Genomic DNA, 141,425 nt, shown 5'->3' with positions numbered 1-141,425 from the left:
ATGCATGGTCCCTCAGTAGTGTACACATGGGGTACATGGGGGGGAAATTAATAAACTATGGAACCAAAAGACTGCAAAATGCAAGGAACACTATACAGTGGTACCTCGGGTTAAGAACTTAATTCATTCTGGAGGTCTGTTCTTAACCTGAAACTGTTCTTAACCTGAGGTACTACTTTAGCTAATGGGGCCTCCCTCTGCTGCCGCCGCGCCGCCACCACGCAATTTCTGTTCTCATCCTGAAACAAAGTTCTTAACCCAAAGTACTATTTCTGGGTTAGCGGGGGTCTGTAACCTGAAGCGTCTGTAACCCGAGGTACCACTGTAACTGCTGTTGTAAATGATCACACGGCTATTTGTGTTTTGCACAGAAATGTTACACACTATATATTTTTTATTCCATGGCCTTTCAGCTCCATGGTTTACAAGATTCTCCCCTCACCCCAATATATATATGTGTGAGTGTGCACACGTAGCATCTGGTGAAGTGGGCTCTTGTAGACAAAAGCTTGTGCCACAATAAATGTGTTAGTCTGAGGCACAATTTCCCTGTTTTTCTTCTGACTCTAGCAGGCTAACACAGCTGCCCATCTTGGATTCAAAACTAATTTAGGAGAGTGTCCTCAGTGTGCATAGTTCTTTACAGAGTGCAAAGGAACAGGTCCCTGCCCCAAAGACCTTACAGTCTAAAATCTGACACAGATGAAGCCAACAGAGGAAGGAGATGGAGACAGGTGTACTCAGGCAAGCAGTGGTTCCAGTTGTCTGTGTACTAGGCTGAGTTTCAGGATGGCCTGGGAGCCTGTGGGTTATGCAAAAGGCTTCACAGCAAAGGTGGATTTTGAAGAGGAATTTGATGGAAGGGAGAGGTGGCATCGCAGAGATAATCTAGGAGGCAGTTCCAAGCATACCGGCCAGCAAAAGAGAGTTATGTAGACTGATGATGCTTTTCTTATCCCTCCATGACAAGCTGAACGTTCCAAACTTCCCTCTTCAACACAGCTATCAGAAAATCACAGTCATTTTGTCCTCTTTTGCAATCTGTCAGCCATTTGTTCTGTAGGGAAAGGTTTGTAGCCTGCTATCTCTGTTGCGGCATGTATAGATACCTCCCCCTATTGGAGAGTGGTGGTACTTCAGAGATCCAGCCTGATCTGATATACAGGTGTAAGATACCTGTATAGTGGTACCTCGGGTTAAGCACTTAATTCGTTTTGGAGGTCCGTTCTTAACCTGAAACTGTTCTTAACCTGAAGCACCACTTTAGCTAATGGGGCCTCCTGCTGCCTCTGCGCCGCTGGAGCACAATTTCTGTTCTCATCCTGAAGCAAAGTTCTTAACCCGAGGTACTATTTCTGGGTTAGCGGAGTCTGTAACCTGAAGCGTATGTAACTCGAGGTACCACTGTATACTGAATACCCATTAATTCCCCTGAGTCTGAGAGCTTTCCTCATTGTTTCATGGCTGAAAGACACTGGTTTTGAAGTACTTAAAGGATGGGAGAGTGGTTTCAAACTGTTGCTTTCAGGACCATGCTTGTGTCTTCAGGACAGTTCATGAACTATATAGATTCTTATAGGTTTTGGACAATTATCCCTTAACTGATCTTTGAAGCAGTGGATTCATCTTTTTTTAAACCATGGGTAGGCCCGGGGTCCGGATCCGGCCCAATCACCTTCTAAATCCGGCCCACGGACAGTCCGTGAATTGGTGTGTTGTTACATGAGTAGAATGTGTCCTTTTATTTAAAATGCATTTCTGGGTTATTTGTGGGGCATAGGAATTCGTTCTCCCCCCCCCCATATAGTCCGGCCCCCCACAAGGTCTGAGGGGCAGTGGACCGACCCCCTGCTGAAAAAGTTTGCTGACCCCTGTAATTTAAACCATCCTAACTAGATAATTAAAAACCCTTAAAAACATGCAGTGTATGTTGAATTATCTTGAGAGCAGGTCCTTAAATGTGTGGGTGTTATAATAAAAAGCCTTGTCAGCAAGAAGAGAACCAGAGAATGGATTTGGGCGGTGGAGGCAATCCTGTTTACTCTGCATCTTGTGTGCTCCCCCTGCTGGTTTGGGCAGTGGTGTACACACCTCATATTAACCACAATCTATATCCTGTATCCATCCCGTCATTTCTTATGAAATTCTGCATTTTGGTGCACTTTTCCACGAACCACCTTCAATGCAAATCGAGGAAAGGAACAACCTAGCAGCATTTGGAACTGGCCTTATACACGGCCTTATTCCGGGTTGTTTATTCTGGTACAAAAGAACCACCCAAGAGACACCCAGGATGATCCAGCGGCAGGTGCTACCCACCGGAGTGAGGACTCCTTGCATGCGTGGAGCCCCCCTCCCTATACTTAGCCCCATGGACTCCATAAATCCTTCAAAGTAATTGGTGCCAGCTGCCAGCCCAGCTCAGATGCCTTCACCCCAGCTGCTGAGGCCCCTTTTGAGGCCCAGTCACATGATAGTGCTGCACTGGTTGGAGGTTATTTTGAGCAGCTGCAGACAGCTCAGCTGTTGAGCTTCCCCACTGCAAGCAGGGCAAGGCAATGGATACAGACCTCTTGACTGGAAGCTCTTCATATTGTGCCCATCATAACGGGAAGGGCTTGCAAAGGATGGGCAAAGCCATCCAGGAACAGAGGGGGTTAGGCTCTGTGCCCTCATCCAGGGGCTCCCTGGGATTGCTATAGAAATCACAGCATTTATCCAGTGCTCTAAAGCTAGCATTTTGAAGCTGCAAGAATGACAGTGCCTAGAATAATGGACTATCAAGAAGAAAACAGTACAAGGATAAACTGTATGTATCTCAGGGAAAGGAAACTGCCGACTCAATACAAATATTATGCGATATTTCAGTGAATGCAATTGCTCAGATAACATGGTGGTTTCAGCCTCCCCAGATCTTGTATGACATAATCTCTGTAATTCTTACAACCTCCAAGTAGGCCAATGTTCTTTTCCTCATAACGGTGGTGGGTGACTGAAAGGAACAGGAATTTGCCTAACAGCAGAATCCTATACATGTTTATTTCGAATCTTAGAACTATAGAGTTGGACGGGACCCAATGGGTCATCTAGTCCAATCCCCTGTGATGAAAGATCATGACTATTAAAAAAAAACCCTGACAGATCCAGCTTATTTAAAAACCTCCAATGAAGGAGAACCCATCACCTTCCAAAGTAGTCTATTCCACTCTCAAACAGCTCTGTCAGAAAAAAATTCTGTCTAGTCGGAATCTCCTTTCTTGTAATTTGAATCCATTGGTTCCGGTCCTACCCTCTGGAGCAGCAGAAAGCAAGCTTGCTCTATCTTCCACGTGACAGCCCTTTAGATACTTAGAAATTAGCTCCAGTGAGCTCTCATTGAGTTACTCCCGGGTACGTCAGTACAGTATAGAATTGCTGTGTAAGGCTCCCTAGTGATTTAGTGTCTAAAATGGAACCAAGGACACCCCAGTCATACCATCTCCTCATGTGAATGGTGTGGATGGTGTGTATCATTGCTGTGCTCACGAGTCCCCCATATAAGCAGCAGCACCCCACATATCTCTTTCCAAATGTATGGCACATTCCTGTGTGTGTTCATCTCCTTGCCCAACAAATGGCACCCATCCTTCCTGCCTCCAGAATAACTCCAGTTCACATCACACTTGAAGCTACTGCAGTTACTGCCCGGGACTCATCAAATCAGTCTACAGAAAGGCAAGAGATGGGATTTCTGCTAACCCAACTGCGGAACTGAAGGGGGGGGGGATATGTGATCTGATTGCTTCTGACCTCCGTTAGACCTGTTAGCCATTTTTCTTTCTGGCAAGCTCCTTATGCCTTTAATACAGGGCTGGAGAACCTGTGTTGGTCCTCTAGGTATTGCTGGATTTCATCCCCTGCCAGCATGACTAATGGTGATCTCCAACATCTGATAGCCCACAGATTCCGCAACCTTGTTCTAATAGCTGCAGAACTGCAGGATTCAGCAGGTAAAGCTGCTCTCGATGTGGAATCACCATCAAGAGGGACAGTTTCACTTGTCCTTACTGGGGCTGGGCATGTTCCTGGTAAGTGCAAGATCTCTCACACTGCCTTCTTAGCGCTTGTAGGATGACAGATCTTGTCATTCACTTCAGCACCAGAGCACACAATCATCCTGCACATGGTGTTCAATTTTTCCTTTGTGGTAGTGTAGCTCCCTGCTTATGCTGAACACCAGCAGAACTTGTAACAGTCGGCAGGCTACCTATTCAATCCACATTTAAGAGGTGCTCTACAAACTGGAGAGGATTCTGCTCGTAGTACATGAAAAAAGACAATCCATTTAACGGGAATAGAACACTGCTACAAGCAAAAGTGGGGAAAGGGTTTCAATTTTAAGTCTTGCTACACAAACACAAGGCTAATACATTTTTAACAGACCCAAGGCAAACAGCTTAACAGATAGAGCTTTCCATGAGGTGCTGCTGCGACTGCTGAGGGAGCAGTAGCTAAGCTAGCTACACTTGTTGATTTTGTGCTTGTTATATACCTATTAGTAGCTGCAGGACCTTGTAGAAATCTAAAAAGACAGTTCTAGACAAGACAAGGCTATCATGTGTGATGCCCCTTCATAACTGTCCATTCGGTGAAAAATGGACTGGCTCTGATTACAGATTCAGGTAGGTAGCCATGTTGGTCAGTCATAGTCGTAATAAATAACCAGATGAAAGATCTTAAGACAATCTTAAGATTCTTTTGAAAGATTCTTTTAAAGACTGTCTTAAGACAAAAAGACTTGATTCTCTTAAGGGAGTTATTTTTGGATCATCTTTTAATTTTTTTAATGTTTCGTCTTGTTATTTATTATGGCTCTGATTATGACACTCAGCATATGGCTGCCTTGCTTGAAAATGAGGGTGGATCCTCTTGAATAATGGTTCCCAACTGGAAGCTCCCAATGGTGACCCCCATGCAGAATGCTTATCTTCCGCTTTCTGAGCCAATAATTCTATTCACTTTGCCAGCAGAGGGCAGCAAAGAACATCAAGCCACAATCGATCCTCTACCTAAGATCATGGGGTAAATAGGGTAGGCGTTATAGCCATTGGTGCTTGCAAAAGAGCTTGAGCAAGTAATACTGGATGAATTTTGGTTGGGATACAGATTTTGTTCAAACTTCCCATAGCCGTGTGTCTTCACCATGCTGACAAAATACAGTTATGTTTGTCCTGTGACCACATGCATATCTTTACTCCAGCACCAGGATTATACCGATGTGTGCATGTGTATCTCAACAGCTTACAAAACAGAGCCTTGTTCTGTGATGAAATAGTGTACTACCAGGACAGGCTCCTGTGCCTTTATCAGCTGCCTGATAGGAAGAAATACAGCAGGGCGCATCTCCCCTAGGCACAGAGACAGGACGGGGGGGGGGGGGGGACGGCACATGTTATATTTCTGCACAACATGCAGCAGTTAAAGGTCCATGAGCCCTATCAGAAAAGAGGTAGCAATCTCACTATTCAACATATGGGGAAATGCTTTGCATTTGCTGGGTTCGGAAGGGCTCCAGTAACAATGAAATCAGGGAAGTCTGCTTACCACTGGCTAATCTAGCCCTGGGATGGCCAATGTGGTGTCCTCCAACACTCATCAGCCTCAGCCAGCAGGATTAGGGATGGCGGGAGTGAATCGCCCGCAATAGCTGCAGGGTACCATGTTGGCTCCCTTCCTCTTCTCCAGATGTCTATGCTAGCTGGATAAACAAACTTCTCTGCTCCTTCTCACAGCTCTTCTTCCAAAGAGTCTCACAGTGCTGCTGCAGTCCCTGTCCCTGATGAAAGGGCTGGGGGAGAGGAAGTGTACTGAGCACACAGCATAACAGTGTCACTTCTTTTATTATTGGGAAATATTTGTCTGGCATATTGCAAGAGTAGGAGGAGGAAACAAAGCCAATCTGCTGCTCATATATGAGCTTGTGAGTTGGGATTGATGTTTTCTTTGACTTAGATCTTATTGAGCCTGAGTTACACTATTCTGGTATCTCCAGTGGGAACAGAGCTTGAATTGCTCAACAACTAGTCTATGTCCACTGGGGCAATGGGGTTTTCTGCTCCTCTCACGAGGCCATGTTAAGTCATGCTGCCCAGATTCCTACTCTTAGTCACCTCACCTAAATGACTGGTTTCATTTGGCTTGAGCCTACTGGCCCCTTTGTTAGACCAGGTCTCATTACTCTCTATCTGCACGTAACCTAAAGAAGTCTACTTGGCCAATTCAGTTTGCAATAGCTAGACCTTGCTTGTCTCCACCTTTACCCAGTGCTTCACAGCACAATCCCATGCACAGTAAACCCCAGTGAGATTAATCAGGCTTACTCCCTGTGTAAGTGTGTATAGGATTTTTGCCTCCATCACCCACTCTGGAGTCTGTACCTCCCTTGAACTTCTTATGATGCCAAGGCTGCAATCCTAGCATCCTCACTTACCTGGAACTGGAAGTAAGTCCCACTGGACTCAATGGGACTTAGACATGTATGGGATTGTGCTGTAAGTCTCCTGGCCATGCTCTTGAGCAGGGATGGGAAGCTCTCCAGAAGATGCTGAGCTACAGTTCCCATAATTCTTGATCATTGGCCATGCTGGCTGGGGCTGATGGGAGTTAGAGTCCAGCAACATATGGAGGGCTGTGTTTTCCCTATCTCCAGTCTTGGGTAACTTCCTGCTTCCTGACTGATTTATAGATACTTCTGGGGCCCTGACAGAATTAAGCAATCACTACTGGCATTCCATTTCTGACGATGGTTAGCAGTCACAGCTGCAAGCAGAGAGAGAAGAGCACAAAAATCTGTTACAGTGAAAAACACATACCACAACTTGACATTTCTATTAAAACCAGTAGTTTAACAATCCACAAGGGGGGGGGGGCTCCCAACAGAATGAAAGCTGGTATTTCTGTAGGGAAGCCTTAAAGTAGACTGTGGGGGGAGCATGACTATGCCCAGTCCAGAAGGGGAAGTTCTGTCCTGTTCTGCATGCCTGTACTCCAATTAAGAAAGCCTCAAGTCTCTACATGAGAGACCATTAAAAGGATTGAGTGGTCTGAGACTTTAACAAGAACTAAAATTATGTAATTTCATTCAAACTGGCTGTTGCATCAGAAGGAATTTTGCTTTTTGTTGTAACTGTTTACTGTGGGCATGCCTGAGAGCTCTCACAAAGCCTCCATTTAGGAACCAGTTCCAAAAGTAGAAATCAGCCTATCTGATTTCTGATCAGGTTGGGGTGATGGGCACCAGCCTCTATGGTCTCTGCACAAAGCATTTTGATTGGTGGAGCACTAGAATTCCTGGCTCTGTGTTCACAAATATTAAGGTGGGAGGCAAACCTAGGATCTCACCTGTACAGAAACATTCCCAAAGAGCTAGGGAGGGTGGGAGAAATATGATCACACAGCTCTAGGGTGGCTAGGTTTAAGAAAGGAGACTAGGGCTCCTTCACCTTTAATTGGGCAGACATTTCAGCAGATGGAAGCCTGCAGGAGAAATTTCTTCTGCTACACAACTTTTGAAGGTGCAGGAACCGTGTCTGCCTTCTCACACAGATCCCATTCTGTTGCAATGGAGCATTACCCATTTTCCTGGGTAAGAAAAGCCAGAAGTTTCCTCTCTTTTCTATTTTTGCAGCAGCCACCACAAATCAGAAAGAAGTGTGACTGAGCTAGGCAGATGATGGAAATGAGCTGAGATGGATAAAGCAGGGGTGCAATTTCTGTGAGAGATAAATTTCAGAGGGACCTAAACAAGCTCAGGGAATGAGTTGTATGCTGACAAATGCAAATCAGTGTCAACTAATACAGAGTAAATGCACATTGGAGAGCATAATAAGAATTACTCATGCGCATCACTGGGTCCTAAATTAATCAGAGCCAATCAGGGGGAAAGACCTGAACATCTTTGTTTGCAGTTCAGTAATATGGAGATGCAGATGGAAATGAGGGGAGACAGTGGAAATACTTGTTAAGCCTAGAGCAGGCTTCCTCAGCCTCGGCCCTCCAGTTGTTTTGAGACTACAGTTCCCATCATCCCTGACAACTGGTCCTGCTAGCTAGGGATCATGGGAGTTGTAGGCCAAAAACTTCTGGAGGGCAGAGTTTGAGGAAGCCTGGAATAGAGGGTCAGTGTCAACTGGCCCTGCATTTCAGAAAGGTAAGAGAGGAAATGGTACCCAGAGAGGCACTATCCCAATGGGGTCAGTATAAGAATCATGACTAGATGTTAACATTTCATAACATTTTTGTTTGAACCCAAGTTGGTTTAACAAGGAAGATTGGGGTCCCCTGGCATCAACAGCCTGACTGGCAGGAATAGGATGAGGTAGAATGAGCTTAGGTATTGAAAACATCTTCCCCCAAAATGTCGGCAGCATAAAGGAATGTATTTTCACCTTTGATGGGAATGTGCTATGGTAGCGTCTTTTGAAGAACCGTGTTCATAGTGATTATCCAAATAACAGCATAGGCTTCGTTGCCAGTGTCCTCACTGGCACTGTTAACCACCAGTAACGACTAGAACAGAGTTGGGAAAAGGAAAAGTTGAGCTGGATTTTTTCTTGATGTCTGCAAGATTATTAATCTCTAGGCACTGGAAATATTGGGAGGGTCTTTCTGCAAAGGCATGGTATCAAAAGCATGGTTTCTGCTAATTTTGCAGAAATTTATCACTAAATTTAGGGGCCAAATAGCTTGCAAAATGTGTACATTAGTCAAAACTGCATATAAACCATCTTTTTAAAGGAGACATTTGCTCTAAAATGCTGCTGAATTTTTGTGAGGATTTTTTTTTAATCAGAAATTGCTGCAAGATGGTGGATAACTGAATTTAAGATTGGAAAAATGGGAAATGGAGAGGACAGAAATGGACAGATCCTTCTCTCCCTTGCACCCACCGTGGCAAGAAACAGATACCGAGCAGGGTTACCTTATAACATAAATCAGGTACCATATTAAAATTATTAAAAACAAACATATTAAAAACAAACATTAGCCCAAAAGCAGCCATGGCAGCTTGCAGAGTAAAGCAACACAATTATGCTTTTGCAGCTCCTTCTTGCAGACAACAACCAGCTTGGCCCCTCTTGGAAATGACGTCTCTGAGCTCCCAGGTCTTCTCATTTTACAGCACGAAAATATCCTGGCAGGCACAAGTATATGTTTTCCAATATCTAACTGAAACACTTTTAATGAGCTCTGAATCATCTGTTATTCTACCCTAAATCTCCAACTGTAACAAACTCCGTGATTTCATGCCAATTAAAAGTGCTTCCATCTCTAGAAGGGCATGCCAATAGGTAACTCTTTGGGTTCCGCTATGCATGCCTGTTGGATTGCAAGAACCGGATACAGCTGAGAGGTGCTTGTTTTGCTCTTCAGGTTGTGAATAGCTATACATGCCTGGATATGTTTCAGTAATTCTTGGACTGGTAACTTCTCCATATCTTCCCATGTGATCTTTCTCCTTCAAATGTAAGGTAGAACGGTATGTTAGGGGGAGATGCATTTTACGCTTCCTTTATTTTCTTATAGATCTTAATTTTATGTTGTCCTCTGTTTTGAACAAACTTTCCCCTTTCAATATTGCCCAATTTTCTCCATTATTTAGAAACTTGTTGTTGTTTAGTCGTTTAGTCGTGTCCGACTCTTTGTGACCCCATGGACCAGAGCACACCAGGCACTTCTGTCTTCCACTGCCTCCTGCAGTTTGGTCAAACTCATGCTGGTAGCTTCGAGAACATTATCCAACCATCTCGTCCTCTGTTGTCCCCTTCTCCTTGTGCCCTCAATCTTTCCCAACATTAGGGTCTTTTCCAGGGAGGAACATTAGGGTCTTCTCGTGAGGTGGCCAAAGCATTGGAGCCTCAGCTTCATGACCTGTCCTTCCAGTGAGCACTCAGGGCTGATTTCCTTAAGAATGGATAGGTTTGATCTTCTTGCAGCCCATGGGACTCTCAAGAGTCTCCTCCAGCACCATAATTCAAAAGCATCAAGCCTAGACTAAACCCAAATAAACCTCAATCATCTTTTATTTCTCTGCTATTTAGGACCAACCTAGATGATATATGAGAGGTCTTTAACTGGATGTCAGTGTTATTTTCCAGCCCCCTTGAATCGCCCAATCTACTCTAAGCCCCAGAAAGGGTATTAACAGCTTTGTGTGCATGTGTGATTTCGCTCAAGGCAATGGTGTGTGCCGCAGTCCTCTTCCAATTTTGGTTAAGGCCAGGCTGTTTTTGAAAAAAGGTATTGAGAGATCTGACTGTTGATTAGATTGGTCCCTACAGAACATTACAAAAGTGGAAGTTGGAGACACATGTTAAGCAAAATTAGGTTCAGAGCTAGCCTGATACACTGGTGGAGGAAGAGGAGTGTGGGGTGAGCGCACCACCCCCAGCAGCACGATCCCGGTGGGGTGCCATCACAGCTGTACCCCCACCCGCACTGGGTGACACACCCCCAGGACGCACACCACGCCCCTGCAGGCAGCGTGCCACGCCCACGGGACGCACTCCAGCCCCGCCTCCGCCTGCTCTCCGCCCCCTGTGCTGGAGCATGAAGCTCTGCCACTGGCCTGATAATGGATAAAGTGAGATATGTGCTTCTGTTGACAGACCACAAGCAACACGCACCATAGACTGAATCCATGGTAGTTGCTTGCCTATCAAAAGAGGAGCGCATTCTTTGATTTAAATACAATGCGGTGTATATACTGGTGCAACATTTCTAGCAACCCTTTTGTACGGTTTCATTGGTGACAGGACTGTCATTGCACCATACCAACTGCTCCCCAGTTTAGATTGTTTGCCCTGTAATCTGGGAAGGCTAGTGTTGCTAAGGTCTGCTAGAGTGAGTGGATGTAACTGCTCTCCAAATGCCTCTCTAGGAGAAGCAGAGCAGGAAAGGCAGCGGAACATTGAACCTAGTGTGGTTGACACTCCAAATGCAATGCACATAAAGCGGGGGAAAGGCATCCAGACCTTGCAGCCAACTTAACCTTGGACCAACCAGCAAACTGGTTCTTCTGCATTCAGACCCTAGCTGCTGGCAGCTAGCATGTGCGGATTGGGTTGCACTGAGAAGAGAGAACTGCTCATATGCTCAGCACGTCGGCCACTGAGCTGTGGAGTTGGGTGTGAACCCAAGATGGTTTGTGAGCTGGCAGTCAACACACAAAATCACAAGAGAAGCTGGCATGATACAGGCCCAATATGACATTCCAGTTAGAAAATTGGCTCCACCCAAAGCCCCCCCGGGGGGGGAGCAATTCTAGTGTGGGCGGGGCAGCTCAGTGAGCACTCAGCAGCCAGGTGTTCCAGTTTGCAGTGGGCCTTCTGGGCACACATAACTGGGGCCACAGCCAGCCACCTCTTCTGTTTACAGCATGGGCAGGGGCAGGGAAGAGCCCCTCCATCGCTAAAAATCTATAAAAATGCATAGCAAACTGAGCTTCTGTCTCCCCCTAACAAAAGGCCTGCCACCCCAACAAAAATCCTAGCCACGCCCATGGTTTACAGTACTCACTTTTCAGACATACCCTCCAACATTCCTCATGAAATTTCATAGGTCCCAAATCATAGGCTGTCCGCTGAAGAACAAGCAAGCACAAGACTGAGTAGGAAAATCAAAGTAACCACAAGCACAGTCTAAGGGTGGAGTCCTTTGCTCCCAATATAGTGAAAACCTTAACGTTAACCCTACAATTTCCCATCACAACTTTGCTCTCCTCTTAGGGCTCAGCAACACTTTTGCTTGACCTGTATTTTGATTACAGTGGTACCTCGGGTTAAGAACTTAATTTGTTCTGGAGGTCTGTTCTTAACCTGCAATTGTTCTTAACCTGAGGTACCACTTTAGGTAATGGGGCCTCCTGCTGACGCCCCACCACCGGAGCACAATTTCTGTTCTCATCCTGAAGCAAAGTTCTTAACCCGAGGTACTATTTCTGGTTTAGCGGAGTCTGTAACCTGAAGCGTCTGTAACCTGAAGCGTATGTAACCTGAGGTACCACTGTATACTGAATACCCATTAATTCCCCTGAGTCTGAGAGCTTTCCTCATTGTTTCATGGCTGGTTCCTTGAGAAAATCCTATCTTGCCTGCTGAATTGGATCTTATCAGATGCACAGAAAATCAGTAGAGAGATTTGGCTCAACTGTGCAGGCCAGGGTGGTATAGTGGTTAGAATGTCAGACTAGGGGGGAGACCAGGGTTCAAATCCCCACTTGGTCATGAAACTTGGGCCAGTCACTGCCTCTCAGCCTAACCTACCTCACAGTGTTGTTGTGGGGATTAAATGAGGAGGGGGAGAACCATGTATGCCACCTTGAGCTTTTTGGGGGAAAAGGTGGTGTATAATGCAATCAATAAATGCAATAAATATGACTGGGGTTTCACAAGGCACAGTTGTGGAACAACGAGAAAAGCTTGCAGAGATGGGGGAATTAATTGGTACACAATATGATCAAAATATGGGTCAAGCAAAAGTGTGGATGAGCCTTAAATTCACAACCTGAACATATTTCTCTCTCTCTCTCCCCCCCATAACTATGAGCTTTCCTTCCCCCACCCCTGGATAACACCCCTTCACAGAAGCCGACAACTGATCTGGCCTGAGAGGGTATCTGTCCATCACAGGGCCACTGGAAACTGGTGTTTCTTTATGGCATATTCTGCAACATGCCATTGATGCAATAGTAGGGCATCAGTGGTGGATTTATCCTGGACCATCCATACATCATTCTGCTTTCTTAGGTGTTTGGCAATGCTTCCCCAATGTTTACATATTATTGTTTTCTGGAGGGGCACTCTTATATCACAGCACAACAGAAAGGTGGTATACAAATTTAATAAATAAACAGAAGTGGGGTAAAAAATAAACCAGAACATTTATGGTACAAAAATTTACAGAATTTCAGCAGAAAGCTATGGGACATGCACTGATTGGGAATGAAGCAATTTTCTAATTGTGTGACACAGATTTCCTCATCACTCAGTTGCTTGCTTTGTTTCTAAGCAGATTTGAATCAGAAAATGGAAGTAGCTACAAGAACAGTCTAAGGGTGGAACCCATATCCAACCCAATTTTTTGACAACTTAAAGTGTAATTCTGTATTTTCCTTTTACTATGTGTAGTCTCTGCATCTGTGTTGAAAGGAAGTGCAAAAAGAATCAATACAGACCAGCTGGAAGGTTTGGGTGGTCACAAGTTGTGTCACCATGTTTGTATTTTCACATATATATCAATATGACAACATTGAAGAGCTGCAGAATTTGGAAACAAAGTGAAACAGAATGACAGGCAGAGCCCATTGGTAAAGACTTCCCTTTTTAGCAGTGAGCGTGTTCATGCTTCTGCTTCTAATGCGGTAAGGAGCCATGTAAATGCCCAGTCTTTGTGATTTTTCAAAAAGCCTGATCAATACAAACACGAAACAGAATGTTAGCAGAATGCTTCCAATGTTTTAACTCTGCTTTATAGAGTCAACACACAAGCTTACATTTTTGCTGTGCAGGTTTGTCAGCATTGCAGCACGGATCAAAGCGACACATTTCTGGTGTTCTGAAGGGGAAGGGGGAAGGAATCCCTGCCTCTTGTTACATGTATCATTTCAGGCACACAGCACAAAAAGGTTACAAAGACGGGTTTGCGTCCTTATTTTGCAAGCCTTATTCTGCTTGCCAGCAATACTGTCCAAGTCTTCTAGATTGTCAGCTTCACGTTGCAGCAACCGTGAAAACATCCTGAGAATGCAGCAGGTGCTGGCCACAGGTTTCCAGTTCATACTGGCAAGTAAGCAGTGTGTGAGAGGGTTTAGCAGTATCAATACTGGTTACAAATCCGGGGTCACCAACCTTCTAGGTTCAGGAGCAAATTTTGATTTTTGAAAAGGAGTCGTAGGTGACTCATTTGGTCACTTCTCCATTCCGCTCCCTCCCCCGGATCAGGACCCCTGCCTGAAATATAGTAGAATGAATCTGTACCTTGAAAAGCCCATAGAGCTGAAAGAAGAAATGAAAAAGAATGTCCCTATTCCAATTTCTCCCTTTCAAGGGAGAAAAAGGTAACTACTCTTCAGTGACGTAGCAGTTGCCTGGGTGCCAAATTCTTAGGGGTGCAAAATTTCAAAAGAAAAAAAGAGAAAGTAGAAATAATAAATTTAAAATAGTGCACCCTCCCCCTCACACAGAACATCTCCCAATGTTTGCTTGGAAGATGGAGGAGCAGATTTGAGCGATGGCCAGTTCCTAAGGCACCCTCTGCATGGGCTTTAGAAAGATACCCGCTCCTAACCAATCCTCTGTCCCACTCTCTGCTGTGCTCGACACTCATGGGGCACCGTGGTTGCCACTCGGTTAGGCCGCTAAGCTATTGCCCCATTGTTCCATATTACTGGTGGGCAGTGCTGAGGATCCTTACCTTGCCCTGGGTGCTGACAACCCACATGACACCATTGCCACCCTCACGCCTCATGACAAACTGGGGCAATGAGTGGGAGAATGTAGAATAGAGATAGCCCTACCGATACATTATTGAGTTTAAAAATTGAGTATTATTATCATATCTCAGTTGTGAAGAAGGAAGTGGAAAAGAATACAAGGCAGAGTCAGGTGCCATTGCCAGCCCTGTGGGGCTAATCCAGCCTTGTACAAAACTATCAGAACTGCCCTGTGGTCATCAATTGGAAGCCTCCAATTTCCTCAGGTGCACTGAGAGATTTTTGAGCTTACTCATTACAGAAAATTATCTACTGAAGTTCCTTACCTCAGACATTATTCTGTCTGCCCCCTTTGTTTTTCTGAAACCTCTCCTTTCAGGTGGCAACAATTGATCCATCCTAAGGACCAAATCTTCTACCTCGTTTCCTAGGCAACCAACAAGCGGCTTCTCTGGTAATATTAGAAGAGACAGCAATGACACTGCAGTAGTGACTGCTTTTCTGGGAAATGTTGTGGCTGAGTTGCATTCATCATCATCTTAGCAGCATAAAAGAAGACACATCCCCAAACAAAACAGAACAGAAGTGCAGGAACTAATAGACAATGAGGCAAGTAGCATGTGTGAAGGGCTATGACTCAGAGGGCATCAATTCTTTCTTTGTTCCATATCCCCACGACATAATGGAGACACAAGTGGGAGTTGGCAGGGCATGCTAGCCTACCGTGTCCTTTCCTTTCAATATGCTGCCCCTCTTCACAAATGGACACATTAACAGTGGGCTTTTTTGTGCTGAATACAGCAACAAATATGTCCTGGTATATGGCAGCCACTATTTCCACACACTGCATTTACTACGCACAAGCATCTCCTGCCATGAAAGCATTGGCCCTGCAAAATCTCTTAGTTTTGCCAGCCAGCATGGCCTGTATCCTGAACGCTCTACAGGAGGAAATCCATCAAGTGGAGCTGGGAGTAATGAAAGCCTCATCAGCGGGAAGTCTGAACCTGCACCCTGCAGGCTCTGTGAAAGACAAGATTACATCTGCACCACTCCTTTAGAAATCTGACATAGCTCTGTGGGCTGTTGATCCCTAGCATCCAAATGTCTCTGGGGAGGGAGAGAGAGAGAGAGATGGATGCACAAGGAGAGTTTGACCAGGCTAAAACAGATATTTCCTTGTTAGACACACATACAGATTTCTGTATATGGTTTTCCATTACAGTCTGGAGCTCTGCTGTCCATGTTCGCTGGGAGCATGCGGCTCCCTCAACAAGGCAGGCGGCTTCAGTAGTGTTCAGTAGGGTTTATGTTCTATTCTACAGGATCTGAAGAGGAAATCGTGCCCTGCTTAGTTGCAAACCTTTCCCCTCCCGCAGCACTCATTGTTATGGCAAGCACATGCACACCCAGTGGCAAACACACAGCACTCAGGCTCTCTCCTGAGATATAGAGGCAATTGTCATCCCAGGGAGGATGGGCTTGCAGTCCTTTTGCTGGGAAGGCAGACACATGGCAGTGCTCCTGGGCATTGTGCTTGCAGCAGAGAGTGTGCCATGGCTGTCTCTGCACCGGCTGTCGTTTCCAGAGGGTAGCGCTCAGCTCTGTCTGTGCAGCCTCAGCAGCAGGCAGGGCGAGATGCGGCCTGGAGATCATTGCTGTGACAGGCCTGCCGATGGAAGACGTATGGGCAATTGGTGTGGGAGAAACCTTGAGCTCTCCAGGTTTGGGCTGTTTGTGCAGGAGAGTGCCAGCCAAGGGGAGACCAGAAACGAGGGGCGGGATCCCGAGAATGCTATAATTAGAGGAGGTAAGACAAGTACTTTTATTGGGTTGAATTGCAAGAGTGTAGAAACCTCACGGTGCCCTTCCTCTGGCGGAATGGGAAGACGAAAAGCGAAGTTCAGGCCTTCCATATGATCGTTTAGCAAGCTGAGCCCTTTAATCTTATCAAGTGAATCAGGTCCTCCTTACTGCAAAATTAGAGAGCGACAAAACAAATGAAATACTTTTTATACAGTGACTTCACACTTCCATCTTACATTTTTAAATTCATATTTTATTTAAAGTATTTGATATTCTTATTAGTATTTATTTATACTTCCCCCCCCGGCAGGGAAACTGTTTCAAACTGATTGTCATGACTGCTGCTAGTGGATTTGGAAGTTTTCTTTTTCCTGAAAGGTGAGATAGGAAGGGTTTTTCAAACAAATAAATAAGATACCACCCACTCACAAGGAACACAGTCTAAACCAACAGGCCTGAGATGAAATATGTTCAGAACTACTCAGGGGCAAATGACATTTAGGCTGCAATATTATGCACACTTACCTGGGAGTAAATCCCATTGGGGAAAACAGAGAAGACATGTACACAGCTGTGCTGTTTGAGTTCCTTCCTGCTTTATATGGCAAATGTGTTTCTTTGGTGCAAGAGTGGATAGCAGGGTTCATAGAAACTTGAACAATATTGTGATACCAGCTCAGAAAGATAGAGTTATAAATGGTAAGGCACAGGTGAAACATATCTCATTTCCTTTCTCAAAGACAGGACCCAAGTGGTGCGAGTTGGTTTTTTGGCCTCTTTTTAAAGTGAATAATTTATAGCATATAAGTGTTTGGCTGTAAACTGGAAACCCCCAATTAAAATCTTAATTTAGTCATGGTGCTCAGCTGCAGCTGTAAAGCACAGGACCTTCCCATCTTAGTTATAATATAATGATTAGAATTTACACAATGCTTTCCCTGAATGCTCAGTGTCATATCAGTACAAGAGACAGGGCCTTTTAAGTGGTAGCATCAATCTTTGGACCCACTGGGACCCCTCTCTTTATGCTTTAAAAGGTATGCAGAAAAAACTCTCTTATTACAAGAACCTTTCAATGTCTGATCACCTGCTACGTTTTGTGGGCTGCTGCTTTTATTTTGTTATGTGATTTTAGCGATGTTATTCTTCTACGTATTGTTCTTGTAACTTCTTGGCTGCATTATTTTTACAGTTTTAAAGCTTTTTTTAAAATAGAAAATTGGAATATGAATGACACTTAAATGACACTCTCTGGCTGGTGCTCATAACGACGGGTTGAATGCAAGCAGCTTGCTACATGCAATAAATCCTTGAACCTTTATTTTAATCTACCCATCATCCTGTCTGAGTGCCCCAATACACTTTTCCCACTTCCCCAAAGCACTCTCTCTCTGCCCTCTCCCTGCTGCCTGCCTTCTGGACCTTTCTGCCTTTTGTCCTTCAGTGAGACTTACTCTCCTTTCCTGCTCCAGTCTCTGCTTGTCTTGTTTGGTATGTTTGCTATTTTATCCTCATAGGACTACAGCTAGGTTTATTTCCAAGAAATGGCCATTTACCTGGTGGGAGTGGCTTGAAAAACAATATATAAGAAGGTACTTCTTAAGTATTTATGGTGGAGGGACACAGAATTACACACCCTGATAATGAAAAACTGTTGTTGCTGTTGTTGTTGCTTTAAAACAATTGTTAATTCCTAGTTAAGGACCATAGTTATGGGAGCAGGGGCATACACTAGCAGTCTTATGTAATTTGCCACCCTGTGTTCCAGGCCCCTTCTTTAATCTGGGGAAAAAGTAAGCTTCTGGTCCTTTTTATTTATAGAGATAGGCGGGAACATGTTTCAGAGAGTATTCTACCTAATTGCTCAGTATTACACACTGAGATATTGCAGCTGTCTCCAAGCTTAGAGAATGCCAAGAGAAATATGTAGTTCTTCTTTCATCATCAACAACAACAACAACAACAACAACAACAACAACAACAACAACAACAGCTTAACCTTAATTTGGGAGTGTGCTGCAAAGAAAATTAAACAAATTTCACCAGGAGCAAAGATGTAAAGGTCAACCTCATTTGTATAGCAAGACCTGTCAAATAATAAGTAAAGCCCAGCCATATCAATATGCATCATCTAGTACTTTACGAGTGACCCACGATTGCTGTTCCTTAAACACCACATCTTGTCCCTGTCAATCAGCATTTTGGAAAGTAGGGATAGTGACGACAGTGTCTTAAAAGAACTCTTTCCTCTGCTAGCACTGCTACTGTTCCTTCTGTGTGTGTGCTTTAATGGTTGAAACAAAAAACAAATTAGGGATAACATGATGCCCTTTAACAGTACCCTAAACTGTCCTTGACCCTGCTGTCATTCAGGCATTTGTCCAGCTGCCTGTCTGACTGACCGTGTACTGCATGTCCAGTGGTGAATATGAAAGCATCTGAAGGAGGGATGTGTGTATACAAATATGTATCCTTTCAAACAGTGCAGCATTCATCACAAGGCATGCAATAGATACCCAAGAAACTCGTCTGCAACCATAAGTGAGAAACAGTCCCCAATCTCCCACAGCAGGATTTAACTGATGGCAATTAACACTCCTCTGGTCACCCTGCTAAGTCCTACAAAGCTCAATGCACCTGCTCTGCTCACCTGGTCTACTTAGGTGATGCTACAAGAATTATTTTTACTGTCTGGCTATATGTATTTTGCCTTATCTTCCTAGCACTGTATTAAGGAACAAAAGCAACAGTTCTGTGGCACTGTAAATGCTTAGCAACTTCATTTTGGCATATGCTTTTAGTGACAAGGTCCTATTTCATGAGATGTGTGGAAGTTTTAGAACTGGAACATAGAATGTCAGGAAAGAATTTACAGGTAAACTTACTGATAATTACATTTTTGGAGAAATCACAGCAGGACCCTGGAGAATATTCAGTGAAATCCCCTCCTCCAATTCCAGCATTCACAAATAAGGTGAAATGTTTTGCATGCAGTTTTAATATAATTGTAATATTGTTGATGGAAGCAACGGGTGTGGACTGTATTCCTTCCAAACCTTCTCTCTTATCCTATTGTTTCTTCCAACCACATGGACTAACAGTAGTTCCATTCAGTATTACCTGAGACAAAAGTTCTTGAAATAGCATTTTCTGTGAAATGTTGTCAATTTTATTTTTGGGGTCCCTCTCCCCCTAAACTGTTGGAGAATTCACCCCCCCCCCCGTAGAATATTCAGTGAAACCTCCTTCCATTTTCCCACCTGCAAATGTGGTGGATAATTTTGGAATGCATGGGACGTGGGTAGTGCTGTGGGTTAAACCACAGAGCCTAGGACTTGGGGTGAGCTCCCATTGCTCGGTCCCTGCTCCTGCCAACCTAGCAGTTCGAAAGCACGTCAAAGTGCAAGTAAATAAATAGGTACCGCTCCGGTGCAAAATTAAACGGCGTTTCCATGTGCTGCTTTGGTTTGCCAGAAGCAGCTTAGTCATGCTGGCCACATGACCCAGAAGCTGTACGCCGGCTCCCTCGGCCAATAAAGCGAGATGAGCGCCGCAACCCCAGAGTTGGTCACGACTGGACCTAATGGTCAGGGGTCCCTTTACCTTTTACTATTGGTGGTTTATTTTGGTGGTGAAAGTATGTTGGTGATATTCTATATACAGTAGTTCTGTTCCTGCCTTATGTGAGGTGGGGAGGAGAATGGACACCCCAAAAAACAGTGCAAGGTTTTCTCCACACACACACCCTCCACCTTTCCTTCTCTTAATCTTCTCGTCCTGCTCTTTTCATTTCCAGAGGAAACAGTTCCAGACTTCTCCATCTCCCTTCACAAATGTTGCTCATACCTTGCAAGGAGCAGTGTCATTCAGCTGGAACAAAGTAGTTCAGATGAGGACCATTCTGAACAATTCTGTTCTACTGAGCAGTACAAATGCAGGTTGCAATTGATGAACTGGATCCCAAGTCTTTCCTCCAGCTTGTGTACTCACTGCAGGGAAATTGGGGGAAACGGAATCTCCCTCCTGAAATGTCATGTCCTTTAAAGGAAAGCACACATTTTAGGCAACAAGCTGCATTTTTTCCTCCATTAGAAAAAAATGCTATTCCAGCCCCATCTACTACTAGCACTTTTGCATCTGTTTGGAATGTCATGGATATGTTACGGTTATGCTACTGACATATACATCTATTAGCTGGCCTTCTGGACATCACTGATGCCCATTCATGCATGTCTCCTCCCCTGCAGGAATGCCCTGCTGCCTTGTGAAAAGTTTTTCTTCTTCTCACTCTTACATTTTTGTTTTTACTGCTCCCTCCCCTTCAGCTATGTATGTTATTATTTTTTTAAAAAAAGAAACTAAGAAGGACATTCACAGCAGAATGGTTAATTCCACTCCCCCAGCCCCACCATAAAAAATAACATATGAGGACAGGATATTTCAAGTTAGCATTGCCTAGAGTGCATAGGTAAAGGTAAAGGGTAAATAGGTAAAGCAGGGGTAGGCAGGTAAGCAGGTAAAGCCCAGGGGCCAGATGCGGCCCAATCGCCTTCTCAATCCAGCCCACAGACAGTCCAGGAATCAGCATGTTTTTACATGAGTAGAATGTGTCCTTTTATTTAAAATGCATCTCTGGGTTATTTGTGGGGCATAGGAATTCATTCATTCCCCCCCCAAAAAAAAATTTAGTCTGGCACACCACATGGTCTGAGGGATGATGGACTAGCCCATGGCTGAAAAAGGTTGCTGACCCCTGAGGTAAAGGGATATAGGTGGCACTATGGTCTAAACCACTGAGCCTCTTGGGCCTGCCAGTCAGAAGGTTGGCAGCTCAAATGCAATGGGGTGAGCTCCCGTTGCTCTGTCCCAGCTTCTGCCAACTTAGCAATTTGAAAGCACACCAGTGCAAGTAGGTAAATAGGTACTGGTGCGGCAGGAAGGTAAACGTTTCTGTGCACTCTGGCTTTCATCACAGTGTTCCTTTGTGCCAGAAGTGGTTTAGTCATGCTGGCCACATGACCCGGAAAGCTGTCTGCAGACAAAAGGCTGCAGACAAAAGCCTCGGCCTGAAAGCAAGATGAGTGCCACACCCCATAGTCACCTTTGACTGGACATAACTGTCCAGGGGTCCTTTACCTTTACCTAGTGTGCTTAGTTAAATGATCACACAGATCCCTTGTTGGTCATCATGTGGAGATATCCTGAGCCTTTAATCTTGCCTTCTAAAGAACTTCAAGTGTATGGCATAACCTGAAGCGCTGCAATGTTTGTTCCTATTTCTTTGCCAAATGCTTCTGATTGCCAATCCTGCTAATATGTACCAAGCACCTGCTTCAACAGTTTCCTGAGATAAAGATCTAATCTTCCGCACTCATACAAACAGTCATTATATATCCTATTAGTTGTTCAGGAGCCAAGGGGCTCCATTATTTGTGCTGCAGTGTGAGGTGTGCAAGCTTTAAGCAACTCTTTGGGGATCCTTTGGGAAGAGGTAGAAATCTGCCAACATGTGAGGTAAACAAACTTCTTAAATATGATCTACTGCTATCCCAAAGGAAAGCAGTAGATCATATTCAAGAAGCAGTGGATTGTAACGTTCTGTTCTAAGAATGCAGGGGAAGGTATTATGAAATAGGCACTGATGTGGGAGCTGATCAGGAATGTGGGCTTGATGCTGAGCAATGGAAACAGTGGGGGCCACTCATGTGTGAAGGCTCCCTACCATGGGCATAGCCAGGATTTTTATGGGGGGGGGGCAGAACCTCAGTTTGCTGTGTATTTTGATTGAAGTTTATTGATTGGGGGGCAGTTGACCCTCCCTGCCTCCCTGGCTATACCAGTGCTCCCTACCACTATCAGGTCTGGAGGCCAAAGGACCCACACCCCCATACCCACTAAACCCATACCCAGTAAAATGCTTTCACTTTCTGCAAATACCATCTTCAGGAAAAAAGTGAGAGATAAAGATCAGTTGTACTGAAAAAAGGTGATTGGGAAAAGTTCATCACCCCAAATACCTGCTTATGAGGGAGGGAGGGATTTCTGGTGGTTTCCATGATAAACTGAAATGTATGCTGCTCCCTCTTCCTTAATTTCCTCTTAGATAACGGGTAAAAAGCCTGCTTGTGTGCAAGCCCTACTCTTTTATTTATCTCAGAGATGGGAGATATGTAAATAAGCAGCCGGTACAAGTTTCTGCATGCAGCTTGTGCATGCTTATCCATTTATTCAGAAACCACAAGCTCAGTCATAACTTTTACTTTCATGCTTCTTGCCCAGAAGGGCAGAGTTAAAGGCCCTTTGCCTGCTCAGCAGTCCCATTACCTGGGTCAACAAACACAGAGAGAGTTTTCAAACCTCAACACGTATGTTCTCACATGCACAAACTTACTGCCAGCAGTGCCAGGGCTCCCTCTCCCCCCCTCGCAGCCCGACACTACTCTTTCTTTGCTGCCCGTGGCAGCCATTTTGTGCTGGCACCCACAGCACTTGTATCCAGGGGTGGCCCAAGACATTTTGCCGCTTGAGGCAGAACAGAAAATGGCACCTCTGCCACAGCAGGCTCCTCTTCCTCCTCCTCCGCCAACCGTCTGCTGCCATGTCCCACCTCAACCTGAGGCAATTGAAGGAGGCCCAGGTAAGCCCTGGAACACCAAAGGTGGAGGAGAAAGAAAAGGAGGCCAGAAAGGAGGAGGTGGCAGCAGCCCTGCGTCTTCCCAGGCTGCACATGGGAAACAAGCACAGGAGGTGCAATCCTCAGAGGTTTGGATCTGCTGCCCCTCCCAGCTGTCCCCAGCCTGCTTTCTGACCAAGGCTAATGGGCGGGTCAGTCTTGCTTGTCTCAATATATGAGTGCTGGCACCTCATTTTTTTAACACCAAAAAAAGCACTGCTTGCTGCCATACCTGGGTGTTGGAACATGTCCCTTAGAAAGCATGTTATCTGTCTAAACAGAGATTAGGTATCTTTCAATATTGTGTAATACTTCTGCTGTGCTGACAACTGTGTGATTATAAAGTGGCAAAAAGGTGGATTTTCCTAATTCCCCAACACACTTAAGCTGGGGTTCTAGCCTGTACTAAGCCTTGTGAGTAGAGGTGTAAAGCAGAAGATACTCTGCATAAGGTGCAAGAGGCACACGCAGCAATGAACTCAAAACAGCCAGTGGCTAAGCAGGAGTTGGCTTCTTTGGAGTCTCCCTCTGAAGTCCATCCCTGGTACAATTGTACAGCTGAGCCTTCAAACAGCTTCTGCATGATAAAACAGACGGACAGAAAGTAGTGTTCCTCCTCTCCCAATGTGCTCTTGATGTAAGGAAGAGATATGCTGACAGTGGTGGGGGAGGGAAGAGGCAGAGGTCAGTAGCAGGCGCTCTCTTGGTCAGCAGGTCCCCCCCCCCCGTGACGCGAGGTGGAGCAGCGCCAGCGACCTGTCACAGGGAGGATTGGTGGAATCCGTTGCATTATTCACTGGCACTTGTGGCGCCTGTCCTATAAAAGAAATGCCACTTCAGTACAATGATGGCATCTGCATTTGCGGTGAGGGGGGCGGGCGGGGAAGCGTCACGAAACACTTCCTAGTTGCCTTCTCGGGGACACTGTCACAGCCAGTTGCACCTTACTGCGGCTTAAGAGGGCGATTGTTGCTGGCAGGTGGGCGCCGAGAGTCAGAGGGAAGTCGACCCTGGGAACTTTTTTTTGTTTGGTTTGGATCGATTAGCAGACTCTTTGGCTCAAAGCTGCGATCTTCGTCCCGGGATGGAGGCAGTTTTGCTCCCTGCCCCAAGCCCCCACCCGCAGACCCCAGGGTGGGCCGGCAGGGGGCGGCAGCGCGCAAAATCCCTCGCTTCCCTGGCGCAGCAAAGAATCGCTGCCACGTAGCAACACGCAAATCTCGAGCAAAATCTGTGGACCAATTTAACCGGGGGGGGGGGGCGTTTCAGACTCTGGGGCTAGGGTAGGGGGGGGGCTGCTCCATCCCTCCTCAAGTGGGCTCTTAACAGCACCTGGGACAGTTCGTACGTAGAAGGGAGCCCCGCGTTTGTCTGACCAAGGCTGAGCAATGCGATCCCTTTGCTTGCAAGACGCAACAAGCCGGGCGCCTTCGGTCTTGGGCTGGAGAAGAAGATCGAGCACTCTGGGGAGAGCGGGCCCGAGATGACAGGGCAGGGCAGGGAAGACACGATGCTTCTAAGGCACGGCCCCCCCGAGGTTGGGGAACCATCGCTGGGATTGTCAGGTAAGAAGGGGCCCAAGACAACGAGGCTTTCCTAGAGGGCAACCTGAAGCCTTAACAGGTTTATTGTCTGCTTCGTCCGATGCTTGATTGGAATGAGGCACCTACAGCCGCTGTGAGGGGTCCACCGAAAGCACCTCGGGGGCGCGCGTCTTCTCTGGGACGTGCCTGTCCAAGGTGCCCTAAGAGGGAGGGGCGCTTGCGCGGATGTCTTCCTGATTGCGCATCTATGTGCCAAGGGAATCGCACATGTTTCCACGAGAAAATGTACGTGCCCCCAGCCGGCTTTCTGCGTCGGTGTGTGTCTGTCTGAGAGAGAGCGAGCGAGCGCGCGTTGCGCCTGTGCCCCTTCGGAGTACGCGCGTGGCCACAGCCATCTGTTTTGCTCCGCGCGCTTCTTTTGTGCGTCCGCGCCCCCTGCGGCCCGGGCGCGCGCGCCTGCGCGCCTCCAAGCCGGAGCATGCCTTCGAGGTATATGTTTTCCCTGTCATGTGGGTGGCGACGATATTTATTGACACTGTGAGCGCGAGGAAGGGGGCCGCCTCTGGGGTCCCGCGGAGCCGCCTCTCTCCGCCGCCACCAGGGCTCTGCGCAGCCCCCTCCCCAGAGCCCCACGGCGCGGCAGGGCGGGAGCGGGTAGGGGAAACAAATCGCCCCAATCAGCGAGCGGGGCGGGATCGGGCGGGGCGGAGCCGGCCAGGGAAGGCGGGACGTGCCCGCCGCTGTTGCTGCTGCCGCCGCTGCCGCCCCCTCGGAATCCTCTCCCAGAACTTTCATTAAAGTCGGCGTCCCCCCCGAGCCCGCGGCAGAAGAGGGACTGTCGGCTGCCACGCGCGGACACGCTGCTCCCGGGACGCGCAGCAGGCGAGCTCGCAGGGTGCGCGGCGGCGGCGGCGGCGAGGCGAGGCTGAAGGAGTACGGTTCGGGCTGATGCAATTTTCTCAATAAGAGGATCCTCCACCTTGACAGCGCGCCTGAAAAGCCCGGGCGAGGCACCGGCGGGGAGCGGCAGGAGGAGGCGGGAGCGGCATGGAGAGGGTAAGGCGCGGGCAGAGAGAAAAGGATCCCGGGGTTGGGTTTGGAGACACGCGCGCCGGTGTGCGCGAGAGAAAAAGAGAAACGAAGGGGCGGGGAAAGCGTGGTAGGAAAGCGTGGTGCCGCCGAGGAAGCGCCGGCGAAGGTCCGGAGGCGGCGCGGCTCCCAGTGTGTTCCATCCGCCGCTGTCACCGGAGCTGCCTCGAGGCAAGACCTGTAGCGGGCAGCCCCGGAGGCGGGCTGTCAAAGGGGGTCCCGGACCCCTGAGCTTTACGGAAACCGCCACGCGGGAAGGGAGCGGGTGCGCGCGGCCTAGGGGAGGTGAAGTTGCCGGGCGCTCCCGGGGGCCGGGGGATCCGCGCGCTGTAATTTTCCACCCCGGCATGTGCGGGGGCGGGGCGCGGAGCTGCTCCCACGTGGCAGCTGATGTAACCCCCCGTTTTCTTGCCCCCTCCGCTGCTTTTAAAGGGATCGCGCGCCCTCTCTGGCCAGGTGTTTCGGACTTCTCTGGATTTGTTTTCACCCACGGGGTGTGTGCGTGTGTGCCAGGGGTGGTGGTGCTTCCTTCAGCCGATGCTATGGTGGGTTCAGTATTTTGACATCATATAGAAAGTGGAGAATGGTGTGAATTTGGAGTTGAAGGAGTGACTTAATAGCTACAGCAGCTTGGGGGTAGTATCAGTGAGAGGTTTTTGCCAGCACTTGTCAATGGTGTGCCACCAGGATTTCTCTCTCTGTGTGAGTATGCCACACACACACACACACGCACGCAACATTATGCCGAAAAAGAACTTAGTTTTTCACTCAACTTTGGGAGCCTAAACTTGCCTCAAGGTATCCTGTGTCCTCTTTCTAGCTTGGCCACATGCCGACTTGTAGAATTACATATCTGAAAGTTAAAGGTGTTCAGGCAGTAGGAAATCAGTTAATGCAACAATGTACCAATGGTACAGTGGGGGGGGGGGAATCCACACATAATTTACATATTGTTAATTGCAACAGGCTTGATGGCTGCAGACGACTTTGTTGAATGTGCTGCTAGCTTGCCACAATAAAGTGTGCCCAACTAAAACAAAGAGCCTATATAATAGATTCAGTCCTGAGGATGGACTGAAAGGCACAAAGCTCACTTCGCACTCAGAAATGGAGGCTGTTCAGTTACAAAGAGAGACTGAGGAAACTTACAAAATTACTCCTTCTGAATAATCAAAACAGCAAAGACCCTTGTGGCATCTTAAAGAATTACATGTTTATTGTGGGTCGGAGCTCACTTCGTCAAATGCCTGAAGTGAAATATGCATTGACCCTCCCTGAATACAGATGAAAGTAGAAAGCAGGGAATGAATGTATAATTATTTTTTGCTGTGATATTATTTTTTGTTTATGCTGCCGCAAAACTAGCATGGCTACCCCCTGGAGTTCTAATTTTAAAAAAAGAATCTGTAACAATGTTTTATTTCTGATTATGAGGAATAATCTCCATTTCAGCCCATCAGCAAAACAGTACCAACACTCATGGGCTGGGACGTGCAAGAGTCACTAGCTTACATCCCAGATCAATGCTTCATTCTGAGACAGTCTCATCCATCCTTGAGGAGATAAAAGTGCAGGTTGCCCTGTCCCACATAACCATACTTGTGCTCATGCAGGTCAGCATCAAGCTGTTTGCACCACTGAGATGTGGATGTTGCCAGTGTGGTTTGGGTGGTCCTCAGTTTCCTAGCATCTGGGTTCAGCCGCTTGAATAGCCAGACATGTAATCCTAGGGCAATCTTCATTATTGTGTCGTGCTAGCCATCAGTGGCAAGAGTGAAGATCTGATTACAGTGGTACCTTGGGTTACATACACTTCAGGTTACATACGCTTCAGGTTACAGGCTCCGCTAACCCAGAAATAGTGCTTCAGGTTAAGAACTTTGCTTCAGGATGAGAACAGAAATTGGGCTCCGGCGGCACAGCAGCAGCAGGAGGCCCCATTAGCTAAAGTGGTGCTTCAGGTTAAGAACAGTTTCAGGTTAAGTACGGACCTCCGGAACGAATTAAGTACTTATCCTGAGGTACCACTGTACTGTTAAAATAACGCTTTGGGCTGAGCTAAGGCCAGGATTTTTTCCAAGTGTGATATACTCCCGCCAGGTCTCAGAAGTTCCCTTCCACCAAAGTCGTTGCTGACTCTTCCAAGACAATTGACTTTCTTGCACGACTTCTGATCCCCTTATAGTTGTGACGTACAGCTGCTGAAGGCTATTCAGTGAACCAAGACATGGTTGGCAGGAGTGCTTCCTCCCCCAGGCCAAAATGCAGTGAGTGTGGCGGGGGGGGGAGCTCCTTGTTCGGTCCCGTGGGCAGGGTGGGTCAGTCCACTTGAGAGAGAAAGAGTGTGTGGACAAAGTGACAAAGTGGCTCTGAGAGAAAGTGCCATCCCTGGGCACAGCTTCCCTCGTGTCCCCTTTGTGAGATGTCCTGCTATTTTGCAGGGTTTCTTAATTGCACTTCCGTGCTTTTGGCATGGCAGAGCAGAAAAACTTTTCTGCATCCCAATTCAGTAGCTGCTTGTTGGCAGGACAAGGACTGCTCAAGTATGAAAAGGGAGCCATCATTCCGGTGTCTATCTAGAGTGGGGGCAAGTCACTCAAGCTTAGGAACGGGGTAGATTCCCTATCACATAATGCCTTCTGTGTCGCTTCATTCCTGCACCTCCCCACAGAGCATACTCCCCCCCCCCCCCTTGTCTGATCCCTGACAGCTTGAGGGTGTATCATTCACATACTTCCTTATATTTAGGACACCGGAGCAGAAAGGGCCTCTGTTCCAGCTGCTCCTCAGGGTCCCTTTGGTTGCACAACGTCTCCTCTGGCCTCAAGAGTGTCCTTTGTTATGCTGCATTTTCACCTTGGGTCTTTGGCTAGTTCCTTGCTGCAAGCATAAGAGTGTGATTATTATGGTGTCCTTCCTTGAAGTGAAATGAACATTTATTTGCAAGTGTGCACTGGGCAGGATCCTGAGGGCAATTTGTTTGCTAGGCTGGTGGTTTAAACACCTTTCTGGTTGTGAGAGCCAGGCTATGAAGCAGCAGAGAGGATTATCACTCATGCCTCATATTTTATGCTGGGCCTGTTTCCTGGTTATAATGTTGTGGAGACTTCACCTTTTACCTGAAACAGGGTTGCTGAAAACTCGTGTGTAGCAGCCATATATCCAAGACTGTGCATACTCTTGCAATTATTTATTTTTTAAGAGAGAGATCTGCACAGAGGTTGCCACAATTTGTGGTAGCAAGCATGTAAATCAGATTTCCACCTTTTGCATATCTCCATTTCCCTGATTTCCGAAGAGATTTGCAGGGCGCTGTCACGCTTCCTCCTGAACTCAAAATCGTGTGCTTATTTCCCTTCTGGTTTTTGGGACTTGGATGTTCAAGCTTATATTTGCCTTCAGAACTGCCAGAAATTTGCTTTCCACCCACCTCTATATCAACAACAGCTAAAATTCACAGGATGCTGAATTTTCTGGCTGCTTCTAAACTTATGTCTGTGCTTCTTATGTTGTATGTCTTCCTTCCTCCTCAGGAAATAATAATAATAATAATAATAATAATAATATGCCAACAAATTCAAACATCAAACGTCAAAGACATTTTGCTGCCTAAGTTGAAGAACATGAGAGCCTCAGTGCCACGTCTATCTGAAATTAACCAGATTGGTGACATGTTAGCATCCTGCACTCTGCCTGGAGGTAGTAGTTTAAGAGGTCTGGTGTGGGTTGTGTGGCACGCACAGAACTGCTGTCCAACCTTGCTGCTCCCCACATCCTAAATCTGCCACCTGAGGTGAACCCCTCTCTCTGCTAGCTGTCCTTGTGTCCTGCCACTGCTACCTCTCTTTCCTCTTCCTCACTTGGCAGTTGTTCCCTCCCTGTGTTCTTCAGAAACTCACTACTTGGAGGCTTAGAGATTGTAGTGCACCATTTTTTAATGTTCCCTTTCCCAGCGCACAAGATCACACCCTTATCATTTGCATTCAGCTGGAGTGATGATCACTCCTTCATTTAATGCTGCCAGTCTCTAATACAAAGTGAAACCCCACCTCATTGCAGCCAGCATGTTATAGTTATATGTTTAACGTACACCACATGCTGTGTTTGAATGCACTGTATTTAAAATGCTGTAAAGGGAAGTTTACCTTAGGCAAGAAGTTTCACTCCAACAAAAGTGTCAGAGAAGGCTGATATTTTTGAATTGGTTCTTGTTAAAGATTGTCTTGTGTTGGAATACAAACAAATGAACAAGGAAAGTCTCTGCTTTCAATTCATAGAGTCTTTTTCACATTTCATTTACATTTGGTATGAGACACTATTGTCATAGACATTGTGGTTAGGGAAAAAGAGAGGGAGATAGCGATCTTCCATTCTATTGCATAGTGTTTGCATAAGGTTTTTGTGTCAGCATCATGTGTGTAGGTCCTTTATTTATATATTTATTTGTATTGGCATTGTGAGAGATTAGAGGCTTCAAAGCTTGCTTGGTTGCAGTGTGGTTTGTTTGTATCTGTGAGCTGGGGGGGGGGGTTGTTGGGTCAGCTTAGCCATAGTAGTTTGTATGCTGTTGGGGTGGGATAGGTCGTTGTCTTGTTGTGATAAAAAGGAGCTACATTTAAGCTTAAGTCACTTACTCTCAGCAGCTAGAAATATTGTAACTAGACTTGAAGGACCTATAAGGAGTGAACATAGACCACTGGTACAAAAATGTATGGGAAGCCGCCCTATAAGAAGACTGATACTTTTTCATTCAATAAGGTAAACTACCTGGTGATTCATCACAGGAGAGCCGCAGAGCTCTCACAGCAGGAAGTTGGAACTTGAGAAGCCAGCATGTGCTTCTGGGAGATAGCTGGCAGTAGCAGCAGTGGTTGCAAAGACGCTCTGCAATGATGAACAAGCTTAGGATCTCTCTCTGGGTCCAGAGAGAGGAAAGTTTACCGAACTGCATAAAGGACCGGACCCCATTTCTTGTTTTGTTATTTTGCAATGTTTATCTCATTTTAACTAGTATTTAAGATGGTTCTACAGTAAAGCTTTGAAACTTATTCTTGTGGTAGAGAGAATTCATTTCTACACAAGTTCTAGGGCAGGGATTTCACTGACCAGCTCCCAACACAGCACAGTGTAGTAACTAAATGACTAAGCTTTGAACCAGGAAGTCCCTTGTTAAATATCCCCTCTGCCTTGGATTTGGTAGAGGATGTGGAACGAGACATATTTTTCTCGAGTCTGCAGTACAGGGCTAATAATACAGACTACCCTAGACGGCTGTTGTAAGGGCAACTGACAGCGTGTATAAAGTGCATGGAAAATTATACAATATTAAGTATGAATATAATCATGTCTCCAAAGAATGGCATATTTTTGAGTGCCAGGCAAAAAACATTCCTCTTCTTTCAGGCCTTTGGTTAATTAAAGCCTTTTAAATTGGGGGTGGGAGGTGTTATTGATTTTGTCTGTCATTATGTTATATATTTTTGTGTTTTTATATTGTAAACCATCCTGTGATCTTTGGATGAAGGGTGGTGTTGAAATTTAATTAATAAAAATAAAATATGAATATATTTTAACTAATCCATGAGAAAATAGTTGATGGAAGAAATGGGATGAGAGGCAAGTCTGTGTGCTCATACTCATGACGCATCTGTTCCAGTTCACTGTCTTTAACTTTTCAGGAGCTGCCCTTTCAAGTGTCCAATACCCCGTGGTATTGAGGTTGCCACCTCTGTCCTGGAGATTTGAAAAAAAATGTGGCAGTGACCACCTCCTGTTTTTCTGTAGTGAATGTGCCAGCTGTTTAGTGGTTGTTTCACAATAAGATATCCAGGGCCCAGTTTTGTGTTCACAGTCCTGTTCACAGGAAGTGAAGCACAATTTGTTCAGCTTTATTGCTTGCTGAATACAATTAGCATCCATAGAATGTCAAGCAACAGGATCTAGCCTTGTCCTGAAGCTGAAATGAAGCTCTCTCCCCCCACCCAACCCCATGGCTCGCTGCATTTCAACCAAACTAGTGAGTCCGCCATGTTATTTATAAACACCTCTCTCTTTTGCCCTGCTCTACGTTTGCAAAAACCCACACAACACACATTTGCTTAATTATATTGGTTTTCATAATTTATATTCGATCACGGATCCTGTGGTCCTGATGTTTTTTATTTAGTCGTTAGTATTTCCAAATTTGGGTTCTGAATTTTAATTCAATAATTTAGAGAGACTTAATGTTTGTGTCTACTTTCTTGTTGCCGAGTTCTGCTTTCAGTGCCAGTTTACCCTGGTACTCAGAGCCAAGTATATTATGGAAGTGAAGAGAAGACCAGGACTCTGGTGTTCATGCTTACATGTGCACATTCCCCTAGCTGGAGCCCAGGTGAGGAGAATGAGGTGTTGTTTCCTCCCTGGTGACCAGAAATGTCTGATGCAGCTAGGTCAGCCCCCTGGGGGGGGGGAGGGCACCTGGGGCCCACCATTGTAAGGCACAGGAAGAAGCGGATGCTCAGATAGGTCTGCTAGGAGCTGAGAAGACAGAATTACCAGGACCCTTTCCTTACAGTAGCTGCATTCTTGGAGTGACGGCTAAGTGCAGTGATAGTACATGAAAAATAATTTTTAACACTACCCATTGCTGTGCGCATTTTGGGTGGTTGGTATTCAGTCTCCATGGGGTATTTGACCCCTGGCATTTAACATGAAGCCGGGCCATTTGAGTTGAGGGTCTATACAAAAGTCAATTCAGGTTTGCTTTCTCCAAGTCACCTTATCTGGAGTTGCATCATCGCAGAAGAAAGAAAAATGAATCGGAATTTGGGTCCCCTTTTTGTAAGACAGTAGAGAAGAGCTTGCACACTTCATTCAGCTCCTTATCTCACTGGCTCAGGCTCAGCCACCAGCAAGGTCCCTCTAAATACCCACCCTATCTTCTCCTCATCCACCCTGTTCCCCATGTGCTACAGTTTATAGAGGCATCCTTTCATGCTCTGCCCCCTTCATGACCAACAACCAATTCACTTTTGTTGCCGATGTCTTACAAACTATCTTGGGCGATGCCTTTCCCTGCCACAGACAGACAAACAGACACCATGGCTGTCCCCTTTTCGCTGCCTGGCAGTACCACCTGGTCTCTAGCACAATGGCAGAGCTGACCTGGCACGTGACTAGGTGCACCAGGGTGGAAGGCAATTGCCTCCCATCTGTGTCCTCAGTGGCAGCTGTGCCCCTGTGCGTGTTTGGTGCCCTGAAGACTTTCCATGCCCTGAGCACTGGCAATGCTTTTGCAGCCACGTGTGTGATTCTTGCAGCTTCTTCCCGCTTCAGAGATGGCAATGGGCTGAAGGAACCAGGAATGACGGGGCAGATATAAGTGCCTGCTAACCCAAACTCTGCATCCCCTCCCAGCCCTGCTCTCATTTTACCATCTTTGGGCATATGCTGAATGTAGACTGGGAAACGGCAGCATAATTTTTCTGTAAAAAGAGATGGTCCTTGCAAATGCACCAGTCTTGGTCACGTGTGTTTGTGTGTGTGTTCCCCTCATTGAAGATTTAGAGCAGGGGTAACTACCCCTGGCCCCCTGGCCTGATCCAGCCACCTTCCCAAACCACCTTCCCTGCCCCTAATTTTGATGGCAGTGGCAAAAAAGTAGTGCTGGTGTGGATGAAGTAAAGTAGACACAGAACTTGAGTGGTCAGGGAGGGTTCAAGCTCTCTGCTCAGCACCCTGATGGGGATGCAAATCTCTCATTCTGTGGTCATCAGATCAATCATTTGATGAGCAGAGATGGGCAATAACCCCCTCCTTCCACATCGATCTGCTGGAGAGAGGAGCTCTGTGTGTGAGAGAGAATGTGAGGTGACTGCAATAACTTTAGGCCACACCCACCATTAGTATGTGGCCCCTGCAGGACTGGCCAGGAGTGAATGTGGCCCTTGAACCTCCCCCCCAAAAAAAAGTTTTGTCACCCCTAAGTTAGAGGACAGGTGTCTTCTCTTGTTGTTTCATTTTCTCTAACCAGAGCCCGTTTTATTCTCCACAGCTTCCTGTCTCTTTGGTCTAATTTGCGCTTCTGTCTGAGCTCTCTGTGTAGCCTGGGAAGCCTAGCCATCAAGACGGACAGTGGGCAGCTGGGCGCTCACATCACGGCCCCCAACCATGGCAGAAAAATGCAGTGAGGGGTTGCTGGTGAGTTTGCGGGGAATATGTCAGGTTTGAGTTGGCATATTCTGCCTCCTTTGAATGCAGGGGTCTTGGTGGTCTGGGGCGGTGACGGTGAGGAATTTTACTTAATTTGTTTGCTGCTTTTCTGCACAGATGTGCCCAAAGCGATGCACTACATGAGAACGCAGCAAAGCAGCATTAGCGTAAACTGCTCAGTACCAATTCGTTTCAAATCATAATACAGCAATCTCCACAAAGGAGTCTGTTTCATTAATACTGTACTGTTATAACATCGTACATTCATTTCAGAATAGGCGGTACAAATCATTAAAGCAAAGTATCAATTTATATTATTTATCAGTTGTTAAAGCACATTTAAGCCAGAATTAGATACAATAAAGCTTTCCAGTGCAGCCAGGTTTTCATAAATAATATAGCCAGCAGGCAGTTCCTCAGATGTGTCAAGTGCAGGAAATCGCAGCCCTATATTTTACAGCTATCGGTATAAAAAGGTGTTGGATGCAGATGCATCACAACAACCTTAGGCAGAAGGGCAGTGGATGTAGAGTCTGGGAATTCCCCAAACTAAGAAAGCACACTTGGCTGCCCTCAGAAGTCTATGAAAAGTCATATAACTGTTTATCTCTTTGACATCTGACACAACTACCGAGAAGTCCTCATGCACCTGTCCATTTCCTCTTCCCCCAAATAGCCTGGGAAGTGGAAGGCAGGATGTGCCTTCCGCAGGTGTCTTTTACCAGAGCTAGGCTCTTTGCTTCTCTCATAGGTGGAGTGATGCTGCTTCCCTTAAAGCCGCCTCCTCCCCGTCATACAACATTACTAGGGAAACATGTAGAGTTCAGCAGGTGGGAAATGTTAGCCCCCATCCACACGGCTGCGTTGTTTGTGTTTTGGATTTCTACATTTACTGAGAGCGAGGCTCCCAGGAGACGCCTGAAATAGCCTGCACCCCAGCCAGGGGGCACCGTGCCAGTTTCAGGCCTGGAACATGTGGGGGAAGGGGAGTTTGGATAGCTGCAACACACAGACACCAAAGTCCCTTGCATTCCACCCATAGAGATTGCAGGTCTTCTCTACTGCAGCGTTTCACAGGCACATCCATGCATTCCTTTACACATTTCCTTTCATGTGCTGCTTTATATTTTCCCTGCATAAAACATCGTTTTGAAAGCACAGAGCACTCAAACCTTGGCATTTGTGCATACAGCATAGCACTGTATGATCTGTGACCCTCACACACTATTTCCTCCCGCAATTTTTTCAATGCACATGTCTGCATGTGTATTGGAATTGTTTTTAGATGTTTTAATGGTGCTATTGCTGCTCTGCTTGCTGAGCTGCTGGCTCTTTTTGGAGGAATGTCAAGATACACATCTAATAAATAAAAATACATCAACGCATGCACAGACCTATATTCATGCACACAAACGCATGTGTAAAGGGCTGTGCCCTTTGGATCATCTCCATTCTACTGAATGTGATTCTGCTGATTAGAAACCAAGTCAGGCCAGCCAGCATTAATCAAAATGAAAGGAGATGATAAACGGGTGAACCACCTGCCCAAGTGCTGTTCAGATTGGCTGAACCTAGACAGCAAAGGGTATGTGCGAAAACTACTCAGATTCCCACATTTGCCTGGTTGTGGGACATTTTGGACTGTGCACATACCCTTTGCAGCCCAGGTTCAGCACTTGGTGTTAGAAAGCATCCCAGCAGGCCTGCAAATGTGTGCACATGCTTTCACATGCACAGGCACTAAGAGCACTGCTCCTCTTCTGCTATATTGCAGTGTTCTTTGTTTGAAATGGTATATAATGACTTGCACATCCTTGCCTTCTTCCTTTGACACAACTTTTATACTGTTGCTCAATGCTCTGGCTGCTACTTTTGTTTCTGGAGTCCTTTGTCAATGTTGTTTTGTGCCCTGGGGTGGGGAGAGGAGGGTGTGCGGCGGGGAGAGTCCAGCGTAGCTTTGGAGTACGACATATAGTCCAAGTCAATCTTTAACCAATTCTGGGAGTCAATGTTGTCAAATGGGAAAGAGGATGTTTGCAGAGGCTGCTAGGACAAGGGAAGGGGTTGGACTAGTAGGTGATCCTTGGGATCCCTTCCAACTCTATGATGGGAAGGTGAATCAGAAATGCCCCTGCATTTCACCCCACCCAGTCACCTGGTGTTGAAGTTTCCTGCTTGCTCTCATGCAGTTCGTGTAGTGTCTCTAGGTCACTGGAGCAGGCACTCAGAGCTTTCTGGCCACAGAGAAGAAGCTAATCCCCTCATTGAGCTGCCTAGACATAATTGAAATAGCAGCATAAACCCATCACCCACTAATCGCCTATCCCAAGACAGTAATAGTATCTCAGAGCCTACAGCTTCTCTTTGAGGTCCAGGGAAAGAATGGGACAGCTCTCTCTGACACTTCTTTTTGATGGGGCTTGATTTGCTAATGTCCACATTCCCCAAAATACCAAATAAACATGGATGTCCCAGACTGGATGTCCCAGTCTGGGAACCACAAGCATTTCCAAGAAGAGACAAACAAGGGGTGGTGGTGTCAATAGCACATAAAAACCCTGTTGGTCACCTCTCTCACCTCTTTGTGTCCGGTTCTCCACCCCCCAGTTTGTCCTCTTGGGTAGTTCTCTTTCATCTGACGAGCATTGGCGGACTTGTGGTTGCATAGGATTTGCCCTCAGAAGAGAATATTTCCTGGCTTTTTCAAGGATTGTCTGTCACAAAACATAATTTTCTTATCGCACAGCATTCAACTATTGTCATAATGCCTATTTCTGATAGGTAGTGCAGAGCAAGACAATTATGCAGTTGTGGGTGGGGGAATAGTTTTGGGCCACTTGCTTCTTTCTGGAGACATAGTAGCCAAGTCTTGTTCCCCATCTTGTTGCATGTTTACATGTGTCATGAAATTGGCTCTATCAATAATTGGGGCTCTTTTGGACTGAATCTTTGCAAAATGCCACCTATGCAGCTGCCCAATCCCTTTGCTCTATATTGGCTGTGGATTAACATAAAGGCAGTAGAGACTGGGAAGTGTTGTTGACACACAGTGAGATCCAGAAGTGCTAGTGGTAATTAGCCTTGGATGGTCCTTTCCATTCATCTGGCACTCTTTGCTGCCAGCATCAGCCAGCAGTGCCTGGGGTTCTGATGTTTGGACGGATCAAATGCCCAGGTATGCCCAGAGGTGCCAACTTTGGTCTATTTACCTCTTACCCAAAGTGACATTGTGTGGATCAGTCTGACGTTGTGGAAAATTACAGTTTTTCAGCCGGTTGGGGAGATGGAGCAAGCTGGGCACAAAGCCACAAGTGAGATGATTGCATGGGCCAGCGATGTCATTCACCCATAGTGCTAGCATCTATTTTGTGGAATTGATCAGTGTTTCAAGAGCCAGGTTTACAGGTATCTGTGGTGCAATGGGGTTTCTCCATCTGGCCTCTGCCCAGTTCAGTCAGCTACTAGGAAATCTGTGGGTACATAATATTTCTGTCAATGGGACAGTGTATTTCCTACTTCTAAACGCTTTAGGACTAGGTGAAAGAAGGAACCATTCATTTTAAAACAGGGAGGAGGAGGAAGACAGGCCACTGAGAAGCATCTAGGTCTGTTCAGCCATTGAAGAACTGTGTGTTCATAGTTCTATATGTGTATATAATGCTCCCCAAAACTGGTGTGGATGTTTCTCCTCAAATTTCCTTGGTACTGGCACTCTGACTCCAGCCCTTCTGAGTATGTGACTCTTAGTCCTGGACTGGCCTTGTTTTTACTTTCCGGGGATGGCAGCAGTGCTTGCCTCAAACCCAGAGTTCTATACAATGTGTAAGAAAAAATGAGGAATCGGATTGTAGCCTCTTTCTTTCTTTCTTTCTAAACTTAAAAAGTACCCATTGCTTTGTGACTTATCGTTTCCACACTCCCTGGAAAGATTGGACTTTTTCTGATAAGGAAATATGAGAAAATGCAAAGAAAATAAATCAGAATGAGCGCTCATTAAATAACCAATGTTGTCTGATCGCCCTACAAGCATCAGGATGAATTTTCAGTGAGCAGGCTGTGTGGAAGCACCCAGCAATTACAGAAAAGAGGCAGAGATGGTAAGACAGGGAACGGTTATGTGTCAGGTGTTAACTCTAGCTCTCAGTGCTGTGCTGTGGAGCCAACTTCTGGGGAATTTTGTTTCGGTTCTTTCTGATCCAAGGGGGTTTGGGGTGGGAATCCTGATGCTGTGTGGAATTCCTCCCTCAGAGGGATTGCTGCAGGCTGGAAAATGCTTTCAAGTGCCTCAGGGAAAGGCAGTATCAACAATTTGGGAGTCCAATGCAGGGGTGAGGGCAAATGTGCCAGCAGGACATTTTTAGATCACTTGGATCCTGCTCCCCCTCCACAAGTTCTGCAAATGGGGCCATCATAGTACAGCTTGCAAACACCAGGATGTGGGCAGGACTTGGACCTGAGAAAAACAGCTCTGTCCTGCTGCTTCCTGAGTCCGGATGGACAAGACCTGGGCTCCAGCCAGCTACAATATCCCTCCAGGCTGCCTGCAGTGGGATTGGGGCCCAGATAGTAAAGGGGGATGGCTAGTTACTGGAATCTGCAATAGTGTGTAGCGGACTGCAGTACCTTTAATTCGGCTGGGAACCCTGATTCCCAGGGAGCTGTCAGGAGACACAGTGAATCCTGGAGAGGGTACTAAGCAGAGTGAGAGAGAGGATGCTGAGCTCTTGAGGTATCTGCCTTTTTCACTGGAACGGGGATCCATTCACAAATCCCATTTGCTGCCCTGACACTGCCTGATGGGTGTGTGTGTGTGTGTGTGTTTTCTCCCATTGAGGGGGTGGCATTTCCCAACCCCCCAGCAGAAGTCAGTGCCAGACACTCTCTCACTTGCTCGTTTTAAGGACATTATGTTTTGTCCTTGGATTTGCCATTGCCTTTGTTTGCACAGCAACCCCTGCCAGCGCCTCCTGACTCTTGGGCAGATTCCCTGGCTGCCCGGGGGCTTGCAGCATCTGCTGGGGGATTTTTAGGCAGACAGGGCGGGTAAAGAGGGCAGGGGCGTCCGTGGCGTATACTGCAGTGATGACCCGGGCGGTTGTCTTCCACTTAGCTGCGGGGTTCAAACCTAATGAGGGAATTTTACTTCTGGGTTTCAAGAGATTTAAGCCTGGCTCATGCCTCCCGGCCTCTGGCCAAACCACCCCCGCTGTGGGTGCTGAGCCTTTACTAGGCTGCGGAAGCTCCTCTGGCTGGAATAATAAGGGGGGGAGCAGAAGGAGGGGGGTTGGTGAGGATTTTCTGCCTGAGCAGCCCTGGAGAATTGAGGCCGGGCTGTCAACGGGGCCTGAGAAAGTCGCCTGAGGATGTATGTGTCTGGCACAGGCCTCTTTCTTTCCCTCCTTACCCACTTCCTTGCCCCATGTTCTCCCCCCACACCCATGACAGAGACGAGAGCTGCCACCTGTGAATGAGTCAGCTAGATAGGACCCGGTCCCATCCTTTTGAAATGCACCTATTGTATCCTGAGGTGTTATATGTACCTGGCACACCAGCCCTGTTGCTGATATTCACAGTGTAATCGAAGGTAGATGAGGCTCAACTGCATCATGTTGTCTGTCTGCTCAGGCAAAGGCTTCTGTCACTCCAGTCCCTCAACCCCTCCAGCATGACCTGACACACATATTGAAGCCTTACACCACTCTTTTGAATGGGCTTCTAAGGGGTGCTCTGCTTGATAGAATATCTGTGGGTTCTCTCTCTCTCTCTTTTCCCCTGATCTGCATCAACTGAGTGGAAATTTAGAGAGAGTTGCTTGAAGCATTATATGTGATGTGCCATAAGATTGCCTAGACTGTCCCACCAATGTACCTTCATCACACTAGCATTCTAGTCCTTGGGGGTTCTGCAAATATGCTTGGCTGTTGTCATAACATAGACAGGCATGGCCAAACTTGGCCCTCCAGATGTTTTGGGACTACAACTCCCATCATCCCTAGCTAACAGGACCAATGGTCAGGGATGATGGGAATTGTAGTCCCAAAACATCTGGAGGGCCAAGTTTGGCCATGCCTGCCATAGAACAAAGAATAAACATTTAACATGGAACATAATAGCTAAAATCCCAAGAATCCTAGCTTGCTTAAGAACGTGACCTAAGCACACTTATTGGAAAATAAGCACCACTGAACATAATTGGATTGACTTTTGCGTAAGCATGATTGCACTGTTATTTTTTAAAAAATGGTGTTCAGGGAAGAGGACCACCATATTTGAATTGCTAATAATAAAGACTCTATGGTTTGAAATATACAGGGATTTCCATACATCTTGACTTTTAAATATTAGAAACTTTGTTAAAATTTATTTTTTTCCTTTCTTACTGGCAGGTTTTCATCTGATAGATACCTGCTGCCATGCTGGTGGTGTTACTTTTCAGTAATGGCTTTTCAGCTTGCATGATTGCAGAGAAAAAATTGAAAACACATGGTCCATATTTTAAAAAGCACAGAAATCAGAACATATAGATGAGAACATTAGTGTTTAAGGATTCCAAAGGTCAAAACAATAATAAGCCTAACTTATCATACTCCTTACAGCTACACCCAACACCAAACCCCTGCATATATTCTCTCTTCCTCTTCACTTTTTTCTGAATCCCAACACTTCTTTACCATAACTAATTTAAGATAAAAATCCAAGTTTTGCAAAAACCTTAAAAAATATTTTTCCAGCCAAGTATGGACACTGTTCACATAGGTTTATGCAAACTTTATTTTAATTGAGAAACTGTGGCATGTTGCTTGCAGAATGTGGGAATTTTAGTGTACAATTATTGATTCTAACCATGCTCTCGTCTCAGTTCCTGCTCACCTCTGTTTGTTGGTGATGGTAGAGAATGGAGTACCGTATTTGCCAGTGCTGAAGAACCAGGTGTTCCAGCACCACTATGCCTGAGTTTTTTCTTTCTTTCTTAATTTCCAATTAGGTTTTTTTTTTAAAAGTTTTTTGTGTTACAAAACAAACAGACAAAGAGGGGCAGGTACAGCTATTGTCTCCAATTTCAATTTGTAGTCTTTTTCACAGTTCATTTACATTTAGTGAGAGACACCTTTGTCATAGACATCTTCCTTTTAGGGGAAATGGGAGAGGGGATGCCTGTGTTTTCTGATGTTACATGCTCAAGGTGTATTTAAGTGCAGAAAGCCAGCATCCTTGGTGCCTCTCCTTCCTTTGGCATGCTTTTTATAAGCATATACATATCCTCCTATCCCTGCAGTTACATTGATTTGGATAATAAATGGACTGCACTGGAATAGTAGTTTCCATTAATGTTGATCTCTCCATCCCCCAGGATAGAACACACACCCCAGCATTGAACGCACACATTCTTCTTCTTTGAACTTCAGATTTTGAAGTTGTATGAACACTGGGAGCTTGAAGATACTACTTTCACACTTTTCCTCACATGGGAGACCTGGAACAGAAAAGAAGTGAAACTTTCCTTCCTGATTAAAGCAAAATAATTCTTTGGGATTAAGGGGAGAAAGCATGCTGGGCGTATTGAACAACTTTAAGCTGATCACCGTTTCCAATGGTCTGATATATGAGTGGAATATGTTTTGGCTTCTTTTGGCATAAACTTCCACTGCCAGGTTTCTCCCAGAGAAGTTAAAACATGTAAAAATAAATAAGGTAATTAGATCTGTTTCTATTGGTTTAGCAAGCTGCCCTTCAAATCATGCTAAAACCTTCATCTGCCTGAGAAGAGCGTTGTATTATTTCCAGTGGTTGCATGTTTCTTTACCGCACAAAAGTTGGTCTCATAAAAGGTTTCACCTTTGGGCTATGCTCACTTCTGACTCACCTTTTAAGAAGCTTGACTGAATATAGTTGCACATATGTGCATTATCTAATCTCCATATATACAATTTTCAATCAGCATATTTAATCTTCCTAAGATGCTCCATATGTTGTCAACAGTATATAGGACTGGATCCAGGCTCAGTTCTGTTTAGAGTAGACCCATTTAAATCAATAGGACTAAATCTTCTAAAACTAACTAAATATACAAACGTACTGTACTTCTTTGGATTATTGCTTTAATAGGGCTATTTCTTAGTGGGAGTTTTCCAATAAAGAACCAGTGGTTAAGTACAGTTTACATAAAACAGCCATAGGCAACTATAGCCATCCCCTGTTCTATGCCCCCAGCATCTGATAATTGGAAGCTTGCTGCCTCTAAACTTGGGGGCCTCTATTTTTAGTTATTCTTCTAAAAGGCACTGTATAGCTCCTATTCCCAATGAATTTTTCCAGCTCTTGATTTTGGTTTTGTAAAAACATCTACAGTTGTAGCCACAATCATATCTTGTGAAAATGGTTTCTGTAAGTTAATTGTACATTAAGGTTGACATCCTATACCTCCCAAGGACTAAGCCCCACTGAACTAAGTAGAACTTACTTCTGAGTAAATATGCATAGGATTGCTCTGTAACTTGTACTTTCTGATGAACACTTCAGAGAGCAAGTCCTTCTACTACCCTTTGCCAAAAGTTTTGTATATTGTGACGGCAATGAAATATCACTGAACTGAAATTGAACAAAGGTTTCTAATCTTCTAATCCTTTGTCCACAAGAGGTTACACAGACAAAAGGTTCCATAGCAGCCAAACTTGTTGACCGATTTGTATTTGCTGCTTACCATTGAATTCTATGTTGCTGTGTTGGGCGTGGGTTGAATGTTTGAGCATCTTCTGGTCTGACTTTCACAGTATTTCAGGAAGGCTACGATTCACAGGTTGGGAGTATGTTTGGGTTTTAAGTTTTGATCTTGCAGAGCATTGCTGGCTGCTTTACTAAAGCTACATGAGAAATGGGAAACTCTTCTTTTTGTTGAAAGGAAGTGTCCCAAGACCTGCTGTCAGCTGCTGTTGTGGGAGTTCCCGTACATTCAGAAAAGCTGTTGCATAAGTTTATTCACTTATTTCAGTTGGTTTCACATCTACGAAGTGGTAACACTGACTGAATGTGTTGTTAGAGAATGAGATATATGCATGACCGGGGGGGGGGGGGGGCCTCACCTCACCTCAGTTGCATTGTTGCTGCTTCCTGGGAGGTAGAGGGTGAGGGATGAGGCGACGAGCTTATTTTATAATAGAAATGGCATGCCCCTCTACTGTCCCTCTCAGTGTTATAGGTGAAATTATGGCCCCACACATACACAGTGAGGAATGTACCCATACCCCATCTGTCTGTAATGGAATATATTGTCTCGGAAGTTATTACCACCGCTCCCCCATTCACACTGTGCAACAGAAATGGTAGGAGCCTTTACTGTCCCTTTTTAAGAGGATGGGTGAAGTTATGGCCAGATTTTCAGTTCACAGCATTCACCTGCATTCTGAGTAATTCATTGGAAGCTTGGCCGCAGCAAAATGTCAACTGAAGTTATATGCCCATCTGTTTAGATTCTTTTACTCAGTTGTGTGACCAATTCTTATTTTATTTGTTTTAAGATTCATACCCATCTTTACCTTTTCATGAAACACGTGATGGCTAATGTATTAAAAATATAAAAGATATATATTTTAAAAATGTATAAAATTACAGAAACAATTTCTGGGGTGGGGTGGGGGAAGCAAAACAAAATCTCATAATAAGCATGGTGAAGGCTTCCTAGAACAAGAAAAGTGTCTAAAAGAGTGGAAAATAAAAAGAGCGTGAGTGAATTATCCTAGGGAACAGCAATCCACATTGTGGTTGCCATGGCAGAAAAGGCCCTTTCTTTTGTTTCCACCTGCTGTACTTCTGAAGATGAGAGGCCACGAGGAACAGGATCTCCCACTGAACATAGAAGCTGGGTGGGTTCTTATGGGCAGAGGCAGTCCTTTAGGTATCTATGAGTGCAGCCCAAATCCCCACCCCTCTGGCAGGGCTTTGCAGAGCCACAGTGGCATCCGCAGCCCAGCTGCTCACAGTGGTGGCAGCACACATATGGATGGGGGGGCATGGAGGAGGATTGAGCCTGATGCCATCAGGTGGTGGCAGCAAGACCAGCTCAAGATCCAGCAGATTCTGGGCCAGCGCAGCTCCACTTCCTCCCTACTCTTGGAACACCCAGGTTCTGGGGATTTCAACTAGCCACTGCTGGTGCAGACACTGCCAGTGGGCAGTTACTCCAGTGGAAGGCAAGCTCAGGCATCAGTGCTGAGTCAAAAGGTAGCTCCACTCTATCCAACCCCGCCATGGCCAGGCCCAAGAGGGGTTTGGATTGCTGTGTAAGCTCCAAACCATCAATGGCTTTAAAGGCAATAATCAGCCCTTTGGATTGTGCCTGGAAGCAAACTAGTACCCAGTGTACTTTGTACAAAACAGTAGTTGCATGTCCCGAATAAACCAGCACCTGTTAAGTCTAGCTCCTGCATTTTGAACTACCAGCAGATGTTTCCAGATAGCTCTGTGTATGCATTACATTTATCCAGTATAGATGCAACTAAGGCTGTGGCCAGATTTATTCCTTTCCTGTTCTGATCTGGAAATCTACTTGTCCGTAGGAACCTTTGGTCAGGGCCTGTTTTCATCCTTCATATGCTGAGCCTGAGAATAAATACATGCCTAGGAATTTAAAACACTTTCAAAGCTTGCTCCCACTCTTCCTGGGTTCCTGCAGGGTGTATGTATCCTTGTTGTGGACACAACTGAGAAACTGGGAGTAAGAAGGGCATGCCAGAAACTCTGACCTGCTTCAAGGTGATATACCAGTGGGGATCAGGAGAAGAGATGTGCAAATCCCTTGGTATGAAGTGGGTGGGTGTGCTGTTGTGAATGCATGGAAACCAAAAGCTGCAAGCCATATGTGTGTGTGTGTGTACACAGGGGAATCGTTCTAAACAATTGAGCTAAGTCTGAAACTAAAAGAATCTTTTGTGGAGAGTTTCAGTGTACATTCATTTAGTCTTTATACATGTTCATCGGCAGATAATACACCTGAGCACACCCCGTTGAACCTGTAGTAGGTCACTGCAACACCCACCAACACCCCAAAGATGTCCAGAGACAGGTATGTGGCCCTGTAACACAGTTATTGCGATGTAGATTGGCACAGTACATGATGCGACTTTAAGGAGATTATTGGACCACAGAGACTAGCAAAGGACACCATTGTCCTAAGCAGTGATAGTAGGTGACATGGACTTGTACACCATGATTCCTGTGCTGGATTTATTTCCAAGGGAAAGATGAGAAGTGACAGCAAAGGGGACTCAAAGATGGAACCCCAAACCCAGTGTAAGGCTCTTCTGTGATATGGCACAAATATTTGTGTGGTGGTTTTAAATGGAAAGACGCTCTCTTTCTTGCTTTAAGTTTGTTGTTGTAAATGGTTTAAGGTAGAATAAAGTCTTTGTACATATTTCCAATTTAGAAGAATGACTAAGCTTGCGTTCAGCTCAAGATTTTTTAGCCAGGCTGGGTTTCCTGAGACTGACCCATCCAGGATTTATGTAGCCCTTGCAGAACACGGTTGTTCTAGTTTGAGATGTTTGAGCATGTTCCTTCTGTGTGCTGGTCAATAAGTTGTTGTTGTTGTTTAGTCGTTTAGTCATGTCCAACTCTTCATGACCCCATGGACCAAAGCACACCAGGCACTCCTGTCTTCGGTCAATAAGTATCTCCCATTAAAAATAAGCCATCCCCAAGAGCACAGTTTCACCCTGCACTTTGGTGTCTGATTTCCTGAAATGTAAGACATTTGTATCTGCACGGAAAGCATTTTCATTCTGCCAACTGTATTTTTCCTTCTTTGCATGAGAATGAATGTAACTAACAAGAATGAATGTGTCTCCTTTGCCCTTTGCTTTTATATCTGACATAGGATTCCTATCCTGCCTACCCTGTGTCTAGCTCCACCTTCTGGCTGAATTAGACTCTGTTGCTGGCATGACCCTCAATTTGCCTTTTGCAGCTGTGGTGGCAAGTAGGTTTTGCAGAGTGGGACTTACTGGTTCTAAGCTAGTATTGCATGCCGACTGCCCCCACGCGTGGCAGCTTATCACTGGACCATGCCTTGTCCATGTGTAGCAATGGCAGCCCCCCAGACCCCATCTGGTCTCCTCTCCCCCCTTCTCTGCACTTCCCTGCCATGTTCTGCTGTCTCATTCACGCCTCATTGGGCTCCCTGGACAGTTGATGATCAGGAAACAGCTGGGGTGCTCGAAGCCATAGTAGGGGAGGTGGTGAGGCTTAGCATTCTATCAAAAGCAGTAAAGACAACAAGAGCGTCCCTAAAGAACAAGGCAGGTCAGACTGAGTCCAAAAGGGGAGACTGAGAATCAAGTTCTTGGTGCCCCTATGAGGAGCCCAAGTTGGAGAAAATAGAAGACATTTGTTGTGCCATCTTAACTTCCCCTCTTTTCTGCTGCTCATTGTTGTCACCAGATGGTCAGCTCAGTGCATGGTGACTTCATAAATGGTTACCATGGAGATGGCTTTGATGACATCAAGAGGAAGGGAGAGCAGCAGCAGGATGTGGCATGTGTTGGAGGAAAGGCAACCTGGGATGGCTCTGTGGGATCACATGTCCCTAAAGCAGCTTCGCCAATCTGGTGCCCTCCAGCCAATGGGATTTGTAGTCCAAAACATCTGGAAGGCACCAGGCTGGTGAGGTCTGCACTATTGGATAGGCTTCCCTTTCCACTTGGATAAGTTGTTGCTCTTTTCCCTACCTCAATCAATTTTGGGAACCTTTGCATCTCAAGATAGTGGGATAAAGGTTCAGAAAGGTAATCTAAGCATATCTGGTTCATCCACCCAAAGAGCCGGAACTGACCTAAGATGAGGCATTGTTAAAACATGGGATTAGGATATATTTAGCAGCACTGCACATTCGCAGAGTGGATTGCACCCTGCCTTCCTGCGCCCTAATACCACTGTGATACAAAGTCAGAAGGTCTCAGGAATGGAATGGTTTAAGGCAATGAGTGATAGCTAGTTTTACTCAGTGTCTACTCTGAGCAAAACCCAGACTCACATATAGGAAAGTGTTTTACACCAGGTCAGTCCATCTAGTTCAGTATGGTCAACAAGGATTGGCAGAGGTTCTTTAGGGTTTCAGATAGAGATCTTTCTCTGCCTTGCCTGGAGAGGCCAGGAATTGAACCTGGGACTGTCAGCATGCCACTGTGCTATAGCCCTTCTCTACTGGAAGGAGAACCTGCAGGCAAGGGGTATTGCTGAACCCCAGGTTTTTTGCAATAGGCTCTGGATCGCCTACTCCTTTGCCTCTTTTGGCAGGGGCGGGGGCTTTTTAAAAACAAGTTTGCATATAGGACAGCTGGGCACATTTGCAGAGTTCACTACCGGTGAACCCACTACCTTAGTCACCCGCTACCTTAGTTTCCCATAAATATCTATACATTTAAGTTAGCATATGGAGATTGAATGCAAATTTATGTCATGAACCCATGTTTCCAGCAATATGCCTGTAGGTCTCAGGGAAGTTCACAAAACAAAGTTACAATATACAAAGCAAAAAATTTGTAAGAAAAATAATCAAAGCACAAAATACATAATAAAAATAATCAAAACAATAAACAAGTGTGATACATAGACATAGACACCAATAAACAATGCACTCCCCAACAAATGCCCCTAAACAATGCTCCAGTCCACCCACAAATACAAATAGAAAAATCCAAATTAACATATAACATTTAAAAACAATTTAAAACAACCCCACCCTCCCAATAAAACAGCACCCATCCAAGTTAAAACCAAATCCCCGTGAAAACAATAACTTTAACACAAGGGGGCTGGCTCACACCCTCGTTCCACCCCCACAGTGCTGCCACCAAAGGGATAACTCTCCTATGCTGTTGCCCCCTTTGGTGTTGTGCCCCTTTCAGGGGCAGCCTTGCCGAGAGTGGCCCCACCCCCAAACAGGCAGGCTTCATAGGGCTGCCCCAGCACTGATCTTCCGCCTGGGACCTCATAGTTCTTGGTATTCTCTGAGTGGCAGAACTACCTGGCCAAGGCATGGCTACAGAACACACACACACACACACACATCCAAGGGTGACACGGAGAAAGAGGAACCTTGGCTCTCACAATCAAGCCTTCGACACCAGTCCAGGCCCAGTGCTAGATAGCTGTGTCCTAAGCAGACTGTGGTGCTATATACAGGCCCCTGCAGAGGGGCAGGCGGCTGTGTACACTTGCCATTGACCTCGGGGGGCTAAGCTGGCTGTGGGGCAGGACCTACACTGTCATGCCAAGAAGTAGATTTAAGCCTGGCTACACACAGACACACAGAAACACACACACGTACATGTCTCAAAGCTGTCTCTTTACAGCTCTGACTTCTTCTCAGCTCTGTGACTGGCTGGGCTTTTTGGGATGCCCTACAACAGGTGGGTGCAGGCAGAAGTCCCTATAAGGCCAGGGGTGTGTGCCAAGCCAAGACTTAAATAGCTCAGCAAGGAATACTGTATGTGAGCACTGTGAATGAGTTGTTATGAAATCTGTTTGGGCCCAGGATGCCTGCCTCTGCAGACTCCAGCAAGACTGTAATCCTGTGCCAGGTATTACTGCCTCCAAGGAGCCGGGCCAGGCTGAAAGCACAGGCGCTGAGCCCGCTCTGGGCTTGGGAGGGCCTGCTTGTGGCCGGTGGGGGGGGGGGTCGGAAGCGGGTGGAGTCTCCTTCACCGCAGGAGTAAGAAAAACTTAAGCCCTTCCTGGCTGCCTTTCCCTCTTGGCGCCCGGCTGCTTGCCCAAGCGCTGTGGGGTCTGAGCCCATCTGTGAGGCAGCCCCCCCTTCTAGTGCTAGCTAATTGAAAGGGAGGGGCAGCCAACAGCTGGATGCTGCTAATGAGGCCTCATTAGGCGAGGTCAGGCTGAGCTGGCTCTTTCACCACACTGAGTGCCTGCTGGGCAAATGGGAAAGGGTTGCACCACTATTGGATGCAAAGCGGAGCAAGAGGCCCCACATGCTCCTTCAGCCCTGCATCCCAGAGTTCTCTCCATTTCCAAATGGAATTGGGAAGTCAGGGCAGGGATGTCAGAGTTGGGGATGTTGGGAAGGAGCTGTAGCTCAGTGGTAGAACATTTGCTTTGCATGCAGAAGGTCACAGGTTCAATCCCTGGGAAAGGAAGGGGGGATCTAGGTGGGCCAAGGGTCTGACTTGATCATAGAATTGTAGAGTTGCAAAGGACCCTAAGGATCATCGCAAGTAAATAAACAGGTACTCCTGCAGCAGGAAGGTAAATGGTGTTTCCATGCGCTCTGGCTTATGTCACTGTGTTTCATTGCTTCAGAAGCGGTTTAGTCATGCTGGCCACATGACCTGGAAAACCGTCTGTGGACAAACGGCGGCTCCCTCAGCCTGAAAGCAAGATGAGCCATAGTTGCCTTTGACTGGACTTAACCATCCAGGGGTCCTGTAGTCCAACCTCCTGCAATGGAGGAATATGCAGCTGTCCCAAACAGGGATCAAACCTGCAGCCTTGGCATTGTCAGCACCATGCTCTAACAATTGAGCTATCCAGATGTTGCTAAATGATATACAGTAGCTTTCCATGTTGCTGTGCATGCAAGTCTCAGCTTCAGGTAAGCCAGATCCCTGCCCTGGAGCTGTTTGCTGCATCTCTACCTGAAGGTAGAGATGGAAAAGTGTTCTGGCTGAAACCTTAAAGAGTTGTTGCTAGTTGAATGTAGACACTACGCAGCTAGATAGACCAATGGCCTGGCTTTGATATATGGCAGCTTCCTAGGTCCTGGTTCAGTGGGATATGAATACTGAATGCTGGGAAGGAATGAGCCACACTTGGAAGATGAAGTACATCCACGCCTCTCAAGAGCAATTCCACATAGGACCCTTGGAAAGCAAATGGATATGGGCTGTACGACAGGGATAGACCTCCAGGCTCATTTTGCTTGGTTTAGTCATGCTGGCCAAATATATCCTGACACTGCCTTGCAACCTCCAGCTTCATTTGTTTGTAGCCTGAAAGCATGTGGAATTTGCTGGGATTCCACGCTCTTTCTTCGTTCCCTCTGAGTCTTTACCTCATTCACGTTTGTTCATCATTTACCAAGTACACTTTCTGCAGTGGTACAAATAGCCTCAGGGGAAATGCTTTGAGCGAGAGGAGTTGCATGCTGCTTTTCACAGCAGTTCTGCCCTGACCCAATCTTTAATGAAAACCAAAGCACTGGAAGATCCGACCGCAGATCTCCCAGATAACACGATAAGCTTCCCCTGTGAACTGTAGGTTATCACTTCTTAGGAGGAGCCACCTTTTGTCAATGAGAGTGGAGACTAGGCTGCATGTGCACCATACATTAAAAGTAGCTCATTAAAGGTGCTGGGAATCGCAGCTCTGTGGCTAGATAAACTATGGTTCCCAGGATTTGGTGCTGGTAGGTTGTATACAGCCTTAATAGCAGAGGTGGTCCTAGGTCCTTCTGGGAGTGTGGGCTCCTCTGTGTGTGTGTGAGAGAGAAGGAGAGATTGCAGCAGTAGAGGGGAGCCATGTGGCTGGGTATAGAATGTTGGCGGGTGCTGGGCAGCGCGGTGCTGGGCACTGGGCAGGCGGGGGCAGCATGGTGCTGGGAGAACTGAGCTGAGAGTAATGCCAAGTTCATGAGGGAGAGGCAAGCACATTATCGCCCCAGTAGCAGCGGGGCTGGATGTGAAGGAGGCAGCAAACAGCCACAGCTCTAGCAACGCCCCAGGATACCGGGAATGAGCAGCCAAGGGGTTCCCTGCCCCCAAGAGCAGGTCAGTGGGGAATCTTCCCTAAAGCCCTAAAGTGAGGGGGAGGGGAGGGAGCCGTTTTCCAATGGGGGAGGAAGGATTCGTGTGAGTGTGTGAGTGTTCGAGTTCCACAAAGAAGCGAGGGGGTCCTGTTGCTGCGGCTGCCACAGCAAGTTTTAAAAGGGGGTAAAGGGGAGAAGTTAATGCCGGAGACTCAATGAAAGCTGGTAACCACACTCTCTCAAAGCCTCTTTGTGCTGGCTCCCGGGGAGACAGCGCAAAGAGGTGAGGAATTGCCAGGCTCAATGTGGCTCAGGCATCACTGCCAGGCTGTTTCTCATGAGGGTGGAGATGCATAAAACAGTTTGGGGGCTCCAGTCCATAAACATACAGGAGTGCAGGAAGGAGGGGCTGCTGCTTGGCTGCAGTTCCATCCGCTTTATGAAGCCAGAAAGTCTGCATTTAAGGTTGGTTATGGTTATAGGTGTGAGTGAATAAACTTTTGTGGCTGCACATGTGCATTATCCCCCCCGCTGTGGACTTCAGTAAGGTGGCCTTTTTCTTCTTGAGGGCTCTAGCCCTTGCTTTCTTGTAGTGCTCCCTTCCGTCACCTTATGCTGTGTGTTGTCCGGTAACAGGAAATGCTTTCCAGCACTGCTCAGGCCCTACACCTTTGGGGTCACCATTGTACCCTCACAGCTTATATACATTAAATTATATTTGCCAGCTGGAAGTGTGGGGAGCTGCTGTGTTTCCCTGTGGCCTCTAGAGAGAGCCAGAGAACATTATTTACTGCATGAGGGGCTGTAAAGGCCATGTAGCTATTGGTAACTCCACTTCCTGCACACCTTAGCACAGGGGTGGGGAACCTCTGGCCCACGGACCAAACTTGGCTCACCAGAGGTTCAAATATGGCCAGCCACCCCAGCTGCCCCACACCTGATGTCATATATGATGTTAGGTGCGGGGCAGGTAAGATGCAGCTGCCAATGCACAATCAGGAACCTTGAAGTGCACTCCTTGTTGTGAATTAGCAAGGGAAAACAGGCTTGCCCATCACCAATTTGTGGATCGGAAGCCTGCTGGATTGGCTGCATGTGGTGCTTTGAAGTCATAGCTTTGAGACTTCAAAGCACCGATTCCCTTGTGCAGTCAGGTGATTGACAGGTAGGGAGCCTCACCCACCTGTCAAATTTGGCCTGTGAGGCTAGATCAGATCCTGCTAAGGATCTGGCCCATGGAGCCAAGAAGTTTCCCCTCACTTTTCTTAGTAACACCAGTCCAGAACTTTTGATGCTCTGTGTGGAGTAAAGGGGAAGCTTCAAACACTGATGCACTGATTGCTCTGCTGGGACAGTGTCTGTGGTCAGGGGTTTGGACAAGGAATTTATCTGAGCCTTTGAACAGAGGCATTCCTGAAACAGATTGCAGGATCCATGCTCTCAGTAACTTTTTAAAAGTGAAAACAACTAAAAGCAAGAAGAAAAGGCATCAACAAGGCCGGCCCTACCATTAGACAGAGTGAGGAGACTATATAATTTACCAGGTGCTGGGGTGCAATGACAGCAGCCCCTTGGGTATTCCTCCTAGTGAGTTCCCGGACCATACCATTTTGTTGAGGACAATGCTGCCTTGTGACCTATCCTGCAACCACAGAAGTAGTCTGCTTCCCTCAGGTATGGTGGACACTATACCATTGCTAGTATTGAAATAAGATTTAAATGCTAGTCTAGTTGGCTTCTGTACATGGAATGGTGAGACGCCATTTTGTCTTTTGCCAAAGGCAGCGAAATGTCTTGCATCAGCCACAAGCAAACAATACCTTTATATGCATGGCTTTCAACACAAAGTATAGTATAGGGTTGAATAGTCATATTTTTGGTGATTTGTCAGCAGTAAATTTAAAAGAGAGGAAATTGAACCTTTTAAAAAATGTATTAATACTGACTTGGTTATACTATCATTTTCACAAGAGAGATCAATACTAGCAAGAAACTTCAAATACTGGAAGCCAGCTGCAATTTGTAAGTTCTGCAACTTGATTTGCAGTAAGGGGAACACATCATTTCTGCACTTCTAGAAGAAGTCCCACTGCCAGCAAGAATGACTTAAAAAAATGAAAATCACGTTCAGTTCCCTTAGTTTTGGATGTACCAAGAAATATACCATGAAACTTTAAATGAAGTATCAGAATGACTACAAGTACAAAAGAAAAACCAACTCATTAATTAAGATTATTGGGGGTGGGACCTATTACTGGTTTTTCCCCATAGCACCTTGGAACAGGTTTCACCTTTTTAGGAATGTTATCTAGGAACTGTCTCTAAAAAATGGAACACCAACTTCACCAAATCTCAACACCTGCAAGTAAATGTATTGCTTGCATCACAACCAGAGCCATCGTGATTAGGATACCCCCTCCTCTCCCTTCGGCAAAGACTTTTGAGTTTCCGTTGCTACTTTTCTGTGAATCAGTCTTGGCTGCACCCTTCCGAAGGCAAGAGCCTAAACCAGGGATGGGGAACCCAGGAGTGTATCTGCTACGAAACTAATGAAGTTTAAACTTCAGGGCCCTTAATCCCAGAGGGGTCCCAGAAGCAACTTTCATCCACATTGCTTTAAAAAAAAAAATGGGTCTAGTAGACTCAATTTGAGTTGCATGGCTCAAATTGATTATTTGTTTGTTTTTGTATATATTTCTCAGAGTTTTGAGAGTCAGTAGCACGGATGTTGTAAAGATTGTAAACAACCCAACTGAAGAAGATAACAGTGGTTATCCAGACCTAATTGCTGGTTGCAAAGGGGCTCCCATAACAATTCAAACTTCAGGACCCTAAAAATTAAGATTTGCCACTGGGCCCTCCAAATAATTGCTGCACTGCAACTCATCCCTGACCATTGGACATGTTGTCTGGGGTTGATGGGAGTTGTAGTCCAGCATCTGGAGAGCCACAAATTGCCTGTACATGGGCTAAACCTTGACTAAGTTAATCCCACCTACCCAAAATCCTGGATGGTCACAGTATGTGTTATCTTCTAACCTGACTTGTGGGGCTCTGATACTGCAGTCGATTTCCTTGCTGTCGCACTGAAGGTGATAGCTACCAGAGCTGATCTATCCCATTTAAAGGAAGTCTGAGGCCAGATGGATTGTGGTTGCAGCTTGTGTATGGCTTGGAGTGAGGAGAGTTGAGTGCTGCGTCCCCGGCTCACTCCTTTATGCCTCTTTTAAAACCTCAGTTTGCCTATTTATTTTTATCCTGCATTTGATGGGTTGATGCATAGATTTAATCAGGTCATATGTTTTACCCTCAGTTGCTTTCTGTAGCAATTTAAGGTTCAGCCTGGGTGCCAGATGGAGTCCAAACCGTTGTTATAGTCAGTGAAGCAGACAAATAATTTCCGTGATTAAAAAGAAGTTTGCTCATCAGTACATGAAGGGAGGGAGGGACATCACAATTGGTGACTTCTTTTGCAGCGTGGAGCAACATTTCCTTTCAAAGGTTTACCCAAAGTGAGATTTTTGATTTGATGAACTTGCTACAGATCACACAGGTGGTTCTGTAGCTGCTTTGGGGTCATGGGTTGCATAATGAATTCATCCTGCTCCCAGCTCAAAACTATGTTTGAATTGCGCTGGGCCAAATGCAATTCAATGTCACCTTGTAGAGCTGTGTGTGTATATAGAACTTGTGGTGGCATACGTCTTATTTTTGGGTGCACAACCTCAGTTCCTTATTCTTTTCTACCTGTTTTGGCTATTCTTGGCATGCTGGACAGTGCTACTTTTGACACAAGCCTTTGATTTGCTGCCTCTGTCCATTCAGCAGGCTCCCTTTAGTTCAACATCCATTAAACCATACAGTATTTTGAATTAAGAGGGTGGTAATATAAGCAAATAATGTATGGAGGAAATATATAGAATAGTGTTGAGGTAAGCTTACAGAGAAGCACCAGAGTGACAAGAATCAATCTTGAGGCAAGCTGAAAGCCTCATCACAGGGAGTGAATTTGAAGAGCAATTTAGGGGTGGCATATTTTCTCCAAAATATGCTGGCCCTGGACTCTAACTTTAAGAGCTCTAGCCCCTGTACTGGCAGGTGGGAAAGTGCCTCCAAGATGGCACCAAGGATACACATGGCAAGCAAAATTTTTTTTTTGTCATCCATCTAGGACAACCTTCCCCAATCTGTGGGCCTCTGGATGTTAGTAGACAATAATGCCCACTCTCCTGACCATGGGCCATTCTAGCTGAGGCTTATGGGAGTTATAGTCCCACACATCTGGAGGATAGCAAGCTGAGGAAGGCTGATTGATCTATGTAATCTTTTTTCCAAAGTGCCACCACCCTATAGCAATTCCAGAGAAGGATGAGGTGGAGAAAACATCCCACCTGGGAAAGCAGCTTGTCTCTTCCATACCCACAATTTATTGCCTAGCACCATTTTGGAAGTGCTGCTCCCTACGCCAAAAGGATTCAAGTTTGGGGGCAAATGAAATGAGACCCCCCCCCCCCCAGTGCTCATACTTGATATGTGTTGGAGAAGGAGAAAATCTATAGAATGATAGTGAATGCAGTCTAAAGGTTGTAGCAAAAGAAGGCAAAGAAAAGAAAATATCAGCCCTGTCTATCAAACACTGAATAATATTTAATTTGATGCTTGGATTCACTATTCTTAATGTTAACTTCTCACTGGCTTCATAATCCACTCTTTCAACATCTCCGGATTCAGGCATCTCCCTCCAATTAAATATACTTTCACATATTGTGTGAATAGCATCTATTATGTTATGTTATTTTATTATACTTACGGTATATCCCTCCTTTCTTCTATCTTGGGATGCAAGGAGGCATGCGTGTAGTTCTCAGGCAATCCAGCCACAAACCTGTTTAGCATCAGCCAAGTGGTGATCTCCTGTGCCTTCAGAACACACCTGGGTAGCAGCACCTCTGCTGGGTGTCCCATGTGACTTTTACTAAAATGTTTGGGCTTCAGACTGAAGCATAGAACCCTCAACAAGTTAAGAAAGGTCATCTCCCCTCTGTCCCATTGTATATTGAGTACAACACTGATTCAGTGCAATAAAGGTGCAGTATGTGAAGGTGATCATGGGAGCCCTTTGACCAGTAAGGCTGGGGGAATTGGGAAAAGCTTTTCTGGTAATATCTGCTGCTTTCTCTTTTCCTCCTGACTTCCACTAGAATATTTAGAAACACACACGTTATGCAGCTCCTAGCCTAGGATGAACATTCTGTGCCCAGTATCTACCCACTGGCACTCCAAAATGATCTTCCCTGTTCCCTTTGGTACTGAGGGCATCATGTTGTGAACAGTTTGACTCCAGCATGCTCTAGGCTTCTTGCTGTTGATATAAGCTGAGCAGCTAGTTGTCTTCTTGCCTGCACTGCCCCGGAGTTGGAGGCTTTGTGGGGTAATGAGTGGGGGTCAGGTGAGGCTCCAGTTGACTCAAGCAATGAGTGAGCTGGGATCAAAAGAGGGATTTCCCTTGGCTCCTAGCTAAGCCTTCCTTGCCACCTGGCTTCTAGCCCAGACCTGCTTCTCTTCCTTCACCACCGCAAGGGCAGCATGTCCCTTGGGAACCACTTGCCGGAAGGGGCTGTGCAGCTGACAGGAGCTTCTCTAGCATAAATCCTGTTGCCTGATTGAAGCCTCCTTCTGGAAGCAGCCCAGTGGCCTTACAAGCTCAGCCATGAGGCCCACCAGTTGAGCCAACAGGTGAATTAGCATAAGAAAGGTAGCTCTTGCCAGGGAGTCCTGATGGATGAGCATGAGGTGGTATAAGAACTTCCTTCCCCTTCTCATGCCTATGAAATCCTGCTGTGTCTCTAGGAGAAACCATGGGTGACTCTCTGATCTGTGTCATCACTTGGGTCAAATTCAGTATGTATTTGTACCACATTTGCTATGCAACTGAGGGCTCGTCTACACTTCCGCACTTCCGCTTGCCCCAAGCCTGGAAAACATGGGTCTGAGTGGTTTTGCCTATGCCCCACAACTTCCTGAAAGCCTGCTGTTTAGTGCTAAATCAGAGCAAATGTCAATCTGGACAAAAACCCAACTGACGTTTGCTCCAATTCAGCAGTAAAGATTGGGTTTCCCCGAGGGCAAGCAGTAGGGCATGTGGAAGTGTGAATGAGTCCTGACTTGATGGGTGCAGGCAGGAGGATGCAAAATCATGCATATATGTGAATATAGATGCTTTTTCTTGAATTCACCAGCATTGTAAGTAAAAAGTGAAGTTTGTGGTACTTTCCCCTTTTGTGCTTTGTTAGAGTTAGAAGGGAGAGAAGCAGGTTAATGGCATCCATGGAGATTCAGGGTAAATGGCTCTCCTAGTTCTGCCACCTCAAACTATTGCTCAGGATCAGTTCCAACATGGCTCCGGCCGAATATGAAAACATTTGCAGCATTTGCTTTTGTCCATTGAGGCATTGGTATTTCCGCCGCAATAGTCACAAATAGTGAGGAAAGGTATAGTACCGCACTCATATGGGGATAGTGGCACCAGGAAGAATCTATATTCAGGAGCACACCAGGGATAAAGAGCCTTCCTGGGGAGGTGAACATTTAAAAATGCATTTCCCCCCTCAAGTAACCACAACATTTCAGTAATGGGAGAGAGGCAAGCTAAATGTCTGGAGAATGGTGACTGTTTGCACCCACTTCTAGTGCACTGCCTATGTGTGGGGAGGAAATCCAGACTTAAGAAACAGCATTTAAGGAGGGCTCACAATTCTGCCAGAGGGAGAATTTGGTAGAAACCTGTGCTTCCACAGCAGACCAAGAACTTGATAGCTTTCATCACGATTGTCTGGCACGTAAGATGAACTTTGTCATACATTTATACCTGCACAAAGGCATCTTGCACCAATGTAGTGTGATGAAATAGCTGCACCATGTCAGTACAGGAGGCCCCTGTGCATGCATACTGAAACCAAGGACATCACAGAGCTTTAAAGAGAAATTGCAGTGTGAAACCACTGAATTCATCAAGAGGTTCAGTGCTATAATTTGTTGACTGAATTGGAAATTTGGGACATTGTTTATTTGTTTATCACACTCTGCGTGCTACCTAGCTTACAAATGTCACGGTTTCTGCATTATCAGCAACAACTGTTTTGTAAATTACCACTGTTAATTACACAATTTATTACTACCTCTGGCATCAGCATTTGCAATTCTTCAACCCCCCCCCCAATAACCATGTGAAGATATACTTGCAACTTTATGTACTTGATGAAATCAACTGTAGTCCACAAACGTTTATGCTGTAATTCTCTTTATTAATTTGTTGTCCTTTAAGATGCCACAAGACCCTTTTGTTGTTGTTGCAATAGACTAAGACAGATACCACTCTAGAACTGCCAAGTACAAAGCCAGAACAGAAGCTTGGAATCATAAACTGATAATGAAAGTGTGTGTGTCTGCCTACCAGCTTGTTTTAGACTTTTCATTTTTATCCCACTTATGGACTTTAATTCAGTACTACTTAAGTTATTAAACTGGTGGCATCTGAACCATGATGTCCAAACTGAGAAACTGCGGTTTGAATGATCCCTACAAACCAGGATAGCAGTCCATGGTTTGTTATCCCGCTTGATAGGGATCACTCAAATGATCATTTCCTAGTTCATATATTGTTGGAAACTCATTCAGGAAACAAGGAAATGTTGAATTAAGGAAGAAAAAAGGGAAGAGGCAGGAGTCTGTGTTCTCATAGCTTATTCTTTGGTTTGTTGGACCAGGGTTGTTGTTCTAGCTGCTATTTTTTAATTTATGAATCACTTTCTTATGTCTGATCCAAGCCAACAAATGGAATCTTCCTCCACAAGTATAGAAAGGTGTGTGGAACTTTCCCCCTAGAAGCTGGTGTAGCTGTTCCTTCCCCTATTGGGTTAACCTCTTGCTGCCCCTAGGAATACCCAGCAACTCATTCTTCCCCAGGGTCCCATGCATGGTTCTTCTCCTATTCTGCCCCCCTCCAGGAGGTTCTTATTTCCTTGGATCTGGAGGATGAATGAGCTGCTGGATGCTTCCTGAGGAGACTTGGCAGGCCTTGGATGGGAGTGCGTGAGCAGGCTGTATTGCTGCATGCCCTGGCAATGTGACAAGAGCCTGTTACAGGGGAGTCCTGCTGGCAAAATGGGGAAAAACAAAATAATGTTAAAAAACAAAATAAAATAACCATGGAGAAACAGTGCTCTTCTATACAGTAACTGCCAGCCCTTGTTTCTGGAAAGTTCTGTATAAAAGTATTCATGTAAGTGACTTTACACATATGTATAGAAAGAATGTCAAACAGAATAATTAACTTCACTATTGAAAGCTGCATGACCATATATGCTCCTAGGTAGTAGTATAAAACTGAGGCAGAATTTAGTATAAAATATATAGAATTTCATTGACTTTCATCTGTTTAGTATATATACTTGCTGAGTAAATACATGAATTAGAAAGCTGGAAACTTTATTTAAAGCACTGATTTAAATCAGCCCTTGTTCTTGGAGGATATCATTATAAATCTTCCCAAGCAGTGAAACATTCTGTCTGTATGCAACAGGTAAAATTGCTGCCACCAATACATGATTTGGCCCGACCCGCCAAATACCTGTTTTCTTGCCAAGACAGTTGTCCTTCATGAAAAGTCAACTGATTTCATTTCTGACCCACTGTGGGAGCTAATTCACATGTCTTCCTCTAATAAGGAAATGTGTGGCCCATTCCTGCCCTGCTATAGCCACTTCTTGTCTTGGCTGCCCAAAAATGGCAGGGTTGGTAGCTTCTTGCAGTAGCTGACAGAAAGGCAATGGTAACGGAGGATTAGCCTCGGTACTCACCTCCCCCTAAGAAGTAGTAACAGAAGCAGTGGAGGACCAATTCCCTGCATTTCCTCCTCAGGGAGGTGAAATGAACTGGTCCAAAGTTTGCAAAGAGTGGCTTGATCCTAACATGCTAAGAAGCAGCAGTGTATGCTGGGAGTTGCCCAAGTCAATGGGCTACTTCCATGAGTTTCACTCCAGCCTTCTCTTTGAGTTCCTGTTGGGAGTTCTCTGCCCAACAGACCACCACGTGGCCAAAGTGAACTGAGCTCCCATTAATTAAGCAGAACAGAAGCCTCATTAGCGTTCGCTTTGCAATTCAAGTTGGATTAGGCTACTCAGAGTGAGCAGCATGCTTTAAGGAGTCAGCCATGGAGGATCTGACCTGCAGCCAACTATAGTGCTGCCCTTACTCTTGAGATGCTGCTCCTTTGGCCATGGAAAACTGTGTACCAGCTAGGACAGCTGAACTGGTAGGACGAACTATGATCATTTTTCTTCACAGCCTAATGGTGTAGAGTCATTCTTTAATGTCAAGCTGGCACAAGTAGAATATAAAGGATAGAGGCAGTTGTGTTGTGTGATATCCTGGAGCTTCATGTTACAGTACTAGAACATCATAAACTGCCACCCTATTCAGACACACACACCCCGGGGGGGGGGGGGGGAGAACACTTCAACCACCCAGATCACTGTTACTGACCTTCTTGAGCAAAGGAACTTCAGAGGGAGCGTGAAACTGCTGAACTGTAATGTATGAAAAGTTCAGTTCTCTCACCTGTGCCAGAATCGAGCAACAGTAGGTCATCTTACCACATTGTTATTTAGTTTACTAATTATTAGTGAGAGGTTTTGTGTGTTGGCCATACACACCAATTTGTGTAGCGATTTGACAAAGCTTTAGTGTAAAAAAAACAATGTATTCGTGGTATATTTATTTCTGGGCAGTTGTGAACAGTAGTCAACTTTTGTTCTTGGCTTTACATTTTTGGTTTATTTCATGGTAACAAATCAGAACTCCGCTTCCAACAGCATTATTGTGGCATGCAGACACAGCTGATAAACATACATGCACTGAGAGGGAGACCCCCACCACCACAGCAAATGCAGGATAACACTTCATGCGTCTGATAAAGTGGACTCTATTCTACAGGTCTTTGAGATGCCGCAATATTCTTGCTGTTTTTGCTGCAACAGCCTGACACAGCTACCGCACCGTTATGACTCCTTATGGGGAAGGCTACCAGGCTGTGTATCCAATTCCTTGCAAAGTGCTGTGTAGCCAGGCTGGCAACCCCATTAACTGCGCCAGCGAACGTGCCACGCGGTCACATGTGGCTGCCGCCTGAACATCTCGTCCCGAGCCCATGCTCAGGGAACATGAATGGCCGCAAGCGCCCGGCAAGGACTCGATCAATGCAGAAGGAATGGGGGGCAGAGCGGGAGGGGAGCTGGGAACGCACTCGTTGCTTGATTTACAGCATCTGGACTCCCTGCTTCCGCGGGTGAGAGAAAGGGAGGGGGTGCTAGCACTTCCTCTCTCTGCCCCAGATTCCCTGCTGTGCCCTGGTGAAAGGCCTATTGGTCTAAGTGGAAAAGCACTGAGGAGCCTCTGCTGTCCATTGTGTCACACATCTTACAAAGCCAAAGAAAGAAGCTTCCTTCAGGTGGGTACAGACCCAAAACCTGAAACTTGCCACTAAAGCCAGGAGCGGAATAACCTGTTATTACTCCAAAATCCTCAGATTGTCTTTGTGGGGACTTTTTGAGATAAAATTACACATACGCCATCATCCAAGTGGGCTGGAGCTGCTAGCCCAGGTCTGATATGGTGAGATACCTGTCTTTTTATCAGAATCCACTGAATGAACACTTAATTCTTCCGACACACTCCACTGCTGACCTGGAAGCTGCTTCTCTTCAACATGGAAATGTTAAAGAGAGATGTTAGCAGCTGAAAGGACTGAATCAGAACTTATTAAGAAGTTTTCTTGTATCCGTTTGGGCATAAATAGACTCAGTGGTTCCTGTCCCAGTACAGTTTGCTAATTAACAATGCTAGGATGGTTGTATTTTTACTAGTTTACTGCTGTTGTGCATGCTGCTGCTCTTCCCATCCCCATTTAAGTTCAATTCAGTCTTTGCATGTACTTTTTGCATTTTATTGCCATTCCACTCCACTGGTTGTCCTTTTTCTTCTTCTTTTTGCTACGCACAGTGTGAGTGTGTGGTGTATTTACAGTACCAAATGAGGATAATAGTGTCGTAATAAATTGGTTCAGTCTTTAAGATGCCACAAGGCACTTTGTTGGTTTTGCTGCAACAGATTAACAGAACTGCCCCTCCAGAAGCTGCATTTATGCAGTAACAGCTTGACTGTATCTGGAGGGAGAAGGCTGTTTGGTTAAGAGTAGCCACCCATATTAAAGACCCCATGCGGCAGGGCTGGTTTAGCCTTCAGCCAAAAGGCACCAAGGGAAAGTTGCTGGCAATGCTCAGGCCATCAACCTTACCCCTCTGTAAACAAACCCTGCAAGGTTATTTGCACATACTTAGATGTATGTATACACATGTATATGTGCAGGTATGTAACAGTTACACACATACTTTTCTGTAAACAAGCATGCAGAGAAACCTTGGGACAAATATGCATAAATACATGTATCTCACTGCTAGTCTTGGAATGCTCTGGGGCTCTGTTCATATTCTGTTTCTCATTTCAGAATTGATGGAGGAGAGGCAACATCTGTTAAAGGTCATATTGTGCCACAGCTCTTCAAAAGTGCCAGATTCTCTTCCCCTAAAAGACAAACATCCCCCATAAGAGCAGCCCTTGGAACTGCTGGGTCAAACGTTGCCATGATGCAGGATTGTCTCTAGGCCTGACTCCCTTGTCTTGCAATTATGGTTGGGGTGCATTCTGGGTGTGCAAAGTGTTTGCTGACTTCCCCTCTTTGCATTTGCCCCTCCAAGACTCCACTTATCGCGGGGAAATGACTTCAAGCCTCCCATGTGTCGAGGGTGGATGTGAAGAATACAGAGAAAGATTGGGATAAGGATATTAGGATGTGGTATTACTCCCTGCTTGCCACTGGCAAATGTATACCTTTGGCTTGTACCATACTTGCAAAACACCCCCCTAAGGATAATGGGAAGTGTAGTTTGCCCCTCATAGAGCTACACTTCACAGTACCCTTAACCAACTACAGCTCCCAGGATTCTTTTGGGGTGTGCGTGCTATAAAAGTATTGCGTGTGCGGTCTTTTCTTTGGAGGGTTGTGTGCAGGGTCTCCCTGTCCCTTGCAGAACATGGAGATCCTTGGAGGTGATCCTTTAGGTTGCCGCCGAGTCCCCATGATGCCACAATCCCCACTCCGGCTTCCATGGCCAGGGCTCACAGCAGAGGTCACTTCTAGCAGGCGTGGCTCTCCCGTACCCTGCCAGTCCCCCCAGTTAGCGCAGCAGATGGCTCCTTGGCAGCTCTGTGCCAGAGCGGCTGCTGGCTCTAATTGAATGACACGGTTAGGTGCACAACTCGCCGGCTGCCAGCCCCCTCCCATCCCAGTGGCAGGAGGCAAAGCTGAAACGACGGCTTCCATTTGCTGAGTGCTCACAGCAATTGTTTGCGATCAGCGGGCAGCCACGTGCGCCTACGTGGAGTGTGCTGCGTGCACCAGGGGGAGAGCAAAGGAGGTGCATCGAGGCTCCTGCGAAATGCTCCTGCTGGCAGCCTGTTCATCTCCGAGCTCCCGAGAAGTAGTGGGGCTCAGGGAGCAACATCCTCCCCAGCAAAGCATCCTGGAACATGGGGCGGGGGCAGGCTGCTGTTGGATCCCCAGCCATGAACAGGAGGGCCCACAGAGGCCAAATGCTCCTTTCCTAAGACACCCACTTTTTCTTTACGATACCCTCTTTTCTCTCTTCCTGTAGTAAAGCTGACCTATCTCATAAGCACTCAAGTGCAGCACCCTCTTCCTAACACACCAGCAACTGGAGGGATCATTGGCTAGGTGTGAGGTGCAAACCACAGGAGCCAATGTGAGTTTCTCAGAAGATAAAAGGAAATGCTTTAGACCCTCATGAGAAGCAGCAGCATTGGGTTGGGGAGGTTTAAACCCAGGGTTGGGGAAACTTGTGGCTGAACTACAAACCCCAGCGTCCCTGGTTGAGGATGGTGGGAATTGCGGCCCTGCAGTGTCTGGAGGGCCACAAGTTTCCCTGCCCCTGATTTAACCAGTCAAGATGCAAAAGCTGCTAGCACAGGGCTGATCATCCATCCGTATAACCAAGGGATTCTAGGATGCGCCAGCTGCATCGCCTTGCTCCCAATCTTCGCTTATTGACAGATCACTCCTTCAACTGGAACAGCTCTGTCATGGTTTATTTAGTTGCTTATGAATAATAGGTGAAATATATTGGCATTTGGAATGAGATTATACAGAATATGGTAGATTATTAATAACCATATATGTATTTGGACAATAATAGTACTGATAAATCTATATAATAATGTATGGTAGTGTAGCTGATTATATTTAGTGCATCCTATGTCTTTTCTTATGTTTTAATTTTTTGCTTTTTGATTTGTACTTCTCTCTCTCCCTTCTCTTTTATCACTTTATTTTCTCTGTAACTGAAATTTTCTTAACAAGATGTTAATAATTTTACAAGTGGCAGTTGACAGAGGAGAGTCTTTGCAAATTGCTGACCCAACTTACTTCAAATTTTGATTTACCCCTGAAGTACGTAGGCAAGCGAGCTAACGATCACTTAAGTCTCATGCAGGAGAACTGAATCCAGAAGCATCTTCAGGTGATGTCCCATCTCTCAGTAGGAGGAGGGGGCAAGGTACAGGCAGTAGCCGCCAGAGAAATATTGCTGCAGAGCACGGTCAGATGTGCCCCATCCGCTCTAAGGGAAGAGAAGCCAGGCTTTGTTGTTGACACAGCACATCTCCCGTTCCTTTGATCTGAAGGCTGCCATTGTTATCCTTGGGCAGTACAGGGAACTGGTGGTGCCAGGATGGAGCTAGATGCACAAAAGCTCCATTTTTGTCCTGCGGAAAGCGGCTACGCTTGATGACAGCATCCTGTCCTGTGTGGTGCTTGGGCTTCTTCTGTGTGGGGCTGAGTGCTTCCAGCCACTTGGAAGTCGTACTGTTCTAAAGGTAGCTCAGACCTTGGCTCTGTCAACGCTGCGGCAAGTAGCCTCTGTTCCTCCCCCTGCCCCTTAGGGGATAGAGAAATTGGGGGCATGTCTAAGGCTTGGGCTAGCATTGGACACATTCGGGAGGGGAACTCTAGGGTGACGGGCCAAGATTGTTTGGTACCATTAATTTTCTCTGACAAACCTTAAAGGACTCTGTATGATTAAGGAGGACTGAGGCTCCCTCTCCTGGTGATGTCCTTTTACTACAGCCAATAACCAGCCTTCCTGAGCTGTCACAGATAGACACACCGTGGGCACTTCCTTCCAGATGACCTGTTTACTAAGCATTCGCCCTGATTTGTTTGCAGAGAGATAACATTGGCTATTTAATGACCATTGGTTCGGAATTGTTTTTGGGGAGATTAGATGACATTGCAAGTGTTTCTTTACCCGCCCTTCACTCTCTAGTGCATTCTCCCCACCAGTTTCCAGTCTTACAGGGAAGAAGCTGGCTTGCCACGCAAGTTATAACTGTGCAACCCAAATTTGCTGGTGCACATGTTGTTTTTGGCCCCAGATGGGGGCGGGGGTGGAACGGGCTTACATGTGACTGCTGACATGCGCAATGACCCGGAACACAATCCCCATGCAAAAGGGGAGTTGCCTGTAGTCCGTGTACCATTATATGTTCTTAATAGAACAGCTCTCATTTCCCCACTTTTATTGTGAGTACAAAAGGGAGTTAACATCTATAAAAAGGTCATTTAGTGATGCCATGTAAACATCCATAGACTGTACGCTCAATGGGCATATTCTGAATTAGCTACCAAGAGCCAAAGAGAGGATCCAGTTTTCCTCCTCACATTGCCAGGAACAAGCATGAGTATACAGTGGTACCTCGGGTTACAGATGCTTCAGGCTACAGAAGCTTCAGGTTACAGACTTTGCTAACCCAGAAATAGTACCTCGGGTTAAGAACTTTGCTTCAGGATGAGAACAGAAATTGCACAGCGGCCGCATGGTGGTAGCAGGAGGCCCCATTAGCTAAAGTGGTACCTCAGGTTAAGAACGGTTTCAGGTTAAGAACAGACCTCCAGAACGAATTAAGTTCTTAACCAGGGGTACCACTGTATTTCTGTTCCTTCTTCACACAAAACATAGTTAACATTGGGGATTCCCTGTCATAGGATACAGTAATGGTCAATGGCTTATAGGGCTTTGTCAAGGGCTATAAATAATTTCAAGATGCGAAGTCTCAACAGCAGTTGGTCACAGTGGCTTAAATCAGTGGTTTCTAACCAGTGTGCTGTTGCACCCAGGGGTGCCTTGAATGATGGTCAGGGGTGCCGCAGGCAACACTGGGCTCTGTCTCTCTTTCCTTCCCTCCCTCCTCTGATGCCCTCTCACATCTACCTCCCAAAGGCTTGCATAGCTGTTTGTTGAAGCCCTGGCTACAAGCTCCCCAGGCAACTGGTGCCTGTGGGGCTGGCCAGGAGGTGTCGGTTGCCAGGAGCTGAGGCAGCCTCGGAGTAAGCAAGCAAGTGGATGAGGGAGCCCAGCCAGCCAGTCCGCCAGCCCTTGCTGTTGGGAATGGCAGATAATTGGGAGGCCCAGCAAGCAGGCAGGTGCTGCGCTGGCCTTTCTTGTCCTTGCTGTTTCCAAGGTTTGCCTGGGAGCCGAGTGCCCTGTGCTGAAAGGGAGCCTATCTGCCATGTAGGCCCGGTGGCTCCCGCTGCTGCCACTGCTGCCTCCCAGTGTAAGGTGCTGCCTGGAGGACTCCCAAGGAGAGGGCAGCAGAGAGGAGGCTGAGGGAACACTCCACAAAGGGGGGTGTTCGAAAAAGGGTGCGAGGCTGCCAGCTCTGCAAGCAAGGGGTGACATAACTGGGCTCCTGAGCCCCACAGCGGTGCCGAAGAAAGAACGTAGTTGGTCAAGGGAGCCATGGACTCAAGAAGGTTGAAAACCTCTGGCTTAAATGAAACCTCCACATGGAGAGTTCATTCATGAAGTAATAACATAAATCATTCCAATAAATCTGTAAATATCAGGTGCCAGGGACAAAACAACAGGTATCTTCACAAAGCTTGTGGGCTTCCCAAAGCAATTGTGCTGGCCACTGATGGAAGCAGTATGCTGGGTTAGGTGGGGCTTGGTGTGGTCCAGCAGGGCTTTTCTGATGCCCTGATGGGCTTAGCTTCCCTGCCAGTGTGTAAAGGGATCTGCTTGCCTTTCCTGTGGCCTCTTGTGCTCCATCAGTAGGCAGGCAGAGGGAACAGGCACAGAGGCTCCTTTGTGCTGACTCCTCTTATGCCTGCTTTGTATGGGCTGCAGCTGCCAGCTTCCCTACAGCCTGACCCAGGATTATTCATCTGGGCAGGCAGGGGGTAGCAGCCCCCTTAGCATAATCAAACTCTCCGCCCCCTGCCTGCTTTGCCTCCAGCTGGGGAAGGGGAGTGACTTTAAACCACCAGCAGCGCAAGCATCCAAAGTTGCAGAAGGGTGTGTGTGTGTGTGTGTGTGTGTGTCCGTGTGTGTCCATATGACTTGTTTTGTTATCTGCCTGTTGCCCTTTCTAAAGCCCCTCTTTTTGTGGGAAGACCTTACAGGACCGACAATAGGGGAGATCCAGAAGGAAGGAACAGGATAACTTACCTCTGCCCACCCTCTTGCCATTCCCCTACCTGCAATAACTGACTGTCCTCTTCTGGCAGAATGGTGCTGTGCCTGGCGAGACGCCTAAGCGAGACGAGAACCTCAAGCGTGGCAACTGGGGCAACCAGATCGAGTTTGTTCTCACGAGCGTTGGCTACGCTGTTGGGCTTGGCAATGTATGGCGCTTCCCTTACCTCTGCTATCGCAATGGAGGAGGTGAGTATTGGTCGGCGAAGGGTGCATGCAGCACAAGAGAGATAGGACCCGCTCTGCATTGCATTTGCTGACAGTCCTGGCCCTGACACTGTCTGGGGCTAGAGCGTGTGCAGCGTTGCAAATAGCAGGGTAGGACTGATTCCCTGCCCCCAGCCGGCACTAAACCCAGTGCTCTGGCATAGCACTGGTGTGTGTGTTTGTGTGTGGTGGGAATTGCAGTGCTGTGTCCTGCTAGTTCCGGGATGCAACTTTGTCCCCACAGATGAAGGTGTATCCTAGGAGCTTCATACACAACTATCTGGTGAGTATAGGGCTCCTCCTGCAGGAGAGGACTGGGATTCTGTGCCACACTCTGGGCAGCTTTCTCCCCACCCAGAATATGACACTTGGGGGGAAATCTCTGCATTTCTTAAGGGTTTTGAAGCTCCTTTTCCACTGGCTTGAAGCACAGGAATTTGCCTTGTACTAAGTCAGACTATTTGTCCATCTAGCCCAGTGTGCCAGGTAGAAGAGGTCTTTCCGCGGTGTGATGTAGTGGTTCAGAGCCTCAGACTAGGACATGGGGAAACCAGGGCTCAAATCACCACTTGACCATGAAGCTCCCTGAGTGACCTTAGGCCAGTCACTGCCTCTGAGCCTAACCTACCTCACCGGGGGAGGGGGGCGTTAAACGAGGGAAAAGTGGGATGTAAGTACAACAAATGAATATGACATCCCATCTTGAGCTTTTTCATCTTGGGATGCTGGAGATGGACCTTTCTGCCTACAAAGCATGGACTCTATTCCTGAGCTATGGTTCCTCTCCGGTGCTCATTTCCTCTTCTGTCTCCAGGTGCTTTCATGTTCCCCTACTTCATCATGTTGGTGTTCTGCGGGATCCCCCTCTTCTTCATGGAGCTCTCGTTCGGACAGTTTGCTAGCCAGGGCTGCCTTGGTGTCTGGAGGATTAGCCCCATGTTCAAAGGTGAGAGGCAGCACATCCAGTGCATACATTCTGTCCGGTTATTGTGCTACAAACACATTTGCAGTCTGCATCCTCTGCTCCCCATGTGTGGGTAGAGACTTGTGCACACATGAAATGCAGGCTCCTGCACAACAACTTTACTTTGTTGGTAAAAGGCCTGATTGAAGGACAACTGGCAACCAAATCCGTACAGTATTTGCATTTCAACTGGAGTTGCTAGGAGCAAAATCAATTTAAGACAGATAATCAGTATTTTGAGGCAGTGGACCTTTGGCATCTCTGGGCAGGATTAGTTCAAAAGCAAAATTCAGAACATGTAATACTGCACATGTAATATCACTTCCTTTTCATCATGCTTAGTCTCACCTGTTGTAAGCGCAGGAGACCATGCAGGGTGTGATTCAGCACCTGTGCAGCCAGTGTGCTCCCTCCACCTGCATCCCACGTGCCTTGTTGCAGTTGTGCCTTTGCTGTTAGTGAACCAGGGAGGGCAGGCAACAGCATAATGTGTGAAATGGGTGGGCAGGCATGCAGGCCTGAGTGCTGACTAGGCAGAAAGCTGAGATCTTGGTACGTTAAATAATAAATCAACAAATTGCATAACCAGGCCCAAATTGTGCTGCAGTTTGTCTGCCTGTGCCTTATATCCACAGCCTCGGTGTATGTGTGTCCATACTTGCACAGGCCATATACTTTATTTGGCTGCAAACTCCCATTCCTAGATGCCTTAGAGCTCTCCCCCTTGCAACTTGTGCTCACGCTTTGCTTTCCCTCCAGGTGTTGGGTATGGTATGATGGTTGTGTCCAGCTACATTGGAATCTACTACAACGTTGTGATCTGCATCGCCTTCTATTATTTCTTCTCATCAATGACACGGGTGCTACCCTGGACGTACTGCGGCAACTACTGGAACACACCTGATTGCGCTGGTGTGTTGGACGTTACCAATGGCTCAGCTGGGTCATCGCTCAACTTCACACAACTCTTTAACCAGACGGCTAAGCGCACAAGCCCCAGTGAGGAATACTGGAGGTGATGATGATGGAGAGGGGCAAATGGGTGTGGGATGAAGAGGGAACCAGCTTGTCAGTCGGGAACTGAGGGCCTGCCTCACAAGAGGACAAGCTGACCACCATGGACACATCTTAGTTCAAATATGCCAGATGGAGATCATGACCTTATTTTTACCTTCCCTAAGTTGTTAAGGATGTTACCAAAACCCTCCAGACCTGGGATCACTGGGTGTCTCTAAAGGAGGCTGCATATTGGAGAGATGTTGCCCCAATAGGGACCGAGCACAGAAGTTTTGAATGCAGCTGTCCTGAAAGTTTCATGGGTCATCAGAATGAATGTGGGGAAACCTCTTGTCATAAATGATGGGAGAGTGTCTAAGGATTTGCAGCCAGAGGCAAGCACATCTGGATAATTAGAAGGCAGGCTCTTTATTGCTGAGCCAAGGGATGGAGATAGTAGGTGTGACTATGACCCTGCAGCATTTTCACTTTAAAAGTTCAAAACCATCCTGTGTATTTTGCCTCTTAAATTACAAGATTGGAACAGAATATATGTTGAGGATTATTTTTATATTCATCTTCTGATTGACCTCAGCTGCAGTCGGGCCCTGAAATGTTTCTTATATTGTGAGGAGGGTTATAAATGGACTGTTCCCATAGGAATCTGAGAGATGCTTGTGATATTTTTTTTCTTTTTGTAAGTCTCATGATGCAAGTGGTTTAGAAATAACCAAAACCTTGAGGCTAGTGCTAAATTGTGTGCATTCACTCGCTGGCTTGCTTACTTATGCACAGGTTCCTATCTCCCATTTTCAACTGTTTGATCAAAGCAGCTAATGTCATAAGGCCATTACGCCAGCATTTAACATAATAGGCTGTCACTCCTGGCAATGTCAGCGGCCCTAATGTCTGGGGTTGGACCTTTGGGTGGGGGCAGGTTCGGCAGGTGTAGATTGGTTGGGGTGTGTTTTCTGGAGCACATATGAACTCTGGTTTGTGCTGCTGTCTTCTACCCCAGGCGGTATGTGCTGAAGCTGTCGGATGACATTGGGAACCTGGGCGAAGTACGGCTCCCTCTTCTGGGTTGTCTGGGTGTCTCTTGGGTCGTCGTCTTCCTCTGCCTCATCAAGGGTGTCAAGTCCTCAGGAAAAGCAAGTAGTGTTCCTTCTCTTCTAACTTCTCCATGGAAACCCAAAGCACAATGACCTCTCTGGGCCTCCAACATGGCCTACCCAATGCCTGTGAACAGACTACCCCTCCTCTCTTATCCAGGCCTAACGAGTTGCTTGTGAGAAACGTTTACTTCAGAACTGCCCTTCTAGATCCTTAGGAAGAGGCTGAGCTGTGTGCCCAGTGCTTAGACATTGACTAAGCAGAAGACACGGATTCATGATATAGGCAGAAAAATCATACTGCCTAACAGACTGTTGGTACTAAAGCAGTGTTCCTCAGACTTGGGTCTCCAGCTGCTGTTGGCCTACAACTCCCACCATCCCTAGCTAGCAGGACCAGTGGTCTGAGATGATGGGAACTGTAGTCCAACAACAGCTGGAGATGCAAGTTTGAGAAACGTACTAAAGAAACATTCAACAATAGCAGTAGCAACAGTGGCAAGTTTTCCTTAAGAGCAGGACGGGGAATAAAAGTTAAGTTGCAAGCCTGTTGCGACTGACACAGTGATGAAACTAAGTTTTCAGGGGAAGAGGACATCTTTGTCCAGTTGCTGGAAACCATAGGCAGATAGAGTGCTCTTGTGCTCAGGCCTGCTTGAAGGTTTCCCACAAGCATCTGAGTGGCCACAGTGACAACAGAACACTGGACAGGATGCCATTGGCCTGATCCAGCTGACTCTTCTAATGTTCTCGTCCAACTTTCCTTTTGACTCCCAGGTTGTGTATTTCACGGCAACCTTCCCGTACGTGGTGCTGACAATCTTATTTGTGCGGGGGATAACCCTTGAAGGAGCCGTTACCGGGATCATGTACTATCTGACACCGCAGTGGGACAAAATTCTTGATGCAAAGGTACTTGTGTGGAATGCCTGATAGGCTTGAGCTGTTGCCCCCGGGACATGATCTCTGGGATTTCATGATCACACCACCTCTTCCCCTCCCCTCCTTACCATAGGAGTTGGGGGGCTTGTGTAAACTAAGCAAGGAGCTGTGCTGGTAATGCCTTTTTCTTGTCTTTGGTAGGTATGGGGAGATGCGGCTTCCCAGATCTTCTATTCATTGGGCTGTGCCTGGGGTGGACTTATCACCATGGCATCGTATAACAAATTCCACAACAACTGCTACAGGTAAGATTCATTCTATAAGCAATCCAGAAAGGATGCTGAAACTATTTGTTGGCGTGGCATAGTCCTTGTCTCTGGAAGGGGTCTATAGGGAGGTGCAGGAACCACAGTGGATCTATGGCTACTACCCCTTCCATTTTGAGGTGCTCAATTTTAGATGCTGCCCATTTTCAGGTTGTTCCATGAAACCATGAAGTCTAGGGGCTTGATTTCTTCACCAGAGCCTTAACAAAACATATAGGACAAGGTGGCTAACCTGTGGCCCTCAGAAGCTGTTGACCACCAGCTCCCATCAGCCCCAGCCAGCCTGGCCAATGGTCAGGGATGATGTATTCCAAGGGCCACAGATTAGCTACCCCTAATATAGGGCATGTGTTCAGAATTAAACACGGTGGACTAGTTACCTCATACATATGTCAGCCATACTTTGTTAAGGGAAGTAAGAGGTGATTTCCCCTACTCCTTTTAAAATTTCAATTTTGTGTCTTACGCTTTTTTGTTCCTCCAAAAATCAGAGCTGCTTACTTGGGGCTCTACAGAGGGTCTCTGGTGATATTGTTGAGAGTTAGAAGTGCTTTAGCTTTAGAGAATGCAAAGTACATGAGATACATTGAAACCATTCGCTTGACCTTTTCCTCCTTCATTCAGTGATTTTTTCATGGCTGAAATAATCTCTCCTTCTCTCCACCTCCAAGGCTCATTCTTTGACCCTTTCCCTGGTGTCTCATAATGTGACATGTCCTCCCACTTCCAACAGAGACAGCATCATCATCAGCATCACCAACTGCGCCACAAGTGTCTATGCAGGTTTCGTCATCTTCTCCATCCTTGGCTTCATGGCCAATCATCTAGGTGTGGATGTTTCCAAGGTGGCTGACCATGGTCCTGGCTTGGCCTTCGTGGCATATCCAGAGGCACTGACACTACTTCCTATCTCGCCCCTTTGGTCTGTTCTCTTCTTCTTCATGCTCATCCTGCTGGGGCTGGGAACACAGGTAATCATGGAAATCGACCCATCAGATATTGTGGAGTGGGAAAGAGGGTATAGGCACTTATGTAGAACAGGCACACTTGCAATTGGGGCACTTGAGTGCTTTAGTTGGAGGGTTGGGTATGTGAGAGTGGGCACTGGTGTCTGAGGCATTGCAGAACTGGGTGATGGAGGGTTTGACAGAAATCACCCAGGGCACTGCATCAGAAATGAATTCTCTTTTTTCCAGACTGGGTAGAGCAAGGACGAGCTGAGTCACATGCTTAGGGACTAGGGATAGGTAGCCAAGCTGGTTGCATCCAGATGTTTTGGACTACAAATTTCCCATCCGCCCCATCTGACATGGCCAATGGTCAACGATGGTAAAAATTGTAATCTAACAACATCTGAAAGGCATCTCTTTGGCTATCCCTACTGCAGACAAAAAAGTTACATCATTTTTCAAATAAAAAACCATTATTATTATTATTTTATATCACAGCTTTTACCCTGACAGGGACTCACTGTGGCTTACAGATAAAATAAGAACAGATAAGAATGGTGTTATATAAAATGTTATTTGTGCCCAAAGAAAGCATCTTTGATCACAGGCTGTGGGCCACATCTCAAACAGTCCAGATCCTCACCCTGAAAGTGTATTAGAACTGGTTCAGGTGGAGGAGGAAGGCAGCAGGCCCTGTTGCTAAAGGGGGTGGATGGAGAGGTTGGAGCCATCTCAACATTCCTCACGTCCTGTTTCTCCTTGGTCAATTCTCTCCTTAGTTCTGCCTCCTGGAGACTCTCGTCACAGCCATTGTGGATGAAATAGGAAATGAGTGGATCATCCGTCGGAAAACCTTTGTGACTCTAGGTGTGGCTGTAGTGGGCTTTCTTCTAGGGGTTCCACTCACTACACAGGTATGGGGCACAGGGAGAGGGGGCATTCGTAGGGGAGTCAGTCCTTACTGAGCTGAAGGCAATAGGTCTTGCCCATACTGACAGCTTTCCTTCCCTCCATTCTCCAGGCTGGCATCTATTGGCTGTTGTTAATGGACAACTATGCAGCAAGCTTTTCACTTGTCGTTATTTCGTGCATCATGTGTGTCTCTATCATGTACATCTATGGTAAGTATCCTGAGAGTTGCCTGGAAGCTTCTTCTGGGGTAGCTAGTCAAGATGTGGGCCATTTGCACTTTGTCCTTTTTAGATGTCAGGAATAAGCTGGGCAGCGATTGACATTCCCAATCAGAATTGGGCAGAGTATTCCACAGTCCAACAAAACCTTTCACTGGTAGTCAAGACTACCAAGACATCTTTCTTCTGTCTGCAGTGTGGCTGACAGATAGGAACCCTAGAATTGTTAGGGAAATTGAATAAATTATATTCAACAAGAAAAAGGGACTGTGGTACCTCTGGGAGGGAAATCAGCAAACTCTCTGCTCATTCTTGGCTTGTGAAACCTTCACCATAGATCAGTTTCTCCAGACTAATGATGAAGGCAATGTTTTCGCTAGTCTCCAAATCCAATTAGGAGTAACGTCACTCAGGCAGGGCGATATGGATTCTGTTGAAGATAACATGTCCAACAAGGCTTGTACCAATGGTCAGTTTGGTGAGGCACTTGCTGAGGTCCAAGATGCCGGGCTGATCTCCCATTCGCCAGTGAGAGAAATGCTTGTTGCTAGGAAAATAAACTGTGCAAGAGCAGGCCTGGTGTCAGCATCTGGAATCTTGGACAACTGCTGAGGCCTCAGTATTATTTCTTGGCCCACCAATGCTGATAGCTGCTCTGGATCCTCTGTGCCTTTCAGCTGGGACTGCAGGTAGCACTATATCATCACCACCACCACTCCCATCACCACAATTTATTGATCACCTTCTTAAACCAGTGGTCTTAAGGCAATGTACACATAAAATAATTAAAAGCAATTAAAAACACAATAACAATAAATACAATTAAAACCCTAAGGAGTGGACACTCTTGTAAACAGCTATTTATCCAGCTGGGAAAGTCTTTGCATTTCCCACAGTGCCCTAGAGCTACACCAGGCACCCAAGGGCATTGTGGGAAAGTACAAGGGTGTCTCCTAGCTGTCTGTGGAAGTTGGCCCACTAGAGGGCCCAGTTCCCACCCCACCCCACAAAAGAAACACAACCCTGGAACTGGCTGTGTGCAAGGGTTCAGCTCCGTTGTCTCATCCAGGTCCTTTCCCATGAAGCAGTTGAAACCTCTGGGGCAAACTCTGACTATCTGGTGCTCTGCTTCCTCTGTCAAAGCAGGGGAAATCTGTGGAATCATGATGTGGGGTGGGAAGAGAGACCCATCACGCTGGGAGAGAGTGCACAATCTACAATGTGGAGTCCCGCAGACACCCTGCTACACACAACAGGGCCCATGGAAACCTCCAACAGGCCCTAGTGCCTAGTTACAACATCCCTGGTTCATGCCACTCCTCTGACCACCCTTTGCCTCTGCTTCACACAGGGCACCGGAACTACTTCAAGGACATTGAGATGATGCTGGGCTTCCCACCACCCATGTTCTTCCAAATCTGCTGGAGATTCATCTCTCCTGTTATCATATTTGTGAGTGTGTGACGAGAACACTCCCAGTGAGAGGGGGCTGGAATGGGAGGGAGAGGACTGTGAACAGCCACTCGTATATGAGTTGGGGGAGGGGGGAGACGTTAGGTAGCGCACCAGTACAGGAGAGAACAGTGCCAAGGAAGAAGACAAGGGAAATACCAACGAGGAAGAACCACATCTGCAGAGGCAAGAGGGGTTCCCAAAGATGCAGTGAGTGTAACATTGGGCATAAGCGTAACCAGTATGAAGGAGGACAGGAGGGTGTGGAATTAGGGCAGTTGCCTGATGCCATCCCCCCCCCCCCCTCTTGCTCCCCTTGGGCTTTGTATCACTCAGTCTTCTTTCCCCTCTCTCCTCAGTTCATCCTCGTGTTCACAGTGATCCAGTACCGACCGATCTCCTACAATACCTATGTGTACCCCACCTGGGCCATCTCCATCGGTTTCCTTATGGCGCTCTCGTCGGTCGTCTGCATCCCTATCTATGCCGTGTTCTGCGTGTTGCGCTCAGAAGGGGACTCGCTGATGCAGGTGAGGCTGTCCGTGAGCAGGCTAGCCGAGCGCCCCCTGCCTTGGATCCCAATGGCCAAGGGCTCTGAAACCACTAACCCACTCCCTTGCCTCCTGTCTCCCTGCAGCGTTTGAAAAACGCTACCCGTCCCAGCCGCGAGTGGGGCCCAGCCCTTATGGAGCACCGGAAAGGCCGCTATGCGCCCGTACTCAGCTCCTCCACGGAGTCCCAGCTGGAGGTGCAGCTGCTGAACCCCGAGAAGCCCAAGAGCGACGAGGCTGGCGTGGCTGTTGCCATCACCGTGGGAACCAACGGCTCTACCCACAGCCAGGACTCCAAGATCTGAACATGAGCCTGGGAGGCAGGGCAGGGAGCCCTCCTTGCACCTCCCCTCTCCCACCTGCCCTGGTTCTCCAAACCCTACTCTGCTCAGATATATGACAGCGCCCCCCCACTGGGTGGGGGAGCCCTGGCTCCCGGGCTGCGCCGGACTCTGGGGGAGGGGCTGTGAGTTCCAACCCCACCCACCTCATTAGTGCCCCCGTGCCATCTTGTAACCCTCATGTTTACAGTCACGTTCGGATGGCCCCAATTCGCAACCAGGACCAGGGTCAGGGGTGGGGAGGGTGTGCACTGGCTGAACCGTTGGGGGTGCCCTGGGAAAGGGCACCAGGAGGAGGGTCAGTTGGAGCCTCGCTGGCTCAGCAACCCCTTTGGGGGTGGATTCTGGCAGCTGCACCTGGGCCCAGGGGGTCTGGTATCTATTGGGGGTAGTATGCCCCATACTGCCCTGGATCAGGGCCCTGGGGACTGGCCCCACAGATAAGCAAATGGGGGGTTGGGGTGGGGGGAGGGGGAGGGCAAGAGGGTTGGTTGTAATTGTAAATGTTAATCCTGACATTCTAGGCATCGCTTGGCCACAGGCTAGGCAGCCTTCAGCTAGGCTGTTGCCCCTGCGAGGGCTTTTCCAGAGATGCACTTAAGACTGCACCTCCCCCCCCCCAACCACTGCACAGACCTTCCCAGCTTCCCCACCTAGGAAAGGAAAGCTAGCTTCCCCAGCACTTAACAATTTGCACTTCTCGCCATGGCCTCCCATGAGAAGAAACGTTCCTGCTAGAAACTATGTATTGAATTTGGCAGGTTAATGATTGGGGTGGGTGGGTAGCGGGCAGGAGAGCTCTCCTTAATTGGGTTGCAAGAGCATGGGAGGATCACAACTCCATGAACAAAAATATGCACTTGTCTCCCTCCTGATCTTAATATTGAGCCTTATTTGCACACCATCCAGAATCGCACACCTGCATAGTGAAACATAAGCAAACAGCATCTCTCACAAATAGAAAAAGTGACAGCTGAGAGGCTGGATGCACCGTATTACCATGATAGACATCTTGGGCAGCGCCACAGACTCTGGGCAGCACATGCAGCCCACTGGACAGATTTTGCCCAGGTGTGCATTCTTGGTCTAGACAGCATCTTCCCGATGCTCCCCCAAGCCTGTTATTCTGGAGCACTTTTCTACACTCTTCCCCTAAGAGGAATAAATTAATTTGAATGGGGTCTCCACAAAGGTAAGAGACCATTGGGACCTAGCTCTGCCCTATCCCACAGGGAAAGGGACAGAGCAACCATGGTGCTAAGAGCAGATGATGTGCCAAGTCCTGCCCACACCATTGCAGGTGGGAAAGACACACACACACAGAGCAAAAGCACAAGCTTCCCTAAAGGCTATCCTGGCCAGGCCTGGGTTCCATGTGGCCCACTTCTCCACTAGTGGTGGGGGCAGAAGCTGCTAGCTTCATGGTGAAGCTTTGGAGAAGTTGGCCATAGGCACCAGCCCCGTCTCCAGCTCCAACGCTTTTCTCCCTAACACAAAGCAGGGCCTGTGCTGCCTCGGATGGGTAGGAGGTACTAATGGTTCCGTCTTTCGGCCTCACCGTCCCGTGTTTCCATGTCAGTGTTGCTGCCTGCACTTTACCCCCTAGAAACGCCTGGGTGGAGGAGACAGGAGACCCCGGCAGCCACAATCCTGTCTTGTACCCCGATGCCAATTCACTTAACCAATGCCAAACAGTGCATGTCGGGGGCGCCCCTCAGCTCCCAGCCGTGCACGATTGCTGCGGTGTAGCCATGGTGCCAACAGCAAGGGCACACCTGGCTCCTACCCACATGGTACCTGCTCCAGCCAGTGGCATGGGCATAGCAGCCAGTGTTCAAGTGCCAAACGTCTGCATCGTGAGCAGTTAAGAGGGAGAGGGGGGACAGATGGCTCCATGCCATGATGGTACTTTTGCCCTAAGCCGCCAGCCCCCAGACCTTCCCTCCTCTGCGCCGAGGCTGCACTATTTAATGCATGGTTCCGTGTCTGTCCTTTCCTCCTGTGTCCAAGGCGGCAGCTAGCATTGCCGCCTCATTGTTCATAGCAATAATTGTGACGCGTCTCCCATACTGTGACTCTTCCAGTTGTAGATTTTTAAAGTCTGATAGATTTTAATGAAATTTATATTCCTGAACCTTGGGTGGTACAGTTCTTTGGTGTGCGTGGAGGAATGGGGAAGGTGTGGGTTGGGTTCACAGCCTCACTGCCACAAGGCCGACTGCTCTGTGTTGTGGACAAGAAGGAGAAGAAGCATCTCACTGGCATGAGTCCCACTTGCAAGTAGTTTATCTGCATTCGTGGGTTGGGGGAGGTTGTGTGTATGCATTTCTTTGCCTTTTCGCTTTCCCTGGAATCTCATTGACCCTGTTCACAAGGATGAGCAAAAGGCAACAGCAGCAACTCTTGAGGCACAGGGTGCTGCAGGGCTGGGTCCCTTGAAGACTCTGCAGCTCAAGGGAAGGCGGCAGCTCTCCATTCCCTAGCTGGGTCCTTTGCATCGCAGCAGCCGAGTGCGAGGGCAGAAGCGGGGCACTGGGCATGGCTCTGTAGGAGGCGTGGGGTGGAAGACATGGTCCAACCCTGCTACTGCCAGCCCACAGGCTGAAGCAATCCTGCCCCCTTTCAGAGGCACTGGCAGCACAGGTCTGGGCAACAGAACATCATTGTCCTTCCTGGCTTGGTTGGGTTCCTCACCATCTCGCTGCGGCCATCCATAGGACCCTCGTGCTGAGTGGCCCCGCCGGGGTAGTGCCTGATGGCATAAATGAGAAGTCTGGTCTCTGAGAGTTGGTGAAGAAGCCGGACTGATCTCTCCAAAGCTTGGTCCTTTTGCTGAGCCTCTTAAGCCACTGTGAAAGGAAAGGAAGGGGTTACCAAGAAGCAGGAGGTGTTGCCCAAGCATCTTTCCATGTAAAGCATCAAGGACAGAAAAGCCTTAGTCACTATAGCAGAACTAATGGGTCCTGCACAGAACAAACTCCAGAATTTTTACTTAAAATATGGCAGGTATGCTAGAGACCATACAGCACAAAGAGCCAGCAAGATGCCCCCTCTAGATGTTAGACTCCCAACAGCCCCACTTGGAGGGCACTGCGTTGGTGACCCCTGCCATAGAATAATAAACCAAACCTGAACTATGCTTGCACCTCTCTGCTGCAGGCGCCAGTTTGACAGCTACCCCTCAGTTATAATATTATGCAGCTTCATGGTATCATAGCTTTGGTGCTTGCAGGCTCACCTGAATTGCGGTTGGTAGCTGCTACTCCCAAGATGTTTTGACATCAGGGAAGGGCTGGTGCCTGGCTTAGGCTGGCTTAGCTGCAAATCCCGTTCCATGGCGCGCTTCTCCTCTTGCAATTCTGTGGAGAGAAGACCCTATTTCATGGGGATTGGGGGAAGCAACAATCATGAAGAGCATTGGGGCTGGCACTCACAAAGAGACCATGCCCACTGCAAACACCATTCCTTGGCAACACCTGCCTAAAGATGATGGCTATAGGCACCATGATGCTGCATCCCTTCCCCAGTTCCCAGCCTGGCCGTATCCGAGACTCGGGTTCTGCATACCAGCCATGGTGGGCTCATGTGTTGCCTCTAGCAGCTCTGTAGCATGGTGATGCGCCTCCTCCAGTTGGCACTGTAGAACATGAAAAATGCTATAGGAAACACAACGCAGAAGAAAGAAGCTGCTCCTTTAACTATACCATTTCTCTTAAAGATGTACGTGTTACAGGTTTTCCTCATGTTGGAATGTCTTCCCGTATTAAATACTTTACTTTTCCTCCCAGCCTTCTAGTTGCCCCAGTAACTGCAGAAAGCTAATGGATAGGCACCAGCGTATCCAGTCCCTTCAGCTGAAGATGCTCATTTCATATTCTTCTGGAAAACAGTCTGTCAGGTTGCTTAGAAACTTAGTGGGCTGACTTAATAGGCTCTCATTTGCTAGAGGTTTTTAAGCAGAGGCTAAATGGCCACTTCTCAGGGATGCTCTAGCAGTGGATAGCCTACATTGTTGGAGGTTGGAGTAGATGATCATTGGGACTAGATGATCATGCCAACTGCAGTTCAACTATTGTTTTGACCCTGATTCCGCAGTCACAAGTCACTGTGATTGACTTGGCAGCTCTCAGCACTATGGGTGTACTGCTGCAAAGGTGTGTTTTAATAATTAATAATAATCATCAGACACTGGTGACAGGAAGTACTCTTGCAGCAGTCCTGCAGCCCAATGTGATGGTGTTTTCACATCCAAACCATCATAACAGTTTTCCTGCCACTCACATCTTTCCTCGGCCCCTCCCTGTCCCCCAGATTTGGGAAGGAGACAAAAAAGCTAGCTATTTGGGCAGTTGTAGAACTGGTATGAAAGCCAAACACCCTTGTCACTCCTCTCAAGAGTTCTGACCCAAGGCCTGCCCACACTCTGTTCTAACCCAGGCTGCCATAGCCATGGGAACAGCTTTGTATATACAGCTCTGAGACCAAGCTCCTATGTGGGCAGGAGGGAAGACATGAGAGCAGTAATACTAGAACTTGGGTCCATCCAATGAAGAAGATGGTTGCAACATTCAGGACAAACAAATGTAACTATGGAATTTGCCCCATGAGATATAGGGATGGGTGTCAACTTAGATGACGTGCCATGGGGATATCCTGCATGCAAGTTTTCTATAAGCATCTGTGAGAACAGGGTGCTAGACTAGATGGGGCTTTGGTCAGATCCCACAGCGCCTTGCCTCTGTTATTACACAATAGTCTAGAAGGGCTGAGGAAATGTTGCCGCAGATGCTCCACCCAAGCTGCAACACAAACCAGTCTCACAGACCTATTGGCCAAAACTTGAAGCAAATGCTTGGAAGCGCATGGGAGAAACACTGCTTAGGAGGAACTCTAGAGACCCTCCTTGAGATGAGAAGGGTTCAGCCCTTACCTGTAAATAGGGGATGTATCTTTCCAGATCAGAGCACTCATCCTCTAGCAAGGTTCTAGGAAAAATAGTACAGCCAGTGAGAGCCAAAGGAGGTGACACATTTGGGACAGAAAGCAATTGCCAGCATTGCAGACTTGGTGTCTCCACATCTTCCTTACTTTTTGTTTACGTTCCCAATGTAGGGGCTGGCAATTCAAATGAAAGTTAGATGTGAGGATAGCCACAATCTGCTTGCAATGGCAGCTCATGTTGCTAGGGATGAGAAGAGAAAACCACACTTCTTTGAAGCAGTTCGTAACTAGGCACAAGTATCTCTAATGCCGACAGTGTTTCTAAACCTTGTTTTGTACTCTGCTGCTCTCCTTGTTCAGAGTTCCCCAAGTTCCTGGCTGGTGAACACTTTCTGGCATTTCTGGGGGTGGACTATAGCAAGCTCTCTTCAATAACTATACATACTGCCTGGAATATGCAGGATGCCCAGTGGCACAAGATGGAAGAATCTTTACAAAGCCCTTTGTGTGTTCCCCACTGGAGACTGCACTGGGAGCCAAGACTATGTATGGCTTAGACACCACACTCCTGTGTTGCTTCTTGACCTTCTCTTGAGGTTCCCACCTTTTTATGCTATGCCCTTCCCACCAAGTTCTGCCACAACTGTTGTTTGATCTGCTTCACTCCTTGCAATTACACAGAGCAAAATGTGCCATAGAAATTATATCTGTACCCAGAGGAAGTTTGGAAAGAGACTCTTGCCCCTCCTTGTCTTCATGATTGTGGTATAGAGGCCAGACTGGGAGACAGCTGATGGGGAGAGTTAGAAGGTAGAATACAAGCTGTTTGGGTCCATCTGCACACATTTTCACACAATGCCATCCTCAGCTTCCCTTCTGTCTCTGCAGTGAGTTTACTGTTCTCAGGCACAAGGTCTTCTGTTATATCTGCCTTCCAGACACCTGCAACGGATACCTGTAACCCTCTTGTGCCTTCTTCCCTCTTACAATATTTGTGCAAATAAAAAACCTAATAGAGCAAAAACTTACCGAAGTTGAGAGGCTACCTCACTGATATGGGCAATATTCAGTTTATTACAGAAGGATTCCAGATTAGCAGTTCTGGAGAATAATGGCCTAAGGAAACAGAAATTGGGTGAGACTTGCATTTTCCTGTGACCAGACGGGCTTGATGCCTGCAACTGGGCATTGCTGCACTAAACAAAGCTTGGTTGGGACACTGGCACAAGGATCAGGTAACAGAATTTGGTTGGGGATGTCAGTCATTTTATTTCCAGGACTCCTAGTCTCTTTCAATGAGTTGTACTCCCATCCTCTCTGTATGGCTGTCACAGGACAAGGATTCATCAGACTGAACTAGCATGCTTCTTAGAACTCAGACACAGAACATTAAAATCACAGACTCTGCCCCAGTAGAAGCAACCCTCATAATAGGAGAGGAAGCATAAACTACCCAATCATGGTCCTTCAGCCCCATCCTAACCACAAACAAACTACCTAGAGAGTCTCTTGAAAACTCTCCAAAACTACTTTAAGGACAACAATGTGGACGAGATTGCAGCCCCCCTTCTCTGGGACACAATGAAAGTGGTCATCAGAGGAGCTTACATAAAGGAGAGGACATCCCTTAAAAAACAAACTTCCTCAAAAATTGGTAAATTAGAACAAGACATTTCAACCTTGTCATCACACTACAAACAAACAGGAGCCAAAAAAAACCCTCCTTAAATCCATAGAACAAAAAAGAAGGGAAATTGACTCTCCAGAAATCACTAAAACAGTGATTAACATCCTATACCCTAAACAATGCTTTTACGAATATGGAGGGAAGAACTACAGACTATTAGCAAACAGATGCGGGGGGGGGGTGTCACTCAAAACAAGTATACACTGTGTCACTATAAAAGACAGTAGCGTTAACATCCTCCACTAAAGAAATAACCTCAGAATTCTATGCCAACCTATACACCTCCCGCAACCCACCTGAACAGGAAATCAGAAGATTCCTAACAGGGCTGACCATGCCAACCATAACTGCAGAGGAACAAAAATTCATGGGGACACCATCGAAAATATCCCCACAACAGCACACCCATTTCTCCAAAACAAACTAAAGAAAATCCCCACAACACTGATGCAATCAAAGAACAATGGGAGCATCATATAGGCTATGAAATTAACCCCACCCAATGGACTAGAATGTGGTCTATACCTCCCTTTAAGTCCATATCAGCCAAAAAAAGGAACTCACTCTGAAACTCACCTACAGGTGGTACTTAACACCACGGAAACTGAAGCTGATATGCCCAGGAACCTCACCAAGATGTTTGAGAGAGTGTACCTCCACAGGCACATACCTCCACACATGGTGGAAATGCCCTATAATCCAACCCTTCTGGACAGCAGTCCTACAAGAGATACAAAATAACTAAAGTGTTAGAACTCACCCCAGAACTGGCCCTACTGAACATCTTCCAAGACCATAATGACCACTCACATTATAGAGATCTTATAAGCCACCTACTCTCAGCAGCCAGAAGCCTCATAGCCAGACACTGGAGAGACCTGTCAGGAGTAAACATGAACCAATGGTATCAAATTGTATGGGAAACGGCTTTGCTAGAAAAGCTAACCAATAAACTGACACGGGAAAAATAGAAGAAAACACATTCACCCCAGTATAGTTCCAATTTATCACAGCCCAACAAGACAATGACAAGAATTCACTGACAGCATACGTACGAATCAACCTGGCTTACCTGACCCAACAAGCGCCCCCCCCCCAATGCAAACAAACCCCATTGAGGCAGCCAACCACACCCTGCTCCCCAATACATCTCACTACCAAGGAAATGTAATAACGAATAGAAAGAGACCCTACCCAGTTGACGCTGACAAAGAACCCCACAAGTACACTATACAAAAGAATATAAGCCTCACCACACCACCCCTCCTCTCCCCCCCCCTTCTTCCCCAAGCTTATACCGTACTCAACACTAATGTCTCACAGCAAATGTAACTGACTTGTAAGAAAGACTGTACAACCTGAAAAAGACAAGGCATTTTTTACTTTTGTAAACCAAGAAAATCTTTAACAAAAACAAACTAAAAAATAATAACTCAGACACAGCCCTGGAATTACGAGCCATAAGAACAGCATAACCAGCTTTCACACAGGCGCCTAAACTTGGAGTTGCTTTCTTCATTTTGCCACAGATTTTGATCTAGGTAAGCAAGCATACCTTGTGGATACATACTAGCTGAATAAGCAAATAGACTTGAGACTGCTATTAAGTCTCTGGGATCTTAATCTATGGGACACCGAAATGCATATCTAAACATTTTATCTAAAGCTATTATGGGGGTTTAAGCCTAAACTCTTGAATCCTCAAGATAAGTATATTCTTAAACGAAAGGAAATGTGCATTTAGGAAAACAAAAACAAGCATAAAATCAGGCATATAAGAAAAACAACACATGCTAACACATTACTGCCCTAATTTTAGGTGTGATAGGCTTGGTCAAGAGGATACTGCTGTGAAAAAGGTCAGTTCTATGTTGTGGATCATTAGGAAATAAAAGTGCTGATATCATAAAGCCATTACAGTGGTACCTCGGGTTACAGATGCTTCAGGTTACAGACTCCGCTAACCCAGAAATAGTACCTCAGGTTAAGAACTTTGCTTCAGGATGAGAACAGAAATCGTGCTCCGGTGGTGCAGCAGCAGTGGGAGGCCCCATTAGCTAAAGTGGTATCTCAGGTTAAGAACAGTTTCAGGTTAAGAATGGACCTCCGGAATGAATTAAGTTATTAACCAGAGGTACCACTGTATACAAATTGATTGTGACACCACACTTGGAATACCGTGTACCGTTCAGGCTGCCTCACCTCAAAAAGGATATTGCAGAGCTGGAAAAGGTTCAGAAAAGAGCTACCAAAATGGTCAAAGGGGTGGAGCAACTCCCCTATGAGGAAAGGTTACAAGATTTGGGGCTTTTTAGTTAAGATAAAAGGCAAATAAAGGGATATATGGCGGTAGTGTAAAGGGATATATGACAGTAGCGTAAAGGGATATATGACAGTAGTGTAAAGGGATATATGACAGTAGTGTAAGATTATGCATGGTATGAAGGAAGAGGATAGGGGGAGAAAAATGCCCCACTCAAAATACTAGAACCCAGGGCCATCCAATGAAACTGAATGTTGGAAGATTCAGCACAGACAAAAGTAAGTACTTCTTCACACAGCGCACAGCTGAATTATGGAATTCACTCCCACAAAATGTAGTGATGGCCACCAACTAAGTTGGCTCTAAAATATTATTACAGATCACAAGTGCCAGCTTGGCCCCGCAACTGTGGGTGCCCAGGGCTGTGGGTGCCATGCAGTGTGCATGGCCCTGGCACCAAAATTTGTGGGTGCCTGGCCACTTCATGAGGAATTTTGTGGGTGCTCGGGCACCCAGGGAGTTGGCACCTATGATACAAATTCATGGAAGAAAAGGTTATTAGTGGCAGCTTGCTGTGATGGCTATATTCTGCCTCCACTGACAGAGGCAATATGCCTCTGAATACCAGTTGCTGGTAATCACAAGTGTGAAGACCACTGTTGCAGTAGGTCCAGCTTATAGGCTTTCTATAGGCTCCTGGCTGGCCAATGTGAGAGCAGGATGTAGGAATAGATGGGCCTTTGGATTGATCCAGCACAGCTCTGTTGATGTTGTTTTATGATTAGCACAAGTTATTAGTCTATCTTTAGACTGCTCTTAGTTTCTTCAACTAGATATAAAAGGAAAACATACTAGGGGTGGGATTCACCTAACCATCTCTGTCAGTGGAAGCCCTGCACAAAGATTTCTTCTTCCTCAATGGGTCTCCCCACTGCACTGATATTGCTCCATCTTTGCTGGCTGAGTCTGTAATTTCACGGCCTCTCTGACTTAACATTAAGGTTCTATCCAAAATGGAGACTTATAATTTAAGTGGGCACACCACTGCTAATTCTACATGTGCATAATATGCATGTCTATATAAATAATACAAACACATTTCTAGATTAATACCACAATGGGACTGAAACCAGCACGGAGGCCAACACATTGCAAGTCCCCGCTCCTGAAACTTGTATGAGGATCAAATGGGATAACAGTGATCAGCCCCAAACTGCCCATGGATGCAAAAAGAACAAATCGCTGCTAGGTTTCTAAGTCTATGGCATATGGCACTCTATGATGTTAGGCTTCCTAAAGACAAAATCAGTCCTGGATTCTGAGACCTCCTGTGGTGATACAGTTCATGGTGTTCTGGGTAAGAACAAGTTACAGCCCAGAAGCTCATTGTGTGGAGGCTGCAGCTTCCTTCAGTCTTACCTGACTAGGGCACTGCTCCCAGATGAAGACTGACTATTGCCAGCATTTGCCTTCAGGGCAAAGGTGACCACATGAGGGCTGTATTTAGCGATGGCACAATCTTGGTTCCTGTGAAGCAGAAAACGTACAACCATAAGGCAATTGTTCATCCCCAGTCTTTGGGATGACAAGGACAAGAGAAGACCAGTTGGTGGCAGTGCTGGGTCACAAAACCACCCAGTAGCTGGAATGCATAGAAGCTTAAAAGGAAAAACAAGCTAGACTAAAGAGCCCAGTGAGGTCCAATTTTCCATACCAAGTAGACCACAAAAGTAGTTTGACACAGAACCAAGAGAACACATACTGTATTGTGCAGTGGGGAGACTGAGGCAAAAATTTGATGCCACCCCCCAGTCCTTGCCCTGCCTTCCCAAAGCCAGCTAAGTGAGACAACGGGCTTTGGGAGAGTCCTAGAGCACTCCAGGGAAGCAGTAATTAGGCTTTGGGCAGGAGACAGGAGGACTCTAGGACCCTGCCAGATCCTTTACACCTCCTTCGCTAAGCCTAGTGCCTTGCTTATCTGGCTTTGGGAAGGCAGCATGAGGGCTGGGGAGGGTGTCAAATGTTGCCCAGGGCCAACAAAACAGGCCTTGAGGGCTACATGCAGCCCTCAGGCCATTCATTGGACCCAGTTCTAGGCAGCACACAGGGAGCCATGACCTGTGCTCATGTCAATTCAACAAGAGGGGAGCTATTTGAAAGTAAGTAACAAATGCAGAATTTCAGGTTGTGACAGAGATAGTAGAAAGGTTTGAAGGGTGTGAAGGGATTCTCTGATATGGCAACATGGTACAAACAACTCCAGCATGAGGAGTTTGAGAGCTCATCCCTTACTAGCCAGCCTGTTCTAATCCGTGCCTTCACTGAGCTATTCGTTGGTTACACAGGGCTAAGGCAGAGAGCAAATCCTCAGGCAAGGGTTCCAGCAGGTGCTGATCCCAGTGCTCACTCGGATGAATGCTCACTTTGAACTTGGAGGTGGGACATAATCCCAGCCTCAGGCTACGGGCTGAACACACCATAAAAAACAAACCCACTAGCAGGACTGGCATTCTTGATAGAGGCGCTCAGCAATGCGATTCCTGCATGATGTAAGGGAGCTAAGTGGGAATGACAAAGGCTATATGATTGAGACCCAAAGAATAGGAATGTAAGGCTGGAATTAATTCTACAGATAAAGACTAGAGAGACACACAAACTGACAAGCTGCACTTGAATGGGGAGCGCAAGTTACAGATGGAGGTGTATGGTGCAAACATATGTTTGGCACAGGTTATTTTTGCTGGACATTGGCCATCTGAGTGGCAATCATGTTGAAACTATACTGGAACTTCAAATTAAATTGCATTGGAGCTGATATTTCCTAGTAAGCATTTCTGGAACAGTCACCCTTAGAAGGCAAAGGGAGAAAGAATACTGTGTCAATAGTGTAAATATATAGTTTAGTCACTAGGTGGCACTGGACTTATTTATATCTGAGTGGAATCAGAGGTTTCCCCCATCCTGTTCTTGTTAAGAGAGACAATCAAGTTATTGTCTAGCCTCCTAACTGATTTGTCCCATGAAATTCTAAGCCTCTCATAACAAATAGTTATGGCTTCCTCAATCTAGACTGCTTTGGCCAAAAGATGATATAAAACTCACCCATTCCGCACACATAAATGCCACCAGCCACATCAGTTGGAAACTAATGGGCTCATTCTTATATTGAATAGGCTTCAGGTCTTAATATATTCTGCTTGCTTTTCTTCTATCCCTACTATCTGCTCCCCCTCAACTCAGCCCTTAATTATCTCAAGTCCCTTCTCTTCCAATCTCCAGTACCTGCCCTCCTGCGATGCCTTCTGCTGTAGGCCAATTAGAAGAAGGCGGATCTCCTCCCTCACCAGCTCCTTGAGGTTGGGGGGAGCTGCCAGCAAGGCCCAGCTGTCAGCTGCTTGCAGTGGGCTTTGTTCCACTCCAAGGCGGCCTGACTGCAACTCCTGATGGAATTCCAACAGTGTCCGCACCTGTAAATAGGGAAGGGGTTGGACTGCATTAGTGCATAGCCACATGCAGAAATTCACACATGTGCACATTGACACAAACTGCAATAACTTTCTCAAAGTTACCTTTCCCCCACCCTCCACCTCCCCAAATGATAAAGCACTGACAAAACCTAAAAATACAAGTTGCACTCCCATTCCCAGTATTGCTATTCTGCAAACCTGGAAATCAAGCCAGGTGCCTGCCTGCAAGAAAAGAAAACCAATACCTAGCCATGGGTTAATTACTCACCTGATGGTAGACAATTACATTTCATAAAGGCCACAGTCAGGGAACTGACAACTTTTCGGAAGTATGTCATGCATCAAGGGAATAAAAGATGCCTCAGATGTGATAAATGTGTGTGAGAGCACACTGAATTCAGTAAAACGTTGCATGTCCCCAAAGACTGGGAACAGACTATGAGGCTATTAGTTTATGTGAAGAGTATTTTAGGATTAAGAGTGAAGTTTTTAGGTTTTTTTAAAAAAAACCTTTCGCAGAAAGTGGGCAAAGAACACCAGCCAGGACACTGTCATTCCAATGTAATTGGCAAGAGGGCACTGCATTGTTGCTGTCTGTACACTCCATAAAAGGTGCAAAGCTGCAGACAGCCCACCCACAATCATTCTCTCCCTCCCCCCATGAGGAAAGTCAAGGTCATGCCGCAAAAATATCTGCAGGATATTTGTAAGGCAAGCAAGCGCCAGAACTCCCTTTCTGGCCCCACACATCCACAAGAGGAACGTTATGGTACAGCTGCTTCCCTGGGCGGCCTCTCGGATATCCAATTGGGGAGGGGAGCAGAGACACATACAAGAACACAGCAGGGAGACAGGCAGTACCTGGGCCACATTTATCAGGCTTGTGATGAAGAGGTAATAGACAGCCAGGTGAAAGACCCCATAAAGGCTGGGGAGGGGGTCACTGGTCACAATGTTGGGGGGGGGCTGGATCTCAAGCAAAGCTCTAACATGAAGAAGTGATAGAGTGAAAAAGGTGCCATCTTGTCAGGGTGTGCTGTGCTTGCTTTTCTGGTTTCAGGAGGAGGTAAGGCAATTACCATGTGAAAAGCCTCTGGGATGTTTACTGTTCTTCTCAGCTGCAGTCAGGACCATGCTGAATAAAGAAAGGGCATGAATGGCTGGAGGAGAACAAAGGGCCTGGGATAGCATGGATTAGGGGCTCTGGCCAAGCATTAGGAACCAGCTGAGCTGGGAGCTGGCAATCGGGGGACCTTGTCAAACAGGGAGGGGGTGGTTGCAATATTTTATCCCCTCCTTGACTTGCCTTCTCAGATATGATTTCCTTTCACTGAAATTAAACAGCACTCAAAGCAGATGTAAGTGGCAAACCAGAAGTTTTCTCCATACAAGATTATCAAAGACATGAATACTACTCTATATGAAAATGCATGTATGCCAAAACTAGTGGCCAGTGCTCAGTGGAAGGGGGCTTAATACAATTTATAAGCCCCCCTCAGCTCCACTCAATTTTAGCACTCAGTCCACTCCACTCAATCTATAGACACGAAAGGCGGGCCCTTTCATCAGTCAAATCCCCTTGCAAAATTAGTGCTGCCCCTTTAGCTGATGAGACCTAGATTTGATGCTTTATTCAGATATCCCTTTGTCACCAGCCACTTCTAAATTGTGTAATAAGAGGGGTGGTTTGTTTGTTTGTTCTGCTCTTTTGTGAATCATTTTGAATAGGAGATCCAGTATTTCGGTACTTAACCTCAGCATGAAGTTCCAAGCTCCGTTCCACAAGGCCATGACCCAAGATAGCTTTCGCCTCAAGCCTCTCACTGGGTGCCAATTGTTCCTCTACCATTGTCCAGAGTGATGGCACGGACTGCAAGGATTCCCCACATGCACCAGGCAAGGGCAACATGGGTGCTGTATCCGGTTCCACAATAAATGAGGCTTTAAAAGAAAAAAAGATTGTGCCAATGAGACAGTGAGTAGAAGCTCCACTTCACAACTACTCGGTGCAACAAGCAGTGGTGCACCTAGGTACTTTTAGACACTGAACTTAATGGTTTTACACATGGGCTGCTGCCCTCCCAAGATTCACAAATATTATTGAAAAGCATTGAAAGTATTCAAATATCTGAGGTTCTGCCCCCCCAAACAGAAGCCTGGCCCCCCACAATGTCCTATTTATGAGGTATTTTTACCCATGATTTCCCAAGAAAAGCCCAACAACTTTGTTCGTCCCCAACTAAAATCCTGGCCACATCCATGGTTTTACACCCCTCTCCCATTAGACAGCCACACATACTACATTTGTCAGCTGTCAGTTGTAAGGTAAGCCATTCGATGTTTTATAACTGCTCCTACATTCCTGATACATTAGCACAATAGATAAATGGTTGTGAAATACTCTGAGCATGTACAGTTTCACATTCTAAACTCACTTAAGTCATAGCACTAGCATTACAGGAATACAATGGAGTTTGCTTCTGCTGCCCTGATGTTAAACATATTTATGGGGGTGGGGAGCACCAAGGATGAAAGTAAAAGTAAAAAATAGAACCGAGTGCCGTGTACATGATAACCACCCTCTGACTAAAACTGTTGTAGAAAATAAGGATGCCGCTGTGACTACCATCAGCGCCAATAGACCACAACATGCCCATGCCAGCCCAGGTGCTGCCACAGGTCGTTTGTTCCTGACTCCATCACCTGACACTCTCTAGATGGCCATTTGAGGTGCCCCATTTTTATGGTGCTCTGTACTTTCCCCCTGAGTTGCACGATTGTCTACAAATCATATTTCTAACACGTGGGCCACCAGAGAATAAGAGCATATAATTTTTCTTGCTCCCCATATTCATCCCCTCACATTAATCTCGAGAGTCACACTAATTCCTGTTAATTTATTATTATTATTATTATTATTATTATTTGTACCCCACCCATCTGGCTGGGTTTTCCCAGCCACTCTGGGCGGCTTCCAACAAAAATTAAAAATACATTAAAATGTCACACATTAAAAACTTCCCTGAAAAGGGCTGCCTTCAGATGTCTTCTGAATGTCAGGTAGTTGTTTATAGCCCCAAATGTAACCTATTGCCCATTATCCCTCCCCATAGTTGCTTCCCAGTGCATAGTTGCTCACCTACGTCTCGGCCCACCGAGCCCACTTCCGCCCCAGACCTTTTACTCTCCCCACACTTCCTCACTCCCTACGGACTCACGGGCATAACTCTGCGGTAGCCCTCACCTGCGACACCGGGCGGAGGGGCGGAGGGCCAGGCGTCTTGCCCTAGCCGAGCCCCCTCCACCCTCTAACTCTCAGGAATATAAACTCGCCGTCTCCATGGAAACGCCCCGCCGCGTTCCTCTGAAGCCTCGCCTCTTAAAGGAGCCGTGCCCACGAGGCAGACAGGATGTCGGTCGAGCGTGGAGACGGGGGTCCTGGGGGAAGGAAACGTGTGCGTTGACGCTCTTGGCGCGCCCGCGCTTGCACCCAAGCAATCGGAGGTAAAGAGAAGCCACACGTCGGCCAGTTTTCATCCGGGAGGGGTTCCACTGGCTTTACGCTTTGGCCAACAGTACAGTATTGAGAAACTTATTTCTTTGCCCATTAATGTTCCTAGGAATAAGAGGGGCGGCGGGGGGGGGGGGGGAGAGATCCAGCGCCGCGCGTGTTTTGGAGGCCGCGGAGACTGGGAACTGGGGAGACGCAGCATTCGCTCCCCGGATGAGTGTTCGAGGGGTTTGGAGAGGGAGCACAGCAGACTTTTCTTAGCAGGCTTTTCCTGAGGTGCAGATAGGGGGCCAGGTCCCTCCCACCGCCCCGGTCCCGCCCGCTCCGTTGGGGAGGGGGTGCTGTGCCCCTGGGCGGGCTCGGGTTGCAAGAAGGGGCGGGCCGGGCCGGGCGGCGGCTGCACAAAGGCCGAGGCGCGCCAGGGCGGTTCTTAGCCGCAGCTTCAGCAGGCAACCTCCCGGCGGTACCCCGCAGGCGGCGTTGGGGCAGACTGGATGCCCACTTTCCCCGCCAGCTCTCCTCCGCTTCGCTTCCCTACTGCTGCTGCTGCTCTGCTCCTCCCTCTCGCCAACTCCCATGCCCGGCATCTGTCCCTCGAGTTCAGCGATGCCCTTTCCGTTGGCACAGCTGAGCTTAGCGCTGCTGCTGACTCTGGTGCCCATCCCAGGACTGGCCGGGCCAGTGACCACGTGCGATGCCAACGGGAGCCTGTACTACGTTGGGGAGTGGTATTTCCTGGACAGTGACCACTGCACCCAGTGCGAGTGCACAGCGGAGGGGCCCGCCTGCGCCCGCACGGACTGCACCGCTCTGCCACCTGCCTGCATTCACGTCAGCCACTACCCCAGCGACTGCTGTCCACGCTGCGAAAGGGTTGGCTGTGAGCACCGTGGACAAGTGTATGAGCTGGGGCAGCATTTCCAGGTAAGGCATTCACGGGACAATTAGGCAAAGGGGTGGCATGAGAAGAAATCTAGAGCGAGGTGGGCAGGGCTGAATATGTGATGGATGGCAAAGTGAGGATATTCAAAAGCAGGAGAAAAGGCGAATGCTCCTGAAAAAGGCACTGTCTAAGAATCGCAAGCCGTCACTTTTGTTTCTTAAATCTTGTTCTGAAAGGGAGGCCTAGGCAGGAGAGTAAGAGACTGGAAGCAGGAATGCTGGCTGTGTCTTTATAGTTTGTTCGTTACTGGCTGAAGGAAAAGAAAATTCAAACAAAACTAATAAATTGCATTTTTCCAAAGTGGGCGAGAAGCACCAAATCAAAAGTGCACTATGAAGCTGGAGGTGCTCTTAAGATGTTCCCATAAAACCAAAGCTCTTTGATAATTCAGAAGGCAATTTTATTGGCTGTACTACCTAGCTGAGCATCCTTTGACTAACTGAATTTCATTTTCATCCATTTCTTAGGCCTGACATTGACCAGTTCAGCACCTTGCTTCTGGCTATTGTCTGTTGCTGCCAAAAATGTGTGTAGTTTATTTTAGGACTTGAGTCAGACCAAACAATCTCTAGCATGGCTGACTTGGACAATTGAGGGTGGGTGGGGAAAGGAGTATTTTTGGCACTAAGCCTGCACTAGCCGAAGGGAGTCAAATTCTGGCCCTGAGGCTGCAGGTGGAAGATCAAAGCCCTCCATTTCTGGGCTCCATGCCTCTTTGGACAGCATGAATTGAGTGTTTGCAAAAAAAAAAAGTGTATTGATGAAGAAAGGACCAGTTGCTACATATAGTCAAAGAATGGGCAGTGGAGTTCTTCCTAGGTGAATTGTCTGTTACCTAAACATCAAATTATTGTGTGTCGTTTTGATGACTTATCTATTGGCCTGTCCCATTTACCCAAACACAAAATTCTATTGAAAGGTACACAGAAAGTAACTGCTTTCTGCAAAACCATACTGAGCCATAATTTCCCCCCAAATAATAACTTTATTATGGCCAACCAAAATATCATAAAATAGCAAGCAAGCTTTTGATTATCCAGAACCATTCAGCTGGGGCCTAATTTGCCCTAAAATACTTTGCTCACCCAAACCTTCACAGTTCTTTACTAGGGATGGCCAGATTTTGCTCTAGGTCCAGAACATCTGGGTTGTGGATACAGTAATATAGGGCTGCTTCCCAACACTTCCTGGAACTACCGGTAGGTTATCTTGCATTTGCTTACAAGCAAGACAAGTGCTATAGATCTAGAGAGAGAAAAGTTCTGTAATTAGGAAGGGTAAGCACTTTCCTTTGTACTGTAAGTTTGTAGTAAGAACAAGATATCAACTTGCCAGTGAAGTTGTGCAATCTCCTTCCCTGGAGTTATAAAGATGATCATGGACAATTATATCATTAAGATATGATTTTTGGTGTTAAATGTTGATGTCATCTTCCAGCTTTGTTATTTTAAAGTATTGTGACGAGTGATCTAGAGCAAGTGACCAATGTTTTTATTTGCAACCACTTGAACTTCAGTGGAGCCCAGTCTTTATCATCACCCACCCTGAAGGTGTGAAATCAGACAACCAACCTATTAGTTCAGGAGGGAGGGAATTTGACAGAAGGTAGAATCTTGGAACTTTCCCCTTAGGGCAGAGAACAAAAGCATGTGGCTTGGCTAGAATTAGCCTCATGTTTTGCAAGTAAGAAGGTGAATGAGAGGTGAGGTGCTGAAAATGACTTCAGTATCCTTTGCTGGATATTTTAAGGAGGAGCTTGATTGGTTAATGGGTTCCAAAACACATTCATGGGCCTTTTTAGCATATTGGGATTCCTGATGGTTCTGCGCTACTGAGGACGATCTCTCACTCACTCACAGTTTTCTCTATTCAACATTTTCTTATGATCAGTCAGTTTCCCCAGTGGCCAGCCGCATGATTATTTGAGAGTAATCTTGAGTTGGCCAGAGCTGACAAGATACGCAAAATCAAGGGAGATTGGGACAGAAGCTTTTTCTCCCTCATTATCTATCAATTCTTGGTTGATAGTGCCATCTGATGGTATAATCCCAGTACTGCCATGGCTATGCATTCAGTTTGGAATGCTTCTTCACACATTACAAAAAAAAGGAAGATGGTGGGCCTTATATGTCTCTTGTGATCACCCCTTCCTCTGTTACTTAAAGCACAGATACAGGTAAGCAAAGATGCAGGCAGGAGCCTAATCTAATTAAGTATCTGAGGCATGAGTTCCCCACCTGCTTGCATACGCACATCTCTTTGCAAATTACAGACAGAAGACATGACTAATTCAATCTGGAACAGCAAAAATCCAGTCAATTCTGCAACATGGTGGTGTCGGATGGATGGGTAACCTATTTCTCTGAGCCTAATTTCATTAGGAGGAAAAGGGGAAGGGAAACAGGGTAGCAGAGAAGGTGCCCTACCCACTTTGACTCTGGAGCAGCACACCACTGGCATGCAATTCTGAACAGATTCCCAAGGGAATGCAATTCTCAGAAAAGAATTAGCTTCTGCACCACTGATGCAAAATAGTTCTGGAGCTGCATCATCATCATCATAACTGTGTGCTGTCCACGTAAAGCTGCCTTGCTCTATTGACCAGTCTTTGTCTCTCACAGCCCTCAGAGTGCGAGCAGTGTACCTGTGACCTAGATGGCATCGCTCGTTGCCTAGTGGCAGACTGCGCCCCTCCGCCCTGCGTCAATCCAGTCTACGAGAAGGGCCACTGCTGCCCCACCTGTGAGGATGGTGAGAAAGACACACCTTCCCAGCAAGGGACAAATGTTCCACTTCAAGCTGTTCAGAAGGGGGAGAGAACTTTGTCTCCCTCGCTGTTCAGGGCCCCTGTCCTAATGGAGCTGGGAAGTGAGAGGAATTGGGCCAAGCTGACCAGACACAAGCTTGCTTAACTGAACAGGAAGCTTCCTACTTAGAAATGATGGCGGGGACACCTGGTAGCCCCACCTCATCTTGAAGGATTTGACAGGTGTTTAGCCCTAGTGTTAGAAGAGAGGCTCCCCCCAAAATGAAAAATGTCCTCCTGGTACAAAAGCAGCCTCTAGCACAGAACCTGTGGACGAACAGGCACTAGGTGAGCTCCCGGTCGAGGATGGGGTGCAAGGCTGGAGTAATAATTTATAATTTTATTATTTATACCCCGCCCATCTGGCTGGGTTGCCCCCACCTACACATGTACTCTTAAACTGCTTGCCATTTCTGCTTCTAAGAGTCATGATGAGACTTCTGCAAACAATGGCAGACTCTAATACATGGACATGTCTCTCCACAGGGCCCAACTGCTACGTGGATGGGAGCCAGCGACGCGTAATTCCTGCTGGGGAGAGCATATGGGTGGGGCCCTGCACCCGTTGCCGCTGTCATGATGGCCAGGACGCCGGTTACTGGGAAGGAAACCGCTTAGCTAAATGCGAGCGGCTACGGGGATGCCGGGCTACAGGTGCACATCACACCTGAGCTGCTCCAAACACCAAACAATTCCTGGGCCAGCCATTCTTCAGCACCTGCAAGGCTTCTGCTTATCCAGACAAGCCTTAGTGTGCCCTTACACCCAGCCCTGGCCCAACTCCTTCAACCATACACATAAGCAATTGCCAGTCCCAGACCCCTTTCCAGGTCTACCCCCTTTCCCTTGACAATGTCTAGAGTTATTACACAGGGGAGTAGCTCATATGAGAAAGCCCATTTTATTTAGGATGGGTGGGCAACCTGTGGCCATTCAGATATAGTTGGATTCCCAGCTCCCATCAGCTGTAGCCAGCATGGCTAATGGTTAGAAATAATTTAGCCACATCTTGAAAGCTAGAGGTTCCCCATTTGATTTAGGGAATCACCCACCAACCACCACCACATTCCCACTCCAACTTCAACTAAACATAGCATCTTTTGCTACTATTTAACAGTTTTTCTCTGTGTGTGAGCATCAATAAAAGAACCTTGTAGAAGAGTTCTCTCTTGTCTTCTGGGCTGAGTAACTACGCCCAGAGTTTCCTGGGCCAGAAAACCCACTCCCTGCTTTAAACAAACTTGGTGGGGAAGCACAATGAGGTGCCATTCATTTGGAAACGAATTTAATTCTTAATTTTGTACCTTGCCAAGATAGATTGCATAAACCTGCAGTGTTACCTCTATCCACAGACCCCACCTGAATCCCATAGGCAAGGAGTCTCCCAAGTTTTGAAACTTTATTGAATACAAAAGTCTGATCGTAGTGACCAGTGCTGCATTCACCATAGGCTTGAAAAGGGATCAAAACATTCAAATGTACAAAAGTCACCAACACCTGGGCTGCGCAACACACTGGTGCCTGGCTTCAAGCCTGGCCCAGCTGCCATCCCAAAGTGGACCGGCGCAGGAGATTCTACCTGCCAGGCACCATAACCAGAGATGAGGGACACCAGCAGCTTCCTAGCTCCAGGTATTAGGCACACGGCCACCATGTGTCATGAGCAGACGGTCGGACCCAGGGGCCTGGCCTCAGGTGGTGGCAGATGGCAGCTTGACAAAGAGGGCACGATGAGTGGTCAACGGCAGGTTGCCTGGCAGATGGCGGGAAGGTTGATTGGTGAGTGAGGGTTGGTATGGGGTAAGTGGGTTGGAGGTGAGAGGTAGGGGACAGGCAGCAAGAAGCTAACTTCACCTTCCTCTGTTCTGTAGCCATGGCCATAGGCCCATTGGTGCCTGTAAAAAAGAGAAGCCAGCCCACACCAGAGAGTAGGCCAAACCATGCCATTTTGATTCCATCCTTGCTGAGAAGTGAAGCACACACTGCCCAACCAATATTCCCCATTCACAGACAGAAGAGCAAACACTGCTAGGAAGAATGACCTGTTGTCCCTTGACAGACAGGCTACCTGTCACACTAACCCAGGAAGCACTCAAGTATTCTAATGAGGGTTTTGTATAAAACGCCCCTGTGTTACTGGAGCCAGAAGTGACACCCAGGGCCCAGCAGGGGGACAGCACCAAGCCATGAATGGAGGTGGGCAGTGGCCAGGCCCATGAGAGCTTCTCCTTTGGAAGAGCTTCTCCTCAGCTGGGCACGAGTGAACCACCTGGACACCTTGCGAGCTGGCATTTGTCGTAAGGCCAGGCCACCCCCTGGAAGGAAGGCTCAAACGGCACTCTTGCACACTGAGAGGAAAGGAAAACAACTACCTGTACTGTACTTCCGGGATCCTTAAGGGATGCCGCTCTGTGAAAAGTTCTGGGAGAGGATAGGGAGGTTCAAGAACCTGCACAAGGTTTCTCTGCCCTCAGTGCCTTCCAGCCAGGAGTGGGGCTTGGCTGTGCCCAGGACCCCTAAGCGCTGCGCCAGGCACCATGACACACTCGCACTTCCTCCCCAACCTGTGAAGGGCACTGTGGAGAACTGACTAGTGATCAGGAGATGGGCTTCAGCCAAAGGCTGGGGCAAGGCGAAGGTGTAGTCTTGGCCTTTCCCGCATCCCCACAAAGGAGGCAGACAGCTCCTCCAAGCCAGGACACAGTCCTCTGAACCAGTCAGGGCTGGGATCCGCACAGCTCCTCATGCATGGGGCCATGGGCAGAGCCAGGCAGCAAAGAGTCAGCCCCGAGGGGGGCGTGGTGGTGGGCGGCCAATCTCCACGGTTACATTGGTGTACATGGGACGACGAACCACCTCCACCAGGCGGTACTGAAGCGAGCCAATGCCATCGCGTTTCATGGTCACCTTGGTATTCTGGATTTTGGTGAACCTGCCAGGAGAACCAGAGAAAAACTCATCTTACACATGAAAGTAGGCAGTTAGGTTAATTCAAGTTAAACCTACAAGCCATTCCTTGATGAATGGAATAGAGCAGGCTTCCTCAACCTTGGCCCTCCAGATGTTTCGAGACTACAATTCCCATCATCCCTGACCACTGGTCCTGCTAGCTAGGGATCATGGGAGTTGTAGGCCAAAAACATCTGTAGGGCTGAGTTTGAGGAAGCCTGGAATAGAGAGTCTAATGACAGCTCAGGCCACTTGGAAGGATTTTGGGTAGAGCCTTACGTGACATTATCCACGCACAATAAAGCAATTTCTTATGTCAGATTTCCAGCATACAAAGCACTGTGGGACTTCCGAAATGAAATTGTGTCTTCTGAACACATGAACGGACAGTCACCATGCACAGCCCTTCCAGGTTGAAAGTCCCAAGTAACAGAGTGAGCTTCTCCACCCAGAGCTCAGCTGTAAAACAACAGTCCCTGTCAAATGATATAGCAAGGTTGCAAAGTGTGATGGCGTCATAGGATCCGGGAGGGCCATGGATGGTGACTGCATTTAGTTCTCATGATAGGTGATTACTACCACCACACAACCTTCTCAAGTGGAATGTCAGGGTCTCATGAAATACGGTTTAGTGTATTGCCCTGAAACCATGCCAGCTGTGGCTTTTCTCTGGTTCCAGACAATAAATGGTAGGGCACAGGACAGGAGTCTCTCTCTCTTTTCTTGCCTAAAACTAGCAGAACATAGCAGAACCTGGTGCATGGTTGGGACTCTGATTCATGTCTGTGTCTCTTAGAAGTAAGAGGCAGAGAGTGGAATTAAAATGGGGGGTAGGTCAGAAAGAGAGGAACGCACACGCAGTAATAGAAAACACTCTCTGGGGGAAGGCTAAGGACTTGTAGGCTATCTTGGTTTGTCTCATGGTCATTCTCTGGCGAACCAGAGCAGTGCACGGAAATGCCGTTTACCTTCCCGCCGGAGCGGTACCTATTCATCTACTTGCACTTTGACGTGCTTTCGAACTGCTAGGTTGGCAGGAGCAGGAACCAAGCAACAGGAGCTCACCCCGTCGTGGGGATTTGAACCGCCAACCTTCTGATCAGCAAGTCCTAGGCTCTGTGGTTTAACCCACAGAGCCACCAGCGTCCCTCGAGGTGCAGAGTAGTATGCTATAAAAGGGAAGAGGCTTCTGGAAGATTATTTTCCATTGGAAATCAGGATGGAAAGCCATTATGTGCCCTGGAAAATGGTGCAGAAATTTTGTGGGAGCTTTCCATCTCCTTATGTAGCTTGCAATGGACTAGGTAGGGAGCTAGCAAGCACATTGTCTTTCTCACCGCTGGGGATTGGGCTCATTGTGTCGGTCACGCTCGTGCTTGATCATGCGGTAGCGCCCAATGCGGGCATCAGGACGTGACACTTTCATGCCATTAAGCGAGATCCTGTGCAAAGAAAAAGTGCAGCTCAAAGATCAGCAGACAGGTCGGGGGCAAACTCTAAATAAAGCAGGAGTTAGTCCTCACCCTCCAGTCCTCAGCACCCCCAACCCCTTCTGGCTTTCAGAGTATTGGCTCCCCAGGCCTGCTATTTGGCCCTGATTGTTATGTGCTGTGGAATACCTACCTGCCTATGTCCTCCTCTCTCAGATTTGGGAGCATTGTTATAGAAAAGGCAGGTGTTGCATATTGCCACCTGCCATTTGCACAGCTACCCCACCCCAGAAGAGAATGCTGTTCCCTGCCACTCAGCACATTCCCAGGAGACACCACATGGAAAAACAGACTACATGGCTACTACAACCAACTTGCAGAGAACAAGTTCTGGCTAGGCTTGGCCCAGCCTCTCACGCACCGGTTAAAGATGTCGTCATCTTCCCCACCCCAGCCCCAGTACTCGTTAGGGAAGCCATTGATCTTCAGAAACTGTGTCTTGCTCAGGCCAGAGACACCTCCGAAGTAGCCAGAGTATGGCAGCCTGCAGAGGACAAGCAGGAGAGATGGGAATCAGTCAAGCCACGAATGGGTTCAGGAGCACAGAACCTGGGTGGTCCAAGCTACACCTGACACAGTCTAAATCCCAGTTTCCAAATCAGCCATGTGATGGCAACCCATTGCTCCCACTGCATCAGGTCTCTCCTAAATCCTTCCCATTTCCCTTCTCCTTAGCTGGAATGCAGGATTCCATTTTATACACACTATACCTCCTCCATCTCCTTTTGCCATGTTTGGCAGGTAAGAATATAGGCAACACAGAACATTCACGTGGGCATCCTGTCTGCTTGTTTACATCACCTTCATATAGGTTTTGCAAGCGCCCATTCCATAATGTAGTATCACAAGGACTTCCCTGGAGCATTTCATCTAATATAAGAGGCAGCAAAGTTTAAATTAGGGGTGTGCACCAAACAGAAGATTCAGTTTGGACCTTGAGTCAGTACTTCAGAAAACAACATGCCTAAGTCCCAAGTGCTTCTGAGTTGGGGAAAAACAAGATTTCATTTCCCCTCATTCACTATTGGGTTGTTGTTGTTTTTTAAGCTATACCTTTCCCCCTTTTTACAGTGGATAAAATTTGCAGGCACATTAGCCGCTCCACAGCAGATTCAGCCAGCCAAATAATTCCAGGGTGGGGATTTTTTCTGTCAGGTACCTTTGAAATTTGATGGTTATTTTTCTAAGGAAACCTTTCCCCCTCCCCCACTATTGGATGAAATTTGCAGGCATCAGAGTCTCCAAGAAAGATGAATCCTGTCAAATTTCTGAACGATAGCTTCATTGGTTTTCCCACAAGGACAGCCTTCACAGTTTGGGAGGGGTAAAAAGTGTCCACTTAAACTTCCCATGTCTTTTGAGGGCAATTGTTCGGAAAGCAGACATGAAAGAAGTTTCCCTAGGTATGAAACTTGCCAATGGCAGACAAATTGGTTCAATTTTTGTGAACTAGGGACTTTTAAAGTTGATCTTGGGGTTCAGGGGACAGAACTAAAAGGGATTTCCTTTCCTCCCCACAAAGCACTGGGGTTGAAGACTCCAGGTGAACTCATTCCCTCTGGCTACAAGCTTGACCTGTCAGTCACAGCAGAATTCACCCCCCCCCAATTACCCTGGCATTTGTTCTACTTTTCTACTTCAGCCATTCCACACCCCTTCTGCTAAAGTTAGCTACATTAGTTTTGGTTTCAGCAGACAATTGTCAGAGTTGTCACGGTGCCATGAGGCACTTTGGGAAATCCCCATTTTGTCTCTGGATCCCTGAAGAGGTTCCACTTTGTCTCGGACCATCCCAGAATCCCTGCAAAGCACCCTGCTTTGGCTGGGGATTGATCCAAAGCTGTTGTATATTCCCACTTTTAAGTACAAAAACCCTGCAAATTATGAAGAAATGGGACATGGTAGTCTTAAGAATGGGGGAGGTTCCTGTACTGCAATCTAGATAAGAAACACATTTCACAGCTTGCAGGTCCCCACAAGGTCCAAGCCAACACAGAATGAGAGCACATATGTGTGCAATAAAGTCATATATTCCTCCTTCCATTTTGCCTCTGACACTCTGAACAATTTCAAGGGGCCACTGGCATCTCAAAAAAGATCAAAGTGCACAAACTCACCGGAAGCCAAACTTATCCATGGCAACAGCAAAGTGCCGGGGTTGGTCATAACAGCGATAGAGATTCCGGTCATCCATGGGCACCAGGTCAACGTCGCTGAAGATGAAGCAGTCATAGCTCTCATCATCTCGAAGGGCTTCTAGGAAGCCCACATTCAACAGCTTAGCTCGGTTAAAGGTGTCTTCACCAAACTGTATGGAAAGATAATGAAGGGCGGGGTCACATCAACTGCCACGACCCTCTTACTCTTTCTTACCTGATGCAGCTGGCCGCCCTCTCTCTTGAGGAGGAGGAGTTTGGATTTGATATCCCGCTTTATCACTACCCAAAGGAGTCTCAAAGCGGCTAACAATCTCCTTTCCCTTCCTCCCCCACAACAAACACTCTGTGAGGTGAGTGGGGCTGAGAGACTTCAGAGAAGTGTGACTGGCCCAAGGTCACCCAGCAGCTGCATGTGCAGGAGCGGAGACGCGAACCCGGTTCCCCAGATTACGAGTCTACCGCTCTTAACCACTAAACCACACTGGCTCTTGTTACATTTCATTGTGAATAACATTCTATTTTTTTTTTCTTTTCTAGAACTGTTCTATCTCACTTTATAGATCTTGCAAAGCCCCATCAACTGTATTTCAGGTTTATCGTCATTTTAAACGAGAAGCAAGTGAGAAGCATCTACATCACATTCCACACTTACCATAGGTGCAAAGTTCATGGTGCATTGTAAGGCCCACACTCTGCTTCCCCCACAAAGCAGGAAGCCTTTGCTTCCAATCAGAACAGAGAGGCATATATTCATGAAAACTAACATACCGCTTTCCCTAATCAGGTTCCTCTCAAGGGAACCGGATGGCACTATGTTCTAAATCCAACCATCTTGCTCTCTTCCGCATCAGTGGTGCCATTAGGACAGAACTTTGGGTCAGATATCCAGGCCCTACTCCTTCTGCTTTGGAGGACAGCAGGGCTGGAACACCATATTTTGAAGTAATGCACATTACCATCTGAAAGGGATATCCATGAAACCATTCAGTCCAGAATGCTCAATGACCCAACTGCACCACTGCCCCCACATTATCATTTTCTACGCACCTGGTTAATTATATAGATGCCGTAAGACACCTTCTGGCGCCGTAGAATCGGGTGCAAGTAGTGCAGCCAGTACTTGAGGTGGTGCTCCCGGTGCCGGAACGGAATGAGGATGGCCACCTTCTGGCGAGGCACACAGTCTGGGGGAGAATACTTGCCACCCTCCCGCACATCTGGGTTTTCCCGTTGCACCCGCTCCATGCTCATGGGAGTGCTGAACTCGATAAGGAGCCGGCCCACTGCAGGAGAAAGGACTCCATTATCTATGCATCAGCCACAGCCTCTTGACTTACACAAACAGCTCATGTCCCTTTCACTAGCCAAGTTGGCGGGGCACTGCCCAGAAAAAAATCAGCAAAGAAACCAAAAAACCAAAACATGTATCAAGCACAGAGACAGCAAACAGTCAAAGCAGAGTTAACTCGAATACCCAGCTAAGTGATTCAGAGTTAACAGGAAAGGTTGTTGCTCGTTGCAGATTGCATTGTTTAATAAAAGTTTTAGCCCCAGTTAAATATCAATGGGACGTGGGTGGCGCTGTGGGTTAAAGCCTCAGCGCCTAGGGCTTGCCGATCGAAAGGTCAGCGGTTCAAATCCCCGTGGCGGGGTACGCTCCCGTTGTTCGGTCCCAGCGCCTGCCAACCTAGCAGTTCGAAAGCACCCTTAAAGTGCAAGTAGATAAATAGGTACCGCTTTATAGCGGGAAGGTAAACGGCGTTTCCATGTGCGGCTCTGGCTCGCCAGAGCAGCGATGTCACGCTGGCCACGTGACCCGGAAGTGTCTTCGGACAGCGCTGGCCCCCGGCCTCTTTGAGTGAGATGGGCGCACAACCCTAGAGTCTGTCAAGACTGGCCCATACGGGCAGGGGTACCTTTACCTTAAATATCAATACCAAAGCTTGTGCTTCAACTCTTTATCCACCTGTCAGGAATAAGGGTATTAAGTTCTCTATGCCTTAAATGTTTTACCCCCTAGGGTGAGGAGATGGTCTACTTTGGTCTTCACCAACCAGGTGCTCTCCTGATGTTTTTGCGCTACAAGTTTCAGCAGCAGCAACCATGTTGTAGTCCAATACATCTGGAGGGCATCAGGTGAGTGAAAGCTGGTCTACTTCATGCATCATTCATTCGAAGAGATCAGCATAAGAAGGAGCTAACCCTTGTAGCCCCTACTAAGCCATGTCTGTGCAGAAGCTGAGCCCTTTCCCCAATTACTTGTAGCCCACTTGCAGAAAGGCACCAGCTAGGTACAGTGGGGCTGGGAAAGAGACAAGGAGTTGCCATGGCAAAAAAGGAAATAATAAGTCCGCTATCTGATCACTGTAAATATACTAAGAACGCTATTCAGTTTGCCAGCTTTCAACAAATACTGTCCACATATTCCCAACTGCTTTTCCACTGCAGGATTGGCTCCAATGGTGGAGGCTATTGGAGCCTATGATTTGCAATACCATGCCTGTTCTGCAGATTCCTAGATCTTCTAGTTCCTATTATCAGGAGCCAAAGCCACTTGACATATTTGCATTGACAGGGAAACAGCAGGTGGCAAGCAGGGCACAAATAAACCCAATAACTGCAATACAGTTTCCCCACTAAAGGGCCTTCTGTAGGACACGGCATGAGGCAGACAGAGCTCGTCTGTAATCTTACCTAGGCCAGGAGGCATCTCTGGGCAAGGTGGTAAGGGCTTCTCGGTGACAGTGCTGTTCATACTGACGGACTTCACACTCGGGGCCAGGAGCTCAGGGCCCAGAGGCCCGGCGGTCCCGTTAGGCCGAGAGACGTTGACGTAGGGCAGAGTGCGGGAGGAGTTGCGCATATTGAAGCGGCTGAAAAAGTCCAGGCGCTGGGCATAGACATCAAAGTAGAGGATCATGATGATGAGGAAGTGCAGTAAACATAAGAGCAGCACAGCTTTGCAGATCCTCTCCAGGGTCACTCCCACCAGCAATCTGCTCATCTTCTGGGCACAGGCCAGCCAGCATCAGGGGGGCACAGTGTAGGGGGCTCTGGCCCAGGCACCAAGCCTGTTTGGGAAAGATGGAGGGGTCAGCAAATACACCTTCCCTACCAGCAGCACCCTCCAAACACTCTCATAAGAGCACAGTGTGTTAAAGGCAAGCAAGTACTACCCCTTCTGTCTTCCCCACAAATTTTGGGCATGTTTCATGGGGAAAGGGTGGCCATCCTATCACTACCATCACCCACAACCTGCAGAATGACTATGCATGCTTACACTATGGCATTGATTCCAGTCTAAGTAGATGAGCTTTTTCAATCTAATAACTCTCCTGACATTCTATCTCCCCCTATAAAGAAATGTTGGCAAATGGGCAAGAAGCAGCCCAGCCAAAGAAACAAAAACAAAAGAGATGAAGGGCTGGCACTCAACAAGGGGTTATTAAGAAGGAAGGAGAGGGCTTCCCACTTGCCAGCACTGATATCCTCCTGCCCTTAACATCAGAAATGAAAGAAGGGCAGATGTCCCTTGAGCTTTGGGGAGGGCAGACACAGGAATCAAGAGGGGAATGATCCAAGTTAGGCACTGCATCCCTTTCCAGGGACCAGGGCCTGTCTTATCTCTCCAACAGCAACTCAGATACCAGCTCTGGAGCTAGACCTTTACCACACCAGACCAGCACCCCCTACGCCCCCTTTTCTGTATGCAATTATCCTTTGCTCCCTCAAAGACCTACATCCTGCACACACAGACATGACAGATCAATCACCCATCATCACACCTCTTATCAGAAAAGGCACCAGTTCCACAGCATTTGGAAGGGAACAATTCTCAACAGGAGCTTTATTTAAGAGGGGCTGTTCCACTTTCACTTTGAAATCCTGCCATCCCATGCTGGAGTCCCTTTTGTGTGTGTGGAGGGGGATAAAAAAAGGCAAGCTGGATCTAAGGCACAATTGCACACATGTGAAGAGTATCTGATCTTATCCTTATCAGCAGGATCTCCCCCCCCCCCATCTGTGAAAATGAATTTGTAGGATAATAGCAGAAAGCAGGCAGAAAGAACAGAACGCAGAGCAGGGCTGCACTCCTAGCCCCAATTATCTGAGTAAGCCCCACTGTGTTTAATAGGACTTAACTTCTGAATAGAAGGACGCGTGAGGTGCTGTGGTCTAAACCACTGACTCTAGGGCTTGCCAATCGGAAGGTCGGCAGTTTGAATCCCCACAACGGGGTGAGCTCCCGTTGTTCGGTTCCAGCTCCTATAGGCTGTTGAAAGCACATCAAAGTGCAAGTAGATAAATAGGTACTGCTCCAGCAGGAAGGTAAACGACTTTCCTTACGCTGCTCTGGTTTTGCCAGAAGCGGCTTAGTCACGCTGGCCACATGACCTGGAAGCTGTCTGCAGACAAACACTGGCTCCCTCGGCCTATAGAGCGAGATGAGTGCTGCAACCCCAGAGTTGTACACGACTGGACCTAATGGTCAAGGGTACCTTTACTTCTGAATAGGAATGGTTAGGATGGCACTCTCAGGATTCCCAAGGAGTCTAAGGTCTAACTAGAGAAGTAAATTTTCTGGAAAAATTGAAGCCATGATTTAAAAACCCAGGGTTTTTCCCACCACTACCTCAAAACAGACATTTCTGGGGACCCTGAAACATTTGCAATACTTTTTAAATGCACTATGCAGATTGAGGGGTGTTAGGGGAGGAGGAGTACCTCTGGCAGGTGACTTGTAAAGCTCTTTCTGGGAAAGTTTGTCCACATTTGGTTCCTACCCTGCACTCAGCTCTCACCTGTGGCTCCTATAGGCTGTCAGAATGTGACAGTGGCACACTCCAGGAAATGGCTTCAACTGGCTGGCTAAAGCAGGTAAGGGTGGCCAATGGATCTCAAATCCTCAGTAAGTTAAGGACTTTCCCTGTATGCAAAGACTGGCTCCAATATGTTCAGCAGAAGAGACCAATAGTGGGCCAAATGGTCAAGAAGGCTGTAAGGAGCCTAGCATCTCTTTGGTTCTACCAGTTTATGAGGAGCAGGCAAAACACTATACAGAGGGAATAAATCATCAACATTATAGCAAGACAAAGAATATTATTGTCTCCTCCAGACCTCCAGTGTCAAGCAGACATAAAGCACTCAATTCCATAAAAAGAACTGAAAGGGGAAAAGAGGGTGACCAAGACTCAATGGATACTACATGGAATTTAATCAGTCTCATTTTCAGAGCTATTGCCATCAGTTCCCTCTTCTTAATATCTGTCATCATATTTATCAGAGACTTCTAAAACCTCTACTTTCTCCACTCACACCCACAGTCCTTTGAGGCCCAGGCAAGAGCACAGAAACAAACCCAACAACTGTGCCAACAAGAGGAAGCCCACAAGCAAAGTAACTGAATCTTTCACATGTCAATTGCAGTGCCTCACAGAGGTAGCAATGCAACTTGCTTTTGCATTTGAGAATTGTGCTTTCAGTGTGCAACTCATGACCTGCTTATTCTAAGTGTACAGGAATAATATTGTAAGGATCTTGTACTGTACAAAGTCTTACATAATAGTCTTCCTATTATGAAGTTTTTAGAAATCATTTTGGGGAGTAAAACTCTATCCACCATTCCAAAAGAAAATGTTTCATAAGCCTATTTTTTCACTTCAGGGGGCAGGGTAAGGCTTTTTGGTGTGGAACTGGGTATCCCCTCCAAATATTTTGTTTCCCCGCCTAGACCTTCACAATCCCTGTGAGGGAAAAGTGCAGGGTATAAATATATAATCATCATCACCATCTCAAGTTACTGTGCATGAAATATCAGCTTAAAAATAATAATAAACCTGCTCCTTTAATTCATTCTAGCTTTTTGAAATGTTAGGAAGTACTGAACATGGACTGTGTGTAAGTAGGTTTTGTTAGAACAGGGGTGGAGAACTTTTGGCCCTCCTGATGTTGCTGAAATACAACACCCATCATCCCTGTCCACTGTCCATTTCTGCGCTGGGGCTGATGGGTAGTTCAGAAACATCTGGAGGGTTCTGCATCCCTGTGTTAGAAGAAGAATAAAGTCTCTATAACAATAGATTTATTTATTTGGAGTCTTACCTTATGCCAAAGTCAAACATTTCACTGCACTCACTGCCATTGATGGAAGGAAATAGGAGTTTTCAAGTAACTACTTCAGGCACCAGGACAAAGCACCTGGCTCTCAGCTTAATACAGAGGAAAGTTATAATAAGCTGTTTCATTCAGGCAAATGCTGGGCTAATCACAAAGCATTTAGCACGTCAGACAGCTGCATATTCAGTACATTCACCCACATACCTTAATCCCATAAAATCTCTTTCATCCTTTGTGACTGAAACAGCAGACTTTCTGCCTTACTACTGCACTATAGAGTTCTATGACCCTCACAAAAAGGGAAGAAGCCAATAACTCTCTCCTTACATGGGGAGGCAGTGAATAACAGAATCATAGAATTGTAGAGTTGGAAGGGACCACGAGGATCATCTATTCTAGTCCAACCACCTGCAATGGAATCTTTCGCCCAACATGGGGCTTGAACCCTTGACCATGACCCTGAGATTATGAGTCTCATGCTCTTTTAATTGAGCTGTCAGAATAAATTTTTGGTGGTGGGTGTGGGAGTAGTCACTCTTTCCAAAATATGTATGCACAAGAAAACACTCCTGTATTCATTTTACAACAATCAGTTGATCATCACTACTTCCTTCTGCCTCCAGATTCACAATGACTGTGGGCAGTGTCCAACGCTCCTGTTCCACTGGTACAAAAGACCTTGTGCTAATGGAATGGAACCTCCTCTCCCATTCAGCTCCGCATACACTCTCAAAATCAGCTCTGGAGGATTGGGAAACCCTCTGGAGAAGATTTTGGGGGAACACCAGGCGGAGGAGAAGAAACAGAAGTGCCACTGTTGCCAGCAGGACTCTGTTGATGCTGCTTTGGATGCAACCCTAACAGATAGGAATCTTCACTTCATCCAGGTCTAGATCACACAACCAACAGATTAAATTGTAACACTCTTCCTAAAGATCTATCATCTGACCTGAAGGTTTGGAGCGAGGTTGAATGCTTTCCCATGGGGAAAAATGCACCCACAAAGTAATGTAAATGTCAGGGAAAGCATGGATTTCTCCCAAACACCCACATTTCTATGTGCAGGGAGTTTTTATATCAGCTGTGAGCTAGGGGTTGAAAAGAGTTGAACTAAAACGACAGTGTTCACCCTGGCACACAAACCACAGCTTTTCACAACTTCTGAAATACATGCTGGGATAGAACAGAAGTCTTGAGTCCTGGATCTTTTGCACTAGGTCCTAGATCTCTTGCCCCCCTCTCTCTTTTTTTTCTTCAAACCCATTTTGCTTGCAGGCTAGCTTTCCCTTTGAAAGGGAGCCTAAATTTACACCTACACATGAACGGAAATTAACATATGCAAATATATATCATGGGCATGTGCCCTGAGTATTTTAAGGTCCTAGTAATGCCCCTGAGTATGTTTATTGTGAATGCAGCAGAGTGGAAAAAGGATTTATAAGGCACTCTCATTTAATTTTAACCTTGCATGTCCCAAACACCCTACTTACTTGCTCCAGGACACAGTGAGCAACAATTCCCACTCCAGAGATTCACACATCTCACCTGCCACTACGGCACACCCAACAAAGCATACACTAAGGAGAGCTCAAGAGCAGAAGACAACATAGCCAGGGGCATTCTGATGGTTCAGGGAATGAATGAAACCCCGTACAAATTTGCAGCTTCCTTGCCAAACCAACTGACACCAGCACCACTGCTGTATATGGGTCATGCTCCAAGCAGAAGCGGGCTGCAGAGCACATCACATTGGTCTCAGGGCCATGTAGCTTCCTAACGGTTTGCAATGGGCCGGGTGCACTTGCTCTACTCCAACCACATTGCAGAGCTGGAATCTCAAAAGTAGCCATTTCTCAGAACGTGTGCCAGGACAGCATCCCAGTGTCTTGCTGAGTCTGCTGGATGAATAACCTCACCAGAGTTTGCTCTATTTGTGGTGAAGATAACAAGGCCTTGCTTAAATGGAAGGGTGTGGGGAACCTCAGAGGCAGTTTTAAGGTAGCGCAGCCAGTTTGGCCGCACTAGGCACTGGCACCACAGGGGGGCACCACAACAGTGATGTAGAATGGGGCATGAGAGGGGGGCACCAAAGTTTAGCATCACACAGGGTGCCACTGAAATGTGGGGATCCAAAGTCTGCCACTGGGAACCTGAAGATTAAGAAAACCAGTCCAGACACATCCTTGTTCACAATAAGATGGCTCCTCTTAAGGAACAAAATATCTCAAAACAGAATATGTGGATACACATTGGCATCCCTAGAACCACTATGTTTTACCTGTCAACCTGATGTCTCTTGTCCTAAAGCAGCCCTTGTCAACATAGCACCCTCCAAAGTTTTGAACTATAACTCCCAAACAGCCCTAGATGGCACATGCTAGCTGGGTCTGGTAAAGTTGTGGTCCATCATGTAATTCCTTCAAAATTGTGGCTTTGCTGCACTCTGGCTAGTGGAGTGGGTGCCAAAGGAATATAATTATCTCCTCCCAGGAGCTTTGCTGGTCCCCGAGTTCATCCTCAGATACTTCCTTTGCCAACCTACATCCACTGCATTCAAGAAAACCCCTGGCCTCCTCTCACACAAGAGGATGAGAAACAGAGGCAGAAGTCAGAAACTGCTTAAGTGGCAACTTGGCCCGTGTGTCAGAGACAGCTCATCTCTGGGGCAAGAAAGACTATTTGTGAAGCTAGTACACATTGCAGGAGCCCATTAGCCACCATCTTATTCCTAGGATATTATCTACAGCAGCCTCTTAAATGAGATGGCATCCCAGGTCTGCCTGTGTTTTCCCTCACAGGAGTCTCTCCATTCCTTTCCCCTCGATTAAGTATGTAGCTGGATATCCCATTGTACAAACAGAGTGCAGGCAAGCTGTGCAAAATACAAGTTAGCAAAGCTGGAGAGATGGGCTTTTGCAATGTTAACAATCCACTAATGGAGCCAGACTGCAGCTGGGCTGCTCCTTGGCTGTGAATAATTTATCTGGAAATTCAGTCTTGTCTTCTGCCTGATGATCACCAGAGAGCAGACACCAATGTTTATACAATTTGTGGGCATTAAAAAATATCCAGGTTTTAACTGGAGTCAGAAAACATAGTCTCGGGTCAATAATGTTCCTTGCTGACCTGACTTGGCATAAGCATCCCTAACAGTTACCTGTTTTGGAAAGTTACCTATCTACCTATCTGTGAAAACAGGAAAGTGAAACATTCGTAAATGGTGCCTGCAGGAAGGCACAGGCAGCACAGAGCCCCCTGCTTCCCAGGCACACACATTTCTAGGCTATATATAGCGCTAGCCCCTAGTCCCATATGGGCTCCCAAGGGGCAACAAAACCAGTTGGCTGAAGAGAAGCTCATGGGGAAGCTCTGGGAAAGGTAAGTGGATGCCAGCCAAGGGTTGCTGTTGTGTGTGTGTTTATTCCTCTCTTCTTCTTTTTTGGCAAAACTGATCCAAAAGACAGCAACAAGGCCATTCTGTTTCACACAGAGCACACAGCCTGGTAAACATATACAAGCTCCATTATTTTCTGCCTGGGCTGCCTTGGCTGTGAGGCCCCTCGTTCCTAAAAGCAGCTGCCCCTTCCCTTTTCCTAAGAGAAAGGCTACATTGTTTCTCCACGGATCCCCCTGCCTGGAACAGGAAATCCCCCGTCTTGTCAGGAACCTCAAACGGGTAGAAGAACCTCAAAAGTGATCCGGCCCAGAGGCGGAGGGGCTGAGAACAAGCTTGTGCAGCAGGTGCCAGAGCGCCCCCCTCCCCAATTCCCAGGCGGCCCAGACACAGCCCCAGCCTTTCTCTGCTCGAAGAAGCGCCTTGGGGATTGTGCAGGAGCCATCTTGGGGGAGGGGGAGCGAGGCTGGCTGGAGGAGGGGCTCAAGTGCCAGCATCCTAGAGATACGCGCAGACAGACAGCCAGAGGCACACCTTTACTCTCGCCCACGTACCTGCTTGTAAACAGACATCCGTGCACAACTGTTATCTAGAGACACGCATCTACGCTGCACACCAACGAGAACTGGTACACGCGAGAGCATCCATCCGCGCCTCTCGACACACCTATGCCCAAGCCCATCGGTCCACACAATACCCAGTTTGCCCAGGAGTGGGTGATCAGACGAAACATGGCTGAGGTGCCGGGGGAAGCGCCCCGCCTGGGGATGCGCCCCTGAACCCCGGAGGTGGGTGCAGGTGATGGAGGCGCCGAGAGGAGCCGTGTGAGGAGGACCTGCTGGGAACACACCCGGCCCCTTCTCCACAACAAAAGGAGGCTGGCGGCCGCAAAGGCAGGGTCTCTCTCTTCGCCCACCCGCCCGCCCGCCCGCGATGGGTGCAGCCCCTCTGGGCTCCCCGCGCCCGAGCAGCGGACTCCCTCCCCGGCTCGGCCCCGCTCGCTCCAGCTCACCGCCTGCTCGTTCCCGGCCGCGCCGTGCGCTCGTGGTGCCGCTGTCTCTCGGCGCCCGGGCCGGGCGGCTCAGGGGACGGCGCGGCGGCTCCCCCGGCCCCAGCCCAGCCCGGCCCGGCCTCAGAGCGGGCGGCTGCCCGGCCAGCTGCAACAGCGGCTCCTGCGCCCCATCCCGGGCAGCACAGCGGAGCCCAGGCAGGACGATGAGCGGCGCCCACACCGGGGAGCGGATCAGGCCTGCTTGGGCGCGCCGGCAGCTCCGCCTCCTGCGCGCTCAGCGCCGCCCCTGCCAGCTCCGGCCAGCCATTCCCAGCCAGCCCGCTCCCCGGGCCGCCGTCTCCGCCGCCGCCCTCGTCAGCCCCGTTTAGTGCAACAGGACGGGGGGCTGCTCTCCAAGAAGTCACGTGGGAGATTAGGGAACGCGGAGAGCGCGTCTTCGGGATTGGTGGAGATCACAGGTTCCTCGCCGGCTCTCAGTCCCGATCAGAGGAGAAGATCCTAGGGGGTGGGGTGGGCAGTACCCATTCATCACACACGACGCACTCCAGCCAAGGCATGAATCTCATCACCCAGTGGTGATGATGCTCACCTGAGGTTTGAACCGGCGATGTATTGACCTCCTCTGCCGATCTGTGATGTATTTCGTACTTGTTTTGTGAATCTCATGTTATTGTTGATTTTATGCTGTTCGTCGCCATGATATTTTCCCATAATGTCGACTGTACACACCATATTGCAAATAAAATAAATAGAATCGCATATATTAAACGTTGTGGGCTCAGCTCCATGGGACACACACGTTTTCAGTCGTGGGCTCTGGAGCATGTGAAGATGCAACAAGGGAACGGGTTTGACTGCATACAGAATGCATCTCCCTCCCTTCTAAATAGCCCACTCCTTTTTCTCACTTTTGAACTTAGCAGCAGGGCTCCCAGGTACGCAGGGTCCAGGCACGCAGAAATCTAGGCCCCACTCTTACAAAGGTACACCGAACAGGAGGAGTTGGGTTGCCACATCAAAAAAAGAAGGAGCATTTAGTTGGTATTCCAAAATTAATGTTTTCTGTGGTTGTGAGTTTTTGACATGCGAGATAGGGTGGTGGCCCATCTGTCCCTTCCACAGAGCTCGCCACCCTGACCCATTTTCTGTGGCACTGTGGTTCATCATAGGCCACTTACTAGTCCTGCCCGCCATGTTTTAAGCTAGAATATGGTGTTACTTAGGGTAACAAAAACCATCAGGGAGCCTGAGCCCAACTGGTGAAATGCAACAAACAAGGAAGTTTGGGCCTCCTTCCAATCTGCAGCTCTATAGAATTAAAAAAAAAATCTTGCTTTTAAGATTCCTTTCAAGTCTAGCGTACTGCAAAAGCAAAGGGGAAGGTCCTTCCATTTCCTGATGCCTCTCCACTCTTCTCTGAATTTGGCATATAAATGGTCAGGTGGCAAGTTTATAAGCACATCTGCTGAGGCCCCAGGACAGTGTTAACTGAATGTTTCCACTAAATGTGGCTTCACAGGACCTGCCTCTCAGCAGGGTTATATAGCCAGAAATGTAAAATGTGGCTGTCACCATGTTGGTGCTTGGTTAGGCAACTTGGAAATGAAGTGGAGATGCAAGGGAAATTCATGCTGCCGAAGGTATGATAGGGTGATGCCAATGCTGCCCACAGAAGCGGCACACAGAAGTCACACTTCTAGGCATGCTAGAGTAGAACAGAACCCAGCAAGTGGCAGTTGCCTCTCCCTGAAGCAAGCTCTGTATTAATAAGAACTTTGGGCTATCACTTGGATAAGGGGGTGCATAATCAGACCCATGGAATTTGGTAGGGTATAGATGTGCCTAACACCAGAGATTTGGGCTCTTCATTTCCAGCACTAATCAAAATATGCAAAATAAATAAAAATAAAGCATACATAATATGTAACTCATCAACTATAGCGAGGTATTAACTTGCTTAGGGTTTCCCAAAATGTCCATATGTTTAGGAGACTGTTATCCAACCTGTGCCTGCTAGTGCACTGTCACCTTCCTACCTGGCATGGACCATTCAAATGTTCTCTGTCTTGGTCTGTCTGTCTGCCGCCGCCCCCCCACCCCACCAGTTCAGTTCAATTTGTGACTCCTTCCTCCCAAAGTTTCTCTTTCCAGCTGTACTATAGAATGCTTTTGGGATACATTTCCAGGTAACTGTGAAATGAACCGAGCCTTCTTCATAAAGGACATTCTAGGAGAGGAGCTCATTAAATGAGAATATGGTTTGGCAGACATGCTACATGTTAACAGTGGTGAGAGGCCCAGGAAATTTGAACGATGAACTTGTCATAGTTACATATATTTAATACAAATGCATCTTTCTTTTTATTTCATCTCTGTATCCTTTTCTTTAATAAATAGGATTGAACTTTAACTTGGGTAAACTATGGCAGGGCTGATGGAACATCACCCTCTCTGAACATTTTTGAGCTGAGACAAGCAAATAAATGCCACTTGTTTGTATGTTACACTTCAGAATGGCTGTTCTTGCAACTACACAGGTAGGCCTTGGGAAGAACTCACAATAGACAGCACTGTCTATCTTAGCAGTGGCAGTCCAAGGTTCTTCTTTTTCTCCACTTGGTATCTTTTCAGTTGGAAATGCTAATTATTGAACCTGGGGCATTCTGCATGCAAAACACGTTTTCCTCCAGGGAACTATAACCTCTGCCAATAGGACTATGCTGCTGTTGCCAAGACAGTGCCATTGACACTAGCCTCCAAAATCTCCACACCCTAATGCCCTCAAGAATCATCAGGAAGTATTGTCTGTTCCTCACTAGAATTTGGAGAACCCTGTAAGTCCTGAACAAAGAGCTTCTTTTGTTTTTCTTCCCTCTCAGCCACCCAGCCCCACCCAGCCTTCCCCTCCAACTATCATGTAACGTAACCTAATGAGTTCAGTGCTTCCAGGCACTCTGCAAGCCATGCCAACATTCTTGCCCAAGCACATCTGAGCTCCTTCAGTCCCAGTGCAATATTGCGGGGCTCATGTGTTTATTATTCTCTCTCTGTGTGAGAGCTGTCAAGCTCCCCAGCTCTTCTTTACAGCTTTGCATGCCAGCCTAGTGTCTCGATCTGGTAATCTTTACCTTCCTACCACACCCAGCAACTTGCATGCTCATTAAGTGGGAGGCAGGATACAAATATTCTGGAAGACTCTCCCCACAACACCCACCCACGATGCTACAAGGATCCCTGCCAGCTCATTAGTCTGATGAGCCAGCTTGGCTCCTTATGCCGGGCACTCTACAAACATCCAAAGTGAGTGGATTTTCTGCATCTTACAGCAGATTTGCAGGGATGTGGCAGAATCACCCAGGGAGCCAACACTAAGCCAGCAAAAGCACAGTGATTGTACTTAAGCCTCCTAGAGAGGAAAAATGGAGGACTTCACTTTCACTCCTTGTGTAGGCTCAGGCCCAGTCTGCACCGCCTCAGAGGTCATCCACATGAGACACAGGACCTCATGGCACTAAGGAAAGAAACACCCTCAGAAAAATGGTGTGGCAAGATTCCTGAGGACAACAGCTCCTAACAGTGCTAGGAGGCAACACCATTTCAGTGTAGGAAAAAACACAGCAGGTGGCAGGTGGGGACTACAGAAGGGGCCTTCACCATTTTAGCACATCACTGGAATGCTTTCCCAAGAAAGCACACCTAGTGCCAACTACAATGCCTTTTTGATGTGACGCACATAGCCTTTTAATTTCCTAGACTTCCCCCCCCCCCAGCCTTTTAAATATCAGTTGAAGTGTTTTGTAGTTTGCTGCTGTTTTTATTTTCAAGCATTTGATTGTGCTACCACTTCCATTGCTCACTAGTCGGAATCTGTTCTTCTTTTAAGCTTTTATTACCATCAGCCTGGCACATAGCAGACAGGGCAGGACACACATTTGTTAAATAGAGAGAATTATCTGCAGCACAGAAACACGCAAGGCCAGTGTAAAGTTCCTAAAAAGCAATGGGCTTGCCAGGGTTATGCCTCTGCAAGATAAGCCACCTCAAGGCAGTAACCACAACATGTTTTGAGGGGGGGAATGTGGAGCTACAGTGTAGCAGGCCCTACTCATGCCACAGAACAGCAACCTGTCCTGATCTGAAGGAACCCTCACAACTTCTCCAGCATATTTCCAATGAGAATAAAGCCAAACTAGCCCATTTCTTGGAACAGTGACAGCTACTATGATTTCACATATGACAATCAGAATGTAGGTGTTTTGTTTGGATCAAGATTCATCTTGTGATACTGACTGCTCACCCAATGACTGTGTTTAAATACACAGAAGTGGGGTATGCAAAATCAAGGACCTGAGGTTACGTGTACAGGTCAAATTTTGAGTTATTATCCATGTAAAGAAAAGCCCCCCCGAGCTGCAATCACAATGAGAAGAACATTAAGAGTATGAACTGCAGGCAAACGAAGCCATCACAAGTAACTGAGATGCAGACTTTGAAGAGACTTGTTCTACATATCTCAGTGCTTAAGAAATGTTGTGTAGGGACCACCGGGCTGCATTCAAAAGCAGGTAAGTCTTGTAGCGCAGGTTAAAGGTTAGGAAAATAAATCCCTCATCCCCATCTATAGCAACTCCAGTTTGTGTTAAGGCTATTCTGGACATATTGTTATAGTCCTATATGTTTTAAATAGGAAAGATTTTGTAAATACATCACCAGGAAAGAATGTATGTGGCACTAGACAAAACAATGTTTGTCTTTTGAAATCCGTTTTGCCCCACAGCAAGATGTTAGGCTTGTCAGTTATCAAGCTGAAATGAAATTTGAGGCTCTATGTCCTCTAAATATACACAAGCCATCACATCTAGCTATCAAAACATGTACAGATCTAAACTGAAGGAAACGTCCTTGACAGAGCCATTTACTGGAGGGCTTCTTCCACCACCTGACCTACATCATTTTTTAAACACTAAATGAATCCATTTCAGTCAGGCTATGAGAGAGCATTGGGGTATCATCAACATAAAGATGATGTTCTCTATCCTTTGATGACTTTTATAACCACATGCTGATAAAGCTACAGTTTGACAATCAAATTATGGAGAGCAAGGGAACATGCAACCCCATCTGGTAGCCCTGCTCTAGCTTATATGGGTCAGATCTTGCCCCACTAGCAATGTTCTTAAAAGCTTTATTTAGATGAACACCAGTTATGTCATTGAGAAGTGCCAAGAGTGTCCCAAAGGAACATCTTTGCCTTCAGAACAAACAGCAGAATGGCTCACACATGTAAATTCAAGTGTTTTTACTCAGAGTAGTGGGAAACGTGGAAAAGAGGCTAAATATACAGTTGTCAAAAGTGTTTCAGGAAATCTCCCGGGGTGGGGCTCTGTCCCAGCAAGGAACCCAAAAGGTGACACTAAACACCCTGCCACATAATTTTTTAAGTTCCTGTAGAAAAATAAGCACAGCTCTGTTGCTCTCCAAAAGCACTGAGCCAATCAGAACAGTGAAGACTTGCTGTAAATAATGAAATAACAAACAAACAGAATCAGTTTTCTTTTTTTAGGAGTTTATATATTCCTTAAAATAAGAATATATCACAATAACCCCCCCCCCCCATTTGACTATCTAAACTTTGCAGGGAAAATAACAAATTTTGCTGCCTGGAATCCAGCTCTTTCCTCCCACCCTTACAGTTACCAGGTAAGGCTGGCATGGGATTGGATTACAGATGGCAAATCCTGCTCAGGGCTTAAGCTATAAGATCTTTAGATTCATCCTACCATAAGAAGTGTTTCCCCTTCTGCAATGTGACTCTCTGGCTTCTAATTTTCAGCTAAGTTTTGCTTTAACTGAAAGCTGCCTTTGGCAACTCCCAAGATAGGATACAAATACAGTTTTGTAAATTAATATGCTTCATGGTCCTAGGACTGCAAAACTACCCACCCCTGGGAAGAGGTAGCAGGAATACTCTTTACCCTGGGAGAGGGAACCTCCAATCCATGGGCGTCCAGTGTAGAAACTCAGATATATACGCTAATCGCTAAATGGTAATTTAAACCTAGGTTGTGGCTGCCACAATGGAATGTCCAGGTCTCATTTTCTTTCTCAGGGATGATGTTGATGATGATTAATTTCATTTCTATACCACATTATAAAGGAAAAAAACCCTTAAAGTTTACAACACTTTAAAACTTCAGGGTTCAAATCCCCACTCAAGTCATGAAGCTCACTGGGTGACCTTGGGCCAGTTACAGCCTTTGCACCTACCTCACAGGCTCTATCAAACCGCTGAGTGATTTGCAATCAATCAGCAGGGCTTTTCAACTAAAGGAAATAACAAAATGATCTTTCCCATCTAAATTTGGCCGCTGAAATGATGAAAGTTACGCAGGAGAAGACTTGGGCAAAAGGACTATGAGCTCCGTTCTACTACTGAAAACCAATTCCTACGATTCAAAATGGGCTCAGAGGAACCCCTTCTAAAAAAAAATAAATCTATATTTTGCCCCTGGTTAGTAGATTTTGCATTCCAGTTAAAGAAACAAAGACAATCAGATAAACCTGAAGTTTGCCCACCCCTGCATTGAGCAGTTTGATGAACAGCAGGCACACCACAGAGAAACAGCAACTATTAATCACAGTACAAGACATTTCCCATAATTAATTTTAATTAACCAATCATTTGTGAAGTTTCAGGGAACTCAAAAAATCACAACTTTTAGCTCCTATGCACCCCTTCAGTATGGAACAGATGTGCCTAGGAGGGCACCTCCCATAGCCTGCAGAGCCAAATCTTCAGCCAGTACCACTGGCTGTTCCAGAAAATGTGGACTGTGGGAGGCAGCAGGAGCCGGGGTAGCAGGAGGGGCACAGCAGCACGGGGCGCACAAGGAAGGGAAACTACTTGGGACACGGATGAGTTTATTTCACAGAACATGGCATTGCTGTTGGCAGTGGTTGCCACAAAGAGTGCAAGGGCTGGAAGACTCTAGGCTCCTTCTCCTAGGTCCATCCAGCCCCTTCTTTCAGGGGAAGTGGAGCAGGAAAGGATGGAAGGAAAGGAGGACAGATTCTTTCTCACACACACATCAATTGGTCAGGTTCTTCCACGGCCTTGCAGGGAAAGATCACGGGAATAAATTTATACACCAAGCTCCATCCCAAGCCAACAGAAGACATTAAATAAATATGTACAGAGTCTGCAGCTGGCAGACAGGCTGGTGGCAAAGGGCTTAGTCGCCCATTTTCACTTTAGACACCTGCAAAAGACAAAAAGGAGAGAAGGTAAGAAAACACAGGCGCCATGAATTAAGCTCCCCTACGTACCCCCAGTATTGCCAATAATAATGCCAGGATTTGTTTTTGGCTTAAGAGTGTTTGGAGTGAAACAAACAGCAACCCCCAGGCCAGGAATGGTGATTTGTTGCTCCTGCTGACTAGAAGGGAGGAGCAAATTGGGAGCCTTCTGTGCCTTCACAGTAAACCATTAACTACCGATTACAGACTGTGAAATGCAAACTGGGCATGCTATCATATTTGTCGCATGTAGCAGCTTTTTAACACTGCAAATGCACCCACCTGTACATGATCATGAGGAAATATGGCTGCTCAGGACAGGTGCACAGAGCAGCAGCCAAAAGTGAGGGGCAATAGTTGTGGAGAAGGATGCTGAAGAGACAGAGCCATAGTAGATCTTATGGACAGGGAAGCTTCTTGTCATTGAAGAAGGCTGAAGGTTGAGCCACACACACCCATTAAAGGCCTTGCCTCTTCCTTGCCCTGAAGCAGGGATGGCTTGGGGTTTCCTTAAAGCAACACCAGCACCGCGAGATAACTACCTAACCTACCGAACCAGTAAATATTGGGCGCAACTTAAGAGTAGATGAGAGCCCCTTTGAAGGAACAAATTACCGTATTTTTTGCACCATAACACTCACTTTTTTCCTCCTAAAAAGTAAGGGGAAATGTCTGTGCGTGTTATGGAGGGAATGCCTACGGGTGGCATGCCTACAGATTTCCCCCCTCTAAAAACTACGTGCGTGTTATGGCCGGGTGCGTGTTATAGAGTGAAAAATACGGTAGTTTTTGAAATTCTTTTTTGTTTCGCTAATCTGCAAAGAGCAGTCTAGGCATGACTACTGGCATTTCCAAACCTTCATCCTCTCTAAATTCTTCCTTCTACCTCTGCTTAGGAGGTGGAAATGGGCAAGACTGTCTGGGGATAGCAAGGCCGGAGAGACTCACCTGCAGGATAGCCACGATGACTCCAAAGAGTCCGATGGCACTGCCAAAGATTTCCACGATGAGGATCTTGACAAAGAGGCTGGCATTCTGGGCATCTGCCAATGCTGCACCACTGCCCACAATGCCCACACATATACCACAGAAGAGATTGGACAGGCCCACAGTCAAGCCTGCCCCAAACATGGAGAAACCTATGGGAGGAAAGAGTATTAGGAATGGGCGGCACCCAGTTATATTTTCAGTTGATGATCATTGCAGGCCTGACAAGACTGGCCTCAGAGACCGTTAGGATGAAGGCCCTTATGTTTTCTTCTAAGCCTGTCCTTGTTATGCATTATCTGCAGATGGAAATAAGGTAACAAGAAATTGTAACAATTTCCCTCCCAAACTCACACACAAACCGATTTTTCCTTAGGAAGAAAAGGTGTATGTTATGTATATTAACCCTTGTTTTCTATATGCAAACCTTTTAATCCACAAATAAAATAAACTAGTTCTTAGGAATTTAGTGCAACTGGTGCAAGGGCTCCTTATTTATTGGAGAAAGCTCTCCCTGTCACCCTCCCTCGCCACACCTTAATCATGAACCAGACTACTGGGTTCAGATTTACAGAGTTTAAAGGTGTTCCTGACTCACTCAGGGGAAATGCAGCAAAGCAAAGAGTGGCGACAGTAACACTATCTAAGCAGAACAATGGCTATATACTATTTATTTAGTTATTTCTGGAGCACTAGAAAGCCTCCCAGGCCACAGGGTGGTATTAGATGTCACAATTCTAAAGACTTTGGGACAGGATACAGCCAAAGACAGCATCTTGGCCACAAGCTCATACCTCGCTCAGGCTTGCATCTGTGGCATGCCACAAGAATAGCATTGCCACTATAGCCATCCAAGAGGACAGCTGCTGCCAGCAAACATGTCAAGATGTGTCGGTCTCTTCTGTGATGACAAAAGATGATATACCCACCACCCCAGGGTGACAGCACAGATATAGTTGGCACATCAGATACTGCAACATGGCGGTAGGGAGCTTTGCAAAGCCAGAAAATCAACTGGAGATAATACATATACCCCCTGCTTGTCAGACAATGTTCGGTGGCCTATTGGAAAAAAGCTGTCCTACTGCAGGTGAACTTGTGCCAAGACACAATTCAACTAGGGAAGGGCTGCAGCTCAGAGATAGAGCAGGTTCCAGGTTCAATCTTTGGTGCATCTAAGTAGGGCTGGCAGCCCCTGAGAAACTGCTGCCAGTCAGTGTCGAGAATACTGGCCTTGATGGACCAATGGGCTGACTTGCTATAAGACAGCCTCCTAGGTTTCCTACGTAACAAGGGGCGCCTGATGATATCGCAAGGGCAAGAACCATTATGCCTGCCCATCCCCAGTCCCCACGAATCCCAGCCTACCTGCATGGTAGTTCTGGGCGCCAATCGCCTTAGGGGTTCTGCCCGAAAATTGCTGCAAGGAAAGGAAGGATTTTAATAAGCAAGTCTCTGACAAAGACATTAGATGTGGCATTAAGGCACGTCACTGTAGATAGGAACTATCCAGACTTGAGTTGAAATAAACTCGTACCCTTTTCAGAATTACAGCAGGGGGAAGGGGAGCTGAGAGGACTGCGGCCCACCAAGGTGCCTCATTCCTCATAAGCTCATAACTCTAAACATCTGCCAGATGCAGTTTAACCTTGCTCCAAGGTCTTGGGCAATCTATGGCTCAGTAGTGGGATTTATCCCAGGTGAAAATTACTCCCTATTTCTCTCTATGTCAATACTATGTCCCTGTGTTGATACCAGCCCCTGCTTCAAGAGCAATTAGTCAGGGCTTGTTCTCCCCTACAAGGATAGAAAACTTTTGCTCAGAGGCATGAGCCAGGATTGCCTCCTGCAACTGGGCTTCTACCCAGCATAGCACTTGGCTCCACAGTTGCCTGGACTCCATCAATACCTCTCTGATTACCTTCTGTGCCCTCCTCCGTTTGGCAACAGCTCAGCTCCCTTCAAATCAGACACCGTGGAGCATGGCCAAGAGCGAGACTTGGCACACAACCGTGTCCCTCCCATACAAGCCAGCCCCTGCCCTCCCCCCATTACCTCAGCCATGTTGGTGATGACGATGGCCATGATGATTCCATAGATGGCCACAGCTTCACAAAAGATGATGCTGCCAGGAGAAAACACAGATTAGCAGCTGCAACATCTCAAGGGTGACAAATGTGGGCATGGGACCAGGGAACGAGAGAGGGAGGAATGGGCTGGCCTCCAATGGCACATCTACCACTGGGACCCTCCTTGGCTTCCCAACCACCTCCTTCCTTCCCCTGGCTAGCTAGGAATGAGGTGGTAACCTTGCAGATGAGGCAGCAGCCTGAGAAGAACCAGGCAACCAAGGAAGCAGCAAGTTTCAGAGCACACCTAGTTCCCCCAAAAGTAAAGCTGATTCATTTGTTTAAAGTCTTTGCTTGACACTTAAGGCAGAGTGCTTCTGAGCACAGGCAAAGCCGGCCCAAAGCAGATCCTTCCACAAGGTGCTCACACCCCTATTCTCACACCCCACCCATTAAGCCAGGGGTGAGGAACAGGTAATGTACTGAACTAGAGGGGATTTTATTTATTTGCTTTTTCTTTGTATTTTGCTGTGCCCAGTTCCATCTTTTGCCCTGCAAGCATTGAGGGTCCCCACACCTGTGCTGGATCAAACTCAATGCCTAGCTCTCACAAGGATTTTACGGTACACAGAAGCCAATTCAGGAATGTACATTTTTTTTAAATCTGTGCAGCAGGAAACAAGGCATATCAAGGATGGGCAAGTGAGCTTTGGGACTTTGCAGTACCTATACCTGTGGAATATATGCTGAACAAGGGGGTCCTCTCACCTGACCAGATTTTTGGTTTTGATCCTAGGTGCTTTGACACCACCGCCAAGGATGCTGGATCCAGTAATGTAAATGCCCCTGAAAAAATAGTTACAGAAGCGGTTAGAGCAGTGGTACTTGATAGGCAGCAAAGGGGAGGGGGGGACGGCTTGCTTAGATTGCACCCTGCCAAAATCATGTTATTATTCATTAATGCCGAGCACTACACTTATTTAAGTACACTTATATCTTGACTTTCTTCCATCATAGAAGTCAAGGTGGTGTACATGAAGTTAGGTTAGGTTTATTGAATCCCAAAATTCCAAGGGTGATTTACAACAATAATACAATACAGTATTGAAAACACACCAGCATATTAAAAATGCAGGCAGAGTAAGGGGAATATCCAATCATTGGTGCTTCCCAAATGCCCAGGGAAACAAAACTGTATCTGTCCGGTACTTGAACTATGACAGAATTGCTGCCACACTCCATAGTTGGGGAGCTGCAGAAAAGGCCTGTTCTCTCATCACCACTCTTTGAGTCTGCCTTTGATGCATCAGGCAGAAAAGGGTCTCAGATGACAATCCCAGGGTCCAGACAGAGTTTGGGGATCTCCCTCCAGGCACTGACCAGACACAGACCTTGGGTGAAGTGGCTGCATCATGTGCCCTCAGACTGTGCCTTGGGACTAACCCCCCAAAATGGAAGCCCAAAGTATTGGTTGAGGAATGATGTCCATTAACAGATCGCTAGGGGCTGGGAGAGATGAAGTACTCACCAGGCAGCACCCACCACTGATAATGAGATGGCCAGCCCAATGCCCAGGTTGGACCACAAGTATGGCGAGGTCTCTGTCAGGAACCTGTACATAGGAGGAATTACCTTATGAATACTCTATTCCTTTCTCCATCATAGCATCAAGTCATAGCACCCGCAGGGGAGAAGCAGCCCTAGTCAAACCAATCCATCCCATTTCTGGACAGAACTTGGCCAGGTCAGTCTACCCATCCTGCACAATTGGTAAGTGGTAAAAGAGAACTAACGCCTGCTGCCCAGGGTGGCAGCCAGAAGGCCTTGCCTCTTTAGCAGTAACTAGGAGACTTCATAACCCATTAGGAAAGGTGTTATTTGTTATAGTTTGGGCTACAAAACAACACTGTAGAAAAGCTGTGCTGAGCCCAAGCAACCCTAGGCTAGTTTAGCCAACAGGAAAGGAGGTCCATGAAAGCAGGGTGAGCTAGAGGCTTGCTTAAGATGCTGTTCAATACAGCACTCTTTGGTTAGCTCTTGAACTAGCAGAAGCAGGATATGGGTCACGGCAACTCCTCAAGACCACTAATCCTATACCATTAAGACTAGTGGGTGCATGGAGAAGCATCTGTTTTCAGGCCCAAGCAATAGTCCAGAAGCACAGAAAAAAGTGCCCCAAAAATGTTCAAGATGTATGTGCGGATGTGCCAACAGAATCTGAGCAGCACACGGGGACAAGTGGCTTGCAACAGCAGGCGAAGAGGAGAGGCAGCCAGCTGACCTGCAGGCAAAATGATGCAATTAGCAGCATCGACTAGTGAAATGGGACACTGCCATCAATACTGTTGTCAACCAACGGGGGAAGGGAGGGGGGAGAAACACGGCCTTCCTGTGGAAGCAACCATGCAAACATCTGCCTGCACTGTTGGGCTTTCTGTAATTCACGCCCATGGAAAAGAAAACGCGAAGGCAAATTACTGCTTTTCCTCATGCTCTCTTCCCCAATATATTGCTGAAAACACCAATAAGCCACTGTCCCCCATGCTACTCCAACCCCAGCCTCTAGGGGAAAGTGCCATCTTACCATGCTATATCGAAACGGAAACCAAGGTCAAATATTGTGTAGCAGATTCCTGAAAAACAAGAGAAACACTTTTTGGCTTGGTCTCCTCAAAGCCCAATCTGTGATGCTCACACCTCGCCACCGGTGCTGAACCCCCCCCCCCCACACAGGGAGAGCAGAAAGGGTTTATATAGTCTTCATACAGCTTACACCACAAATTGCCCCTTTCCAAATCACCTCTTTCATGGGGAAACTATCACTTATTCCTTTCTGTTGTGCTCTGTTTAACAAGACCCAAAACGTCACTACATACTAGAAATAAGAGACAGACTCCTATCCTACAGGCTTCCTACCAGCACACTTTTTAAAATCCTTTCAGCACCAACAGGAAGTCTTGCCCCTCTCTGTTCCAGGGTACCCAATGTGAGCATCCTCTAGATGCTGTGCAACTCCAGTTCTCATCATCTCCAGTCAGTAGTGCAAAAATAACATTTGGGGTACCATACCGGCTACCTCACTCTTTATCTTCTGAGTGCTGCAGCACTGACCCACATAGGAATACAACACCTTGGACCTCAAACAATCACTTTCGACTTCTGCCAGGCCCGTGCAGAAGCCAGGCTCAGCCAAAGGCAAGGTAACAGCCACCAATGTATGGGCAGGATGCTCTGTGTAGCTATGATGGAAGCTTCCTAGTGGCACAATTGGCAGTTATAGAAAACCTCAAGAGATGTAACCATTCCACCTATCATTAATGTATCTTTGTCTATGTCTATCCTCAAAATCTAAATAACAGCTCCTAATACAACACATTGGCTTGGGTAACAAGTGATTTAGATCTTTATCAATATTTAGAAAGTTTCAGTTTACTGGAAAAATGTAACGAAGATCTCCTATGATCGCCTATAAAGAAGTCACAGGTATCTTGGAGGCAGAGAATATGGCCTTTTATCCCTATATTCATAATCTGACTCTACAAAAAGAAAATGCAATGTTCAGAGAGATAATGGCTATGAACTCCGGTTAAAAAAAAACCCCAACCACCCTTGTTTCATCTTCCATTAGTGCATATGGTCAAATTCTTTTATGACAAACTGAAAAAGAAACTTACAAAAATTCTGTGGAAGTGCAGACATTTTTATTTACGGAAAGGTCAATGTTTTCGTTGTGCTTGAATTTAAGGGGAAACTGCTATAACATGGCAATTCAGTGGCATCTTATGCCACAGAAATGTGTAAACCAGATACTGGGTACCTTTTTAGCATCAGGGGAAAAAACATTTTCTCTGCAGGTAGTGGAATTGTATAAGAACTAGAGAATTTGGGAAATGCTAGTGGGACTGATAAAATGAAATGTAGCTGCCATTTGATCCTCCCTCTTTTGAATTATGTAACAGAAGAATATGCAAAAGATTGCATGAGCTGATTTCAAATTTATTGGTTGCTGCAAAGTTGATTTATGCCAAACAATGGGAAGGACAATCTATATCATCAGGGAAGGATCAGTGACAGTCTGGGAATCATCTTATCTAGCCAAAATGTCAGCTTTCAGGAGAAATGATGTACTGCAATTCCTAAAATAAATATTGAACAGGGTGATTTAATATAATGCTTAATGAATCTATGTCTATAGATTTGCTGATTTTACTGTGTGCAGTAATGGAAACGCTTTTCTGCCCCCGCCCCATTTTTTCTGTACGTATAAATGAAAATCTTTCTTAGTTTAATATTCATTGAAATATTATGTTTATGTATAAAAAATAAACCCCCCATGTTCACACAGCTAACTGGAAGGGCACGGCCCCTTTGTGGTAGCCCTAATGGGCATTGCTATGAAAAATGTTATCTAACTGCTGCAGTCTGAAGCACATCCATCTGTGACACTACTCGTGACCAACCCAAATAAGCAAAGTTATTCATGAAGTCTTTTTATAATCAGTCATTCTTTTCTGTGATGTTCCCAACCGCCTCACCTGTGGAATGCTCTTTTTAGGGAGAGGCGCCTGTCACCATCTTTGTCAATTTTTAGGTGCAGCAAGCCAAGACCTTTGGTTAATTAATGTTGCCTCCTATGGTGGTGCCCATCTTTTAGTGGGGTGGGTAGGACTTGGTCCTTATTAATTTGCTGATGAATGTGCATTTTATGTTCTATATATTCTCGCTGCTTTAAACTTTAAATGGTGTTGTAATTTAATTTGTCAAGTTGCTTTGAGACTTTTTATTGCATAAAGTGACTGATAAATGTTATTATTATTATTAACAATACCAAAAGGATCCCCAGCAGCTTTCATTCTTAGATAAGCAAGAATGCTGTACCTTCACATCCACAGCAATCTTGGCTCTAGGGGCCTTTTTTCATCCAAAAACCATTTTCTCCTTTTAAAGGGCTGGATGAAAAACATGCATGGGGAAGAAAACCAGCTGTGAAAAAGTTAGCAGTATCACATACTGCAGACAGGAAGGGAAAATCACCCCACAACCTCAGACTGGGAAGCAGAGTGGAAGAAGATGAGTCAATGACATGATGATGGGAACTGTATTTCGGGATATATGAATAGAATATGATGGGACAGTCACAGGATGCAAATGTTCCAGGCAGAACTATCCTCCTGTGAGCCTGACAATGTGAAAAAAGACACAGGCAGACACAGAGGTGGGAAGGAGCTGAGAAAGAAAGAGCAAGGCTGCAGAAACAGAGCATCATGGGGCAGGATAGAGAACAAATGAGCCACAGAACTGGGGAAGAAAGGATAGATTGGCTCCCATGGAGAATAACTAAAGAGAGAATGCAAGTAGGGTGACCCTTTGATCTATTTTTAAAAAATAGCGTTGACATTAGGAAGGGTTAGACAACAAGGCAGTTCAACAGAGGGTGTGAAGTCCCTATCAGTAGGGACAGTATAATACACCACACCAAAAACAAGTCTGGTAGAATTAACCATGTATGGGGAAGCAGAAGAAAGTGGGTCAGGAAACTGAAGACTCTATTCAATGGCTCAGAGCTCATCAGGGTCATATTCACATCCCCGTGAGCAGAAGCCTATCTGCTCATAGGTGTGCAGCCTGCTCCAAGCAACAGCTTTAAGCCCCAGGCACTGCCAACTCCAGACCCTTCACTCAGCAGCAGCAGACTCTGATCTCAGAAAAAAATTGGCACCAGGAGCCGACAGCCTGCTGCCTTTCCCTGCACACGCAGGCTTTGAAAGCAACACTGGAGAGAGAGAGATAATGGGCATATACACCCAGGGAGAGCTACACTCTTCCTGACATTTAGGTAAGAACTAGGAGCAAAATCTATTCAAATTTGTATGCTGTGCAGGTTAATAGTCTATGCACAAGGGGGGAACGGGGCCCCATGAAGGCAAAGTGTTCTTTTGGAGCAACCCAGGTGAAGGTTGGAGAAGAGGGGAGTGTGGCATAGCATCCTTCCTTGCCAAGCCATGCCACCAACACTGAGAGAGTTAGCATAAGATATAATCTGATGCCATTTTGTATTAACTGCACTTTGCAGTCTTCCTTACAAAAAGTAGCCAAACCCGGCAGTTACAAACCAAGATGTGGAATGGAAAATTTACCAGTGATTTATTTTGCTGTGGAATTCCCCCCCCCCACACACACATTTTGTGAGTTGGATGCCAACTACAAACACAGGCAAGCTTGCCAATGCCCAAGTTTTTTTGCTTTGTTTACAAAATATTAGAAAAATGAACATGCTAAATTGGGAGTGTAATAAAAGTTTCCAACACAAAGTGAATTATCTACAGTGTAAATTAGCCTAATAGCATAAGAAAGTTTCCCAGAAAGGTATCTAATTCAAAAATTTCTGGAAGATCCATACTACAGTACTGGTTACAAAATATCAAAAAGCATAGCTAGAGCCTTCCTCTCCAGAAAGCTACACAGCTACACAATAGATGTAGTTGATTAAAGGTGCTCCTGGAAACCCCCATACCAGCCTGTCAAAAAATAAGACAGGGTTTAAGGGTACGGTACTTCTAGACACCTAACTAGTTTGATGCGGTGACTGTCACTTCCGTCTAATAGAGGCAGGGCTGCTACCAGTCCAGAACTATCTACCAGAACTACCTTCAACTTGCCTAAATTCAAATCTAGTTTGTTTTAACCATCCACTCCACCAAAATGTGTCAGTGTTAACTAAAACCAAAATAGTAGTACCTGTTCATTTAGTTAACAACATATACAGCTTGGTGCTATGTCAATAACATCACTGCCCAAAGCTCCAGATTATATTCAATTTAATATTTTTTTTAAATAAAAGATACCACATCAAATTATATTCAAATATTCACCAAACATATAACCAAAGACATTAGTGGAATATATTGGAAATGTGGGGAAACAGTTGAGGGTTATATTAATGTCTGATGGACATGAGACAAAATCAGGAATTTGGTAGGAAAGACCACTAGATGCATTTATATAATTATAATTGCATATCACATACTTATAAATCTGCTAATAATTTTTCTGGAATATCCTAATGAAGATGTGAGAGCAGAACATGAAAATTTATTTGGGTTTTATTAGCTGCTGCCAAAATATATATTTTGGAAGTGAAATGGTATTTTTCAATCATTTCAACAGAATGAGAATGGTTTGATAGAGTTTGGTATCTTGCTACAGTAACAAAATTAAAGAGAAATAGTACAATTAAGCAAAAGTAGACTGCATACTGCAGGAGAACCCAAGGGCCAAAAATGAACTCTAAGGACACCTCTACTTTTCTTCACAAGAAAAGTGTGAAGCAAGCTGGCAAAAGAGCTGGGACAATTTGAGAACTTATGGTCCTCCTTTCTAATGTAGAAAATTAGATCAACTAGCATAAATTAAAGCTTTTTTCTCTGGTTATAATAATTTATTGCATAAAATATAGTTATATTTTTATTATATTATACCAAAGCTATATTTTAATGCATACCGATTTACAAGTAAATTTTAAATCTGGCAAATATTAGCTCAAAATTCTCCTTACCAATGGCTTCATGCTAAGCAGCATTAAATAAAACATCCTGGGGTGGTGGGCAACCTTGGCATATCCCACTGAGTGCAAGAACCCTACTAAAAAAGAGGGGTTCTTGTAATCCATCCCAAGTCTTTACAACATGGTAGGAAAACATATCAGTAATTCTAGCTACCCTCACGTACTACAGCAGCATCATTCAGAAACAGTACACAATGTGAACTTTGAAGTCAGCAATCAGGTATCTGAAGGCATCCCAACAATGGAGGAATACAGGAATGGAAAGGCATAATAAGACAAAGCACAGCTGAACGGTAGTTTACTCACACTGCTTGAAGGATCTTCTTTACATACTGCAGGAGAACCCAAGGGCCAAAAATGAACTCTAAGGACACCTCTACTTTTCTTCACAAGAAAAGTGTGAAGTGAGCTGGCAAAAGAAGCTTCCTGTCCTTATGTGGATTTGTTCACTGCTTTCTCAGTGGATACTGGCTAGGACAATCCCTCTCTATATTCCAAATCAATTTGTACTATAAGCAGTAGAGAATACACTCAGTAGACTGGAGAGTCTCTTTCTGTATTTTCAGAAGGGGAGAAAATTCCATGGCACTCTGTGAGGCCTAACAGGAAGTGGGCTAAAGATTCCCACCCAGAATTCTGGTCTCTACTTTTCAGATCCACAATGCTGATCTTGATATGTTACTTCCAATAGGACCAGCTCCAGATTTTTGTCTCTTGCTTGAAGTGTCACAATTAATGTTTTTTACCCTTGCAGTAGTAGTCATTCACTTTTCTCCTCCTTGATTTATATTACAAGTATATAACACATAGCAAGGATGGAATATGCAATTGCAAAGAAAGGAAGCAAACTACCACTTTCAGGCCCAATACTATTTTGGAATGCATTATTTCAGAATACAGGTAGCATTTTTTCAGAGTTGTTTTACCCAACGCAGTGCTGCAGCAACTGATGAAAATACACTACTTTCTGTAAAACTCCTACAGGAGCCCTCTTATAATTTGGGCCAGATAGTATAAAAAGCAACACAAACCTATCCTACCTCTAAGTCCAAGACCAAATGGTTCATCATCCTGCCAAAAGACATGAGTGACACCCTTGTATGCAGTGCATGTAAAAAGTTTTAAAGCTACAAGAATTCTTGGGGGAAATTAACTCCCCGCCCCCCAGACAACCCATACAAAGTCCCAAAATTGTTAGCAGACACTATGGAAAACCAAGTTAAGTGTAGTTTATTACACAAAGTAGAGTTGGCACAACAGCAAACTGACCAGTGAAGCCAGGATTCTGCTGATGCTTTGAGAATTGGCCTGTACAACTGATCTTATTAATCGTTTAACAATGATGAAAAAATAAAAATGTAACAGTGTTTCGAGCATAAAACCTAGAGAGAATAATATTTCAGTAAATCCTTCACATTAAAGATTGTGATCCTAAAGGTTAAGATCCAAAACCTTTAAGACTCTTCAAAGTTATTAATCATTCAATCACATCTGAGAAGTTAAGTCACTGTTTTGCAACAACAGTTACCCAAAGCTACCATAAAAAAGAAGAGACAGCACAGTGAATAAACCTCCATTCATCACACTGCTTCTTCCCTATAGTAGCAAGGTCAAATGACAGGCTACCCCCCCTGAGTATGGTTACATACATCATTTATTCATTCAAGTGGTGCTCCGCTCTGCTTCCTCTCCAATAAGTTTAGTCATGAGGCAGAACACTGAAGTACTGTTATAGGAAAGAGTTCTTCATTGTCCCTTCCAGATATATATTGGGATGGGGTAAGGTATTTCTACCTATGTAGCCCATCTATAGGTCAAATAGCTTCTCACATTTTGGGACAGATGTCTCATGACTTGGAGCACATTCCTTCCTGGCCACAGTCCCCAGCCACCAGTCTGACAAACCCTAGCTCAGGTGCATGAATGTCCCAGAGGAATAACAGAATCATGCTTGGTTCAGGGTCCACAGAAGCCAAGACAGGGCGATACTCAGAGACCCACCATGAGGCATCTATGCTCACATCCTACTGAAAAGACAGGAAAATGTTAACGTCCTCCCTGGTACAGCTGTAGTAATCATGGCTAGAAAAGGAGAAGTTCTGTTCTTCCCATCCATGCTGATCTGAAAGGGGAACTAAGAGTCACACTTACCACTGGAAAAGTAGCAAAAAGAGGAGGGGAGGGGCAGAAGAACCCTAGCTGCAAATAAGATATAATGAAGGAGAAAAGGAAATGGAGTACTGTTTGAGTAGAGTGGTATACGTGAGCAGACTGCTTAGTCCCAACAGGAACCAGTAAGAAACTCTGCTTCTAAGCAAGGTATGTGTCCAATTGGTAAAATGACCTTAAAGAAGCTGAGTTTGAATCAGAAGGTCAGAGCTTAGTTTGCTGTTTGTCATTCCTCAACCCTGACTGGTGAAGTCTTAACCAAATCAGCTGGGCTAATCCAGTTGAAGCCACCAATAGCTCCCAGAGAGCTGGGACAGGACTGTTGTAGGACAACTGCTCCAAAGCTTGTTGACAAAACAAACTGGGGGGGGGGGGGGGAGAGTCCACTGTGCACCTTTTGCATGGTTCGTCACATTTCCCCCAACAGTGTTAACGCTTTTTTGGTTCCCATAAATTGCAACCACACAATACAAGAACAAATATGTCATTCAACTCATGATGGAGGACTTTCTGAATTGTTCCTTGTTTAGAATAAGGACACAGCATACCTGCATGGGCTCACCAAGAACAAATTATCACCTGAACAAATGTAGAGACTACCAGAAAATGGAAATATCTCTCCAGCAAGAATGAATCCAGGCTATTGGTGAGCCAAGTCTCCTTCACCCAAAAACATGCAGAACTTCTTACCAATGCTAGGATGGTTAACATCGAAACCATGATGAACAATGAAATCAATGTTTGGTAGTGAAGGAAAAGATATATATCAACATTAAGACCCAGTAATCCTGTCAATGTATAAACATTTACATAGCTAGTCAGGAGTTCATTAAAGTGCAATTGCTTTGATACTAAAGATAACCAAGGGACAGCAGCTTCAGACTCTGCCACAGGTCCCCTGGTTCCAAGGCTACACCCTCTAGGCCTTGCTCAAATTTCACCACATAAAAAAGGAAACAACACTGCACTTTTAGAAAGTTCCACCAAATGCACTTCTTTTGATCTACTTTCAGACATCAAAATGCCATTGGTGTGCACAGCATCAAAATTCACAACTAGCACTGAACAGCCATTAAGAAAGCCTTTCCCCACCCCTCGCCTTTTCGCTGCTTTCACAGATGAGGAAGCAAACTGAGCACCACAGAGCCCAATATGGTGGAAGTCTGGAGTCGTCTCTTAAACTATTTTTATTTTTGAGACCAAGAACGACAAGAGGTGGGCCTGCCGTGGGAAACCCACATGCGAGGGCCCCTCCGGAAACCTTCCCTATGAGAAGGTCATGGACAAGGAGAACCAAGTACAGTATCTTCCGGACCACCCCCTGAAGACAAAACGGCTCTCCCCGCGCAAGCAGGAGGATGCGAGTCTCCCCTCAGCAGGGATGTCGCCTCGCCCCCCAACCCCGAGAACAGCCTGATGGACAAACTAGGGTAGGGCAAGGCAGCACCGCGGATCAAGAAGCACCCAAAAACATTCGCTGAGCCTGGAGGGCGGCATCCCACCCCCAGCGCCCTGCGCCCCCCGCCCGCCCACGACAAGCCATTTCCCACAGCCATTTCCTTTGCGTATAACCGCACACAGCCCCGGCGAAGGGAGGGGAGAGGAGGATTTCGGCAAAGCGGCGTTGGCCCTCGCAGCGGCGCTCCCAGCTCCCCGTTGAAAGTACTAACCAATGCCGGTGATGGTGGCGGCCGCGGTCAGCCCCAGTCCCGAATACAGCAGCGCGAGCCCGGACATGGCGGCGGCGGCGGCGGCGGCGAGTCCTCAGCACGGACTGAACGCGACCGGGAATCACCTGACCCACAGAATGACGGGAACCACGCTCCACGTGACCAGACGAAGTTTATCTGACGCCTTTCGCCGGCTGGAATGATTGGTCGGATGGGAGGAAGGCGAAACTCCAACCCCCACAATGCACCGCGCTGATAGGCTTCCCGTTTATTCTACTTTCCGAGGGCCTTGCTGTGTCGGGATCTTTTATTGGCTGCAAAGCTTCCCGCTAATGACGTAGGAGAGAGAAAGAGAAGCGAAGCGATAGAAAAAAGACGCGTTCTGATAGGGAAATACACTTCCTGGGTGCCTTTAACCCCACCCAGGAAGTGTATTGGTGGCCATGTGGTGGATGTTGGGGGGTCCTCTAGGTGAGTAGAGTGACAGTAATGGGGCACAGTAGTTAATGTTTCTTATGGCGGGCGGGCAGGGGGGCGGGGGGATACAATTGTTTTGTGTGCAAAGGGGTTCCAGATTCAATTCCTGGCAGTTCCAGGTAAGGTTGAGAAATGCTTCTGCCCGAAATGCCAGTCAGTCCTCTTGACAACATGGAACTAGAGCAGGCATAGGCAAACTCGGCCCTCCAAATGTTTTGGGACTACAACTACTATCATCCCTAGCTAACAAGACCAGTGGTCGGGGATGATGGGAATTGTAGTCTCAAAACTTCTGGAGGGCCGAGTTTGCCTATCCCTGAACTAGAGAGACTGGTGGTCTGTCTTTGTGTAAGGAGCCTTCCTGAGTTCTTCTGTTTCCCAAGCCACTTCAGTTCCATTTTCTTGTGTCTCTCCAAACCCATTTCAGTACATGTTTCTGAATGAAGGAGGCATTCTAATCAGTGTTAGTGATTAGAAACATGGATACAAAGGGTTTTAGCTATGTCGGTTCCCTACTGATTAATATAGAATATGATCCTATAAATGTGACCTTGGAGAACTGACGCTCAGGACCATTCTCATCCAGCATCTTGCTAGTAGTGGGATATTGCTATGCGGACGAGCATCACCTTGTATTTTTGTAGTTTGGATATAGGCCACCATGGCAACAGCATTCAGCAGTGATGGTGCTGAGGTTATGCAGCGGGTTGTGATTCCTGCAGAAGCAAGTGGACGTCCCCCAACCACCAGGCTGGAAGAGTTCTATGAACTGGAGAGAGCAGCTGCATTTGTATCTGATAATGGCTTCACTAAGGTGAGACAGTAGTTTGCCCTTTTGCCAGAAAGCTACAGGCATGAATGTCAGTTCTTCCCCTAGAGTTAGTGGACATCCCCGCCCCAAATAATCAAGTATTGGGGCACAAAATATGGGGGACTTTAAAAAAGTTTTGTTTACCAAGTATGTCAAACAAATAAATATGTAGAAGCAGCTCACACACTACAGTATTTAAGGCAGAGATGTGGAATCCTCCCCCAAGGGCCATATCTCCGAGGGGGAACATGCCAGCGATGGGAGAGCTGAGGCCGCCCAAGGCACATCTCTTCTCCCCCCACCTTTTCCTTTTCACCAGTGATGTGAGGTGGACTTTCTGGTGCTTTATTTTTCCACAAGGAAAAAATATGTTTCATAAGGTCACGATCAACAATGGATGCCAGTTGCAAATACAGCATTAGGCAAACTTGGCAGTTTCAAGTTTTTAGCTCTTGTTTGCTAAATACAAGTAAAATAAAAATACCAAATTAGACCCTTCTCTAAGGCAGGTATTCTTCAACCTTTTCAGACCCAGGACCCACTTTTAACCCCAACATACATATGGAAAACTATTTCTTAATCTTTTATCATATGTTTGCATGGTGGTTATGCTCCTGTTGTGACCCATCTTGGATCAGGCCATGACCCACCAGTGGGTCCAAGTCCACCTGTTGAAGGCCATCACATATTGCCCTGTTCACACTATCCTAATTTTCGAAGGATTTTGTTCCAGTTCAGAATTGACTGGCAAACCCACATCACTGCTTACACGTGTATGTCCATCCATTCTATTCTCTCTCCCCACCCATTCTTCCTCCTTTTTTTGCTTTTGCTCTTTGCCCTTCCCTGCTGCGATTAAGCTTAGAGGAAATTCATTTCACTCAGTATGCAGGTTTTTGAGGGAGTCACAATGCAGATTTGGGGGGGGGGTAAATTAACCCTCTCCCCAGTGCTGCCACCCTCACCCTTCAAACCCCTCGCCCCATGGCAATTAGACTTACAAGAAAAAATCCTGTCCTTGTGGATGGGACCTTTTTCTTCAAAGCCTAATTCCCCAGGAAACCCACAGTACTGCTAGCTGTGTACAGTGGACATGTCCTGAATAATTATCTTGGGTTTGTTTTGTAGGTTGCTCTTCAGTTTCCTGATGAACTCTTGCCAGATTCAGCAAGCCTTGCTAGCAAGATGGAAGCAGCAACTGGTGCCAAAATGTACATTCTGGGGGACACATCATACGGCAGGTGAGGTCACAGCAGGAACCTCCTTCCACATAAACACATGATAGAAGCTCAGGCCGTAGTCCTATAGACACTTGGGAGTAAGCCTCATTGAAAACATGGAACTTAGTGCTGAGAACATGCATAGGACTATACTGCAGGCTTGCATTTTCAAGGGGTTCTGTAGCAATATGACAGCCTCTGGATGTTCAGCAGTCTCTTGACTGCCTCTGCTGGGGTGGGGGTACTATTTATGACAAGAGAGTAGGACTTTGGGATCATTAGTTGCTCCCCAGTTCCTGCATCTTGGGTGTTGGTAACAGAGTATTTTTCCCATCTGCTGTCAGGCCTGGGGCTCCTTGCATGCTGAGTGAGCTGGTGACAGGGGAAATCCAGTCTCTACAATGGTAATCCATTTACTACAAAGGAAGCATTTTTCTGTCTGATAGAGGTGGTAGGTGTTTTGAGGAAAGCTGCCCTCCATAGCTAATGCTGTTGCTTTTCTTTAGCTGTTGTGTGGATGAAGTGGCAGCAGAGCACGTGGGCGCTGAGGCTGTGGTGCACTACGGCCCTGCCTGCTTGAGTCCCTGCCGCAAGCTGCCCGTGCTCCATGTGTTTGGCCACAAACAACTAGACGTGGCGCGCTGCACAGAAGTCTTCCGGGAGTTGCATCCAGACCCTCTAGCTCATGTGGTTGTGCTGAGTGAAGTGGCCTATTTTCATTCTCTTGGTGAGACCATGGGGATCACAATGTGGGTGGTGGGTGGTATTCAAGAGATACATCAGGCCAGGATGGGAAAAAGCTACAGTGGGCATCCTCTAACCTCAAACAGTGCTCTCCTTGCCAGTCCTGCCCTTTATGTGTTATCTGCCTTCCAATGTTACTCAGTCCCAGCTTTTAACCCTCTCTACTATCCTCAGGGCTGGATTAACCAGGAAATGCCTATTTCTCTCCGTGCTCCCCACCTCATTTGCCACTAGGATACTAGTTTGCAGTTTCCTCAACAATAACATTCTTCAGAGCAAAGCTAATAGACATGCATGCTAATGTTCAAATGCAAAACCACATAAATTAATCAGTGTTTACTCCTTTGTAGTTTGAATGAACTAGGAATGTGGTCAGTTAATGCACAGATACCTGCCAAAGAGGCTTTTATAAGGTCTATGATTCTATGAAAGTGAGAAAATTCAAAACAATACTCCTGTGAATGTTCCAATTTATATTTCTGATTTGGTGGCTGGAGGGGTTGTTCTCTTTTAAAGGACCACAGAAGTAATCTTTCCTTGTAATATTCGCTTTCAGTTAACTCCCCTCTGTTTACATCCTTTAAATCAGGGATGGGGAACCTATTGCTCTCCAGATGTTGTTGGACTAGAACTCTCATAATCCCTGACCACTGGGTATGCTGCATGAGGCTGATAGGAGTTCCCCATCACAGCTTTAAACCTAGTGTCTAGCACAAGGGCCCTTCCCTGTCCATGGAAGAGGCCTGCCGAGTATTTGGAACAGTGAGGCGTATGTGACAGTTATTGTCTCTAAACTGAATGACTTTTCATTTCTCTTCCCCTCAGATAACCTGGCTGCTCTGCTGCACCCCATTTATCCCAATGTAGTTTTCTCTCAACTGGATAACAAGGAACTTCAGCCAGTTCCCGGGCTGGTGAAGAAATTTGGGCGACACTTTGTAGTGGACAGTCAGCATGGTCTTGACAACTATGCCATGTTCTACGTGGGTTGTGAAGGCCCAGAACTCACAAACTTCATGCTGAGCTGGAACCGGTGTCCCTTCAGCTCCTTTAATCCTCAGACAGGACAAGGCCGACGGGAAACATTGGATGTGAACCGGGCCCTGAGGCGACGCCTCTATCTAGTGGAGCGGGCACGGGATGCCCAAGTAGTGGGCATTGTGGTGGGCACTCTTGGTGTGGCAGACTACTTGTCTGTTCTGGAGCATCTGCGTGGCATCATTCAGCGGGCAGGCAAACGGGCCTATACCTTGGCTGTGGGTAAACCCAACCCTGCAAAGCTGGCAAACTTTCTAGAGGTGGACATTTTTGTGTTGGTAGCCTGCCCACAGAACTCTTTGCTTGATTCAGCTGACTTCTACCGGCCTGTGGTCACACCCTACGAGCTGGAGATGGCATGCAATCCAGCACGGACCTGGACAGGCAGCTATGTCACAGATTTCCGTCACCTCCTACCAGGTAATACTAGGCTTCCTAACTGGAGAAATGAGTAGAGGCAACAAGCAGTGAGCTCCTTTCACACCAGACTCTGGAAATTATGTTTGGTCACACACTTCCAAAATTCTCTCTGCAGGCATAAGGGTTTGAAAGTTGCTTTATTATAATGATAACTTGAGTCTCATGATGAATTGCAATTTCAGACTCATAAAAGCTGCACAGCTCTACCAATGCTCTTGGGCCTGCCCTGAAGGCATAGTCTGCTGCGGCAGCAATGACCATAAAGTTCCCTACACCCACACAAAGACAGACCAGCGGCAGGGAACAATTTCTACATTGGGGATAATTCAAATACATAGGGTTGTATCCAAAATAGTAGCATGTCCTGTCAGTGCAAAGACTTTCACTTGCACAATGAAACTCCCCCCTCCTCTTGCCCTGAATCTATTCTAGGGGTTCCCCTAACCCTTCAGAGCTGATTTGGGAAAGGAGGAAGTGGGGAAGTTCCATTGTGCAAGCAGATATAATTGGGCTATGCTTACCTCCCATAGTCCTCTCCACATTTGCCATATGAAATGGTGGTCAATGAAGGGCAAGGCAGTGGGGAGCTCAGTGTGCTGTAGGTGGAGGAAAGGAAGCATCAGAGTAGCTATGCTCTTATCAAGTGGGGAAGCCAGGCGAGCAATGCCAACCCCACCCACTGCTGTTTTTCCATGTGCTAATTCTGCACATCTTGATCATCCTTAGGGGGGTAAAAGCAGGGCATGATTCTGGATGGGCCAAGCTTAGCTGTTACTCTTTCCCTTGCTGTTGCCTGCAGGAGCATGTGCGCACACCCCTTTCCCAGACAAGGTTTCAGAGGCTGACAGTGAACCCAGCATTTCACTCATCACCGGCGAGCTACGCTCAACTTGTCTTTATACAGCACCAGACCCAGAGCCAAACTCTGGCACTTCTGTGACCTGCCGCAGCCATATGCATATGGCTGAGAGTAGCCCAGCAGGTATGTGTCCGAGGGGTCGGGAACAGATTATGTTAACGGTACACACAAATGGTGGCAAATCTCATCTGTTAGGACCTTTCTTGTGACTAATGGTTGTTCTTGGGAGATGAAAATGGCTGTTTTGATGTCTGTTATGTGGTGAATGTTTCAAAGATTTATGCTAGTGTCAGAATAGCAATTAGCAGCCTAGTCACCTTCCTCCATTTACAGTTGCAGTAATGAGTGGGGCAGTGGGCCCCATGGGCTCTTTCATCCATAATCTTGAATATACTGTAAGCTCTGTTCTCTTCTAGAGTGGTGTCTGGAATTCAGCTTGGGGAAATCATTTATGCCATGATCATTGCTCTTCTGTTTTGTTTGCTTTTTTGTCTTAGCCTCATTTTTGGAGTCACGAAGCTGGCGGGGGCTGGAGCAGCAGCTGGGGCAGTCAGCAGTCACAAAAGCCGTGGCTGGACGACGGGGGATTGCCATTGCATATGAAGATGAGCCTTCTGGATGACAGTTCCAGCCGGGCCATGCTGAGAAAAAGTTGCCTTCCCTTTCTGCATCTAGATGAGATAACCAAACATGGTTTTTATCACAACCTTCTCCCTCCTACCCACAACTAGACACATGTATAAGGCAAGGAATATCACTTTCCCAGGCCTGGACATTCCTCTTGGTGGATGGACAGATCAACATTTTAACTGGCTGACGTCTACAATACAGTAGTTCTGCCAAATGGTGTTTTTTATGTTAAGAAGTTAAGTAAACCTATTCTTCTCACTGTGCTCTCAATTGTGCTGGTGTTTATCTGTGCACATAAAGCAGCCCTGGGCTAAGAGTGGCAGCACAGTAGATTTGGGGTTCTGTTGGGGGAACAGGGATGTGTAGCATTGCAGCTTAATTCACATGTGGAATTATACCACAGATCTCCATTTATCCAGCTTCCACTGGGAAGTTGAAGTTATAGTTAGCTATAACTTAGGGCACTCTTGGAAGCCAATCGTGCCCCTACATGCCCAGGCTCAACCTCTGCCGTATTCTCATACATGGGAAAAGCAGGTAAGAGTGTGATTGAGGAAGGAGGGCAGGTTTCTATACTCTGGTTGAACCCTGATCTAATCCACACCGTCCAGTGTTAAAGGTATAAC

General features: G+C 46.6%; 6 protein-coding genes and 1 long non-coding RNA gene across 14 annotated transcripts; 3 read left to right on the top strand and 4 right to left on the bottom strand.

Moving 5' to 3' along the window:
- Window positions 1–23,865: 23,865 nt before the first annotated feature.
- On the top strand, window positions 23,866–78,240 carry SLC6A9 (solute carrier family 6 member 9). 4 transcript variants are annotated; one of them, XM_083446096.1, is made up of 14 exons: window positions 23,866–24,514; window positions 33,618–33,763; window positions 67,228–67,384; window positions 68,217–68,348; window positions 69,126–69,381; window positions 70,381–70,513; window positions 71,252–71,386; window positions 71,558–71,661; window positions 72,416–72,653; window positions 73,412–73,546; window positions 73,654–73,753; window positions 75,114–75,214; window positions 75,574–75,744; window positions 75,852–78,240. In XM_083446096.1, the coding sequence occupies exons 2-14, from the start codon at window positions 33,734–33,736 to the stop codon at window positions 76,068–76,070; spliced, it is 1,911 nt and encodes a 636-aa protein (XP_083302222.1). In that variant the 5' UTR covers window positions 23,866–24,514; window positions 33,618–33,733; the 3' UTR covers window positions 76,071–78,240. The 4 variants fall into 4 exon arrangements, with proteins under 4 accessions (XP_083302222.1, XP_083302221.1, XP_083302223.1 ...); XM_083446095.1 differs by lacking the exon at window positions 23,866–24,514 and adding an exon at window positions 25,062–25,549; XM_083446097.1 differs by lacking the exons at window positions 23,866–24,514; window positions 33,618–33,763 and adding an exon at window positions 25,216–25,549.
- LOC310680032 lies at window positions 40,529–47,464 on the bottom strand. The gene is made up of 2 exons (XR_014512625.1): window positions 45,422–47,464; window positions 40,529–45,330 (listed from the first exon to the last, which is right to left on the bottom strand). It is a non-coding gene; the product is annotated as an uncharacterized lncRNA (long non-coding RNA).
- On the bottom strand, window positions 78,191–91,953 carry CCDC24 (coiled-coil domain containing 24). 2 transcript variants are annotated; one of them, XM_083446113.1, is made up of 9 exons: window positions 91,709–91,953; window positions 90,218–90,378; window positions 88,280–88,464; window positions 86,417–86,524; window positions 82,077–82,163; window positions 81,037–81,091; window positions 79,674–79,743; window positions 79,345–79,465; window positions 78,191–78,955 (listed from the first exon to the last, which is right to left on the bottom strand). In XM_083446113.1, exons 2-9 carry the CDS (start codon window positions 90,371–90,373, stop codon window positions 78,586–78,588), a joined length of 1,152 nt encoding a protein of 383 aa, XP_083302239.1. In that variant the 5' UTR covers window positions 90,374–90,378; window positions 91,709–91,953; the 3' UTR covers window positions 78,191–78,585. The 2 variants fall into 2 exon arrangements, with proteins under 2 accessions (XP_083302239.1, XP_083302240.1); XM_083446114.1 differs by having other exon boundaries at window positions 90,218–90,405; window positions 91,709–91,952.
- Window positions 91,954–92,331: 378 nt separating this feature from the next.
- On the top strand, window positions 92,332–96,883 carry LOC310680020 (von Willebrand factor C domain-containing protein 2-like). The gene is made up of 3 exons (XM_083446140.1): window positions 92,332–92,899; window positions 95,540–95,669; window positions 96,211–96,883. Exons 1-3 carry the CDS (start codon window positions 92,552–92,554, stop codon window positions 96,393–96,395), a joined length of 663 nt encoding a protein of 220 aa, XP_083302266.1. The 5' UTR covers window positions 92,332–92,551; the 3' UTR covers window positions 96,396–96,883.
- A 221-nt stretch (window positions 96,884–97,104) lies between these two features.
- On the bottom strand, window positions 97,105–113,211 carry B4GALT2 (beta-1,4-galactosyltransferase 2). Of its 3 annotated transcripts, none has more exons than XM_083446115.1 (7): window positions 112,846–113,211; window positions 105,017–105,393; window positions 103,370–103,605; window positions 102,281–102,471; window positions 100,525–100,647; window positions 100,011–100,115; window positions 97,105–98,656 (listed from the first exon to the last, which is right to left on the bottom strand). In XM_083446115.1, the coding sequence occupies exons 2-7, from the start codon at window positions 105,324–105,326 to the stop codon at window positions 98,506–98,508; spliced, it is 1,116 nt and encodes a 371-aa protein (XP_083302241.1). In that variant the 5' UTR covers window positions 105,327–105,393; window positions 112,846–113,211; the 3' UTR covers window positions 97,105–98,505. The 3 variants fall into 3 exon arrangements, with proteins under 3 accessions (XP_083302241.1, XP_083302242.1, XP_083302243.1); XM_083446116.1 differs by lacking the exon at window positions 112,846–113,211 and adding an exon at window positions 112,388–112,584; XM_083446117.1 differs by lacking the exon at window positions 100,525–100,647 and having other exon boundaries at window positions 112,846–113,086.
- A 6,284-nt stretch (window positions 113,212–119,495) lies between these two features.
- Window positions 119,496–134,793, bottom strand: ATP6V0B (ATPase H+ transporting V0 subunit b). Its single transcript, XM_083446141.1, has 8 exons — window positions 134,601–134,793; window positions 125,782–125,830; window positions 124,726–124,809; window positions 123,966–124,043; window positions 123,184–123,253; window positions 122,497–122,548; window positions 121,090–121,280; window positions 119,496–120,104 (listed from the first exon to the last, which is right to left on the bottom strand). Exons 1-8 carry the CDS (start codon window positions 134,665–134,667, stop codon window positions 120,078–120,080), a joined length of 618 nt encoding a protein of 205 aa, XP_083302267.1. The 5' UTR covers window positions 134,668–134,793; the 3' UTR covers window positions 119,496–120,077.
- Window positions 134,794–134,893: 100 nt separating this feature from the next.
- DPH2 (diphthamide biosynthesis 2) lies at window positions 134,894–141,062 on the top strand. Of its 2 annotated transcripts, none has more exons than XM_083446098.1 (7): window positions 134,894–135,071; window positions 135,722–135,891; window positions 137,017–137,129; window positions 137,615–137,835; window positions 138,678–139,310; window positions 140,110–140,292; window positions 140,667–141,062. In XM_083446098.1, exons 2-7 carry the CDS (start codon window positions 135,739–135,741, stop codon window positions 140,789–140,791), a joined length of 1,428 nt encoding a protein of 475 aa, XP_083302224.1. In that variant the 5' UTR covers window positions 134,894–135,071; window positions 135,722–135,738; the 3' UTR covers window positions 140,792–141,062. The 2 variants fall into 2 exon arrangements, with proteins under 2 accessions (XP_083302224.1, XP_083302225.1); XM_083446099.1 differs by lacking the exon at window positions 134,894–135,071 and adding an exon at window positions 135,176–135,196.
- The last annotated feature ends 363 nt before the right edge of the window (window positions 141,063–141,425 follow it).

Source organism: Podarcis tiliguerta, assembly GCF_965153285.1.
Source record: "Podarcis tiliguerta genome assembly, chromosome: 6".
NCBI lineage: Eukaryota > Metazoa > Chordata > Lepidosauria > Squamata > Lacertidae > Podarcis > Podarcis tiliguerta.
This window is presented reverse-complemented; position numbering and strand designations above follow the sequence as displayed.

Bases quoted from the DNA above. Each gene is read 5' to 3' on its own strand.
- SLC6A9 (XM_083446094.1), top strand. From the start codon at position 50,515: ATGAGCAGCCAAGGGGTTCCCTGCCCCCAAGAGCAG. The intron at 68,349-69,125 runs GTGAGAGGCAGC...CTTTCCCTCCAG, and splicing joins GATTAGCCCCATGTTCAAAG to GTGTTGGGTATGGTATGATG. The intron at 70,514-71,251 runs GCAAGTAGTGTT...TTTGACTCCCAG, and splicing joins GTGTCAAGTCCTCAGGAAAA to GTTGTGTATTTCACGGCAAC.
- CCDC24 (XM_083446113.1), bottom strand. From the start codon at position 90,373: ATGTTGCCCTTGCCTGGTGCATGTGGGGAATCCTTGCAGTCCGTGCCA. The intron at 86,525-88,279 runs GTACTGGAGATT...TCTGCTTCACAG, and splicing joins AAGGCATCGCAGGAGGGCAG to GAACCAAGATTGTGCCATCG. The intron at 81,092-82,076 runs GTAAGTTTTTGC...TATTTTTCCTAG, and splicing joins GAGGTAGCCTCTCAACTTCG to AACCTTGCTAGAGGATGAGT.
- B4GALT2 (XM_083446115.1), bottom strand. From the start codon at position 105,326: ATGAGCAGATTGCTGGTGGGAGTGACCCTGGAGAGGATCTGCAAAGCT. The intron at 102,472-103,369 runs GTGCGTAGAAAA...CTTTCCATACAG, and splicing joins GCATCTATATAATTAACCAG to TTTGGTGAAGACACCTTTAA. The intron at 100,648-102,280 runs GTGAGTTTGTGC...TGTCCTCTGCAG, and splicing joins ATGGATAAGTTTGGCTTCCG to GCTGCCATACTCTGGCTACT.
- ATP6V0B (XM_083446141.1), bottom strand. From the start codon at position 134,667: ATGTCCGGGCTCGCGCTGCTGTATTCGGGACTGGGGCTGACCGCGGCC. The intron at 124,810-125,781 runs GTAAGATGGCAC...TCCTATGTACAG, and splicing joins TTCCGTTTCGATATAGCATG to GTTCCTGACAGAGACCTCGC. The intron at 122,549-123,183 runs GTAATGGGGGGA...CTTTCCTTGCAG, and splicing joins TCATCACCAACATGGCTGAG to CAATTTTCGGGCAGAACCCC.
- DPH2 (XM_083446098.1), top strand. From the start codon at position 135,739: ATGGCAACAGCATTCAGCAGTGATGGTGCTGAGGTTATGCAGCGGGTT. The intron at 137,130-137,614 runs GTGAGGTCACAG...GCTTTTCTTTAG, and splicing joins GGGGACACATCATACGGCAG to CTGTTGTGTGGATGAAGTGG. The intron at 139,311-140,109 runs GTAATACTAGGC...TGTTGCCTGCAG, and splicing joins TTTCCGTCACCTCCTACCAG to GAGCATGTGCGCACACCCCT.
- LOC310680020 (XM_083446140.1), top strand. From the start codon at position 92,552: ATGCCCGGCATCTGTCCCTCGAGTTCAGCGATGCCCTTTCCGTTGGCA. The intron at 92,900-95,539 runs GTAAGGCATTCA...TGTCTCTCACAG, and splicing joins AGCTGGGGCAGCATTTCCAG to CCCTCAGAGTGCGAGCAGTG. The intron at 95,670-96,210 runs GTGAGAAAGACA...GTCTCTCCACAG, and splicing joins CTGCCCCACCTGTGAGGATG to GGCCCAACTGCTACGTGGAT.